General features: G+C 56.0%; 14 protein-coding genes and 1 pseudogene across 17 annotated transcripts; 3 read left to right on the top strand and 12 right to left on the bottom strand.

Annotated features, from left to right (window-relative positions):
* Positions 1-3,731: 3,731 nt before the first annotated feature.
* Positions 3,732-5,431, bottom strand: LOC101797869 (butyrophilin subfamily 1 member A1). 2 transcript variants are annotated; one of them, XM_072024945.1, is made up of 3 exons: positions 5,301-5,430; positions 4,963-5,174; positions 3,732-4,786 (listed from the first exon to the last, which is right to left on the bottom strand). In XM_072024945.1, exons 2-3 carry the CDS (start codon positions 5,027-5,029, stop codon positions 4,158-4,160), a joined length of 696 nt encoding a protein of 231 aa, XP_071881046.1. In that variant the 5' UTR covers positions 5,030-5,174; positions 5,301-5,430; the 3' UTR covers positions 3,732-4,157. The 2 variants fall into 2 exon arrangements, with proteins under 2 accessions (XP_071881046.1, XP_071881045.1); XM_072024944.1 differs by having other exon boundaries at positions 4,963-5,431.
* On the bottom strand, positions 5,392-7,096 carry LOC139998579 (butyrophilin subfamily 3 member A2-like). The gene is made up of 4 exons (XM_072024748.1): positions 6,931-7,096; positions 6,010-6,285; positions 5,777-5,881; positions 5,392-5,435 (listed from the first exon to the last, which is right to left on the bottom strand). The coding sequence occupies exons 1-4, from the start codon at positions 7,094-7,096 to the stop codon at positions 5,392-5,394; spliced, it is 591 nt and encodes a 196-aa protein (XP_071880849.1).
* Positions 7,097-7,323: 227 nt separating this feature from the next.
* Positions 7,324-12,426, top strand: LOC119718693 (HLA class II histocompatibility antigen, DM beta chain-like). The gene is made up of 5 exons (XM_038187985.2): positions 7,324-7,781; positions 11,649-11,922; positions 12,005-12,124; positions 12,201-12,236; positions 12,319-12,426. The coding sequence occupies exons 1-5, from the start codon at positions 7,740-7,742 to the stop codon at positions 12,327-12,329; spliced, it is 483 nt and encodes a 160-aa protein (XP_038043913.1). The 5' UTR covers positions 7,324-7,739; the 3' UTR covers positions 12,330-12,426.
* Positions 12,427-12,867: 441 nt separating this feature from the next.
* Positions 12,868-14,531, bottom strand: LOC139998907 (butyrophilin subfamily 1 member A1-like). Its single transcript, XM_072024898.1, has one exon. It carries the CDS (start codon positions 14,134-14,136, stop codon positions 13,264-13,266), a length of 873 nt encoding a protein of 290 aa, XP_071880999.1. The 5' UTR covers positions 14,137-14,531; the 3' UTR covers positions 12,868-13,263.
* Positions 14,532-15,175: 644 nt separating this feature from the next.
* Positions 15,176-17,219, bottom strand: LOC119718659 (butyrophilin subfamily 3 member A2-like). Its single transcript, XM_072024747.1, has 3 exons — positions 16,939-17,219; positions 16,184-16,531; positions 15,176-15,555 (listed from the first exon to the last, which is right to left on the bottom strand). Exons 1-3 carry the CDS (start codon positions 17,036-17,038, stop codon positions 15,176-15,178), a joined length of 828 nt encoding a protein of 275 aa, XP_071880848.1. The 5' UTR covers positions 17,039-17,219.
* A 3,518-nt stretch (positions 17,220-20,737) lies between these two features.
* On the bottom strand, positions 20,738-71,901 carry LOC119718672 (butyrophilin subfamily 1 member A1-like). 3 transcript variants are annotated; one of them, XM_072024869.1, is made up of 11 exons: positions 71,631-71,901; positions 28,021-28,368; positions 27,088-27,256; positions 25,758-26,514; positions 22,674-22,697; positions 22,555-22,575; positions 22,444-22,464; positions 22,308-22,328; positions 22,170-22,190; positions 21,979-22,011; positions 20,738-21,801 (listed from the first exon to the last, which is right to left on the bottom strand). In XM_072024869.1, the coding sequence occupies exons 4-11, from the start codon at positions 25,954-25,956 to the stop codon at positions 21,182-21,184; spliced, it is 960 nt and encodes a 319-aa protein (XP_071880970.1). In that variant the 5' UTR covers positions 25,957-26,514; positions 27,088-27,256; positions 28,021-28,368; positions 71,631-71,901; the 3' UTR covers positions 20,738-21,181. The 3 variants fall into 3 exon arrangements, 2 of the variants coding, with proteins under 2 accessions (XP_071880970.1, XP_071880969.1); XM_072024868.1 differs by lacking the exons at positions 22,308-22,328; positions 22,444-22,464; positions 22,555-22,575; positions 22,674-22,697; positions 71,631-71,901 and adding exons at positions 24,528-24,875; positions 28,771-28,978; XR_011803872.1 differs by lacking the exon at positions 22,674-22,697 and having other exon boundaries at positions 21,685-21,801; positions 21,979-22,328.
* LOC139998903 (butyrophilin subfamily 3 member A2-like) lies at positions 57,511-63,657 on the bottom strand. Its single transcript, XM_072024883.1, has 4 exons — positions 63,237-63,657; positions 59,001-59,348; positions 58,092-58,373; positions 57,511-57,962 (listed from the first exon to the last, which is right to left on the bottom strand). Exons 1-4 carry the CDS (start codon positions 63,334-63,336, stop codon positions 57,718-57,720), a joined length of 975 nt encoding a protein of 324 aa, XP_071880984.1. The 5' UTR covers positions 63,337-63,657; the 3' UTR covers positions 57,511-57,717.
* Positions 71,902-72,700: 799 nt separating the features above from the next.
* Positions 72,701-76,340, bottom strand: LOC139998913 (butyrophilin subfamily 1 member A1-like). The gene is made up of 2 exons (XM_072024946.1): positions 75,805-76,340; positions 72,701-75,627 (listed from the first exon to the last, which is right to left on the bottom strand). The coding sequence occupies exons 1-2, from the start codon at positions 75,869-75,871 to the stop codon at positions 74,999-75,001; spliced, it is 696 nt and encodes a 231-aa protein (XP_071881047.1). The 5' UTR covers positions 75,872-76,340; the 3' UTR covers positions 72,701-74,998.
* LOC119718668 (butyrophilin subfamily 3 member A2-like) lies at positions 75,947-78,139 on the bottom strand. The gene is made up of 4 exons (XM_072024746.1): positions 77,836-78,139; positions 77,071-77,346; positions 76,837-76,941; positions 75,947-76,014 (listed from the first exon to the last, which is right to left on the bottom strand). The coding sequence occupies exons 1-4, from the start codon at positions 78,137-78,139 to the stop codon at positions 75,947-75,949; spliced, it is 753 nt and encodes a 250-aa protein (XP_071880847.1).
* Positions 78,140-82,047: 3,908 nt separating this feature from the next.
* On the bottom strand, positions 82,048-86,593 carry LOC119718662 (butyrophilin subfamily 3 member A2-like; annotated as a pseudogene).
* Positions 86,594-95,486: 8,893 nt separating this feature from the next.
* LOC139998863 (uncharacterized) lies at positions 95,487-96,711 on the top strand. Its single transcript, XM_072024744.1, is given in 4 exon segments — positions 95,487-95,694; positions 95,697-95,888; positions 95,971-96,090; positions 96,167-96,711. Coding segments are annotated over 4 exon segments (1,065 nt in total).
* A 1,460-nt stretch (positions 96,712-98,171) lies between these two features.
* LOC119718669 (butyrophilin subfamily 3 member A2-like) lies at positions 98,172-101,224 on the bottom strand. The gene is made up of 5 exons (XM_072024743.1): positions 100,850-101,224; positions 100,103-100,450; positions 99,338-99,619; positions 99,104-99,208; positions 98,172-98,239 (listed from the first exon to the last, which is right to left on the bottom strand). Exons 1-5 carry the CDS (start codon positions 100,947-100,949, stop codon positions 98,172-98,174), a joined length of 903 nt encoding a protein of 300 aa, XP_071880844.1. The 5' UTR covers positions 100,950-101,224.
* Positions 101,225-103,766: 2,542 nt separating this feature from the next.
* Positions 103,767-106,092, bottom strand: LOC119715059 (butyrophilin subfamily 1 member A1-like). Its single transcript, XM_072024778.1, has 4 exons — positions 105,324-106,092; positions 105,187-105,207; positions 104,996-105,028; positions 103,767-104,817 (listed from the first exon to the last, which is right to left on the bottom strand). The coding sequence occupies exons 1-4, from the start codon at positions 105,370-105,372 to the stop codon at positions 104,189-104,191; spliced, it is 732 nt and encodes a 243-aa protein (XP_071880879.1). The 5' UTR covers positions 105,373-106,092; the 3' UTR covers positions 103,767-104,188.
* A 3,664-nt stretch (positions 106,093-109,756) lies between these two features.
* Positions 109,757-112,555, top strand: LOC119718696 (uncharacterized). The gene is made up of 5 exons (XM_072024742.1): positions 109,757-109,783; positions 110,713-110,818; positions 111,448-111,732; positions 111,815-111,934; positions 112,011-112,555. The coding sequence occupies exons 1-5, from the start codon at positions 109,757-109,759 to the stop codon at positions 112,553-112,555; spliced, it is 1,083 nt and encodes a 360-aa protein (XP_071880843.1).
* Positions 112,556-112,639: 84 nt separating this feature from the next.
* On the bottom strand, positions 112,640-117,510 carry LOC119718664 (butyrophilin subfamily 3 member A2-like). Its single transcript, XM_072024741.1, has 10 exons — positions 117,266-117,510; positions 116,511-116,858; positions 115,600-115,881; positions 115,366-115,470; positions 114,460-114,480; positions 114,341-114,361; positions 114,206-114,226; positions 114,071-114,091; positions 113,880-113,912; positions 112,640-113,711 (listed from the first exon to the last, which is right to left on the bottom strand). Exons 1-10 carry the CDS (start codon positions 117,363-117,365, stop codon positions 113,083-113,085), a joined length of 1,581 nt encoding a protein of 526 aa, XP_071880842.1. The 5' UTR covers positions 117,366-117,510; the 3' UTR covers positions 112,640-113,082.
* Positions 117,511-128,320: the final 10,810 nt, after the last annotated feature.

Raw genomic sequence — 128,320 nt, 5'->3', positions numbered from 1 at the left:
ATAAAGTCCGAACAAACCCTGAATTTGTGTGGGATTTGCTGCTCCAGATGAATGCTTACAAGACTATAGGGCCTGATGGGATTCATCCCAGAGTACTAAGAGAACTGGCTGAAGGCATACATCTTCCCCTCAAGGCCCTTCACCATCTCTGTGGCCCTTCTCTGGACACTCTCCAATAGTTTCAGGTCCTTCTTGTACTGTGGTGCCCAGAACTGCACAGAGTCCTCAAGGTGAGGCCGCAGAGCGCAGAGTAGAGTGGGACAATCACCTCCCTCAACTGACTAGCAATGCCGTTCTCAATGCACCCCAGGATACGGTTGACCCTCCTGGCTGCCAGTGCACACTGCTGGCTCATGTTCAGCTTGCTGTCAACCACAACCCCCAGATCCGTCTCTGCAGGGTTGCTATCCAGAGTCTCTTTGTCCAGTCTGTACATATAGCCAGGGTTGCCCCATCCCAGGTGCAGGACCCAGCACTTGCCTTTGTTAAACTTCATGCAGTTGGTGATTGCCCAGCTCTCCAATCTGTCCAGATCTCCCTGCAAGGGCTTTCCACCCTCAGCCAAGTCAACAACTCCTCCCATGGGATGCCGTCCTTCCCAAACTGATCCTACATGGGCTTCCCACAGGCAGCAGCTGTCCAGCAACTGCCCCAGTATGGGTCTGTAGCATGGGGTACATCTGTCAGGAGCAAACTGTTCCAAACTAGGTCGCCCACTGGTGGCAGCTCCCCCCAGAGCACCTGATCCTTTGTGGGCTCCTCTCCACGGGCTGTGGCTCCAGACTGGGGCCTGCTCCTACAGAGGCTCTCCATGGGCTGCAGCCTCCACCAGGCCCCATCCACCTCCTGCACACGGGGATCCTCCATGGGCTGCAGTGTGGAGATCTGCTCCACCTGTACTCCTGCTCCATCCACTAACCGCCCCAGTCCCCTAACGTCCTGTTTGATAGCCTTCAGGCTTCTCTCTTCAATGTCATCACTGCCAGCCTGGACTATCAAAGGGGATAGTAGTCAGAGTGGCAAACGAGGTTGGGAAGTTTTCTGGCAATTTCCTTTACCCTGGCACCAGGGAGGAAGCAAACTTCCCTACAGCTAGTGTCAGGCTGACAATTAGGGCCCTTTGTTCCCCTGAGAAGGGAGTCGCCTACAACAATCTCCCTTCTTTCTGTCCTGGTGGAGGCAGTCCTGAGGCTTGGAGTCGACTTCCTCACCCTAGGCATCCTCCTGGCTACACTTTCTACCTCTTCCTCAGCTCCCGGTCTCTCAAGCTCCAGGGCCTCAAACCTGTTGTGGAAGGGCACCTGGGAAGGTGGGGCCTGTATGGGGTGTCATCGCCTGCGATGTCGAGCAGGGACCTGTCTCCATTCCTCCTCAACTCCTAGGTCCCCTCCCTCTGCCCAACAGCGACAGGGGAGGGGGTCCACCCCCATTTGGGGTGTCTCACCCCGGTACCTCTCCTTCAGGATCTGCAGGGAGTTCTCCACCACTCTATCTCCCACTCACACTCCCGGATAGCCCTCAACCTCTCCACCTCCTCCTTGAGTTCTGCCACAAGGCAGACCAGGTCATCCACCTGCTCACACCTCACGCACACACAGTCTCTCTGCCTCCCGCAGATGGCAGCAAGAGGCTTAGTCGCTCCCTGCACCCAGAGACCTGAACTGGTGCATTTTTGAGCAGGCAGTCAGTCTGGGTGTGTACAGACTTGCTAGAGAGAGCACTGTGCCTGGTGGAGACCGTTGCAGGCTAGTTAGCAGTAGACTGCCGTTAGAGGAGTTGTTTGTATGGGTGGGGGGGAACGCTCTGCCCTCCCTGCTCGCCCTGCCTGCATGAACTGCCTGCCTCTGCCTTCTGATGCGCCATGCCCTGTTTGCTCTCCCGGATCGCTGCTTTCCTGGTTGTTGCGCTCCCCAGGGGCAGATTTTGAACTGCCAAGGAGGGGACCCTGCTGGCTCTGCCTACGTGTCGTCAGCCTATGTCGCGAGGGATTCCGGGTCCTGGCGGCACCCTGAAGTGGGCTCGATGCCGGAAAAAAATAGCCCTGCCTGTACGATCCCCTGCTCCGCTGCAGAAAGAATCTGCAATGGAGCTGATCGCCTTGGCAAGATGTTGCACAGGGCATTGCATGGGGATGTTGCACAGGGGTGTTGCAGAGCATGTTGCAAGGAGATCTTGCACCGGGCATTGCATGGGGGTGTTGCAGAGCACACTGCGTGAGGACGTCGCAGGGGGATGTTGCACGGAGCACTGCACAGCGCATTGCATTGGGCATTGCAAGGGGATGTTGCACAGAGCAATGCCTCTTGCAGATTGTGGCAAAGGGGCGTTGCACCGGGTGTCTTATGGGCATCGCATGGGGATGTCGCATTTGACATCGCATGGGACAATGCCTAGAGCTTGGACAGGGCGCGTTGCATGGGGAAGTGGCATGGGGAAGTTGTGTGGAGCTTTGCACGGGAGGATTGCAAGGGAGCGTTGCACAGGGGAGGGAAAAGGGGCTCGCCCACCACTGACCCCATCCCCATCCCTGCTCCAGCGCAGCCCCAAGTCCGCATCATCCCCGCGGAGACGGGGAATGCCCGTGTGCCCGTGCGCCTCACCTGCCACATCTGGGGCTTCTACCCCCCCGAGGTGACCGTCATCTGGCTGCACAACGGGGACATCGTGGAGCCCGACGACTACAACCCCATCTCGGCCATCCCCAACGGCGACTGGAGCTACCAGACGCAGGTGTCCCTGCTGGTGGCCCCGGTGGCAGGCGACACCTACACGTGCTCGGTGCAGCACGTCAGCCTGCAGGAGCCTCTCCTGAAGGACTAGAGTGAGTGGAGAGGTGCAGGACCGCACCAGGAGGCGGGCAGCTTTGTCTCCTTGCTGCCACTCACCCGGCCGTGTCCCCGCAGGTCCCGGACTGATGCCGGAGGTGACGATACTGGTGGTGGTGGCCACCGTGCTGATGGTGCTGGGACTTGGCTTATTTCTCGCCGGCGTCTACCGCTTCAGGGCCAGGCCTCCTGCCCCGGGTGAGTGTCTGGGGAGACCGGGGCCATGGTCAAGGATGACGAGGACTCTGCTCACTCCTCTTCTCCCCCCCGCAGGTTACACTCCCCTCCCTGGAGACAACTACCCCGCAGGTAACTGTTTCCCCATCCGCATTGGCGAGGGGCGAATCACCCCATCTCTCACCCTGTGTGTCCCACCCTTCCCCAGGCAGCATCTGAGGACCCCCAGACGGACACCTCCTGGCACCGGCGGCTCCCGTTTGGCCCCATCTCAGACCCGATGTCATGGTGCTGACAATAAAGATGCTCCACAAGCCCCGCTGGTGTCTCTGCAGTGTTCTGGGGACAGGGCAGATGCTCACACACTCCTACGGTGTCTCACCAAGTGGAGCGGGTGTGTGGGGGCCATGGCATGGGACCCCAAAGGGCCAAGCCTGCCCTGGGGTGCCTCAGGCATGGCCCTGCTGGCCGGCCGAGGGAAGGGATCGTCCCGCTCTGCTCGGCCTGCTGCGGCCTCGCCTCGAGCACTGAGTGCAGCTGTGGGCACCGCAGCAGACGAAGGGCGTGAAACTGTGCAAGAGCCTCCAAGGGAGGTCTACGAGGACGGCGAAGGCTCTGCAGGGCAAGGCGTGTGAGGAGACGGTCTGCTGCAAGACGCCTTCCCAGGCAGCAAGGCCTCAGGACACAAAGCACCCAGGAAATGCCACTGCCAGACTCCATCTTCCTGAGCAAAACTTTATTTGCCACAGTCTTGCTGCTGCTGGGCCTTGATGTGCTCCAGAGGAAGGAACAAAGAGCCCCCACGGTCTGTTCATGCTCAGCACCAGGCACAAAGCAAGGATCAACCCCGAACTAGGAGTCAAAGGTGGCCTGCAATGGCCGGCAGCACATAGTGACCACATCCCTTGCCCTGGGGTCTGCAAGCAGTGCAAGCAGAGGGGAGAGGAGCGTGGAGAGCTGCTGCAGCCCCTGTGCTTCCCGCTGGGGCTCAGAGGCAGGGTGAGACCCGTGGGTGCCAGCAGGGCTTGTGCCCCAGCACAGGAGCCGCGTGCAGGGCAGAGCCCAGGGGCTGCAAGGGGCCTGGCCCCTGCTTGCAGCATCCCAGCCCTCCTCCAGCAGCGAAGAACACGGGGCAGTCCCTGGCCCCACTGCCCCTCATTCCTGTGCTGCTCCTGCAGAACCAAGGAGAGGTGATGCAGGAGTGTCTGGAGAATTACAGGAGCTCCCCAGGGCTGGGGACGGGGTCTTGGGGGTGCTGTTCCTCAGGCACAGCTGAATTCCCTCTGTCCATAGCCAGAACCAGGGGCGGATGCTCTCCCCATTGAAGGAGGCTGCTGTGAAAGTGAAGATCTCGACCGCATTGTCAGCATTGATAAAAGACACCTGCTCCTGGGTACAGTCCAGACAGACCCAGATCCTCGTGGGGACAGGGGACAGGGACAAGAGAGTTGTAGGAGATGTGAGAGACTTGAGCTGCCCCTCATCGTACTGCACAGCCCAGATCCCTTCTTCAGGGCTCTTATTGAAATACCCCTTTCTCTCCACAGAGGCCCTGGCGACCCCTACAGCCCACCAAGAATACTTTACCCGCTCTCCCTCCACCTCCACCAACCAGCAGTGCCTCCCCTCTCTGAACTCCTGACAGCCCAGCACGCTCCACAAATAGTTAAATCTCTCTGGTGTGTCAGGCACCTGCTGCCGTTCACTTTCCCGTCTCACACTGCAGTTGTCCTGAGACACAACAAGCTGGGGATGAGCCATGTCCGGATCCAGGGTCACCTTCACTGCAGGGACAGAAAGAGCCAGGCCATCAGGGGCAGAGCTCAGCCCTGGGCAGGCTTTCCCCAGCTCGGGGCCAGGAACTGCCCCACGGGGAGGAGATGGGGCACCTCTTGGCTCCTGAACATGCCCCACCAAGGGCAGGAGGAGCACCTCAGGGGACAACTCAATGCACACTTACCTCGATTTTGAGGCAGCAGACACCTTCTCCATGCTGGAAGGAGAGGGGAGAGCTGGTCACAGCCCATGGCTGGTGCCCAGTGGGTGTGGGCAGGGTGAGGGGCCAGCCCTGGGCTGCTCTGTCCCAGCTGCCCACCCTCCCCTGCACATCGCCTTGGTGTTGCCCTGGGGCTCAAGGACGGGGACACTCACCCAACTCTGCAGCTTGTTCCTCTGAAAAGGAAAATAAGAGCAATGCATTGATGAGAGGAATCGGGTTCTTATCAAGTGGCTGCTACAAAGGAATGCCCCCCAGTTCCTTCAGTCCTGGGGGGAGGGTGCAGGGAAAGAGAGACTCACCCAGTCTTCCAGCTTTTTCTTCTGGAAAAGCATAAGGAATACATGATCAGAGGGAAAAAATTCTCATCCCATGTCTATACCACAAATTCTTTCAGTTCATGGATGGATACTCACCTATCTCTGCAGCTTGTTGCACTGGAAAAGAAAGAGAAAAGCAATGTACGGTCAGAGGGGAATATGCCCATGGGAAAAGACACCAAATGAATTCTCCTTGGGGAAGGAGACTGGTGAGCAGAGCAGCTTGGTTGCTGGGTGGGAACATGTGCAGGGGGGCTGCACCTTGCCACCAGCCCCACGCTGCAGCCATGCTCGCTGGCCTCCCACCCAACACCATCCTAAGGCCTTTGGCATCCCCAGGAGAATATTCCCTTCCTCCTCCTACGCACCTCCCTGGGCCAGGGCTCAGCCCCGCTCCATACCAAGGGGGGTCCCTGCAGAACACCTCCCTCTGCTCCATCCCTGCGCTGCCAGCTTACCTTGCTTTCGAAAGAGATAAACACCGAGGCCAATGGACACAGCCAAAAGCACGAGGACCAGAGCCAGAGCCACCATCCAGGGCTGGGCGTTGTGGAAGAAGGGAGCTGAGAAAGGCACCAGGAAAAGGGCTGCGTTTCCATGCCCATGGGTGGAAGAGCAAGACCCAGACTTCTCCTGGGTCAGGACAAGTGCAGGGTTGAGGAACACCTCACCCTGGCTGTGCTATTTGTACCTGCGATGTGCAGGGAAAATTCCCGTTCCTGATGCAGGCGGCTGCTCCTGACCACGCAGGACAAGGGCCCCTCCACACTCCCGGTCATGATGACGGCGCCTTCGATTTCAAAGAGCCCCTCCTGGTCCTGGGAATGTGTCTGGGAGACCGAGGGCAGGTGCTGCCCGCGAGCATCCCTCCACAGCAGCTGCGGCAGCGGGTACCAGCCGGCCGATCGACACAGCACCCGGACGCCTCCGGCCTCGTAGCCCCCCAGGGAGAGGTGGGGGTCAGCGCCTGTGGCTGGGGGAAGAGTGCGTGTCTGGGGCTTGACTTGGGGAGGGATGCATTCCAAGGCAAAGACCCCATCTGCTCCCATGCCAGACACAGCCCAGGATAGCCACAGCACCAGGGTCTCAGGGACCAGGCACTCCATGCACTAATGCTCACCCCAAAAACCATCCCGTTAGGTTCAAAATCCAGAGAGCAGGGCTGCACAATGCCAGTGACCCCAAATCATGTAGAAAACACATGTGCTGTGCTCCAGCACCTCCAGGCAGTGTCTCTGCACCAAGCCGTGCTGGGTGATGAAGCCCTGAGACTTGCAGGCAACGTCACAGGTCTCCCCCAGCACAGAAAGCAAAAGTAAAGCTTTTTTTAAAAGACCTCAGAGCCTCAGAGGACTCCGCGGTTCTCCCTGTGTGCTGTTTGGTCCCATTGCTGACACAGCTGAAGGTGCTGCTCAGCAGCCTGTGCCCAGTGCCCTCACAATATTATGATTATTGTCTTCAAGGACACCAGTGAAAACTGACAAAAATATTCATGGAGTTCTCTCCCCAAATATTACCTCCACATCCATGGGTATGCCTCATGCTGTGAAACAGCTGAAACATTCAAAGGACACGTAAACTCTGCCCTGGCAGCATCACCCCAGCCACTAACCTGACACCTCCAGCTCCACAATAACTTCGTCATAAGCATCAGCATCTCCCACAGTGCAGACGTACTGGCCATCATCTGAGGGTCTCAGCCCCGTGATTCGCAAGTCCAGGCTTCCAGCAGAGAGACCATCTCTGGCCAACTTTGTCCTCCCGGCATATGCCCCCATCTGCTCCCTGTACAGGTCCTCTTCATTGTGGTAGTGGTGCACTGTCTCAGAGAAATCGTTCCGGATCCACCTGACGTCCAAGCTGCGAGCATCGCGTTGAGGGGACAAGTGGCAGGGCAGCACGACATCCTGCCCCACCGCGGCAGTGACGGGGTGTCCTGGTCCCACCACTCTGAGCTGGGCTGGTTTGAGAAACAATGTTGTGTTTTTGCAGTAGAGAATTATTTTTCTGCATTTCAAGGTGTAGTCAGAATAAGCAGAAATGCTAAGTAGATAAGTGGACCGTAGAAAGCCTCACTGTTCCAAAATAAGGTAGAAGCTTGAGAAAAAGAGGATGAGCAGTGTGAGAACAGGAGAACAATGATCAAAAGTTCTCAAAATATGAGAAAGGAATAATTAAAGTGTTGAAAAAAAAAAAAGAAAGAAAGAAAAATTATACATATATGGTATAGAAGAGTGTTGTGTGTCTTGTGAACCTTTAGTGCTCTTCCAATGAGGAAACAGGGGAGGTGATCAGGTGTTGGGTAATGGGGAATAAAAGGTTAGGATTTGTTTACTAAATTGTACTCCTGATTGGCAGGACTATTGCAATCGTGAATAAAAGAGCGTCACAGAAGATCCTGTCTGAAGAAAATTATTTGAGATGTTTCTGACACTGGGTAATGGAGAAGGGCACAGAGAGGAGGTAAGATTTTGCCATCGTAAATTTAGGGTCAGTGAGTGACAAAGGGCGTGAGCTGGTGCGTGAGTTGGTGCGTGATGCGTCCCCCGTGTCCCATGGGATATGACCGGGGAAACAGGAGAGGGAGAGGGAGGACGTGCAGGAGAAGGAGGTGTGCTGGGAGTGGGAGCCCTCTCTGCAGCATTCGGGTGGGTGAAGGAGACACAGAAAGGGCAGGCAGGGCAGCAGCCATATTGTGTGAAAGAACCAAAGTGAAAGTGAAACTTGGCATGGGCGAGCTGTGGGCTCGGGTCCCCCCTTTCCCATGGCCGCTCCCCTGCCCCAAAGCAGCAAGTCTGCATGCAGAGGGGGGGAGAGTCCCCAGCAGCCTCTCAGGGTCCTACCTGAGCCCTGGTGGAGGAGGAGCAGAGTGACAAGGGAAGTCAGGAGGCCCCTGGCATGGTCGGTGAAGCTGTGGTGGCCGCAGCCCCAGGGGAGCCCCATCTGAGAGAGAGGTCCCCCAGGGGACAGGTGGCCCCCCAGGGGTTTTTCTCCAAGCCAAGAGAGATGTCCCTCACGGCACCCAGCAGAGCTGCAGAAAGTACAAGTCTCCGTCCAACTTTCCCAACCTTTGCCCAGTTCCTGGCTGCAATAACCCTCCTGGAGCAACTCTGCCCCTGGGGCAATGTCTGGGGAGCTCTGCAGGGCTGGCACCACCATCCCATTGCAGCTGGGTGCCCAGTCCACTGCTTTTAGCAAGCACGAGGTGCTTGACCCCAGTGGGGGCCTCTCCAGACCTCCAGGGATAGCCAGTGGCTAAGCTCGTTCATCTCCATGCATGCAAGGAGGAATCAAACTGTGAGCAATGGGAAAATGTGGAGAGATGGCAGTGAAGAGCTGAGCAGGATCGGAGGCTGCAGGGAATGGGACACAGCTGGGTGTCGAGCCCAGAGCTGCCACCCTTTGCCCAGGGTGCTGAAGGCAAAGTGCCAGTGCCTCTCCCATCTCTATTAAAGCAGCCGTGGCAGAAGGTTGGCTCAGATGGGCAGGGACCTTCTTCAAGAGCTTAGGTGGATAAGGAAAGTTCCTGTTTGCTGGAAGTGAGGTCAGTCAATATGGAAGGACTGCAGAGGTACTGTTTGCCTTTGTAGGGTGAAAATTCATATGGCCAAAGCTTAATTTGAGTTGAAGCTGGACAGTACTGTGAAGGGCAATAAAATGTTTTTTTTTTAAGAACTATCTTAACAGGTAAAGTAGGATGAAAGTAAGCATTGGTCTGTTACTTGATGGGGATGGTCAGACAGGGTCATTCACAGAGATGTTTAATGTTTTCTTTGCCTTCAACACTGATGATGGGCTGTGGGACTCCAGATGCCCTGAGCTGGAGGACAGTGACTGCAGGAACGATGAAGTCTCAACAACTCCGAATTTGTGTGGGATTTGCTGCTCCAGATGAATGCATACAAGACTATAGGGCCTGATGGGATTCATCCCAGAGTACTAAGAGATCTGGCTGAATGCATACATCTTCCCCTCTAGGCCCTTCACCATCTCTGTGGCTCTTCTCTGGACACTCTCCAATAGTTTCACGTCCTTCTTGTACTGTGGTGGCCAGAACTGCAGAGTCCTCGAGGTGAGGCTGCAGAGCGCAGATCAGAGCAGGACAATCACCTCACTCGAACCGACTAGCAATGCCGTGCTCGATGCACCCTAGGATACGGTTGGCCCTCCTGGGTGCTAGGGCACACTGCTGGCTCATGTTCAGCTTGCTGTCAACCACAACTCCCAGATCCCTCTCTGCAGGGCTGCTCTCCAGTGTCTCATCCCCCAGTCTGCACGTATAGCCAGGGTTGCCCCATCCCAGGTGCAGGACCTGGCACTTGCCTTTGTTAAACTTCATGCAGTTGGTGATTGCCCAGCTCTCCAGTCTGTCCAGATCTCCCTGCAAGGCCTCTCCACCCTCAGCCGAGTCAACAACTCTTCCTATGGGATGCCATCCTTCCCAAACTGATCCTACATGGGCTTCCCACAGGCAGCGGCTCTCCAACAACTGCCCCAGTATGGGTTTGTAGTATGGGGTACATCTGTCAGGAGCAAACTGTTCCAATCTGTGTCCCCCACAGGTGGCAGCTCCCCCCAGAGCACCTGATCCTGTGTGGGCTCCTCTCCATGGGCTGTGGCTCCGGCCTGGGGCCTGCTCCTGCGGGGACTCTCCATGGGCTGCAGCCTCCACCAAGTCCCTTCCACCTCCTGCACCGGGGGGTCCTCCATGGGCTGCAGTGTGGAGATCTGCTCCACCTGTACTCCCGCTCCATCCACTAACCGCCCCAGTCCCCTAACATCCCGTTTGACAGCCTTCAGGCTTCTCTCTTCAATGTCATCACTGCCAGCCTGGACTATCAAAAGAGGATAGCAGAACTGAGGCTTGGAGTCGACTTCCTCACCCTAGGCATCCTCTTGGCCACACTTTCTACCTCTTCCTCAGCTCCCATTCCCTCAAGTTCCAGGGCCTCCAACCTGTTGTGGAAGGGCACCTGGGAAGGTGGGGCCGGCAGAGGGTGGCATCGCCTGCGATGTCGAGCAGGGACCTGTCTCCATTCCTCCTCAACTCCTAGGTCCCCTCCCTCTGCCTGACAGCGACAGGGGAGGGGGTCCACCCCCATTTGGGGTGTCTCACCCCGGTACCTCTCCTTCAGGCCCCGCAGGGAGTTGCCCCACCACTCTATCTCCCGCTCACACTTCCTGATAGCCCTCAACCTCTCCACCTCCTCCTTGAGTTCTGCCACCAGGCAGACCAGGTCATCCACCTGCTCGCACCTCACACACACACAGTCTCTCTGCCTCCTGCAGATGGCAGCAAGAGGCTCAGACACTCCCACACCCAGAGACCTGAACTGGTGCATTTTTGAGCGGGCAGTCGGTCTGGGTGTGTACAGACTTGCTAGAGAGAGCACTGTGCCTGGTGGAGACCATTGCAGCCTATGTAGTGGTAGGCCGCCGTTAGAGGAGGTGTTCGTATGGGAGGGGGGGGAACACTGCCCTCCCTGCTCACCCTGCCTGCGTGAACTGCCTGCCACTCCCTTTTGATGCGCCATGCCTGTTTGCCCACCTGGGTCTCCGCATTCGTGGTTGTTGTGCTCCCCAGGGTCTGCTTTTGAACGGCCTGAGAGGGGGACCTGCTGGCTCTGCCAACGCTTTGTTAGACTCCCTGGCAATGGCTGCTGGGTCCTGGCAGGTTCCACAAGTGGGCTTGATGCCAGAAAAAAATTGCCCTGCCTGTGGGATCCCTTGCTCCGCTGCAGAAAGAATCTGCCCTGGAGGTGATGGCCTCGGCAAGATGTAGCCCAAGCATTGCATGGGGGTGTTGCACAAGGCTGTTGCAAAGTATGTTGCATTGGGGTGTCACATGGAGGATAGCAGAGGAGTGTTGCAAAGGGCAATGCATGGGGTTGTTGCAGAGCGTGTTGCATGGAGTTGTTGAATTGGGGCATTGCAAAGTGTTTTTGCAGAGCATGTTATATGAGAGTGTTGCACAGGGGTGTTGAAGAGCATGTTGCAAGGAGATGTTGCACTGGGAATTGCATGGAGGTGTTGCAGAACACACTGCATGAGGACGTCGCAGGGGGATGTTGCACAGAGCACTGCACAGCGCATTGCATTGCCTTTGCAAGGGGATGTTGCACAGAGCAATGCCTCTTGCAGGGTGTGGCACATGGGCGTTGCACAGGGCATATTGTGAGCATCGCATGGGGATGTCGCACGTGAAATCGCATGGGAGAATGCCTAGAGATTTGCACTGGAGCGTTACACAGGAGCATTACGTGGGGATGTTGCACAGGACAGAGAAAAGGGGCTCACCCACCACTGACCCCATCCCCAACCCTGCTCCAGCGCAGCCCCAAGTCCGCGGAGATGGGGAATGCCCGTGTGCCCATCCGACTCAGCTGCCACATCTGGGGCTTCTACCCCCCCGAGGTGACCGTCATCTGGCTGCACAACGGGGACATCGTGGAGCCCGACAACTACAACCCCATCTCCGCCATCCCCAACGGCGACTGGAGCTACCAGACGCAGGTGTCCCTGCTGGTGGCCCCGGTGGCAGGCGACACCTACACACGCTCGGTGCAGCACGTCAGCCTGCAGGAGCCTCTCCTGGAGGACTGGAGTGAGTGGAGAGGCGCAGGACCGCACCAGGAGGCCGGCGGCCTTGTCTCCTTGCTGCCACTCACCCGGCCGTGTCCCCGTAGGTCCTGGACTGATGCCGGAGGTGACGATACTGGTGGTGGTGGCCACCGTGCTGATGGTGCTGGGACTTGGCTTATTTCTCGCCGGCGTCTACCGCTTCAGGGCCAGGCCTCCTGCCCCGGGTGAGTGTCTGGGGAGAGCTGGGGCCGTGGTCAAGTGCAATGAGGACTCTGCTCACTCCTCTTCTCCCCCCCGCAGGTTACATTCCCCTCCCTGGAGACAACTACCCCGCAGGTAATTGTGTCCCCATCCCCATCCTCATAGGCGAGGGGCAAATTTCCCCATCTCTCTCCCTATGTGTCCCCCCTTTCCCCAGGCAGCATCTGAGGACCCCATGACGGACACCTCCCGGCACCGGCGGCTCCCGGTTGGCCCTATCTCAGACCCGATGCTGTGGTGCTGACAATAAAGATGCTCCACAAGCCCCGCTGGTGTCTCTGCAGTGTTCTGGGGACAGGGCAGAGGCTCACACACTCTTACGTTGTCTCACCAATAGGAGCGGGTGTGTGGGGGCCATGGCATGGGACCCCAAAGGGCCAAGCGTGCCATGGGGTGCCTCAGGCACGGCACTGCTGGCCGGCCAAGGGAAGGGATCGTCCCGCTCTTCTCGGCCTGCTGCGGCCTCGCCTCAAGCACTGCGTGCAGCTGTGGGCACCGCAGCAGACGAAGGGCGTGAAACTGTGCGAGAGCCTCCAAGGGAGGTCTACGAGGACGGCAAAGGCTCTGCAGGGCAAGGCGTGTGAGGAGACGGTCTGCTGCAAGACGCCTTCCCAGGCAGCAAGGCCTCAGGACACAAAGCACCCAGCAAATGCCACTGCCAGACTCCACCTTCCTGTAAAAAACTTTATTTGACAAAGTCCTGCTGCTGCTGGGTCTTGGATATATCTACTCCAGAGAAGGAACAAAGAGCCCCCACAGGCTGCTCATGCTCAGCACAAGGCGCAGAGCAAGGATCAACCTCGAACTAGGAGGCAAAGATGGCCTGCAATGGCTGGCAGCACACAGTGACCACATCCCTTGCCCTGGGGTCTGCAAGCAGAGGGGAGAGGAGCGTGGAGAGCTGCTGCAGCCCCTGTGCTTCCCGCTGGGGCTCAGAGGCAGGGTGAGAGCTGTGGGTGCCAGCAGGGCTTGTGCCCCAGCACAGGAGCAGAGTGCAGGACAGAGCCCAGGGGCTGCAAGGGGCCTGGCCCCTGCTTGCAGCATCCCAGCCCTCCTCCAGCAGCAGGGAGGAACACAAAGCAGCCCCTGGCCCCACTGCCCCTCATTCCTGTGCTGCTCCTGCAGGACCAAGGAGAGGTGATGCAGGAGTGTCTGGAGAAGGGCAGGAGCCCCCCAGGGCTGGGGACGGGGTCTTGGGGGTGCTGTCCCTCAAGCACAGCTGAATTCCCTCTGTCTCCACCCAGAACCAGGGGCGGATGCTCTCCCCATTGAAGGAGGCTGCTGTGAAAGTGAAGATCTGGACCCCATTGTCAGCGTTGATGAAAGACACCTGCTGCTGGGTACAGTCCAGACAGACCCAGATCCTTGTGGGGATAGGGGACAGGGACAAGGGGGTGGGAGGAGATGTGAGAGACTGGAGTTGTCCATGAAAGTACTTTACAGTCCAGATCCCTTCTTCAGGGTTCCTGTTTATCTCCCCCTTCCTCTTCACAGAGGCCCTGGCGACCCCCACAGCCCACCAAGAATCCTTTAGCTGCTCTCCCTCCACCTCCACCAACCAGCAGTGCCTCCCCTCTCTGAACTCCTCACGGCCCAGTACGCAGCACCAATAGTCAAATCTCTCCAATGTGTCAGGAACCTGCTGCCATTGCTTTTTCTTTCTTACACTCTTGTTATCCTGAGACACAACAAGCCGGGGATGAGCTGTGTCCGGATCCAGGGTCACCTTCACTGCAGGGACAGAAGGAGCCAGGCCATCAGGGGCAGAGCTCAGCCCTGGGCAGGCTTTCCCCAGCTCGGGGCCAGGAGCTGCCCCACGGGGCAGGAGATGGGGCACCTCTTGGCTCCTCAACATGCCCCAGCAAGGGCAGGAGAAGCACCTCAGAGGGCAACCCAATGCACACTTACCTGTATTATGAGACATCAGAAACCTTCTCCATGCTGGAAGGAGAGGGGAGAGCTGGTCACAGCCCATGGCTGGTGGCCAGTGGGTGTGGGCAGGGTGAGGGGCCAGCCCTGGGCTGCTCTGTCCCAGCTGCCCACCCTCCCCTGCACATCACCTTGGTGTTTCCCTGGGTTCTAAGTGCAGGGACACTTACATGTCATTTCTGCTGCCATGGCTAAACCCCAAAATTTTCGTTCTCATGTATGCGTACAGACCACCTTGCTCACAGACTTGTAGCGACCAGACTAATAACGACCGAGGCCCATCTTTTTGCAAGACTTGTAGCAGTCACTTGTGCAGCTCTCTGCACTGTGCCACCAAAACACAAGTGGAAGTGAATGGGGATGGGTGGAGGACGTCCCTGTCCCAGAAGCATCAGTGCAGAGTGGGGCAGCCCCACAGCTCACTCCCCGTCCCCACCTCGATCCCCGTTCCTTTCAGCCATCCCGGCGGTGTCCCGTGCCCATGGCAGCCCCAGCCCCAGCACTCCCCACTCCCACCCCAGGCTCCAGCTGCTCCTCCAGCACCCCCGAGCCACCAGCACACAAGCCCCCAGAGCCCACCCAGACCAGGCCCAGTCCCACCAGGGACACCACTTCCCCCAGGGGCTGGGGGCAGGGACTGCAAGGACTCACCCAGCTCTCGTCTCAGTGTCGCTGAAAAGCAAAGGCGGAGGAAGAGGTGGTGAGCAGAGCAGCTTGGTTGCTGGGTGGGAACATGTGCAGGGGGGCTGCACCTTGCCACCAGCCCCACGCTGCAGCCATGCTCCCTGGCCTCCCACCCAACACCATCCTAAGGCCTTTGGCATCCCCAGGAGAACATTCCCTTCCTCCTCCTATGCACCTCCCTGGGCCAGGGCTCAGCCCCGCTCCACACCCAGGGGGGTCCCTGCAGAACACCTCCCTCCGCTCCATCCCTGTGCTGCCAGCTTACCTTGCTTTCGAAAGAGATAAACACCGAGGCCAATGGACACAGCCAAAAGCACGAGGACCAGAGCCAGAGCCACCATCCAGGGCTGGGCGTTGTGGAAGAAGGGAGCTGAGAAAAGGCAGCAGGAAAAGGGCTGTATTTACATGCCTGGGATTAGAAAAGCAAGACCCAGACTTCTCCTGGGTTGGGACAAGTGCAGGGGCCAGGAACACCTCACCCTGGCTGTGCCATTTGTACCTGCGATGTGCAGGGATGATTCCCGCTCCTGCTGGAGGCGGCTGCTCCTGACCACGCAGGACAAGGGCCCCTCCACGCTCCCGGTCATGATGACAGCGCCTTCGATTTCAAAGAGCCCCTCCTGGTCCTGGGAATGTGTCTGGGGGTCCGAGGGCAGGTGCTGCCCGCGAGCATCCCTCCACAGCAGCTGCGGCAGCGGGTACCAGCCGGCCGATCGACACAGCACCCGGACGCCTCCGGCCTCGTAGCCCCCCAGGGAGAGGTGGGGGTCAGCGCCTGTGGCTGGGGGAAGGAGAGTGGCTAGGGCTTGACTTGGGGAGGGATTCATTTCAAGGCAAAGACCCCATCTGCTCCCATGCCAGACACAGTCCATCACAGGTATGGCTCCAGGGGCTCAATGACCAGGCACTCCACGCACTCACACTCACCCCAAAAACACCCTGCTATGTACCGAACCCAGAGAGCAAGGCTGCACAGTTCCAGTGGCTTGAAATTGCCCAGAAAAAACAAGTGCTGAGCTTCAGCACCTCCAGGCAGCATCTCTGCACCAAGCCGTGCTCGTTCAAGAAGCCCCGAGACTTCCTGACAACGTCTCATGTCTCCCCCAGCACAGAAAGCAAAAGTAAAGCAGACACCCGGTTGCTCAGAGGATTCTGCGATTCTCCCTGTGTGCTGTTTGGTCCCATTGCTGACACAGCTGAAAGTGGTGCTCAGCAGCCTGTGCCCAGTGCCCTGACAGTATTATGATTATTGTCTTCAAGGACACCAGTGAAAACTGACAAAACTCTCCAAGGAGCTCTCTACCCAAACATTACCTCCACATCCATGGGCATGCTCCATGCTGTGAAACAGCTGAAACATTCAAAGGACATGTAAACTCTGCCCTGGCAGCATCACCCCAGCCACTAACCTGACACCTCCAGCTCCACAATGGCTTCCTTATAAGCATGAGCATCTTCCACAGTACAGATGTACAGACCATCATCAGAGGGTCTCAGCCCTGTGATTCGCAAGTCCAGGCTTCCAGCAGAAAGACCATCTCTGACCAACTCTGTCCTCCCGGCATATGCCCCCATCTGCTCCCCATACAGGTCCTCTCCATTGCGGTAGTGGTGCACTGTCTCAGAGATTTGGTCCCGGATCCACCTGACCTCCAAGGTGCGAGCATCGCGTTGAGGGGACAAGTGGCAGGACAGCACGACATCCTGCCCCACGGTGGCAGTGACAGGGTGTCCTGGTCCCACCACTCTGAGCTGGGCTGGGCAATGGAGAAGGGCACAGAGAGGTGGTGAGATTTTGCCATTGTAAATTTAGTGACAGTGAGTGTCAAAGGGTGAGCTGTGCATGAGTTTGTGTGTGCTGCATCCCCCATGTCCCATGGAAAACCACCAGAGAAAGAGGAGAGGGAGAGGGAGGATGTGCAGGAGAAGGAGGTGTGCTGGGAGTGGGAGCCCTCTCTGCAGCATTCGGGCGGGTGAAGGACACACAGAAAGGGCAGGCAGGGCAGCAGCCATATTGCGTGAAAGAACCAAAGTGAAAGTGAAACCCAGCACGGGCGAGCTGTGGGCTCAGGTCCCCCCTTTCCCACAGCTGCTCCCCTGCCCCGCAGCAGAACATCTGCCAGGCCCAGGCGGGAGAGCCCCCAGCAGCCCCACAGGGTCCTACCTGAGCCCAGGCGGAGGAGGAGCAGAGTGATGAGGGAAGTCAGGAGATCCCTGGCATGGTTGGTGAGACTGGTGCAGCCACAGCCCCAGGGTAGCTCCATCTGAGAGAGAGGTCCCCAGGGGGGCAGACAACCCCCCAGGGGTTCTTCTTGAAGGTAGACCCACTAAGATAGATGTCCGTCACGGCACCCAGCAGAGCTGCAGAAAGCACAAGGCTCTGCCCAACTTTCCCAACCTTTGCCCAGTTCCTGGCTGCAATAACCCTCCTGGAGCAGCTCTGCCCCTGGGGCAATGTCTGGGGAGCTCTGCAGGGCTGACACCACCATCCCATTGCAGCTGGGTGCCCAGTCCACTGCCTTTAGCAATCACGAGGTGCTTGACCCCACTGGGGGCCTCTCCAGACCTCCAGGGAAAGCCACTGGCTAAGCTCGTTCATCTCCATGCATGCAAGGAGGAATCAAACTGTGAGCAATGGGAAAATGAGGAGAGATGGAAGTGAAGAGCTGAGCATGATCGGAGGCTGCAGGGAATGGGGCACAGCTGGGTGTCGAGCCCAGAGCTGCCACCCTTTGCCCAGGGTGCTGAAGGCAAAGTGCCAGTGCCTCTCCCATCTCTATTAAAGCAGCTGTGGCAGAAGGTTGGCTCAGATGGGCAGGGACCTTCTTCAAGAGCTTAGGTGGATAAGGAAAGTTCCTGTTTGCTGGAAGTGAGGTCAGTCAATATGGAAGGACTGCAGAGGTACTGTTTGCCTTTGTAGGGTGAAAATTCATATGGCCAAAGCTTAATTTGAGTTGAAGCTGGACAGTACTGTGAAGGGCAATAAAATGTTTTTTTTTTAAGAACTATCTTAACAGGTAAAGTAGGATGAAAGTAAGCATTGGTCTGTTACTTGATGGGGATGGTCAGACAGGGTCATTCACAGAGATGTTTATTGCTTTCTTTGCCTTTGCCTTCAGCATCACTGGGCTGTGGGACCCCAAGTGCCCTGAGCTGGAGGACAGTGACTGCAGGAACGATATAGTCCCAACAAACCCCGAATTTGTGTGGGATTTGCTGCTCCAGATGAATGCATACAAGACTATAGGGCCTGATGGGATTCATCCCAGAGTATGAAGAGATCTGGCTGAATGCATACATCTTCCCCTCAAGGCCCTTCACCATCTCTGTGGCCTTTCTCTGGACACTCTCTAATAGTTTCACGTCCTTCTTGTACTGTGGTGCCCAGAACTGCACAGAGACCTCGAGGTGAGGCCGCAGAGCGCAGAATAGAGTGGGACAATCACCTCCCTCGACCAACTAGCAATGCCGTGCTCAATGCATCCCAGGATACGGTTGGCCCTCCTGGCTGCCAGGGCACACTGCTGGCTCGTATTCAGCTTGCTGTCAACCACAACCCCCAGATCCCCCTCTGCAGGGCTGCTCTCCAGTGTCTCATCCCCCAGTCTGTACATATAGCCAGGGTTGCCCCATCCCAGGTGCAGGACCCAGCACTTGCCTTTGTTAAATTTCATGCAGTTGGAGATTGCCCAGCTCTCCAATCTGTCCAGATCTCCCTGCAAGGCCTCTCCACCCTCAGCTGAGTGCACAACTCTTCCCAAGGGATGCCGTCCTTCCCAAACTGATCCTACATGGGCTTCCCACAGGTAGCAGCTCTCCAGCAACTGCCCCAGTATGGGTCTGTAGCATGGGGTACATCTGTCAGGAGCAAACTGTTCCAGTCTGGGTCGTGCATGCATTACAGCTCCACCCCAGACCTCCTGATCCTGTGTGGGGTCCTCTCCATGGGCTGTGGCTCCGGCATGGGGCCTGCTTCCGTGGGGGCTCTCCATGGGCTGCAGCCTCCTCCAGGCCCCATCCACCTCCTGCAACGGGGGCTCCTCCATGGGCTGCAGTGTGGAGATCTGTTCCACCTGTACTCCCACTCCATCCACTAACTGCCCCAGTGCCCTAACGTCCTGCTTGACAGCCTTCAGGCTTCTCTCTTCAATGTCATCACTGCCAGCCTGCACTATCAAAGGGGATAGTAGTCAGAGGGGCAAACGAGGTTGGGAAGTTTTCTGGCAATTTCCTTGACCCTGGCCCCAGGGAGGAAGCAGACTTCCCTACAGCTAGGGTCAGGCTGACAATTGGGGCCCTTTGTTCCCCTGAGAAGGGAGTCGCCTACAACAATCTCCCTTCTTTCTGTCCTGGTGGAGGAAGTCCTGAGGCATGGAGTCGACTTCCTCACCCTAGGCATCCTCCTGGCTACACTTTCTACCTCTTCCTCAGCTACTGGTCCCTCAAGCTCCAGAGCTCCAAACCTGTTGTGGAAGGGCACCTGGGAAGGTGGGGCTGGCAGGGGGTGTCATCGCCTGCGATATCGAGCAGGGACCTGTCTCCATTCTTCCTCAACTCCTAGGTCCCCTCCCTCTGCTCGACAGCGACAGGGGAGGGAGTCCACCCCCATTTGGGGTGTCTCACCCCGGTACCTCTCCTTCAGGCCCTGCAGGGAATTGACCCATCACTCTACCTCCCGCTCACACTCTCTGATGGCCCTCAACCTCTCCACCTCCTCCTTGAGTTCTGCCACCAGGTGGATCAGGTCATCCACCTGCTCACACCTCATGCACACACAGTCTCTCTGCCTCCTGCAGATGGCAGCAAGAGGCTCACGCCCGTGTGCCTGTGCGCCTCAGCTGCCACATCTGGGGCTTCTACCCCCCGAGGTGACTGTCATCTGGCTGCACAACGGGGACATCGTGGAGCCCGACGACTACAACCCCATCTCCGCCATCCCCAACGGCGACTGGACCTACCAGACGCAGGTGTCCCTGCTGGTGGCCCCGGTGGCAGGCAACACCTACACGTGCTCGGTGCAGCACGTCAGCCTGCAGGAGCCTCTCCTGGAGGACTGGAGTGAGTGGAGAGGCGCAGGACCGCAGCTGGAGGCCGGCAGTCTTGGCTCCTTGGTGCCACTCACACGGCCGTGTCCCCGCAGGTCCCGGACTGATGCCGGAGGTGACGATACTGGTGGCGGTGGCCAACATGCTGATGGTGCTGGGACTTGGCTTCTTTCTCACGGGCGTCTACCGCTTCAGGGCCTGGCCTCCCACCCCGGGTGAGTGTCCGGGGAGAGCCGGGGCTGTGGTCAAGGGCGACGAGGACTCTGCTCACTCCTCTTCTCCCCCCCGCAGGTTACACTCTCCTCCCTGGAGACAACTACCCCGCAGGTAATGGTGTCCCCATCCCCGTCCCCATCGGTGAGGGGCAAATCACCCCATCTCTCACCCTATGTGTCCCCCCCTTCCCCAGGCAGCATCTGAGGACTCCCAGATGGACACCTCTCGGCACCGGTGGCTCCCGGTTGGCTGCATCTCAGACCCGATGCCGTGGTGCTGACAATAAAGATGCTCCACAAGCCCCTCTGGTGTCTCTGCAGGGTTCTGGGCACAGGGCAGAGGCTTACACACTCCTACGGTGTCTCACCAAGAGGAGTTTCTGTGTGGAGGCCCCACATGGGACCCCAAAGGGCCAAGCGTGCCATGGGGTGCCTCAGACACGGCACTGCTGGCAGGCCGAGGGAAGGGATCGTCCCGCTCTGCTCGGCCTGCTGCGGCCTCGTCTCGAGCACTGCGTGCAGCTGTGGGCACCGCAGCAGACGAAGGGCGTGAAACTGTGCGAGAGCCTCCAAGGGAGGGCTACGAGGACGGCGAAGGCTCTGCAGGGCAAGGCGTGTGAGGAGACGGTCTGCTGCAAGACGCCTTCCCAGGCAGCAAGGCCTCAGGACACAAAGCACCCAGGAAATGCCACTGCCAGACTCCATCTTCCTGTACAAAACTTTATTTGCCACAGTCTACTGCTGCTGGGTCTTGGATAGATATACTCCAGAGGAGGGAACAAAGAGCCCCCACAGGCTGCTCATGCTCAGCACCAGGCACAGAGCAAAGATCAACCCCAACCTAGGAGGCAAAGGTGGCCTGCAATGGCCAGCAGCACACAGTGACCACATCCCTTGCCCTGGGGTCTGCAAGCAGTGCAAGCAGAGGGGAGAGGAGCGTGGAGAGCTGCTGCAGCCCCTGTGCTACCCACTGGGGCTCAGAGGGAGGGTGAGACCCGTGGGTGCCAGCAGGGCTTGTGCCCCAGCACAGGAGCCGCGTGCAGGGCAGAGCCCAGGGGCTGCAAGGGGCCTGGCCCCTGCTTGCAGCATCCCAGCCCTCCTCCAGCAGCAGGGAGGAACACGGGGCAGTCCCTGACCCCACTGCCCCTCATTTCTGTGCTGCTCCTGCAGGACCAAGGAGAGGTGATGCAGGAGTGGCTGGACAAGGGCAGGAGCTCCCCAGGGCTGGGGACGGGGTCTGGGGGGTGCTGTCCCTCAGGCACAGCTGAATTCCCAGTGTCCTTATCCAGAACCAGGGGCGGAGGCTCTCCCCATTGAAGGAGACTGCTGAAGTGTAGATCTGGACCCCATTGTCAGCGTTGAAGAAAGACACCTGCTCCTGGGTACAGTCCAGACAGATCCAGATCCTCGTGGGGACAGGGGACAGGGACAAGGGGGTGGAAGGATATGTGAGAGACTCTAGCTGCCCCTTAGAGTACTGCACAGCCCATTTGTCTCCGAAAAACTTTGTCCCTTTTGTTCTCTCCATAGAAGCCTTGATCACCCCCACAGCCCACACTGAATCCTTTATCTGCTCCCCCTCGACCTCCACCAACCAGCAGTGCCTCCCCTCTCTGAACTCCTCACGGCCCAGCACACAGCACCTATCGTCAAATGTCTTCCGTGTGTCAGGATCCTGGTGCCGTTCACTTTCCAGTCTTACTCTGCTGTTGTCCTGAGACAGGACATACATGTGATGAGCCATGTCCGGATCCAGGGTCACCTTCACTGCAGGGACAGAAGGAGCCAGGCCATCAGGGGCAGAGCTCAGCCCTGGGCAGGCTTTCCCCAGCTCGGGGCCAGGAGCTGCCCCACGGGGCAGGAGTTGGGGCACCTCTTGGCTCCTGAACATGCCCCAGCAAGGGCAGGAGAAGCACCTCAGAGGGCAACTCAACACACACCTACCTTTATAGTGAGGCAGCAGAAACTTTCTCCATGCTGCAAGGAGAGGGGAGAGCTGGTCACAGCCCATGGCTGGTGCCCAGTGGGTGTGGGCAGGGTGAGGGGCCAGCCCTGGGCTGCTCTGTCCCAGCTGCCCACCCAACCCTGCACATCGCCTTGGTGTTGCCCTTGGGTCTGAACACCGGGAGACTTACCCAGCTCTGCAGCTTGTTTCTCTACAAATGAAATAGAAAAGGAAAACATGAGAAGAAAGCACAGTTTCTGATTCCATACCTCTCGCTATGATGCCTTTTTTTTTCGTTGTTTTTTTCTGTTTGGAGAGTGAGACTTACCGAGATCTGCAGCTTGTTTATCTACAAACAAAATAGAGAAGCAATGCATCAATGAGAGGAGTCAGTTTCTCAACAATGAATGCTACAAACCAAAGACCCCCAATTCCTACAGTTGGGGGGAGGAAGAGAGACTCACCCAGCCTTGTATCTTTTTCCTCTGGAAAAGAAAAGCATAAGGAATGCATGATAAGATTTCTCACCCACTGTCTATGCAGAAAATTCTTTCAGGTTAGGGATGGACACTCACTCATCTCTGCAGCTTGTTTCCCTGGAAAAGAAAAAGAAAAACAAAAGCAATGTAAGGTCAGAGGGGAGTATGCTTGTGGGAAGACGCCAAATTCCTTCTCTTTGCGGAAGGAGACTTACCCAGCTCTGCATCCTTTTTCGCTGCTATAAAAAGCAAAAGGAATGAATGGTCAGAGTGGAGAGACTTTCAATCCAATGCTGCTTCCATGGCTAGATGGCTAGACCTCAAAGGTTTTGCTCTCATGCATGGGCACAGACCACCTTGCTCCCAGACTTGTAGCCACCCCACTAACAAAGACCTAGGGCCAGCATTTTGCAAGACTTCTAGCTTGAAGAACAGACACTTGTGCATCTCTCTGCACCGTGCCACCAAAACACAAGGGGAAGTGAATGGGGACGGGTGGAGGACGTCCCTGTCCCAGAAGTATCAGTGCAGAGCAGGGCAGCCCCGCAGCTCGCTCCCCATCCCCACCTTGATCCCCGTTCCTTTCAGCCATCCCGGCCATGTCCCATGCCCAGGGCAGCCCCAGCCCCAGCACTCCCCACTCCCACCCCAGGCTCCAGCTGCTCCTCCAGCACCCCCTGAGCCACCAGCACACAAGCCCCCAGAGCCCACCCAGACCAGGCCCAGTCCCACCAGGGACACCACTTCCGCAGGGGCTGGGGGCAGGGACTGCAAGGACTCACCCAGCTCTCGGCTCTGTGCCGCTGAAAAGCAAAGGCGGAGGAACAGGTGGTGAGCAGAGCAGCTTGGTTGCTGGGTGGGAACAGGTGCAGGGGGGCTGCGCCTTGCCACCAGCCCCACGCTGCAGCCATGCTCCCTGGCCTCCCACCCAAGAGGATCCTAAGGCCTTTGGCATCCCCAGGAGAACATTCCCTTCCTCCTCCTACGCATTTCCCTGGGCCAGGGCTCAGCCCTGCTCCACACCCAGGGGGGTCCCTGCAGAACACCTCCCTCCGCTCCATCCCTGTGCTGCCAGCTTACCTTGCTTTCGAAAGAGATAAACACCGAGGCCAATGGACACAGCCAAAAGCACAAGGACCAGAGCCAGAGCCACCATCCAGGGCTGGGCATTGTGGAAGAAGGGAGCTGAGAAAAGGCACCAGGAAAAGGGCTGTGTTTACATGCCCGTGGGTGGAAGAGGAAGACCCAGACTTCTCCAGGGTCGGGACAAGTACATGGGCCTCACCCTGGCTGTGCCTTTTGTACCTGCAATGTGCAGGGAAAATTTCCTCTCCTGCTGGATGCGGCTGTTCCTGACCACGCAGGACAAGGGCCCCTCCACGCTCCCGATCACGATGACGGCGCCTTCGATTTCAAAGAGCCCCTCCTGGTCCTGGGAATGTGTCTGGGAGACCGAGGGCAGGTGCTGCCCACGAGCATCCCTCCACAGCAGCTGCGGCAGCGGGTACCAGCCGGCCTATCGACACAGCACCCGGACGCCTCCGGCCTCGTAGCCCCCCAGGGAGAGGTGGGGGTCAGTTCCTGTGGCTGGGGGAAGAGTGCGTGTCTGGGGCTTGACTTGGGGAGGGATTCATTTCAAGGCAAAGACCCCATCTACTCCCATGCCAGACACAGCACAGACCAGCCATGACCCCAGGGGCTCAGGGACTGGATGCTTCAAGGAGCCACTCTTACCCCTAACCCACACCTACTCTTGGCACAGCTGAAGGACCTGCTCAGCAACCTGTGCCCACTGCCCACACAGCAGCATGGGGATGGAGTTCAAATAGGGTCCCTGAGACTGAATTAAATCATTGCATTCATGCAGCTCTCTCTCAATAAAAAACCTGCAAGGGCACAGGTGTACTTCTTGGTGGACAAGTGCTCACTGACATAGGAGAAGCCTCATCACACTCTACTGTGAGAAAGGCCTCGTAGATGGCCATGAAGATGGGACCGGGTCCTGCGTGGGACACACAGACCCGGGGACACCTGCACCATCCCTTGAATGCCTCAACCCAGCCACTAACCTGACACCTCGAGATCCACAATAGCTTCAGCATAAGCATCAGCATCTCCCACAGTGCAGAAGTACTGGCCATCATCAGAGGGTCTCAGTCCTGTGATTCGCAAGTCCAGGCTTCCAGCAGAGAGACCATCTCTGACCAACTCTGTCCTCCCGGCATATGCCCCCATCTGCTCCCCGTACAGGTCCTCTCCATTGCGGTAGTGGTGCACTGTCTCAGAGATTTGGTCCCGGATCCACCTGACGTCCAAGCTGCGAGCATCGCGTTGAGGGGACAAGTGGCAGGGCAGCACGACATCCTGCCCCACGGTGGCAGTGAGAGGGTGTCCTGGTCCCTCCACTCTGAGCTGCGCTGTTGTGACAAACAATGTTGTTTTTGCAGTAGAGAATTATTTTTCTGTATTCCAGGGTAATTGTGTAGTCATAAAAAGGAGAAATGCTAAGTAGATAAGTGAACGACAGAAGGCCTCATTGTTCCAAAATAAGGTAGAAGCTTGAGAAAAACAGGATGAGCAGTGTGAGAACAGTAATACAAGATCACAAGTTCTCAAAACATAAGAAAGGAGAAATTAAAGTGTTGAAAAAAAAAAAAAAGAAGAAAAATTATACAAATATGGTATAGAGGAGTGTTGAGTAGCTTGTGAACCTGTAGTACTCAGCTAATGAGCAAACAGGGGAGGTGATCAGGCGTCGGGTAATAGGGAATAAAAGGTTATGATTTGTTTACTAAAATGTGCACCTAATTGACAGGACCGTTGCAATCATGAATAAAAGAGCGTCACAGAAGATCCAGTCTGAAGAAAATTATTTGAGTTGTTTCTCACACTGGGCAATGGAGAAGGGCACAGAGAAGAGGTAAGATTTTGCCATAGTAAATTTAGGGGAAGTGAGTGACAAAGGGCGTGAGTTGGTGCGTGAGTTGGTGCGTGCTGCGTCCCCCGTGTCCCATGGGAAATGACCGGGGAAACAGGAGAGGGAGAGGGAGGACGTGCAGGAGAAGGAGGTGTGCTGGGAGTGGGAGCCCTCTCTGCAGCATTCGGGCGGGTGAAGGAGACAGCGAAAGGGCAGGCAAGGCAGCAGCCATATTGCGTGAAAGAACAAAAGTGAAAGTGAAACCCAGCGCGGGCAAGCTGTGGGCTTGGGTCCCCCCTTTCCCACAGCCGCTCCCCTGCCCCACAGCAGCAAGTCTCTCAGCCAAAGGGGGAGAGCCCCCAGCATCCCTGCAGGATCCTACCTGAGCCCAGCTGGAGGAGGAGCAGAGTGATGAGGGAAGTCAGAAGTCTCCTGGCATGCCTGGTGAGACTGGGGCAGCCACAGTCCCAGGGGAGCCCCATCGGAGAGAGAGGTTTCCCAGGGGGCAGATGGCCCCCCCAGGTGTTCTTCTCCAAGGGAACCCCAACAAAAGAGCGAGGTCCCTCACAGCACCCAGCCATGCTGCAGGAAGCACAGGGCTACGCCCAACTTCACAAGCCTTGTCCCACTTCCTGGTTGCAATAATCCTCTAGGAGGAGCTGTGGCCCTGGAGCAGTGGGGACAAGTTTCTGGGGAGTTCTGCATGCCTGGCACTGAGATGCGGAAGATGCTAAAACTGATCTGAATTAATATTTAGCTACATATATGGAAAAATATCCTGAATATTGGGGATGCTGTTGAGAACCTTAAAATATCCTAATTGTTGGGGATGGAGATGAGAACCTTATGAGAAGCAGACGTAAAAAGGAAGATATCACTCAAGGGCAACGGTGAGGGAAGGACAAACAAGTTGTTAGGGAGGGATGAACAACTTGTTGGCAGGAAGGAAGGCAAAGTTAAGCATAAAACTCCTCAATACTGTCCAACAAAGGTAATAGTATGGAAATGAGCACTTGGAAGAGGTCCACCTTTTCCGAGATGTTGTGGTTTAACCTGGCTGGCAGCTAAACACCACACAGCCATTCGCTCATTCTCCACCCTCCTTCTCTGGGATCACAGAGAGAACCGTGAAGTGAAGCCTGTGGATTGAGATAAAGTCAGTTTATTAAGACAGGAAAATAATAATAACAACAACAAGAATAATAATAGTACTACTACTAACAGTGTGTACGAAACAAATGATGCACAATGCTCACCACCCACTGACCGATGCCCAGCCTAACCCCGAGCAGTCTGCTCCCACCCCCCCCAGCTAGCCACCCCTACAGATTGTTTAGCATGATCCGAAATGATACGGAATACCCCTTTGACCAGTTGGGGTTATCTGTCCTGGGTCTGTCCCCTCCCAGCTCCTGATGCACCCCTAGCCTGCACTCTGGCAGGACAGAGCGAGAAGCTGAAACATCCTTGGCTTGGTGTAAGCACTGCTCTGCAACAATTAAAACATCAGCATGTTATCAGCACTCTTCACATCCTAATAGAAAACATAGCACCCTACCAGCTACTAGGAGGAAAATTAACTCTAGCCTATCTGAAACCAGGACAGGGGAAAATAATGAATATGTATTAGAGCTCATGTAATATGTAACAGTGCTCTTTTTGAGGGAATCAATTCCCAATGTGCCTGGTGTACCGCAAAAATGTATACCTACTTTAAAACCTTATGGTTATGGAGTCTTTTCTGTGTGTCAGCACCACCATTCCACTGCAGCTGCATGCCCAGTCAAACACCTTCAGCAAGTAAGAGGGGCTTGTCCCCAGCAGGGGCCTCTCCAGAGCTCGAGTGAAAGCCACTGTCTAGGCTCATTCATCTCCACCCATCTAAGGAGGAATCAAACAGTGAGCATTGGGACAATGCAGAGCTGCATAATGTCATCTCGAGACCTTTCCAAATTCTATCTCAAGGGTTCTTTGGTCTTTAAATTTAAGCAGTCAAACATTGCCCCAGTTACCAAGAAGGTCAATAAAAATGTCCCTGGGGACTGACTTGGGGAGGGATTCAGTTCCAAGGCAAAGACCCCATCTGCTCCCATGTCAGACACAGCCCAGACCAGTCATGGTCCAAGGGTCTCTGGGACTGGGTGCTACATGGACCCACCCTCACCCAAAAACACCCTCCTATGTACCGGACCCAGAGAGCAAGGCTGCACAATTCTAGTGGCTTGAAATTGCCCAGAAAAACCAAGTGCTGAGCTTCAGCACCTCCAGGCAGCATCTCTGCACCAAGCTGTGCTGGTTCAAGAAGCCCCAAGACTTCCAGACAATGTCTCAGGTCTCCCCCAGCACAGAAAGCAAAAGTAAAGCAGACGTCTGGCTGCTCAGAGGATTCTGCAATTCTCCCTGTGTGCTGTTTAGTCCCATTGCTGACACAGCTGAAGGTGCTGCTCAGCAGCCTGTGCCCAGTGCCCTCACAATATTATGATTATTGTCTTCAAGGACACCAGTGAAAACTGACAAAAGTATCCAGGGAGCTGTCTCCCCAGATATTACCTCCACATCCATGGGCATGCTCCATGCTGTGAAACAGCTGAAACATTCAAAGGAAACGTAAACTCTGCCCTGGCAGCATCACCCCAGCCACTAACCTGACACCTCCAGCTCCACAATGGCTTCAGCATAAGCATCAGCCTCTCCCACAGTGCAGACGTACTGGCCATCATCAGAGGGTCTCAGTCTTGTGATTCGCAAGTCCAGGCTTCCAGCAGAGAGACTGTCTCTGATCAACTCTGTCCTCCTGGCATATGCCTCCATCTGCTCCCTGTACAGGTCCTGTCCATTGCGGTAGTGGTGCACTGTCTCAGAGATATGGTCCTGGATCCACCTGACGTCCAAGGTGCGAGCATCGCGTTGAGGGGACAAGTGGCAGGGCAGCACGACATCCTGCCCCACGGTGGCAGTGACAGGGTGTCCTGGTCCCACCACTCTGAGCTGGGCTGGGCAATGGAGAAGGGCACAGAGAGGAGGTGAGATTTTGCCATCGTAAATTTAGGGGAAGTGAGTGACAAAAAGCGAGCTGTGTGTGAGTTGGTGCGTGCTGCGTCCCCTGTGTATTGTGGGAAACCACCAGGGAAACAGGAGAAGGAGAGGGAGGACGTGCAGGAGAAGGAGGTGTGCTGGGAGTGGGAGCCCTCTCTGCAGCATTCGGGCGGGTGAAGGAGACACAGAAAGGGCAGGCAAGGCAGCAGCCATATTGCGTGAACCAAAGTGAAAGTGAAACCCAGCGCGGGCGAGCTGTGGGCTCGGGTGCCCCCTGTCCCACAGCCTCTCCCCGGCCCCACAGCAGCAAGTCTGCATGCACAGGGGGGAGAGCCCCCAGCAGCCTCTCAGGATCCTACCTGAGCCCAGGCGGAGGAGGAGCAGAGTGACGTGGAAAGTCAGGAGGCCCCTGGTGCGGTCGGTGAAGCTGGGGTGGCTGCAGCCCCAGGGTAGCACCATGTGAGAGAGAGGTCCCCCAGGGGACAGGTGGCCCCCCAGGTGTTTTTCTCCAAGGCCAGGTAGGTGTCCTTCACAGCACTCAGCAGAGCCGCAGAAGGTACAAGGCTCCGCCCAACTTTCCCAACCTTTGCCCAGTTCCTGGCTGCAATAACCCTCCTGGAGCAGCTCTGCCCCTAGGGCAATGTCTGGGGAGCTCTGCAGGGCTGGCACCACCATCCCATTGCAGCTGGGTGCCCAGTCCACTGCCTTTAGCAAGCACGAGGTGCTTGACCCCACTGGGGGCCTCTCCAGACCTCCAGGGAAAGCCACTGGCTACACTGGTTCATTTCCATGCATGCAAGGAGGAATCAAACTGTGAGCAATGGGAAAATGTGGAGAGATGGCAGTGAAGAGCTGAGCAGAATTGGAGGCTGCAGGGAATGGGGCACAGCTGGGTGTTGAGCCCAGAGCTGCCACCCTTTGCCCAGGGTGCTGAAGGCAAAGTGCCAGTGCCTCTCCCGGCTCCAGTAAAGCAGGCATGGCAGAAGGTTGGCTCAGATGGGCAGGGACCTTCTTCAAGAGCTTAGGTGGATAAGGAAAGTTTCTGTTTGCTGGAGGCAAGGTCAGTCAATATGGAAGGACTGCAGAGGTACTGTTTGCCTTTGTAGGGAGAAAATTCATATGGTCAAAGCTTAATTTGAGTTGAGGCTGGAAAGTAATGTGAGGGGCAATAAAAGTTTTTTTTTTTTTTTTTTTTTTTTTTTTTTTTAAACTATCTTAACAGCAAAAGTAGGATGAGAGAAAGCATTGGTCTGTTACTTGATGGGGATGGTCAGACAGGGTCATTCACAGAGATGTTTATTGCTTTCTTTGCCTTTGCCTTCAGCATCACTGGGCTGTGGGACCCCAAGTGCCCTGAGCTGGAGGACAGTGACTGCAGGAACGATAAAGTCCCAACAAACCCCGAATTTGTGTGGGATTTGCTGCTCCAGATGAATGCTTACAAGACTATAGGGCCTGATGGGATTCATTCCAGAGTACTAAGAGAACTGGCTGAAGGCATACGTCTTCCCCTCAAGGCCCTTCACCATCTCTGTGGCCCTTCTCTGGACACTCTCCAAAAGTTTCACATCCTTCTTGTACTGTGGTGGCCAGAACTGCACAGAGTCCTCGAGGTGAGGCTGCAGAGCGGAGAGTAGAGCGGGACAATCACTTCCCTCATCTGACTAGCAATGCCGTTCTCAATGCACCCCAGGATACGGTTGGCCCTCCTGGCTGCCGGTGCACACTGCTGGCTCATGTTCAGCTTGCTGTCAACCACAACCCCCAGATCCCTCTCTGCAGGGCTGCTATCCAGAGTCTCTTTGTCTAGTCTGCACGTATACACAGGGTTGCCCCATCCCAGGTGCAGGACCCAGCACTTGCCTTTGTTAAACTTCATGCAGTTGGTGATTGTCCAGCTCTCCAGTCTGTCCAGATCTCCCTGCAAGGGCTTTCCACCCTCAGCCAAGTCAACAACTCCTCCCATGGGATGCCGTCCTTCCCAAACTGATCCTACATGGGCTTCCCACAGGCAGCAGCTCTCCAGCAACTGCCCCAGTATGGGTCTGTAGCATGGGGTACATCTGTCAGGAGCAAACTGTTCCAAACTGGGTCGCCCACTGGTGGCAGCTCCCCCCAGAGCACCTGATCCTGAGTGGGCTCCTCTCCATGGGCTGTGGCTCCGGCCTGGGGCCTGCTCCTACAGGGGCTCTCCATGGGCTGCAGCCTCCACCAGGCCCCATCCACCTCCTGCACCAGGGGCTCCTCCATGGGCTGCGGTGTGGAGATCTGCTCCACCTGTACTCCCGCTCCATCCACTAAGTGCCCCAGACCCCTAAGGTCCTGTTTGATAGCCTTCAGGCTTCTCTCTTCAATGTCATCACTGCCAGCCTGGACTACCAAAAGAGGATAGCAGTCCTGAGGCGTGGAGTCGACTTCCTCACCCTAGGCATCCTCCTGGCTACACTTTCTACCTCTTCCTCAGCTCCCATTCCCTCAAGCTCCAGGGTCTCAAACCTGTTGTGGAAGGGCACCTGGGAAGGTGGGGCCTGTATGGGGTGTCATCGCCTGCGATGTCGAGCAGGGACCTGTCTCCATTCCTCCTCAACTCCTAGGTCTCTTGCCTCTGCCCGACAGCGACAGGGGAGGGGGTCCACCCCCATTTGGGGTGTCTCACCCTGGTACCTCTCCTTCAGGCCCCACAAGGAGTTGCCCCACAACTCTATCTCCCGCTCTCACTCCCTGATAGCCCTCAACCTCTCCACCTCCTCCTTGAGCTCTGCCACCAGGAGGACCAGGTCATCCACCTGCTCGCACCTCACGCACACACATTCTCTCTTCCTGCCGCAGATGGCAGCAAGAGGCTCAGACGCTCCCTGCACCCAGAGACCTGAACTGGTGCATTGTTGAGCGGGCAGTCAGTCTGGGTGTGTACAGACTTGCCAGAGAGAGCACTGTGCCTGGTGGAGACCATTGCAGCCTAGCTAGCAGTAGACTGCCGTTAGAGAATGTGTTTGTATGGGCGGGGGGGAACGCTCTGCCCTCCCTTCTTCCCCTGCTTGCATGAACTGCCTGCCACTCCCTTCTGATGTGCCATGCACTGTTTGCCCATCCTGGTAACCGCATTCCTGGTCGTCTCGCTTCCCAGGGGCAGCTTTTGAATGGCCAGGCATGGGGCCTTGCTGGCTTCACCTATGCTTCGTCAGCCTCCCTCGCGAGGGCTCCTGGGTCCTGGCAACTCCTTCAAGTGGGATTGATGATGGAAAAAAATAGCCCCGCCTGTGGGATCCCCTGCTCTGCTGCAGAAAGAGTCTGCCCTGCAGCTAATTGCCTCGGCAAGATGTTGCACTGGGCTCTGCATGGGGCTGTTGCAGAGCACACTGTGTGAGGACGTCACAGGGGGATGTTGCACAGAGCACTGCACAGCACATTGCATTGCACTTTGCAAAGGGATGTTGCAGAAAGCAATGCTTCTTGCCGGGTGTGGCACAGGGGTGTTGCACTTGGCACCTTGTGAGCATCGCATGGGGATGTTGCACGTGACATCGCATGGGACAATGCCTAGTGCTTGCACAGGGCGTTGCATGGGGAAGTAGCATGGGGAAGTTCTGTGGAGCTTTGCACAGGAGCTTTGCACAGGAGCGTTGCACAGAATATTGCGTGGGGACGTTGCACAAGGCAGGGAAAAGGGGCTCGCCCACCACTGACCCCATCCCCATCCCTGCTCCAGTGCAGACCCAAGTCCGCATCATCCCCGCGGAGACAGGGAACGCCCGTGTGCCCGTGCGCCTCAGCTGCCACATCTGGGGCTTCTACCCCCCTGAGGTGACCGTCATCTGGCTGCACAACGGGGACATCGTTGAGCCCGACGACTACAACACCATCTCCGCCATCTCCAACGGCGACTGGACCTACCAGACGCACGTGTCCCTGCTGGTGGCCCCGGTGGCAGGCGACACCTACACGTGCTCGGTGCAGCATGTCAGCCTGCAGGAGCCTCTCCTGGAGGACTGGAGTGAGTGGAGAGGCGCAGGACCGCATCCTGAGGCTGGTGGTCTTGGCTCCTTGCTGCCACTCACCCGGCCGTGTCCCCGCAGGTCCTGGACTGATGCCGGAGGTGACGATACTGGTGGTGGTGGCCACCGTGCTGATGGTGCTGGGACTTGGCTTATTTCTCGCCGGCGTCTACCGCTACAAGGCCAGGCCTCCTGCCCCAGGTGAGGGTCTGGGGAGAGCCGGGGCCGTGGTCAAGGGTGACGAGGACTCTGCTCACTCCTCTTCTCCCCCCTGCAGGTTACACTCCCCTCCCTGGAGACAACTACCCCGCAGGTAACGGTGTCCCCATCCCCGTCCACATCAGTGAGGGGCAAATTTCCCCATCTCTCACCCTGTGTGTCCCCCCCTTCCCCAGGCAGCATCTGAGGACCCCCAGACGGACACCTCCTGGCACCGGAGGCTCCCGTTTGGCCCCATCTCAGACCTGATGCCGTGGTGCTGACAATAAAGATGCTCCACAAGCCCCGCTGGTGTCTCTGCTGTGTTCTGGGGACAGGGCAGAGGCTCACGCACTCCTACAGTGTCTCACCAAGTGGAGCGGTTGTGTGGGGGCCATGGCATGGGACCCCAAAGGGAAGGGATCATCCCGCTCTGCTCGGCCTGCTGCAGCCTCGCCTCGAGCACTGCGTGCAGCTGTGGGCAGCGCAGCAGACGAAGGGCATGAAACTGTGCGAGAGCCTCCAAGGGAGGGCTACGAGGGCGGCGAAGGCTCTGCAGAGCAAGGTGTGTAAGGAGCAGCTGAAGGCGCTTGGCTTGTTGAGCCCAGAGCAGAGGAGACGTACCAAGGAGACGGTCTGCTGCAAGATGCCTTCCCAGGCAGCAAAGCCTCAGGGCACAAAGCACCCAGGAAATGCCACTGCCAGACTCCATCTTCCTGTGCAAAACTTTATTTGACAAAGTCCTGCTGCTGCTGGGCCTTGATGTGCTCCAGAGGAGGGAACAAAGAGCCCCCACAGGCTGCTCATGCTCAGCACCAGGCACAGAGCAAGGATCAATCCCAAATTAGGAGGTAAAGGTGGCCTGCAATGGCCGGCAGCATACACAGTGACCACATCCCTTGCCCTGGGGTCTGCAAGCAGTGCAAGCAGAGGGGAGAGGAGCGTGGAGAGCTGCTGCAGACCATGTGCTGCCCGCTGGGGCTCAGAGGCAGGGTGAGACCCGTGGGTGCCAGCAGGGCTTTTGCCCCAGCACAGGAGCCGCGTGCAGGGCAGAGCCCAGGGGCTGCAAGGGGCCTGGCCCCTGCTTGCAGCATCCCAGCCCTCCTCCAGCAGCAGGGAGGAACGCAGGGCAGCCCCTGACCCCACTTCCCCTCATTCCTGTGCTGCTCCTGCAGGACCAAGGAGAGGTGATGCAGGAGTATCTGGAGAAGGGCAGGGGCCCCCCGTGGCTGGGAACGAGTTCTGGGGGGTGCTGTCCCTAAGGCACAGATGAACTCCCTCTGTCCCCAGCCAGAACCAGGGGCGGATGCTCTCCCCATTGAAGGAGGCTGCTGTGAAAGTGAAGATCTGGACCCCATTGTCAGCGTTGATAAAAGACACCTGCCCCTGAGTACAGTCCAGACAGACCCAGATCCTTGTGGGGACAGGGGACAGGGACAAGGGGGTGGGAGGAGATGTGAGAGACATGAGCTCTTCTTCATCGTACTGCACAGCCCAGATCCCTTCTCTAGGGCTCATGTCGATCCACCCTTTTCTCTTCACAGAAGCCCTGGCCACCCCCACAGCCCACCAGGAATCCTTTAGCGACTCTCCCTCCACTTCCACCAACCAGCACTGCCTCCCCTCTCTGAACTCCTCACGGCCCAGCACGCAGCACCAATAGTTAAATCTCTCTGGTGTGTCAGGAACCTGCTGCCGTTCGGTTTCCAAACTCACACTGCTGTTGTCCTGAGACACAACAAGCTGGGTATGAGCCGTGTCTGGATCCAGGGTCACCTTCACTGCAGGGACAGAAGGAGCCAGGCCATCAGGGGCAGAGCTCAGCCCTGGGCAGGCTTTCCCCAGCTCAGGGCCAGGAGCTGCCCCACGGGGCAGGAGATGGGGCACCTCTTGGCTCCTGAACATGCCCCAGCAGGAGCAGGAGAACCATCGTAGAGCACAACCCAATGCACACCTACCTCTATTATGAGGCAGGAGAGACCTTCTCCATGCTGGAATGAGAGGGTAGAGCTGGTCACAGCCCATGGCTAGTGCTCAGTGGGTGTGGGCAGGGTGAGGGGCCAGCCCTGGGCTGCTCTGTCCCAGCTGCCAACCCTCCCCTGCACATCGCCTTGGTGTTGCCCTTGGGTCTGAACACCAGGAGACTTACCCAGCTCTGCAGCTTGTTTCTCTACAATTGAAAGGGAAAAGGAAAACATGAGCAGAAGGCACAGTTTCTGATTCCATACCTCTCAGTATGATGCCTTTTTTTTTTTTTTCTGTTTGTAGAGTGAGACTTACCCAGCTCTGCAGCTTGTTCATCTACAAACAAAATAGAAAAGCAATGCATCGATGAGAGGAGTCAGTTTATCAACAATGACTGCTACAAACCAAAGACCCCTAATTCCTTCATTTGGGGGGAGGAAGAGAGACTCACCCAGTCTTGCATCTTTTTCCTCTGGAAAAGAAAAGCATAAGGAATGCATGATCAGAAGGAAAAAAATCTCATCTATTGTCTATACTACAAATTCTTCCAGTTCAGGGATGGACACTCACCTATCTCTGCAGCTTGTTTCCCTGGAAAAGAAAAAGAAAATCAAAAGCAAGGTAAGGTCAGAGGGGAGTATGCTTGTGGGAAGACACCAAATGCCTTCTCTTTGGGGAAGGAGACTTACCCAGCTCTGCATCCTTTTTCGCTGCTATAGAAAAGCAAAAGGAATGAATGGTCAGAGTGGAGAGACTTTCACCCCATTGCTGCTGCCATGGGTAGAACCCAAATTCTTTTGCTCTTGAGCATGTGCACAGACCACCTTGCTCCCAGACTTGTAGTGACCAGACTAACAAAGACGGAGGCCCAGCTTTTTGCAAGACTTGTAGCAATAAGGACAGACACTTGTGCAGCTCTCTGCAACGTGCCACCAAAACACAAGGGGAAGTGAAAGGGGAAGGGTGGAGGACGTCCCTGTCCCAGAAGCGTCAGTGCAGAGGGGGGCAGCCCCGCAGCTCGCTCCCCGTCCCCACCTTGATCCCCGTTCCTTTCAGCCATCCCGGCCGTGTCCCGTGCCCAGGTCAGCCCCAGTCCCAGCACTCCCCACTCCCAGCTCAGGCTCCAGCTGCTCCTCCAGCACCCCTGAGCCACCAGCACACAAGCCCCCAGAGCCCACCCAGCCTAGGCTTTCCTGCAGGGACACCACTTCCCCAGGGTTGGGGGCAGGGACTGCAAGGATTCACCCAGCTCTAGGCTCTGTGCCGCTGAAAAGCAAAGGCGGAGGAAGAGGTGGTGAGCAGAGCAGCTTGGTTGCTGGGTGGGAACATGTGCAGGGGGGCTGCACCTTGCCACCAGCCTCACGCTGCAGCCATGCTCCCTGGTCTCCCACCCAAGGCCCCTTGCCTTCTCCCCTGCCTTCGTTGTCCAAGGCAGAGACCCAAGACGATCCTAAGGCCTTTGGCATCCCCAGGAGAACATTCCCTTCCTCCTCCTACGCACCTCCCTGGGCCAGGGCTCAGCCCCTTGCTCCAGACCCAGGGGGGTCCCTGCAGAACACCTCCCTGCGCTCCATCCCTGCGCTGCCAGCTTACCTTGCTTTCGAAAGAGATAAACACCGAGGCCAATGGACACAGCCAATAGCATGAGGACCAGAGCCAGAGCCACCATCCAGGGCTGGGCGTTGTGGAAGAAGGGAGCTGAGAAAAGCCACCAGGAAAAGGGCTGTGTTTACATGGTTGGGATTAGAAGAGCAAGACCCAGACTTCTCCTGGGTTGGGACAAGTGCAGGGGCCAGGAACACCTCACCCTGGCTGTGCCATTTGTACCTGCAATGTGCAGGGATGATTCCCGCTCCTCCTGGAGGTGGCTGTTCCTGACCACGCAGGACAAGGGCCCCTCCACACTCCCGGTCACGATGACGGCGCCTTCAATTTCAAAGAGCCCCTCCTGGTCCTGGGAATGTGTCTGGGAGACTGAGGGCAGGTGCTGCCCGCGAGCATCCCTCCACAGCAGCTGCGGCAGCGGGTACCAGCCGGCCGATCGACACAGCACCCGGACGCCTCCGGCCTCGTAGCCCCCCAGGGAGAGGTGGGGGTCAGCGCCTTTGGCTGGGGGAAAGAGCATGTCTGAGGCTTGACTTGGGGAGAGATTGAGTTCCAAGGCAAAGACCCCATCTGCTCCCATGCCAGACACAACCCAGACCAGTCACGGTCCAAGGGTCTCAGGGACTGGGCACTCCATGGAACCACCATCATCCTAAACTATCCCGGCTAGTGCTGGACCCAGAGAGCAGGGCTGCACAAAGCCAGTGACCCCAAATCACCCTGTAAACCCATGTGCCGAGCTTCAGCACATCCAGGCAGTGTCTCTGCACCAAGCTGTCCTGGTTCAAGAAGCCTTGAGACATCCTGACAATGTCTCCAGTCTCTCCCAGAACAGAAAGCAAAAGTAAAGCAGACGTCCGGCTGCTCAGAGGACTCTGTGACTCCCTGTATGCTGTTTGGTCCCATTGCTGACACAGCTGAAGGTGCTGCTCAGCAGCCTGTGCCCAGTGCCCTCACAATATTATGATTATTGTCTTCAAAGACACCAGTGAAAACTGACAAAAGTATCCAGGGAGCTCTCTCCCCAGATATTACCTCCACATGCATGGGCATGCTCCATGCTGTGAAGCAGCTGAAACATTCAAAGGACACATAAACTCTGCCCTGCCAACATCACCCCAGCCACTAACCTGACACCTCCAGTTCCACAATGGCTTCGTCATAAGAATGACCATCTCCCACAGTGCAGACGTACTGGCCATCATCAGAGGGTCTCAGTCCCGTGATTCGCAAGTCCAGTCTTCCAGCAGAGAGACCATCTCTGGACAACTCTGTCCTCCTGACATATGCCCCCATCTGCTCCCCGTACAGGTCCTCTCCATTGTGGTAGTGGTGCACTGTCTTAGAGAAGTCATCCCGGATCCACCTGACCTCCAAGGTGTGAGCATCGCGTTGAGGGGACAAGTGGCAGGGCAGCATGACATCCTGCCCCACGGTGGCAGTGACAGGGTGGCCTGGTCCCACCAGTGTGAGCTGGGCTGGGCAATGGAGAAGGGCACAGAGAGGTGGTGAGATTTTGCCATTATAAATTCAGGGTCAGTGACTGTAAAAGGGTGAGCTGTGCGTGAGTTGGTGCGTGCTGCGTCCCCGTGTCCCATTGGAAAGCACCCAAGAAAACAGGAGAGGGAGAGGAAGGACGTGCAAAAGAAGGAGGTGTGCTGGGAGCGGGAGCCCTCTCTGTAGCATTCGGGCAGGAGAAGAAGAGCCAGAAATGGAAGCCAAGGCAGCCCTTTTATTGATGTTAAAGAAGCACAAAGAAGGGAAAAACAATGGGGGCTGAGGTATAGGCTTGGGTCGCCCCTGCCCCACAGCTGCTCCCCTGTCCTGCAGCCTCATGTCTGCCAGCCCCAGGGGGGAGAGCCCCCAGCAGCCCCGCAGGATCCTACCTGAGCCCAGCCGGAAGAGGAGCAGAGTGACGAGGGAAGTCAGGAGGCCCCTGGCATGGCCATTGAGGCTGGGGCAGCCACAGCCCCAGGAGAGCCCCATTGGAGAGAGAGGTCCCCCAGGGAGCAGGTGGCCCCCCAGGTGTTTTTCTCCAAGCCAAGATAGATGTCCTTCACGGCACCCAGCAGAGTTGCAGAAAGTACAAGGCTCCGCCCAACTTTCCCAACCTTTGCCCAGTTCCTGGCTGAAATAACCCTCCTGGAGCAGCTCTGCCCCTAGGGCAATGTCTGTGGAGCTCTGCAGGGCGGGCACCACCATCCCATTGCAGCTGGGTGCCCAGTCCACTGCCTTTAGCAAGCACGAGGTGCTTGTCCCCAGCAGGGGCCTCTGCAGACCTCCAGGGAAAGCCACTGGCTAAGGTCGTTCATCTCCATGCATGCAAGGAGGAATCAAACTGTGAGCAATGGGAAAATGTGGAGAGATGGAAATGAAGAGCTGAGCAGATTTGGAGGCTGCAGGGAATGGGGAACAGCTGGGTGCCAAGCCTAGAGCTGCCACCCTTTGCCCAGGGTGCTGAAGGCAAAGTGCCAGCCCTGCTCCTATCTCCATTAATGCAGCCATGGCAGAAGGTTGGCTCAGATGGGCAGGGACCTTCTTCAAGAGCTTAGGTGGATAAGGAAAGTTCCTGTTTGCTGGAAGGGAAGTCAGGCAACATGGAAAGACTACAGAAGTACTGTTTGCTCTTGTAGGGAGAAAATTCATATGGCCATAGCTCAATTTGAGTTGAAACTGGACAGTACTGTGATGGGAAAAAAAATGTTTTTTTCTTTTTTTATATACTCTCTTTACAGCAAAATTAGGATGAGAGAAAGCATTGGTCTGTTACTTGATGGCGATGGTCATGCAGGGTCATTCACAGAGATGTTTAATGCTTTCTTTGCCTTCAACACTGATGCTGGGCTGTGGGACCCCAGGTGCCCTGAGCTGGAGGACAGTGACTGCAGGAACGATAAAGTCCCAACAAACCCGGAATTCGTGTGGGATTTGCTGCTCCAGATGAATGCATACAAGACTATAGGGCCTGATGGGATTCATTCCAGAGTACTAAGAGAACTGGCAGAAGGCATACGTCTTCCCATCTAGGCCCTTCACCATCTCTGTGGCCCTTCTCTGGACACTCTCCAATAGTTTCATGTCCTTCTTGTACTGTGGTGGCCAGAACTGCACAGAGTCCTCGAGGTGAGGCTGCACAGTGTAGAGCATAGCAGTTCAATAACTTCCCTTGACATACTAGCAATGCCGTGCTCGATGCACCCCAGGATACGGTTGGCCCTCCTGGCTGCTAGGGAACACTGCTGGCTCATGTTCAGCTTGCTGTCAACCACAACCCCCAGATCCCTCTCTGCAGGGCTGTTCTCCAACATCTCGTCACCCAGTCTGCACGTATAGCCAGGGTTGCTGTGTCCCAGGTGCAGCACCTGGTACTTGCCTTTGTTAAACTTCATGTGGTTGGTGATTGTCCAGCTCTCCAATCTGTTCAGATCTCCCTGCAAGGGCTTTCCACCCTCATCCGAGTCAACAACTCCTCCCATGGGATGCCGTCCTTCCCACACTGATCCTACATGGGCTTCCCAGAGGCAGCAGCTCTCCAGCAACTGCCCCAGTGTGGGTCTGTAGTATGAGGTACATCTGTCAGGAGCAAACTGTTCCAGTCTGGGTCGTGCATGCATGACAACTCTCCTCCAGACCTCCTGATCCTGTGTGGGGTCCTCTCCATGGGCTGTGGCTCTGGCCTGGGGCCTGCTTCTGTGGGGGCTCTCCATGGGCTGCAGCCTCCTCCAGGCCCCTTCCTCCTCCTGCACCAGGGGCTTCTCCATGGGCTGCAGTGTGGAGATCTGCTCCACCTGTACTCCTGCTCCATCCACTAACCGCCCCAGTCCCCTAACGTCCCGTTTGATAACCTTCAGGCTTCTCTCTTCAATGTCATCACTGCCAGCCTGCACTATCAAAAAAGGATAGTAGACAGAGGGGCAAACGAGGTTGGGAAGTTTTCTGGCAATTTCCTTGACCCTGGCCCCAGGGAGGAAGCAGACTTCCCTACAGCTAGGGTCAGGCTGACAATTAGGGCCCTTTGTTCCCCTGAGAAGGGAGTCGCCTACAGCAATCTCCCTTCTTTCTGTCCTGGTGGAGGCAGTCCTGAGGCGTGGAGTCGACTTCCTCACCCTAGGCATCCTCCTGGCTACACTTTCTACCTCTTCCTCAGCTCCCGGTCCTGCAAGCTCCAGGGCCTCAAACCTGTTGTGGAAGGGGGGGCTGGCTGGGGGTGGCTTCACATGCGATGTTGAGCAGGGACCTGTCTCCATTCCTCCTCAACTCCTAGGTCCCCTCCCTTTTCTTGACAGTGACAGGGGAGGGGGTCCACCCCCATTTGGGGTGTCTCACCCCGGTATCTCACCTTCAGGCCTCGCAGGGAGTTGCCCCACCACTCTATCTCCCGCTCACACTCCCTGATAACCCTCAACCTCTCCACCTCCTCCTTGAGTTCTGCCACCACGCAGACCCGGTCATCCACCTGCTCTCACCTCACGCACACACAGTCTCTCTGCCTCCTGCAGATGGCAGCAAGAGGCTCAGATGCTCCCTGCACCCAGAGACCTGAACTGGTGCATTTTTGAGCGGGCTGTCAGTCTGGGTGTTGTTCCCCAGGGCATTGCATGGGAAAGTGGCATGGGGAAGTTGTGTGGAGCTTTGCATGGGAGAATTGCACAGCATTGCGTGAGGATGTTGTACAGGGCAGTTAAAAGGGGCTTGCCCACCACTGACCCCATCCCCATCCCTGCTCCAGCACAGCCCCAAGTCCGCATCATCCCCGCGGAGACGGGGAACGCCTGTGTGCCCGTGCGCCTCAGCTGCCACATCTGGGGCTTCTACCCCCCGAGGTGACCGTCATCTGGCTGCACAACGGGGACATCGTGGAGCCCGACGACTACAACCCCATCTCTGCCATCCCCAACGGCGACTGGAGCTACCAGACGCAGGTGTCCCTGCTGGTGGCCCCGGTGGCAGGCGACACCTACACGTGCTCGGTGCAGCACATCAGCCTGCAGGAGCCTCTCCTGGAGGACTGGAGTGAGTGGAGAGGCGCAGGACCGCACGCGGAGGCTGGCGGCTTTGGCTCCTTGCTGCCACTCACCCGGCCGTGTCCCCGCAGGTCCCGGACTGATGCCGGAGGTGACGATACTGGTGGCGGTGGCCACCGTGCTGATGGTGCTGGGACTTGGCTTCTTTCTTGCTGGCGTCTACTGCTTCAGGGCCAGGCAACGACCCCACAGGTAACGGTGTCTCCATCCCCGTCCCCATCGGCCAGGGGCAAATCACCCCATCTCTCGCCCTTTTTGTCCCCCCCCCCTTCTCCAGGCAGCATCTGAGGACGCCCAGACGGACACCTCCTGGCATCGAGGGTCCTGGTTGGCCCCATCTCAGACCCGATGCTGTGGTACTGACAGTAAAGATGCTCCACTAGCCCCGCTGGTGTCTCTGCAATGTTCTGGGGAGAGGGCAGAGGCTCACACACTCGACAGTTTCGCATCAAGAGGAGCGGGTGGGTGGGAGCCATGGCATGGGACCCCAAAGGGCCAACCGTGCCCTGGTGTGCCTCAGGCATGGCACTGCTGTCCGGCCAAGGGAAGGGATTGTCCCTCTCTGCTCGCCTTGCTGTGGCCTTGACTCGAGCACTACAGTGTCTTACCAAGAGGAGCAGGTGTGTGGGGGCCTTGGCATGGGACACCAAAGGGCCAAGACGAAGGGCATGAAACTGTGCGAGAGACTCCAAGGGAGGGCTACGAGGACGGTGAAGGCTCTGCAGGGCAAGGCGTGTGAGGAGACGGTCTGCTGCAAGACGCCTTCCCAGGCAGCAAGGCCTCAGGACACAAAGCACCCAGGAAATGCCACTGCCAGACTCCATCTTCCTGTACAAAACTTTATTTGACAAAGTCCTGCTGCTGCTGGGCCTTGGATACATCTACTCCAGAGGAGGGAACAAAGAGCCCCCACAGGCTGCTCAAGCTCAGCACCAGGCACAGAGCAAGGATCAACCCCAACCTAGGAGGCAAAGGTGGCCTGCACTGGCCGGCAGCACACGGTGACCACATCCCTTGCCCTGGGGTCTGCAAGCAGTGCAAGCAGAGGGGAGAGGAGTGTGGAGAGCTGCTGCAGCCCCTGTGCTGCCCGCTGGGGCTCAGAGGCAGGCTGAGACCCGTGGGAGCCATCAGGGCTTGTGCCCCAGCACAGGAGCCACGTGCAGGGCAGAGCCCAGGGGCTGCAAGGGGTCTGTCCCCTGCTTGCAGCATCCCAGCCCTCCTCCAGCAGCAGGGAGGAACGCAGGGCAGCCCCTGTCCCCACTGCCCCTCATTCCTGTGCTGCTCCTGCAGGATGAAGGAGAGGTGATGCAGGAGTGTCTGGGGAAGGGCAGGAGGTCCCCAGGGATGGGGACAGGGTCTGGGGGGTGCTGTCCCTCAGGCACAGCTGAATTCCCTGAGTCCACAACAGGAACCAGGGGCAGATGCTTTCCCCATTGAAGGAGGCTGCTGTGAAAGTGAAGATCTGAACCGCGTTGTCAGCGTTGATAAAAGACACTTGCCCCTGAGTACAGTCCAGACAGACCCAGATCCTCGTGGGGACAGGGGACAGGGACAAGGGGGTGGGAGGCCATGTGAGAGACGTGAGGTGCCCCACATAGAATTGCACAGCCCAGATCCCTTCTTCAGGGCTCATGTTGATCCACTTCTTTCTCTCCACAGATGCCCTGGCCACCCCCACAGCCCACCGTGAATACTTTAGCCGCTCTCCCTCCAACTCCACCAACCAGCAGTGCCTCCCCTCTCTGAACTCCTCACAGCCCAGCAAGCAGCACTGATAGTAAAATCTCTCTGGTGTGTCAGGAACCTGCTGCCGTTCACTTCCGCATCTCACACTGCTCTTGTCCTGAGACACAACAAGCCAGCGATGCGCCGTGTCTGGATCCAGGGTCACCTTCACTGCAGGGACAGAAGGAGCCAGGCCATCAGGGGCAGAGCTCAGCCCTGGGCAGGCTTTCCCCAGCTCGGGGCCAGGAGCTGCCCCACGGGGCAGGAGATGGGGCACCTCCTGAACATGCCCCAGTAAGGGAAGGAGAAGAACCACAGAGGGCAACCCAATGCTCACCTACCTCTATTATGAGGCAGAAGAGACTTTCTCCATGCTGGAAGGAGAGGGGAGAGCTGGTCACAGCCCATGGCTGGTGCCCAGTGGGTGTGGGCAGGGTGAGGGGCCAGCCCTGGGCTGCTCTGTCCCAGCTGCCCACCCTCCCCTTACATTGCCTTGGCATAGCCATGTGTCGAAGCACCAGGACACTCACCCAGCTCTGCAGCTTGTTTCTCTGAAAAGGAAAGTGAAAGTAATGCATGATCAGAGGGAATTTGGTCAGCGCATGTTAGACCCTGAATACATCCCATGACTGGGATAATACAGCCTTGTTCCAAGGTGGGACCCAAAACATAGTGGTCCAGCTAAGAACAATGCTCTTAGTGCAACTGTAAAAACAGACACTTGTGCAGCTTATATCTCAGTGGCACCGTAGACATTACCCAAATGAAAAAAAGATTTTTGGAGGACGTTCCGTTCCTGTCCCAGAAGCAACAGTGCAGAGCGGGGCAGCCCCGCAGCTTGCTCCCTGTCCCAACCTTGATCCCCGTTCCTTTCAGCCATCCCGGCCGTGTCCCCTTCCCAGGGCAGCCCCAGCCCCAGCACTCCCCACTCCCACCCCAGGCTCCAGCTGCTCCTCCAGCACCCCCGAGCCACCAGCACACAAGCCCCCAGAGCACACCCAGACCAGGCCCTCCCGCACAGACACCACTTCCCCGGGGGCTGGGGGCAGGGACTGCAAGGACTCTCCCAGCTCTCGGCTCTGTGCCGCTGAAAAGCAAAGGCGGAGGAAGAGGTGGTGAGCAGAGCAGCTTGGTTGCTGGGTGGGAACATGTGCAGGGGGGCTGCGCCTTGCCACCAGCCCCACGCTGCAGCCATGCTCCCTGGCCTCCCACCCAAGACGGTCCTAAGGCCTTTGGCATCCCCAGGAGAACATTCCCTTCCTCCTCCTACGCACCTCCCTCGGCCAGGGCTCAGCCCCTTGCTCCACACCCAGCGGGGTCCCTGCAGAACACCTCCCTCTGCTCTATTCCTGCACTACCAACTTACTTTTCTTTACAAAGAGGTAAACACTGAGGCCAATGGACACAGCCAAAAGCACGAGGACTAGAGCCAGAGCCATTATCCAGGGCTGGGCGTTGTGGAAGAAGGGAGCTGAGAAAAGGCACCAGGAAAAGGGCTGTGTTTACATGCCTGTGGGTGGAAGAGCAAGACCCAGACTTCTCCTGGATCAGGACAAGTGCAGGGGCCAGGAACACCTCACCCTGGCTGTGCCATTTGTACCTGCGATGTGCAGGGAAAATTTCCTCTCCTGCTGGAGGCGGCTGCTCCTGACCACACAGGACAAGGGCCCCTCCACTCTCCCGGTCATGATGACGGCGCCTTCGATTTCAAAGAGCCCCTCCTGGTCCTGGGAATGTGTTGGGGGGTCCGAGGGCAGGTGCTGCCCGCGAGCATCCCTCCACAGCAGCTCCGGCAGTGGGTACCAGCCGGCCGATCGACACAGCACCCGGATGCCTCCGGCCTTGTAGCCCCCCAGGGAGAGGTGGGGGTCAGCGCCTGTGGCTGGGGAAAGAGCATGTATCTGGGGCTTGCCTTGGGGAGGGATTGAGTTCCAAGGCAAAGACCCCATCTGCTCCCATGCCAGACACAGCCAGGCCAAACACGGCCTCAGGGACTCTCTGACTGGACACTTCATTTACTCACCCTCAGCCCAAAACCACTCCAGCTGTTGCAGGACACAGAGAGCCGGGCGGCACAATGCCAGTAGCCCCAAATGACACAGAAAACCCAGGTACCGAGTTCCAGGATCTTCAGGCAGCATCTCTGCACCAAGCCATCCTGGTTCAAAAACCCCAAGATATCCAGGCAATGTCTCAGGTCTCCCCCAGAACAGAAAGCAAAAGTAAAGCAGACGTCCGGCTGCTCAGAGGACTCTGTGATTCTCCCTGTGTGCTCTTTGGTCCCATTGCTGACACAGCTGAAGGTGCTGCTCAGCAGCCTGTGCCCAGTGCCCTCACAATATTATGATTATTGTCTTCAAGGACACCAGTGAAAACTGACAAAACTCTCCAGGGAGCTCTCTCCCCAAATATTACCTCCACATCCATGGGCATGCTCCATGCTGTGAAACAGCTGAAACATTCAAAGGACACGTAAACTCTGCCCTGGCAGCATCACCCCAGCCACTAACCTGACACCTCCAGATCCACCGTTGCTTCATCATAAGCATCAGCATTTTTCACAGTGCAGAAGTACTGGCCATCATCAGAGGGTCTCAGCTCTGTTATTAGCAAGTCCAGGCTTCCAGCAGAGAGACCATCTCTGACCAGCTCTGTCCTCCCGGCATATGCCTCCATCTGCTCCCTGTACAGGTCCTCTCCATCGCGGTAGTGGTGCACTGTCTTAGACAAATCATCCCGGATCCACCTGACCTCCAAGGTTCGAGCATCGCGTTGAGGGGACAAGTGGCAGGCCACCATGACATCCTGCCCCACGGTGGCAGTGACAGTGTGTCCTGGTCCCACCACTCTGAGCTGGGCTGGTGTGAGAATCAATGTTGTGTTTTTGCAGCAGAGAATTATTTTTCTGTGTTTCAAGGTGTAGTCACAATAAGCAGAAATGCTAATTAGCTAAGTGGACTGTAGAAGGCGTCACTGTTCCAAAATAAGGTAGAAGCTTGAGGAAAACAGGATGAGCATTGCGAGAACAGGAAAACAAAGAACACACGTTCTCAAAACATAAGAAAGAAGAAATTAAAGGGTTGAAAAAAAAAAAAAAAATTTACTTATATTGGTATAGAGGAGTGTCAGGTAGCTTGTGAACCTGTAGTACTCAGGTAATGAGGAAACAGGGGAGGTGATTCAAGCAACGTGTGGCGCTGTGCTATGGAAATAAGTATGTGTAGGAATACATATACTCTGGCTGAACAAGTACGCAGGAGTTGTGTAGTATATTAAAAGGGAAATAGGACTTTAAAACAGTCAGCCGGAAGAGGGCAAGAAACAGGATTTCAATGCTTCCAAAATGTACAGGAGGATTTTACAGAACTCCTTAGAGCAGGTAGATTTAAATACTTATGAGTCTTGGTAGATCATTTGTCAGGGTGTGTGGAAGCTATCCCTTCAGTATCTGCTAGTGCGAACATAGTAACTAAAGTAATTCTGGAACAAATAACTCCCAGATATGGAATTGTTGAAAATATTGACTCTGATCAAGGAAATCACTTTATGTCAGAAATATTGCAAGGGCTAACGTGGACTGTAGGAATTAACAGAAAACTTCACACTCCTTGGCATCCTTCTTCTTCTGGAAGGGTGGAGCAGATTAGACAGTAAAGAAGCAATTGACTAAGTCCTGGAAACTCAGCTTCCCCCAAAAAAGTGCTTGCCTTTGGCACTTCTCCGAATTCAAACTGCACCAAGAAAAGATGTGGGAGTTTCACCATATGAAATATTATTTGGATTGCTGTACATGGACAAAGGGAACGAATTACCTCAATTTGAGACAAAAGATGCTTTTCTTAAAAACTATGTACTCGGGCTGTCATCCTCTTTTCATCTCCAAGGAGCCGTGGACTGTTAGCTCAAACCCCACCCTTGGAAGCTCTGATCCAACAATTTTGAGAAGGAGCTTGGGTTCTGATGCAAATATGGGGAGAATTGAAACTGCAACCTGAGTGGGATGGACTGTTCCAAGTGCTCCTGACTATTGAAATGACAGTAAGAACAGCTGAGAAAGGGTGGACTCATATCTGGGTAAAAACATCAGTTAACTCTGATACCAGAGAGACTGCATTAACAAAGACTTTCCAGGTTAAAACTGTTGAAACTATTAATTGTAAATCTTTAACTTCTCCTTAGAAGAATTTGTAATGAATTAATGAGTAAGAGGGATTGAATTACACAGAATTGGAGTGTTTCCAGGGAACACTCCCTGGAAGTAGGAGAAAGAAGGGTATTTAATCCCCACCAGAAGAATCCTTATTAGTATGTGATTTCTATGGTTTTTCTTACTTATTATTTCTTTATTATTTTAGGGGTGTGTATATATACATAGTAATGATGTATTTTGAGTTTATCTTAGTAATAGCTATTCTCAACGGATTAGTGATAGTATGGAGGGAAAAATCAGCATTCCCAATTAATCCAGAACATCTCTTGAGTTCCATCTTGAAATAATTGTTGGATTTGCACCCAGATGCCTAGAAAGACTGGAAAGGCCTTGTCCCTGATTACTATTTCCAGCAGCAACTGTGTCTGGAATCTCTAGATTTCTAGAAAGGACAGATCATACACAGTCCCGGGAAGGAATAGATTTTGAAGTTGAGTTCCCTACATGTAACCCTGGCTACAATATACTGTGTTACCAAAGGTGCCTTTTAAACAATATTGATAGAAACTCAGGGGGCAATAGTACTGACCCTGTGTGTGGAAATATCCACGAAGTAGGGAATCATCCATACTGTACCAACTATGGTAACCACGGGAATGCTAATATGCATAATGTACACCAGATGCAACATGAGAATCCTGTAAGCAGATGGCTTGTCCTGAATGGCAAGGGGTGGTATTGGCTATATGGCAATAAAGCTAGGAAGGTGTTGTCCCTAGGATGGAAGGGAGCTTGCACCCTGGAGGCAATAATTCCCAATGTAACTATTATTGAAGACCCACAAAGCCAAAGCCCCCTTGAGACCACACGCACAGAATTAAGTGGACTCCAGATAATCCTTTAGTAAAACTCTCTAGCATTTTACAGTTTTGCAAGGTGTTTTTTACCTTGGTTAAGGGTGAGTGAATTAGAAAAAGCTATTGTAAACATCTCAAAACACAAAAATATTGTAAAAATATTGAAGATCTAGAAAATAAGATAAAGTTTGCAAAAATAGTACTCTAGAATCAAATAATATTAGATTTATGAATAACCTCATAAAAGGAACATGCCCTGTAATTAATACTAGTTTCTGTATATATGTAGATCAAATGGGAAGAATTTCACTGATCTAAAAAATTATTTGGGAAAACCAAAACCAAACCAAAACAAGCAAACAAACAAACAAACAAAAAACCACAAGACCCTACATAGAGTAACTCAAGATGACACTTCCTGGGGATTTAGAAATATTTGGGAGAAACTAATTTTATTATTGGCTGCATGGAATTGGCTCCAACAACTATTTGTTGGAATTGTAAAATAATGGCATTGTATATCTATCATGCCCTGTGACATGCGAAAAAAAATACTGCACCTTAATGTTGGAAAAACTTCAGAGTGCGGTATGTGAAGAAGTGCAAAAACAACAATAGGAGTAAGAAAAGAAGAGGGGGGAACTGTGAGAAACAAAGGTCTATTTTTGCAGTAGAGAATTATTTTTCTGTATTCCAAGGTAATTGTGTAGTCATAATAAGGAGAAATGCTAAGGAGATAAGTGGACTGTAGAAGGCGTCACTGTTCCAAAATAAGGTAGAAGTTTGAGAAAAAGAGGATGAGCAGTGTGCGAACAGGAGAACAAAGATCAAAAGTTCTCAAAACATAAGAAAGGAGAAATTAAAGGGTTGAAAAAAAAAAAGAAAAATTGCACATATATAGTATAGAGGAGCGTCGAGTAGCTTGTGAACCTGTAGTACTCATCCAATGAGGAAACAGGGGAGGTGATCAGGCATCGGGTAATGGGGAATAAAAGGTTAGGATTTGTTTACTGAAATGTGCTCCTGATTGACAGGACCATTGCAATCATGAATAAAATAGCTTCAGAGAAGATCCAGTCTGAAGAAAATTATTTGAGATGTTTCTCACACTGGGCAATGGAGAAGGGTACAGAGAGGAGGTAAGATTTTGCCATCGTAAATTTAGGGGCAGTGAGTGACAAAGGGCGTGAGTTGGTGTGTGCTGCATCCCCCATGTCCCATGGGAAACCACCAGGGAAACAGGAGAGGGAGAGAGGGAGGACGTGCAGGAGAAGGAGGTGTGCTGGGAGTGGGAGCCCTTTCTGCAGCATTCGGTGGGTGAAGGAGACACAGAAAGGGCAGGCAAGGCAGCCTCCGTATTGTGTGAAAGAACAAAAGTGAAAATGAAACCCATCGGGGGGCTGAGCTGTGGGCTCAGGCCCCCCCCTTTTCTAACAGCTGCTCCCCTGTCCCGCAGCAGCAAGTCTGCATGCACAGGGGTGAGAGCTCCCAGCAGCCCCTCAGGATCCTACCTGAGCCCAGCCGGAGGAGGAGCAGAGTGATGAGGGATGTCAGGAGGCCCCTGGCATGGCCGGTGACGCTGGGGCAGCCACAGCCCCAGGGGAGCCCCATCTGAGAGAGAGGTCTCCCAGGGGGCAGATGGCCCCCACAGGTGTTCTTCTCCAAGGGAACCCCAACAAAAGAGCGAGGTCCCTCACAGCACCCAGCTATGCTGCAGGAAGCACAGTGCTACGCCGAACTTCCCAAGCCTTTTCCTGCATCCTTTTTGCAATAATCGTCTAGGAGGAGCTCTGGCCCTGGAGCAGTGGGGACAAGTGTCTGGGGAGTTCTGCATGCCTGCCACTGAGTTTCCGGAGACGCTAAAACTGATCTGAATTAATATTTAGCTACATATATGGTAAAATATCCTTATTATTGGGGATGTAGATGAGAACCTTAAAATATCCTAATTGTTGGGGATGGAGATGAGAGCCTTATGAGAAGCAGATATAAAAAGGACGATATAGCTCAAGGCCAATGGATGAGGGAAGGACAAGCAAGTGGTTAGGGAAAGACAAACAACTTGTTGGCAGGAAGCAAGGGAAAGATAAGCAAAAATCTCCTCAATACTGTCCAAGAGAAGGTCAAAGTCCAGAAAGGTAAAAAGTTTGACCTCCTCTTCCTCTTTGCCTTCATCCTGAAAGACCCCTGCCCACAACCACCAGGCTACATTGTACAGACGCAACGTGGAGGAGCTAAGGGATGGGAGGATGGAAATGAACATTTGGAAGAGGTCTGCCTTTTTGGAGATGTTGTGGTTTAACCCATTCGGCAGCTAAACACCACACAGCCGTTTGTTCGTCCTCCACCCTCCTTCTCTGGGATCACGGAGAGAACCGTGAAGTGAAGCCTGTGGATTGAGATAAAGGCAGTTTATTAAGACAGGAAAATAATAATAACAACAACAAGAATAATAATAGTACTACTACTAACAGTGTGTACGAAACAAGTGAGCACAATGCTCACCACCCACTGATTGATGTCCTGCCTAACACCGAGCAGTCTGCTCCCCCCCTGGCTAGCCACCCCTATATATTGTGGAAAGTCAGGGGGCCCCTGGTGCGGCCGGTGAAGCTGGGGTGGCTGCAGCCCCAGGGTAGCACCATGTGAGAGAGGGGTCCCCCAGGGGACAGGTGGCCCCCCAGGGGTTTTTCTCCAAGGCCAGGTAGACGTCCCTCACGGCACCCAGCAGAGCTGCAGAAAGCACAAGGCTATGCCCAACTTTCCCAACCTTTGCCCAGTTCCTGGCTGCAATAACCCTCCTGGAGCAGCTCTGCCCCTAGGGGAACGTCTGGGGAGCTCTGCAGGGCGGGCACCACCATCCCATTGCAGCTGGGTGCCCAGTCCACTGCCTTTAGCAGGCACGAGAGGCATGTCGCCAGCAGGGGCCTCTCCAGACCTCCAGGAAAAGCCACTGGCTATGTTCGTTCATCTCCATGCATGTAAGGAGGAATCAAACTGTGAGCAATGGGAAAATGTGGAGAGATGGCAGTGAAGAGCTGAGCAGGATCAGAGGCTGCAGGGAATGGGGCACAGCTGGGTGTCAAGCCCAGAGCTTCCACACTTTTCCCAGGGTGCTGAAGGCAAAATGCCAGTGCTGCTCCCGGCTCCAGTAAAGCAGCCGTGGCAGAAGGTTGGCTCAGATGGGCAGGGACCTTCTTCTAGAGCTTAGGAGGATAAGGAAAGTTCCTGTTTGCTAGAGGCGAGGTCAGTCAATATGGAAGGACTACAGTGGTACTGTTTGCTTTTGTAGGGAGAAAATTCATATGACCAAAGCTCAATTTGAGTTGAACCTGGACAGTATTGTGAGGGGCAATAAAATGCTTTTTCTTTTTTTTTTTTTTTTTTTTTTTTTCTTAAACTATCTTAACAGCAAAAGTAGGTTGAGAGAAAGCATTGGTCTGTTACTTGATGGGGATGGTCATGCAGGGTCATTCACAGAGATGTTTAATGCTTTCTTTGCCTTCAACACTGATGCTGGGCTGTGGGACTCCAGGTGCCCTGAGCTGGAGGACAGTGACTGTAGGAACAATAAAGTCCCAACAACCCCGAATTTGTGTGGGTTTTGCTGCTCCAGATGAATGCATACAAGACTATAGGGCCTGATGGGATTCATCCCAGAGTACTAAGAGATCTGGCAGAAGGCATATGTCTTCCCCTCAAGGCCCTTCACCATCTCTGTGGCCCTTCTTTGGACACTCTCCAATAGTTTCATGTCCTTTTTGTACTGTGGTGCCCAGAACTGCACAGAGTACTTGAGGTGAGGCCGCAGAGTGCAGAGTAGAGTGGGACAATCACCTTCCTCGACCAACTAGCAATGCCGTGCTCGATGCACCCCAGGATACAGTTGGCCCTCCTGGCTGCTAGGGCACACTGCTGGCTCATGTTCATCTTGCTGTCAACCATAACCCCCAGATCCCTCTCTGCAGGGCTGTTCTCCAACATCTCGTCACCCAGTCTGCACGTATAGCCAGTGTTGCCTCGTCCCAGGTGCAGGACCTGGCACTTACCTTTCTTAAACTTCATGCAGTTGGAGATTGCCCATCTCTCCAGTCTGTCCAGATCTCCCTGCAAGGGCTTTCCACCCTCATCCGAGTCAACAACTTCTCCCATGGGATGCCGTCCTTCCCACACTGATCCTATATGGGCTTCACACAGGCAGCAGCTCTCCAGCAACTGCCCCAGTGTGGGTCTGTAGTATGAGGTACATCTGTCAGGAGCAAACTGTTCCAGTCTGGGTTGTGCATGCATGACAGCTCCCCTCAGAGTCCCATCTCCTGTGTGGTCTCCTCTCCACAGGCTGTGGTTCCGGCCTGGGGCTGCACCTGCGGGGGCTCTCCATGGGCCACAGCTTCCTCCAGGCCCCATCCACCTCCTGCACCAGGGGCTTCTCCATGGGCTGCAGTGTGGAGATTTGCTCCACCTGTACTCCCGCTCCATCCACTAACTGCCCCAGTCCCCTAACGTCCCGCTTGAGAGCCTTCAGGCTTCTCTCTTCAATGTCATCACTGCCAGCCTGGACTATCAAAAGAGGATAGCAGTCCTGAGGCTTGGAGTCGACTTCCTCACCCTAGGCATCCTCCTGGCTACACTTTCTACCTCTTCCTCAGCTACCAGTCTCTCAAGCTCCAGGGCCTCAAAACTGTTGTTTAACGGCACCTGGGAAGCAGGGGCTTGTATGGGGTGGCATCGCATGGGATTTTGAGCAGGGGCCTGTCTCCATTCCTCCTCAAATCCTAGGTCCCCTCCCTCTGTCCAACAGTGACAGGGTAGGGGGTCCACCCCCATTTGGGGTGTCTCACCCCGGTACCTCTCCTTCAGGCCCCGCAGGGACTTGCCCACCACTCTATCTCCCACTCACACTCCCTGATAGCCCTCAACCTCTCCTGATAGCCCTCAACCTCTCCACCTCCTCCTTGAGCTCTGCCACCAGGTGGACCAGGTCATCCACCTGATCGCACCTCACGCACACACAGTCTCTCTGCCTCCTACAGATGGCAGCAAGAGGCTCAGATGCTCCCTGCACGCAGAGACCTGAACTGGTGCATTTTTGAGCGGGCAGTCAGTCTGGGTGTGCACAGACTTGCTAGAGAGAGCACTGTGCCTGGTGGAGACCATTGCAGCCTTGCTAGCGGTAGACCGCCGTTAGAGGAGTTGTTTGTATGGGAGGGGGGGGAACGCTCTGCCCTCCCTGCTCGCCCTGCCTGCATGAAATGCCTGCCACTCCCTTCCGATGAGCCATGCCCTGTTTGCCCATCCTGGTCGCTGCATTACTTGTCGTCTTGCTTCCCATGGGCAGCTTTTGAGTGGCCAGGCATGGGGCCTTGCTGGCTCAGCCTACACTTTGTCAGCCTCCCCTTGCAAGTGCTCCTGGGTCCTGGCGGCTCCCTCAAGTGGGTTTGATGCCAGAAAAACGTAGCCCTGCCTGTGGGATCCCCTGCTCCGCTGCAGAAAGAGTCTGCCATGGAGCTGATTGCCTCGGCAAGATGTTGCACTGGGCATTGCATGGGGGTGTTGAAGAGCACACTGCGTGAGGATGTCGCAGGGGTATGTTGCACAGAGCACTGCAAAGCGCATTGCATTGCCCTTTGCAAGGGGATGTTGCACAGAGCAATGCCTCTTGCAGGGTGTGGCACAGGGGCGTTGCACAGGGCATCCTGTGAGCATCGCATGGGGATGTTGCATTTGACATCGCATGGGACAATGCCTAGAGCTTGCACAAGGCATCGAATGGGGAAGTGGCATGGGGAAGTTGTGTGGAGCTTTGCACAGGGCGTTGCACGGGAGCGTTGCAAGGAACATTGCGTGGGGACATTGCACAGGGCAGGGAAAAGGGGCTCGCCCACCACTGACCCCATCCCCATCCCTGCTCCAGCGCAGCCCCTAGTCCGCATCATCCCCGCGGAGACGGGGAACGCCTGTGTGCCCGTGCGCCTCACCTGCCACATCTGGGGCTTCTACCCCCCCGAGGTGACCGTCATCTGGCTGCACAACGGGGACATCGTGGAGCCCGACGACTACAACCCCATCTCCGCCATCTCCAATGGCGACTGGAGCTACCAGACGCAGGTGTCCCTGCTGGTGGCCCCGGTGGCAGGCAACACCTACACGTGCTCGGTGCAGCACATCAGCCTGCAGGAGCCTCTCCTGGAGGACTGGAGTGAGTGGAGAGGCGCAGGACCGCACCCGGAGGCCGGCGGCCTTGGCTCCTTGCTGCCCCTCACCCGGCCGTGTCCCCGCAGGTCCTGGACTGATGCCAGAGGTGACGATACTGGTGGTGGTGGCCACCGTGCTGATGGTGCTGGGACTTGGCTTCTTTCTCGCTGGCGTCTACCGCTTCAGGGCCAGGCCTCCCGCCCCGGGTGAGTATCCGGGGAGAGCCGGGGCCATTGTCAACGGTGACAAGGACTCTGCTCACTCCTCTTCTCCCCCCCGCAGGTTACACTCACCTCCCTGGAGACAACTACCCCGCAGGTAATGGTGTCCCCATCCCCGTCCTCATCTGTGAAGGGCGAATCACCCCATCTCTCGCCCTGTGTGTCCCACCCTTCCCCAGGCAGCATCTGAGGACCCCCAGACGGAAACCTCCTGGCATCGGCGGCTCCAGGTTGGCCCCATCTCAGACCCAATGTCATGGTGCTGACAATAAAGATGCTCCACAAGGCCCTTTGGTGTCTGTACAGAGTTCTGGGCACATGGCAGAGGCTCACACACTCCTACGGTGTCTCACCAAGAGGAGCGGTTGTGTGGGGGCCATGGCATGGGACCCCAAAGGGCCAAGCGTGCCCTGGGGTGCCTCAGGCACAGCACTGCTGGCCAGCCGAGGGAAGGGATCATCCCACTCTGCTCGGCCTGCTGCGGCCTCGCCTCGAGCACTGTGTGCATCTGTGGTCACCGCAGCAGATGAAGGGCGTGAAACTGTGCAAGAGCCTCCAAGGGAGGGCTACGAGGACGGCGAAGGCTCTGCAGGGCAAGGCGTGTGAGGAGACGGTCTGCTGCAAGATGCCTTCCCAGGCAGCAAGGCCTCAGGACACAAAGCACCCAGGAAATGCCACTGCCAGACTCCATCTTCCTGTACAAAACTTTATTTGACACAGTCCTGCTGCTGCTGGGCCTTGGATACATATACTCCAGAGGAAGGAACAAAGAGCCCCCACAGGCTGCTCATGCTCAGCACCAGGCACAGAGCAAAGATCAACCCCAACCTAGGAGGCAAAGGTGGCCTGCAATTGCCGGCAGCACACAGTGACCACATCCCTTGCCCTGGGGTCTGTAAGCAGAGGGGAGAGGAGTGTGGAGTGCTGCTGCAGCCCCTGTGTTGCCTGCTGGGGCTCAGAGGCAGGGTGAGACCCGTGGGTGCCATCAGGGCTTGTGCCCCAGCACAGGAGCTGTGTGCAGGGCAGAACCCAGGGGCTGCAAGGGGCCTGGCCCCTGCTTGCAGCATCCCAGTCCTCCTCCAGCAGCAAAGAGGAATAAAGGAGCAGCCCCTGGCCCCAGTGCACCTCATTCCTGTGCTGCTCCTGCAGGACCAAGGAGAGGTGATGCAGGAGTGTCTGGAGAAGGGCCGGAGCCCCCCAGGGCTGGGGACAGGGTCTGGGGGGTGCTGTCCCGCAGACACATCTGAATTCTCAGTGTCTCCACCAAGAACCAGGGGCGGATGCTCTCCCCATTGAAGGAGGCTGCTGTGAAAGTGAAGATCTGGACCCCATTGTCAGCGTTGATAAAAGACACCTGCCCCTGGGTACAGTCCAGACAGACCCAGATCCTCGTGGGGACAGGGGACAGGGACAAGGGAGTGCGAGGAGATGTGAGAGACTTGAGGTGCCCCTCATAGTACAGCACAGCCCAGATCCCTGCTGTAGGGCTCATTTTGATCTTCCCTTTTCTCTTCAGAGAAGCCCTGGCCACCCCCACAGCCCACCAAGAATACTTTAGCCACTCTCCCTCCACCTCCACCAACCAGCAGTGCCTCCCCTCTCTGAACTCCTCACAGCCCAGCACGCACATCCGAACGTCAAATCTCTCTGGTGTGTCAGGAACCTGCTCCCATTCACTTTCCCATCTCACACTGCTGTTGTCCTGAGACACAACAAGCCAGGGATGAGCCGTGCGTGGATCCAGGGTCACCTTCACTGCAGGGACAGAAGGAGCCAGGCCATCAGGGGCAGAGCTCAGCCCTGGGCAGGCTTTCCCCAGCTTGGGGCCAGGAGCTGCCCCACGGGGCAGGAGATGGGGCACCTCTTGGCTCCTGAACATGCCCCACCAGGGGCAGGAGAAGCACCGCAGAGAGCAACCCAATGCACACCTACCTCTATTATGAGGCAGGACAGACTTTCTCCATGCTGGAAGGAGAGGGGAGAGCTGGTCACAGCCCACGGCTGGTGCCCAGTGGGTGTGGGCAGGGTGAGGGGCCAGCCCTGGGCTGCTCTGTCCCAGCTGCCCACCCTCCCCTGCACATCGCCTTGGTGTTGCCCTTGGGTCTGAACACCAGGAGACTTACCCAGCTCTGCAGCTTGTTTCTCTACAAATGAAAGGGAAAAGGAAAACATGAGAAGGAGGCACAGTTTCTGATTCCATACCTCTCACTATGATGCCTTTTTTTTCGTTGTTTTTTTTTTTTTTTTTTTTTTTTCTGTTTGGAGAGTGAGACTTACCGAGCTCTGCAGCTTGTTCATCTACAAACAAAATAGAAAAGCAATGCATTGATGAGAAGAGTCAGTTTCTCAACAATAACTGCTACAAACCAAAGACCCCCAATTCCTTCAGTTGGGGGGAGGAAGAGACTCACCCAGTCTTGCATCTTTTTCCTCTTGAAAAGAAAAGCATAAGGAATGCATGATCAGAGGGAAAAAAATTCTCACCCACTGTCTACACTTCAAATTCTTCCAGTTCAGGTATAGACACTCACCTATCTCTGCAGCTTGTTTCCCTGGAAAAGAAAAAGAAAATCAAAAGCAAGGTAAGGTCAGAGGGGAGTATGCTTGTGGGAAGACACCAAATGCCTTCTCTTTGGGGAAGGAGACTTACCCAGCTCTGCATCCTTTTTCGCTGCTATAGAAAAGCAAAAGGAATGAATGGTCAGAGTGGAGAGACTTTCAATCCAATGCTGCTTCCATGGCTAGATGGCTAGACCCCAAAGTTTTTGCTCTCATGCATGTGCACAGACCACCCTGCTCCTAGACTTGTAGCGACCCCACTAAGAAAGACCTAGGGCCAGCATTTTGTAAGACTTGTAGCAGTAAGGACAGACACTTGTGCATCGCTCTACACCGTGCCACCAAAACACAAGTGGAAGTGATTGGGGATGGGTGGAGGACGTCCCTGTCCCAGAAGCGTCAGTGCAGAGCGGGGCAGCCCCGCAGCTCGCTCCCCGTCCCCACCTCGATCCCCGTTCCTTTCAGTCATCCCGGCCGTGTCCCGTGCCCAGGGCAGCCCCAGAACTCCCCACTCCCACCCCAGGCTCCAGCTGCTCCTCCAGCACCCCCGAGCCACCAGCACACAAGCCCCCAGATCCCACCCAGACCAGGCCCTGGCCCTCCCGCAGGGACAACACTTCCCCAGGGTCTGGGGGCAGGGACTGCAAGGACTCTCCCAGCTCTCGGCTCTGTGCCGCTGAAAAGCAAAGGCAGAGGAAGAGGTGGTGAGCAGAGCAGCTTGGTTGCTGGGTGGGAACATGTGCAGGGGGGCTGCGCCTTTTCACCAGCCCCACGCTGCAGCCATGCTCCCTGGCCTCCCACCCAAGACGATCCTAAGGCCTTTGGCATCCCCAGGAGAACATTCCCGTCCTCCTCCTACGCACCTCCCTGGGCCAGGGCTCAGCCCCGCTCCACACCCAGGGGGTCCCTGCAGAACACCTCCCTCTGCTCCATCCCTGCACTGCCAGCTTACCTTGCTTTCGAAAGAGATAAACACTGAGGCCAATGGACACAGCCAAAAGCACGAGGACCAGAGCCAGAGCCACCATCCAGGGCTGGGCGTTGTGGAAGAAGGGAGCTGAGAAAAGGCACCAGGTAAAGGGCTGCGTTTCCATGCCAGCAGGTGGAAGAGCAAGACCCAGACTTCTGCCGGCTCAGGACAAGTGCAGGGGCCAGGAACACCTCACCCTGGCTGTGCCATTTGTACCTGCAATGTGCAGGGATGATTCCTTTTCCTCCTGGAGGCGGCTGCTCCTGACCACGCAGGACAAGGGCCCCTCCACACTTCCGGTCACGATGACGGCACCTTCGATTTCAAAGAACCCCTCCTGGTCCTGGGAATGTGTCTGGGAGACCGAGGACAGGTGCTGCCCGCGAGCATCCCTCCACAGCAGCTGTGGCAGCGGGTACCAGCCGGCCGATCGACACAGCACCCGGACGCCTCCGGCCTCGTAGCCCCCCAGGGAGAGGTGGGGGTCAGCACCTGTGGCTGGGGGAAAGAGCACGTGTCTGGGGCTTGACTTGGGGAGGGATTCCTTTCAAGGCAAAGACCCCATCTGCTCCCATGCCAGATACAGCCCTTCACAGCTACGTCTCCTGGGGCTCAAGTTACAGGCAGTCCATGCACTCACCCTCAACCCAAAAACACCCTCCTATATACCGGACCCAGAGAGCAAGGCTGCACAATTCCAGTAGCTTGAAATTGCCCAGAAAAACCAAGTGCTGAGCTTCAGCACCTCCAGGCAGCATATCTGCACCAAGCCGTGATGGTTCAAGAAGCCCCGAGACTTGCAGACAATGTCTCAGGTCTCCCCCAGCATAGAAAGCAAAAGTAAAGCAGATGTCCGGCTGCTCAGAGGACTCTGCGACTCTCCCTGTGTGCTCTTTGGTCCCATTGCTGACACAGCTGAAGGTGCTGCTCAGCAGCCTGTGCCCAGTGCCCTCACAATATTATTATTGTCTTCAAGGACACCAGTGAAAACTGACAAAACTCTCCAGGGAGCTCTCTCCCCAAATATTACCTCCACATCCATGGGCATGCTCCATGCTGTGAAACAGCTGGAACATTCAAAGGACACGTAAACTCTGCCCTGGCAGCACCACCCCAGCCACTAACCTGACACCTCCAGCTCCACAATGGCTTCGTCATAAGCATCAGCATCTCCCACAGTGCAGACGTGCAGGCCATCATCAGAGGGTCTCAGCCCCGTGATTCGCAAGTCCAGTCTTCCAACAGAGAGACCATCTCTGGCCAACTCTGTCCTCCCGGCATATGCCCCCATCTGCTCCCTGTACAGGTCCTGTCCATTGCGGTAGTGGTGCACTGTCTCAGAGAACCTGTCCCGGATCCACCTTACCTCCAAGGTGCGAGCATCGCGTTGAGGGGACAAGTGGCAGGGCAGCACGACATCCTGCCCCATGGTGGCAGTGACAGGGTGGCCTGGTCCCACCACATTGAGCTGGGCTGGGCAATGGAGAAGGGCACAGAGAGGAGGTGAGATTTTGGCATCGTAAATTTAGGGTCAGTGAGTGACAAAAAGCGAGCTGTGTGTGAGTTGGTGCATCCTGCGTCCCCTGTGTCCCATGGGAAACCACTGGGGAAACAGGAGACGGAGAGGGAGGATGTGCAGGAGAAGGTGTTATGTGGATGATCTTTTATTGTCAGGACAGGAGAAAACAGTTGTGAAGGAAGCCACTAACAAGCTATTCAACTTTCTGGGAAAACAGGGCTTGAAAGTATTGGAAAATAAATTAAAATTTGTAGAAAGAGAAGTCAAATATTTAGGGCATCTAGTGTCTGAGGGGGAATGAAAAATAAATCCAGAGAGGATACAGGGAATTGTTGAGCTACCCCTAACTAAACCGTTTTAAGAGAAAGAGGTTTTTAAGGAATTAGGAGTCACGAAGTCCAAAGGAAAACAGATACTCCCTGATGGGAGTGAAATGCTGAATAAAGTGCTATTGAGGCGAGTATTAACTGTTTTATATCAAGAATGTCATTGGGGAATTCAAGCAATGTGTGATGCTGTGCTATGGAAAGAAGTACACATAGGAATATATATATTCTGGCTGAACAAGTACGCAGGAGTTGCGTAGTATGTCAAAAGGGAAATAGGACTTTAAAACAGTCAGCCTGAAGAGGGCAAGAACCAGGAATTCAATGCTTCCAAAGTGTACAGGAGGATTTTACAGAACTCCTAGAGCAGGTAAATTTATATACTTACTAGTCTTGGTAGATCATTTGTCAGGGTGTGTGGAAGCTATCCCTTCAGTATCTGCTAGTGCGAACATAGTAACTAAAGTAATTCTGGAACAAATAACTCCCAGATATGGAATTGTTGAAAATATTGACTCTGATCAAGGAAATCACTTTATGTCAGAAATATTGCAAGGGCTAACGTGGACTGTAGGAATTAACAGAAAACTTCACACTCCTTGGCATCCTTCTTCTTCTGGAAGGGTGGAGCGGATTAGACAGTAAAGAAGCAATTGACTAAGTCCTGGAAACTCAGCTTCCCCCAAAAAAGTGCTTGCCTTTGGCACTTCTCCGAATTCAAACTGCACCAAGAAAAGATGTGGGAGTTTCACCATATGAAATATTATTTGGATTGCTGTACATGGACAAAGGGAACGAATTACCTCAATTTGAGACAAAAGATGCGTTTCTTAAGAACTATGTACTCGGGCTGTCATCCTCTTTTCATCTCCAAGGAGCCGTGTACTGTTAGCTCAAACCCCACCCTTGGAAGCTCTGATCCAACAATTTTGAGAAGGAGCTTGGGTTCTGATGCAAATATGGGGAGAATTGAAACTGCAACCTGAGTGGGATGGACTGTTCCAAGTGCTCCTGACTATTGAAATGACAGTAAGAACAGCTGAGAAAGGGTGGACTCATATCTGGGTAAAAGCATCAGTTAACTCTGATACCAGAGAGACTGCATTAACAAAGACTTTCCAGGTTAAAACTGTTGAAACTATTAATTGTAAATCTTTAACTTCTCCTTAGAAGAATTTGTAATGAATTAATGAGTAAGAGGGATTGAATTACACAGAATTGGAGTGTTTCCAGGGAACACTCCCTGGAAGTAGGAGAAAGAAGGGTATTTAATCCCCACCAGAAGAATCCTTATTAGTATGTGATTTCTATGGTTTTTCTTACTTATTATTTCTTTATTATTTTAGGGGTGTGTATATATACATAGTAATGATGTATTTTGAGTTTATCTTAGTAATAGCTATTCTCAACGGATTAGTGATAGTATGGAGGGAAAAATCAGCATTCCCAATTAATCCAGAACATCTCTTGAGTTCCATCTTGAAATAATTGTTGGATTTGCACCCAGATGCCTAGAAAGACTGGAAAGGCCTTGTCCCTGATTACTATTTCCAGCAGCAACTGTGTCTGGAATCTCTAGATTTCTAGAAAGGACAGATCATACACAGTCCCGGGAAGGAATAGATTTTGAAGTTGAGTTCCCTACATGTAACCCTGGCTACAATATACTGTGTTACCAAAGGTGCCTTTTAAACAATATTGATAGAAACTCAGGGGGCAATAGTACTGACCCTGTGTGTGGAAATATCCACGAAGTAGGGAATCATCCATACTGTACCAACTATGGTAACCACGGGAATGCTAATATGCATAATGTACACCAGATGCAACATGAGAATCCTGTAAGCAGATGGCTTGTCCTGAATGGCAAGGGGTGGTATTGGCTATATGGCAATAAAGCTAGGAAGGTGTTGTCCCTAGGATGGAAGGGAGCTTGCACCCTGGAGGCAATAATTCCAAACGTAACTATTATTGAAGACCCACAAAGCCAAAGCCCCCTTGAGACCACACGCCGAGTTAAGTGGACTCCAGATAATCCTTTAGTAAAACTCTCTAGCATTTTACAGTTTTGCAAGGTGTTTTTTACCTTGGTTAAGGGTGAGTGAATTAGAAAAAGCTATTGTAAACATCTCAAAACACAAAAATATTGTAAAAATATTGAAGATCTAGAAAATAAGATAAAGTTTGCAAAAATAGTACTCTAGAATCAAATAATATTAGATTTATGAATAACCTCATAAGAGGAACATGCCCTGTAATTAATACTAGTTTCTGTATATATGTAGATCAAATGGGAAGAATTTCACTGATCTAAAAAATTATTTGGGAAAACCAAAACGAAACCAAAAGAAGCAAACAAACAAACAAACAAAAAACCACAAGATCCTACATAGAGTAACTCAAGATGACACTTCCTGGGGATTTAGAGATATTTGGGAGAAACTAATTTTGTTATTGGCTGCATGGAATTGGCTCCAACAACTATTTGTTGGAATTGTAAAATAATGGCATTGTATATCTATCATGCCCTGTGACATGCGAAAAAAAATACTGCACCTTAATGTTGGAAAAACTTCAGAGTGCGGTATGTGAAGAAGTGCAAAAACAACAATAGGAGTAAGAAAAGAAGAGGGGGGAACTGTGAGAAACAAAGGTCTATTTTTGCAGTAGAGAATTATTTTTCTGTATTCCAAGGTAATTGTGTAGTCATAATAAGGAGAAATACTAAGGAGATAAGTGGACCGTAGAAGGCGTCACTGTTCCAAAATAAGGTAGAAGCTTGAGAAAAACAGGATGAGCAGTGTGAGAACAGGAGAACAAAGATCAAAAGTTCTCAAAACATAAGAAAGGAGAAATTAAAGGGTTGAAAAAAAAAAAGAAAAATTGCACATATATAGTATAGAGGAGCGTCGAGTAGCTTGTGAACCTGTAGTACTCATCCAATGAGGAAACAGGGGAGGTGATCAGGCATCGGGTAATGGGGAATAAAAGGTTAGGATTTGTTTACTGAAATGTGCTCCTGATTGACAGGACTGTTGCAATCGCGAATAAAATAGCTTCAGAGAAGATTCTGTCTGAAGAAAATTATTTGAGATGTTTCTCACACAGGGCAATGGAGAAGGGCACAGAGAGGAGGTAAGATTTTGCCATCGTAAATTTAGGGGCAGTGAGTGACAAAGGGTGTGAGTTGGTGCGTGAGTTGGTGCGTGCTGCGTCCCCTGTGTCCCATGGGCTATGACCGGGGAAACAGGAGAGGGAGAGAGGGAGGACGTGCAGGAGAAGGAGGTGTGCTGGGAGTGGGAGCCCTTTCTGCAGCATTCGGGCGGGTGAAGGAGACACAGAAAGGGCAGGCAAGGCAGCAGCCATATTACGTGAAAGAACCAAAGTGAAAGTGAAAATTGGCATGGGCGAGCTGTGGGCTCCAGGCCCCCCTTTCCCAAAGCCGCTCCCCTGTCCCACAGCAGCAAGTCTGCATGCACAGGGGGGAGAGCCCCCAGCAGCCTCTCAGGATCCTACCTGAGCCCAGGCGGAGGAGGATCAGAGCGACGAGAGAAGTCAGGAGATCCCTGGCATGGCTGGTGAGGCTAGGGCGGCTGTGGTCCGAGGGGAGCCCCATCTGAGAGAGAGGTCCCCCAGGGGACAGGTGGCCCCCCAGGGGTTTTTCTCCAAGCCAAGTTAGATGTCCTTTTCAGCACTCAGCAGAGCTGCAGAAAGTACAAGGCTACGCCCAACTTTCCCAACCTTTGCCCAGTTCCTGGCTGCAATAACCCTCCTGGAGCAGCTCTGCCCCTAGGGCAATGTCTGGGGAGCTCTGCAGGGCGGGCACCACCATCCCATTGCAGCTGGGTGCCCAGTCCACTGCCTTTAGCAAGCACGAGGTGCTTGTCCCCAGCAGGGGCCTCTCCAGACCTCCAGGGAAAGCCACTGGCTATGTTCATTCATCTCCATGCATGCAAGGAGGAATCAAACTGTGAGCAATGGGAAAATGTGGAGAGATGGCAGTGAAGAGCTGAGCAGAATCGGAGGCTGCAGGGAATGGGGCACAGCTTGGTGTCGAGCCCAGAGCTGCCACCCTTTGCCCAGGGTGCTGAAGGCAAAGTGCCAGTGCCTCTCCCATCTCCAGTAAAGCAGACATGGCAGAAGGTTGGCTCAGATGGGCAGGGACCTTCTTCAAGAGATTAGGTGGATAAGGAAAGTTTCTTGTCTGCTGGAGGAGAGGTCAGTCAATATGGAAGGACTACAGTGGTACTGTTTGCTTTTGTAGAGAGAAAATTCATATGACCAGTATGAACAGTACTGGACATTCATATGACCAATATGGACAGTACTGTGAGGGGAAATAAAATGCTTTTTTTTTTTTTTTTTTTTTTTAGACTATCTTAACAGCAAAAGTAGGATGAAAGAAAGCATTGGTCTGTTACTTGATGGGGATGGTCAGACAGGGTCATTCACAGAGATGTTTATTGCTTTCTTTGCCTTCAACACTGATGCTGGGCTGTGGGACTCCAGGTGCCCTGAGCTGGAGGACAGTGACTGCAGGAATGATAAAGTCCCAACAAACCCCGAATTTGTGTGGGTTTTGCTGCTCCAGATGAATGCATACAAGACTATAGGGCCTGATGGGATTCATCCCAGAGTACTAAGAGAACTGGCTGAAGTCATACATCTTCCCCTCTAGGCCCTTCACCATCTCTGTGGCCCTTCTCTGGACACTCTCCAATAGTTTCACGTCCTTCTTGTACTGTGGTGGCCAGAACTGCACAGAGTCCTTGAGGTGAGGCTGAAGAGCGCAGAGTAGAGTGGGACAATCATTTCCCTTGACTGACTAGCAATGCCGTGCTCTATGCACCCCAGGATACGGTTGGCCCTCCTGGCTGCTAGGGCACACTGCTGGCTCGTGTTCAGCTTGCTGTCAACCACAACCCCCAGATCCCTCTCTGCAGGGCTGCTCTCCAACATCTCGTCACCCAGTCTGCACATATAGCCAGGGTTGCTGTGTCCCAGGTGCAGGACCTGGTACTTGCCTTTGTTAAACTTTATGCAGTTGGTGATTGTCCAGCTCTCCAATCTGTCCAGATCTCCTTGCAAGGGCTTTCTACCCTCATCCGAGTCAACAACTCCTCCCATGGGATGCCATCCTTCCCAAACTTATCCTACATGGGCTTCCAACAGGCAGCAGCTCTCCAGCAACTGCCCCAGTATGGGTCTGTAGTATGGAGTACATCTGTCAGGAGCAAACTGTTCCAGTCTGGGTCGTGCATGCATGACAACTCTCCTCCAGACCTCCTGATCCTGCCGGGGCTCCTCTCCATGGGCTGTGGCTCTGGCCTGGGGCCTGCTTCTGTGGGGGTTCTCCATGGGCTGCAGCCTCCTCCAGGCCCCTTCCACCTCCTGCACCGGGGGCTCCTCCATGGGCTGCAGTGTGGAGATCTGCTCCACCTGTACTCCTGCTCCATCCACTAACTGCCCCAGTCCCCTAACGTCCTGTTTGATAGCCTTCAGGCTTCTCTCTTCAATGTCATCACTGCCAGCCTGGACTATCAAAAAAGGATAGTAGACAGAGGGGCAAACGAGGTTGGGAAGTTTTCTGGCAATTTCCTTGACCCTGGCCCCAGGGAGGAAGCAGACTTCCCTACAGCTAGGGTCAGGCTGACAATTAGGGCCCTTTGTTCCCCTGAGAAGGGAGTCGCCTACAGCAATCTCCCTTCTTTCTGTCCTGGTGGAGGCAGTCCTGAGGCGTGGAGTCGACTTCCTCACCCTAGGCATCCTCCTGGCTACACTTTCTACCTCTTCCTCAGCTCCCGGTCTCTCAAGCTCCAGAGCTCCAAACCTGTTGTGGAAGGGCACCTGGGAAGGCGGGGCCTTTTGGGGAGGGCATCGCCTACGATGTCGAGCAGGGACCTGTCTCCATTCCTCCTGAAGTCCTAGGTCCCCTCCCTCTGCTTGACAGCGACAGGGGAGGGGGTCCACCCCCATTTGGGGTGTCTCACCCCGGTACCTCTCCTTCAGGCCCCGCAGGGACTTGCCCCACCACTCTAATTCCCGCTCACACTCCCTGATAGCCCGCAACTTCTCCACCTCCTCCTTGAGTTCTGCCACCAGGTGGACCAGGTCATCTACCTGCTCACACCTCACGCACACACAGTCTCTCTGCCTCCTACAGATGGCAGCAAGAGGCTCAGATGCTCCCTGCACCCAGAGACCTGAACTGGTGCATTTTTGAGCGGGCAGTCAGTCTGGGTGTGTACAGACTTGCTAGAGAGAGCACTGTGCCTGGTGGGGACAATTGCAGCCTAGCTAGTGGTAGACCGCCGTTAGAGGAGTTGTTCGTATGGTCTGGGGGGGAACGCTCTGCCCTCCCTTCTCGCCCTGCCTGCATGAATTGCCTGCCACTCCCTTCTGATGCACCATGCCCTGTTTGCCCATCCTGGTCACCTTGTTCCTGGTTGTCTTGCTTCCCAGGGGCAGCTTTTGAAGAGCCAAGCACGGGGCCTTTCTGGCTCTGCCTACACCTTTTTAGCCTCCCTCGCAAGGGCTGCTGGGTCCTGGCGGCTCCCACAAGTGACCTAATGCTGGAAAAAAATAGCCCTGCCTGTCAGATCCCCTGCTCCACTGCAGAAAGATTTTGCTCTGGAGCTGATCACCTCGGCAAGATGTTGCACTGGGCATTGCAAGGGGTTGTTGTAGAGCACACTGCGTGAGGACGTCACAGGGGGATGTTGCACGCAGCACTGAACAGCACATTGCATTGCCCTTTGCAAGAGGATGTTGCACAGAGCAATGCCTCTAGCAGGGAGTGGCACAGGGGCGTTGCACAGGGCATTGCATGGGGATGTCACACGAGACATCACATGGGACAATGCCTAGAGCTTTGAATGGGAGCATTTCACGGGAGCGTTTCATGGAACGTTGTGTGGGGACGTTGCGCATGGCAGGGAAAAGGGGCTCGTCCACCACTGACCCCATCCCCATCCCTGCTCCAGTGCAGCCCCAAGTCTGCATCATCCCCGCGGAGACAGGGAACGCCCGTGTGCCCGTGCGCCTCAGCTGCCACATCTGGGGCTTCTACCCCCCCGAGGTGACCGTCATCTGGCTGCACAACGGGGACATCATGGAGCCCGACGACTACAATCCCATCTCTGCCATCCCCAATGGCGACTGGACCTACCAGACGCAGGTGTCCCTGCTGGTGGCCCCGGTGGCAGGCGACACCTACACGTACTCGGTGCAGCACATCAGCCTGCAGGAGCCTCTCCCAGAGGACTGGAGTGAGTGGAGAGGCGCAGGACCCCAGCTGGAGGCCGGCGGCCTTGGCCTCCAAGGGAGTGCTACGAGGAGGGCGAAGGCTCTGCAGGGCAAGGCGTGTGAGGAGACGGTCTGCTGCAAGACGCCTTCCCAGGCAGCAAGGCCTCAGGACACAAAGCACCCAGGAAATGCCACTGCCAGACTCCATCTTCCTGTACAAAACTTTATTTGACACAGTCCTGCTGCTGCATCTTGCATAGATGTGCTCCAGAGGAGGGAACAAAGAGCCCCCACAGGCTGCTCATGCTCAGCACCAGGCACAGAGAAAGGATCAACCCCAAACTAGGAGGCAAAGGAGGCCTGCAATGGCTGGCAGCACACGGTGACCACATCCCTTGCCCTGGGGTCTGCAAGCAGTGCAAGCAGAGGGGAGAGGAGCGTGGAGAGTTGCTGTGTTGCCCGCTGGGGCTCAGAGGCAGGGTGAGACCCGTGGGTGCCAGCAGGGCTTGTGCCCCAGCACAGGAGCCGCGTGCAGGGCAGAGCCCAGGGGCTGCAAGGGGCCTGGCCCCTGCTTGCAGCATCCCAGCCCTCCTCCAGCAGCAGGGAGGAGCCTGGGGCAGCCCCTGGCCCCACTGCCCCTCATTCTTGTGGTGCTCCTGAAGGACCAAGGAGAGGTGATGCAGGAATGTATGGAGAAGGACAGGACGTCCCCAGGGCTGGGGACAGGGTTTTGGGCATGCTGTCCCTCAGGCACAGCTGTATTCCCTCTGTCCCCAGCCAGAACCAGGGGCGGATGCTCTCCCCATTGAAGGAGGCTCTTGTGAAAGTGAAGATCTGGACCCCATTGTCAGTGTTGATAAAAGACACCTGCCCCTGGGTACAGTCCAGACAGACCCAGATCCTTGTGGGGACAGGGGACAGGGACAAGGGGGTGGGAGGAGATGTGAGAGACTTGAGCTGCCCGTTATAGTACAGCACAGCCCAGATCCCTTCTTCAGGGATTATGTTGATCCACTTCTTTCTCTCCATAGAAGCCCTGGCCACCCCCACACCCCATCCTGAATACTGTAGCTGCTCTCCCTCCACCTCCACCAACCAGCAGTGCCTCCCCTCTATGAACTCCTCACGGCCTAGCACGCACAACCAACGGTCAAATCTCTCTGGTGTGTCAGGAACCTGCTGCCGTTTACGCTCCCGTCTCACACTGCTGTTGTCCCGAGACACAACAAGCCAGGGATGAGCCGTGTCCGGATCCAGGGTCACCTTCACTGCAGGGACAGAAGGAGCCAGGCCATTAGGGGCAGAGCTCAGCCCTGGGCAGGCTTTCCCCAGCTCGGGGCCAGGAGCTGCCCCACGGGGCAGGAGATGGGGCACCTCTGGGCTCATGAACATGCCCCAGCAAGGGCAGGAGAAGCCCCGTAGAGGGCAACCCAATGCACACCTACCTGTATTGTGAGGCAGCAGGAACTTTCTCCATGCTGGAAGGAGAGAGGAGAGCTGGTCACAGCCCAGGGCTGGTGCCCAGTGGGTGTGGGCAGGGTGAGGGGCCAGCCCTGGGCTGCTCTGTCCCAGCTGCCCACCCTCCCCTGCACATCGCCTTGGTGTTGCCCTTGGGTCTGAACACCGGGAGACTTACCCAGCTCTGCAGCTTGTTTCTCTACAAATGAAAGAGAAAAGGAAAATATAAGTAGAAGACACAGTATTTTTTTTTCTTTTCTATTTGGAGAGCGAGACTTACCCAGCTCTGCAGCTTGTTCATCTACAAACGAAAGAGAAAAGCAATTCATGGATGAATAGAGTCTACTTCTCATCAATGACTGCTACAAACCAAAGACCCCGAATTCCTTCAGTTGTGGGGGGGGGGAAGACCGACTCACTCATCTCGACTGAGATGTCATGCAGGCCAAGCTCTGTGACACTCACCCAGCTCTGCAGCTTGTTCCACTGGAAAAGGAAGACAAAAGCAAGGCATGAGAGAGGGGAGCTGCTCAGCCCATGGCTGCTGCCATGGAAAGAAGCCAAGTTTATGAAGGAAAGGTTATGAAGGGAATCTTACCAATCTTTGCATCTTTTCTCACTGGAAAAGGAAAGCAAACGCAATGCATGTTCAGAGAAGAGTGCTTCAAATTTCTTGGCTAATTCTATGGCTAGACCACAAATTTCTTTGCCCTTGTGAGTGGGCACAGACAGTCTTGCTCTCAGATTGAGAGGGACCAGACTAACAAGGACCGAGGCACAGCTTTTACAAGACTTGTAGCAGTAAGGACAGACACTTGTGCAGCTCTCTGCACCATGCCACCAAAACAAAAAGGGAAGTGAATGGGGACGGGTGGAGGACGTCCCTGTCCCAGAAGCGTCAGTGCAGAGTGGGACAGCCCCGCAGCTCGCTCCCCGTCCCCACCTTGATCCCCGTTCCTTTCAGCCATCCCAGCCGTGTCCCCTTCCCAGGGCAGCCCCAGCCCCAGCACTCCCCACTCCCACCCCAGGCTCCAGCTGCTCCTCCAGCACCCCCGAGCCACCAGCACACAAGCCCCCAGAGCCCACCCAGACCAGGCCCTCCCGCAGGGACACCACTTCCCCAGGGGCTGGGGGCAGGGACTGCAAGGACTCTCCCAGCTCTCAGCTCTGTGCCTCTGAAAAGCAAAGGCGAAGGAACAGGTGGTGAGCAGAGCAGCTTGGTTGCTGGGTGGGAACATGTGCAGGGGGGCTGCGCCTTGCCACCAGCCCCACGCTGCAGCCATGCTCCCTGGCCTCCCACCCAAGAGGATCCGAAGGCCTTTGGCATCCCCAGGAGAACATTCCCTTCCTCCTCCTATGCACCTCCCTGGGCCAGGGCTCAGCCCCGCTCCAGACCCAGGGGGGTCCCTGCAGAACACCTCCCTGCGCTCCAACCCTGTGCTGCCAGCTTACCTTGCTTTCGAAAGAGATAAACACCGAGGCCAATGGACACAGCCAAAAACACCAGGACCAGGACCAGAACCACTATCAAGGGCTGGGCGTTTATGAAAAAGGGAGCTGAAAAAAGGCAAAAGGAAAAGGGCTGTATTTACATGGCTGGGGTTAGAAGAGCAAGACCCAAACTTCTCCTGGGTCAGGACAAGTGCAGGGGCCAGGAACACCTCACCCTGGCTGTGCCATTTGTACCTGCAATGTTCAGGGATGATTCCCGTTCCTCCTGGAGGCGGCTTTTCCTGACCACGCAGGACAAGGGCCCCTCCACGCTCCCGGTCATGATGACGGCGCCTTCGATTTCAAAGAGCCCCTCCTGGTCCTGGGAATGTGTCTGGGAGACCGAGGGCAGGTGCTGCCGCGAGCATCCCTCCACAGCAGCTGCGGCAGCGGGTACCAGCCGGCCGATCGACACAGCACCCGGACGCCTCCGGCCTCGTAGCCTCCCAGGGAGAGGTGGGGGTCAGTGCCTGTGGCTGGGGAAAGAGCACGTGGCTGGGGCTGCGCTTCGGGAGGGATTCATTTCAAGGCAAAGACCCCATCAGCTCCCATGCCAGACACAGCCCAGGACAGCCATGGTCACAGGGGCTCAGGGACCGGGCACTCCACGGAGCCACTCTCACCCCTAACCCGCACCTATTGTTGGCACAGCTGAAGGACCTGCTCAGCAACCTGTGCCCATTGTCCACACAACACCATGGGGATGGAGTTCAAATAGGGTCCCTGAGACTGAATTAAATCATTGCATTCAAGCAGCTCTCTCTCAATAAAAAGCCTGCAAGGGCACAGGTGTACTTCTTGGTGGACAAGTGCTCACTGACAGAGGAGAAGCCTCATCACACTCTACTGTTTGCAAGGCCACGTAGATGGCCATGAATATGGGACCGGGTCCTGGGTGGGACACACAGACCCGGGGACACCTGCACCATCCCTTGAATGCCTCAACCCAGCCACTAACCTGCCACCTCCAGCTCCACAATGGCTTCGTCATAAACATGAGCATCTCTCACAGTGCAGACGTACTGGCCATCATCAGAGGGTCTCAGCCCCGTGATTCGCAAGTGCAGGCTTCCAGCAGAGAGACCATCCCTGGCCAACTCTGTCCTCCCGGCATATGCCCCCATCTGCTCCCCGTACAGGTCCTCTCCATTGCGGTAGTGGTGCACTGTCTTAGAGAACTTGGCCCGGATCCACCTGACCTCCAAGGTGCGAGCATCGTGTTGAGGGGACAAGTGGCAGGGCAGCACGACATCCTGCCCCACGGTGGCAGTGACAGAGTGGCCTGGTCCCACCACTGTGAGCTGGGCTGGGCAATGGAGAAGGGCACAGAGAGGTGGTGAGATTTTGCCATTGTAAATTTAGGGGCTGTGAGTGACAAAGGGCGTGAGTTGGTGTGTGAGTTGGTGCGTGCTGCGTCCCCCGTGTCTCATGGGAAACCACCCGGGAAACAGGAGAGGGAGAGGGAGGACGTGCAGGAGAAGGAGGTGTGCTGGGAGTGGGAGCCCTCTCTGCAGCATTCGGGCAGGAGAAGAAGATGCCAAAAATGGCAGTCAAGGCAGCGCCCATATTGTGTGAAAGAACCAAAGGGAAAGTGAAACCCAGCAGGGACCGAGCTATGGGCTCTGGTCCCCCTACCCTGGAGCTTCTCCCCTGCCCTATGGCAGCACATCTGCATGCACAGGGGCGAGAGCCCCCAGCATCCCTGCAGGATCCTACCTGAGCCCAGCTGGAGAAGGTGCAGAGTGATGAGGGAAGTCAGGAAGCCGCTGGCATGGCCGGTGAGGCTGGGGCGGCCGCAACCCCAGGGGAGCCCCATCTGTGCTGCAGCGGGAGCAGGATCTGGGGGTAGAAGAGTAAGGTACTGAGGGGCTGCAGGCCTGGGCACAGGGAGCCACGGCCAGCAGCGCCTTGGGCAGGGCACCGAGCCTGCGCTTATCATGGGCTGGGGGACACAGAAGGCAGCCCCAGGTGTTCTTCTCCAAGGCAGTCTCACCAAAATAGTCGCCCCTCACAGCACCCGTCATAGCTGCAGGAACTAGAAGGCTACACGTGACTTCACCGACCTGTGCTCAGCTCTTGCCTGCAGTAAACATCTGGGAGGAGCCCTGACCCTTGGGGGATGGGTGCAAGATGCTGCAGGGCAGAGCGACATCGGAGGCTGCAGGGAAAGAGGCACAGCTGGCTGCCGAGCATCTCAGTGCCACCCTTTTCCCAGGGTGGTGGGGACAAAGAGCCAGCCCCACTCCCGGCTCTGTCCATCCCAGTGGAGGCAGAAATGGGCAGACCTTTTGCCCTCTGGCAAGCAAAGCCCTTCTGCAGCACTGTGGAGACTTTGGTGTGGAAATGGCTTCCAAGGACCAGAGGGACAGCTTCTGCATGCAGCTAGGATGATGACATGGATGAACTGTTCTTTAAGGAACTATGTGATGCCTCAGAATCTGCTGCCCTAATCCTTATCAGGGTGAATTCATATGGCTAAAGCTCAGTTTGAGTTGAAGCTTGACAGAACTTTTGGGGGAAATAAAACTGAGTTTTATAAAATATCTAAACAGCAAAAGTAGAAATGGAGAAAACAGTGGTCCTTTACTTGATGGGGATGGTCTCCTCACAAACAGGGACATGTTTAATGCTTTTTTTGCCTTTGTCTTCAACACTGACAATGGGCTCTGTGACCCCAGTTACCCTGAGCTGGAGGACCGTGAGAGCAGGAATGACAAACTCCCAGCAAATCCTGAATTAGCATGCAATTTGCTCCTACAGGTGGAGACTATAGGGCCTGATGGGATTCATCCCAGAGTACTAAGAAAACTGGCTGATGTCATCATGAAATCCTGTCCTGGTTTCAATTAGGATAGAGTTAATTTTCCTCCTTGTAGCTGGTAGAATGCTATGTTTTGGCTTAGGATGAGAAGAGTGCTGATAACATGCTGATGTTTCAATTGTTGCAGAGCAGTGCTTACACCAAGCCAAGGAATTCTCAGCTTCTTGCTCTGTCCTGCCAGCGGGCAGGCTGGGTGACCTATAAATGTCCCCAGTGCAGTATAGCCTTGCAAAGAATTCAGTCTACTTAGCCCACCTCAGGACTCACCGGGGACAACCCCCTTATCCCTGCTCTGACTGTGGGGACGCCTTCTCTGAAAGCTCGGTGTTCAACCAACATTGGAAAAAGCACTTGGTAGGGAAACCCCATCAGTGCCCTGACTGCGGGATGGGCTTCACTGTACCCTCAGCCCTCCTCCTCCACCAGAAAAGCCATGTGGAGCCTAACTTTTACTGTTCTTCCCAAACAACCCTCTGAAGATTACATCTGTGAATTGAGGAGGACCAGTCATGCAGCTGGTGGTCATGGCATAGCTTCTCGTAGCGCTTAGGGAACGTGTTGGTCAGTCAGTCCCTGGCCCTGGGATGGCTTTGGGGATGGTGGGAGCCCAGTGGGATGTAGGATAATTGGCTGAGAGGATGGTAGGACAGCAGTGGGTGGAGGGTTTTGAGGTTTGGGATTGGTGAGAGCCCAGTGGAATGGAGGATGATGGGGTTTTGGAGATGCTGAGACCCCACTGGGGTGAAGGTGGATGGGGTTTGTGGTGGTGGATCCCCACTGGAGTGGAGGACAATGGGGTTTTGGGATGATGGGACCCTGCTGGGATTAAAGAGGATGGGGTGTGAGGATGGTGGGATCTCAATGGGATGAAGGATGATGGGATTTTAGGATGGTGAGACGCCACGTGCATGAAGATGGGTGGTTGGGTGTGGAGACCACTCAGCTTGGCATTGAGAACCAGCTGGAGGAGAGCATCTGTGTCTCCTCATTGTGTAGCTGGGTTCAAAACCTATTCTTAGCTTCCCACCTTCATATAGTTAAACCTTCGAAGAGGCCAAGGGAGTCCTGCAGCCACGGAGGCTCCCTCTCACTGAGGTTTGGTCTGTTTGGATCACCTGCTTCTGTTGGATGCAGTGTCTTCCGAACGCATTTCCTTCCCCTGTTTCTGCACTGTGTCTACTCCTGATTTTAATGCTGCGATGTTTAAAACACACCACAATGAATTTGGCTCGAGAATGTCAGCTTGTTTCCCTGCTTGCTTTTAAACAAGGTGCAAAAAGTGGCACTGGTTTTCTGGGAGTGCAGGATTGTTATTGATTGCTGAGGGTTGGTGAAGCTGGGGTGGACCCATGGCTCCTGCAAGCCCATTTCTGGCTGAACCCTGCCCTGAGCAGTGGAAAATAAAACAGCCACGGGAACACCTTGGGTGGTGGAAGGGAAATATGGGACATGGAGGTGGCTTGAAAGGAGCTGATGGACAGCTTTAAGGTTGACGCCATGTGCTGCCTCTTCTTGGAGGACTTCAAAAAGCTGGTGATGCCCCCCCTGCAGGCAGAACCTCAACCGAGCCTGTGTGATGGGAGGATGGAAGCTCTTGGGGATCCCCTTGTCCCAGCTGGGTCATTACCCTGTCTAGCCCAGGGCAGGACAATGACCCAGATGGGAAAAGGGGGTGCCAGGCAACAGATGGAGAACCAAGGGGCAGTTGGTGCTTTGGTTCCTCCCGGCTATGACTCCCAGGACCAACACCAAGGAGAGGTCTGCTGCAAGACGCCTTCCCAGGCAGCAAGGCCTCAGGACACAAAGCACCCAGGAAATGCCACTGCCAGACTCCATCTTCCTGTACAAAACTTTATTTGACACAGTCCTGTTGCTGCTGGGCCTTGATGTGCTCCAGAGGAGGGAACAAAGAGCCTCCACAGGCTGCTCATGCTCAGCACCAGGCACAGAGCAAGGATCAACCCCGAACTAGGAGGCAAATGTGGCCTGCACTGGCCAGCAGAACACAGTGACCACATCCCTTGTCCTGGGGTCTGCAAGCAGTGCAAGCAGAGGGGAGAGGAGCGTGGAGAGCGGCTGCAGCCCCTGTGCTGCCCGCTGGGGTCAGAGGCAGGGTGAGACCCGTGGGTACCATCAGGGCTTGTGCCCCAGCACAGGAGCCGCGTGTAGGGCAGAGCCCAGGGGCTGCAAGGGGCCTGGTTCCTGCTTGCAGTATCCCAGCCCTCCTCCAGCAGCAGGGAGGAATGGAGGGAACCCCTGCCCCTCATTCCTGTGCTGCTCCTGCAGTATGAAGGAGAGGTGATGCAGGAGTGTCTGGAGAAGAGCAGGAGGTCCCAAGGCCTCGGGATGGGGTCGGTAGTGTGCTATCTCTCAGGCACAGCTGAATTCCACGTGTCCACAACAGGAACCAGGGGTGGAGGCTCTCCCCATTGAAGGAGGCTGCTTTGAAAGTGAAGATCTGGACCCCATTGTCAGCGTTGATAAAAGACACCTGCCCCTGGGTACAGTCCAGGCAGACCCAAATCCTTGTGGGAACATGGGACAGGGACAAGGGAGTGGGAGGCCATGTGAGAGACTTGAGCTGCCCCTCATAGTACTGCAGAGCCCAGATCCCTTCTTCAGGGATTATGTTGATCCACTTCTTTCTCTCCACAGAAGCCCTGGCCACCCCCACAGCCCACCGTGAATACTTTAGCCGCTCTACCTCCAGCTCCACCAACCAGCAGTGCCTCCCCTCTCTGAACTCCTCACGGCCCAGCAGGCAGCACTGACAGTCAAATCTCTCTGGTGTGTCAGGCACCTGCTGCCGTTCACTTCCGCATCTCACACTGCTGTTGTCCTGAGACACCACAAGCCAGGGATGAGCCGTGTGTGGATCCAGGGTCACCTTCACTGCAGGGACAGAAGGAGCCAGGCCATCAGGGGCAGAGCTCAGCCCTGGGCAGGCTTTCCCCAGCTCGGGACCAGGAGCTGCCCCACGGGGCAGGAGATGGGGCACCTCTTGGCTCCTGAACATGCCCCACCAAGGGCAGGAGAAGCACTTCAGAGGGCTACCCAATGCACACCTACCTCTATTATGAGGCAGCAGACACCGTCTCCATGCTGGAAGGAGAGGGGAGAGCTGGTCACAGCCCATGGCTGGTGCCCAGTGAGTGTGGGCAGGGTGCGGGGCCAGCCCTGGGCTGCTCTGTCCCAGCTGCCCACCCTCCCCTCACATTGCCTTGGCATAGCCATGTGTCGAAGCACCAGGACACTCACCCAGCTCTGCAGCTTGTTTCTCTGAAAAGGAAAGTGAAAGTAATGCATGATCAGAGGGAGAGTTGTTCAGCCCATATTAGACCCTGAACACATCCCATGACAGGGATAATACAGCCTTGTTCCAAGGTGGGACCCAAAACATAGTGGTCCAGCTATGAACAATGCTCTTAGTGCATCTGGAAACACAGACACTTGTGCAGATTATATCTCAGTGGTACCGTAGACATTACCAAAATGAAAAAAAGATTGTTGGAGGATATTCCGTTCCTGTCCCAGAAGTGTCAGTGCAGAGCGGGGCAGCCCCGCAGCTCGCTCCCCGTCCCCACCTTGATCCCCGTTTCTTTCAGCCATCCTGGCCGTGCCCCATGCCCAGGGCAGCCCCAGCCCCAGCACTCCCCACTCCCACCCCAGGTTCCAGCTGCTCCTCCAGCACCCCCGAACCACCAGCACACAAGCCCTCAGAGCCCACCCAGACCAGGACCAGACCCTCCCACAGGGACAACACCAGTTCCCAGGGGCTGGGGGCAGGGACTGCAAGGACTCTCCCAGCTCTCGGCTCTGTGCCGCTGAAAAGCAAAGGCGGAGGAACAGGTGGTGAGCAGAGCAGCTTGGTTGCTGGATGGGAACATGTGCAGGGGGGCTGTGCCTTGCCACCAGCCCCACGCTGCAGCCATGCTCCCTGGCCTCCCACTCAAGACGATCCTAAGGCCTTTGGCATCCCCAGGAGAACATTCCCTTCCTCCTCCTACGCACCTCCCTGGGCCAGGGCTCAGCCCCGCTCCAGACCCAAGGGGGTCCCTGCAGAACACCTCCCTCTGCTCCATCCCTGCGCTGCCAGCTTACCTTGCTTTCGAAAGAGATAAACACTGAGGCCAATGGACACAGCCAAAAGCACGAGGACCAGAGCCAGAGCCACCATCCAGGGCTGGGTGTTGTGGAAGAAGGGAACTGAGAAAAGGCACCAGGAAAAGGGCTGTGTTTACATGTCCATGGATGGAAGAGCAAGACCCAGACTTCTCCTGGGTCAGGACAAGTGCAGGGGCCAGGAACACCTCACCCTGGCTGTGCCATTTGTACCTGCGATGTGCAGGGATGATTCCTTTTCCTCCTCGAGGTGGCTGTTCCTGACCATGCAGGACAAGGGCCCCTCCACGCTCCCGGTCACGATGACGGCGCCTTCGATTTCAAAGAGCCCCTCCTGGTCCTGGGAATGTGTCTGGGAGACCGAGGGCAGGTGCTGCCCGCGAGCATCCCTCCACAGCAGCTGCGGCTGCGGGTACCAGCCGACCGATCGACACAGCACCCGGACGCCTCCGGCCTCGTAGCCCCCCAGGGAGAGGTGGGGGTCAGTGCCTGTGGCTGGGGTAAGAGCGCGTGTTTGGGGCTTGACTTGGGGAGGAATTCAGTTCCAAGGCAAAGACCCCATCTGCTCCCATGCCAGACACAGCACAGACAAGCCATGTCCCCAGGGGCTCAGGGACTGGACGCTTCAAGGAGCCACTCTCACCCCTAACCCGCACCTATTGTTGGCACAGCTGAAGGACCTGCTCAGAAACCTGTGCCCACTGCCCACACAACACCATGGGGATGGAGTTCAAATAGGGTCCCTGAGACTGAATTAAATCATTGCATTCATGCAGCTCTCTCTCAATAAAAAGCCTGCAAGGGCACAGGTGTACTTCTTGGTGGACAAGTGCTCTCTGACAGAGGAGAAGGCTCATCACACTCTACAGTTCGAAAGGGCACGTAGCTGGCCATGAGGATGGGACCAGGTCCTGGGTGGGACACACAAACCCAGGGACACCTGCACCACCACTTGGATGTATCACCCCAGCCACTAACCTGACACCTCCAGATCCACAATGGTTTCAGCATAAGCATCAGCATCTCCCACAGTGCAGACGTACTGGCCATCATCAGAGGGTCTCAGCCCCATGATTCGCAAGTCCAGATTTCCAACAGAGAGACCATCTCTGGCCAGCTCTGTCCTCCCGGCATATGCCTCCATCTGCTCCCCGTACAGGTCCTCTCCATTGCGGTAGTGGTGCACTGTCTCAGGTAACCTGTGCCGAATCCACCTGATTTCCAAGGTGCGAGCATCGCGTTGAGGGGACAAGTGGCAGGGCAGCACGACATCTTGCCCCATGGTGGCAGTGAGAGGGTGTCCTGGTCCCACCACTCTGAGCTGGGCTGGGCAATGGAGAAGGGCACAGAGAGGCGGTGAGATTTTGCCATTGTAAATTTAGGGGCAATGAGTGTCAAAGGGGGAGCTGTGCGTGTGTTGGTGTGTGCTGCGTCCCTTGTGTATCGTGGGAAAACACCAGGGAAAGAGGAGAAACACAGGGAGGACATATAGGAAAAGGAGGTGTGCGGGGAGTGGGAGCCCTCTCTGCAGCATTTAGGTGGGTGAAGGAGACACAGAAAGGGCAGGCAAGGCAGCAGCCATATTGCGTGAAAGAACCAAAGTGAAAGTGAAACCCAACATGGGCGAGCTGTGGGCTCCAGACCCCCCTTCCCAAAGCCGCTCTCCTGTCCCACAGCAGCATGTGTGCCTTCACAGGGGCCCCCAGCAGCCCCGCAGGATCTTACCTGAGCCCAGCTGTAGGAGGAGCAGAGTGATGAGGGAAGTCAGGAGGCCCCTGGCATAGCCGGTGAGGCTGGGGTGGCTGCAGCCCCAGGGGGGCCCCATCTGAGAGAGAGGTCCCCCGGGGGGCAGGGGGCCCCCCAGGGGTTTTTCTCCAAGCCAAGGTAGATGTCCCTCATGGCACCCAGCAGAGCTGCAGAAAGTACAAGGCTACACCCAACTTTCCCAACCTTTGCCCAGTTCCTGGCTGCAATAACCCTCCTGGAACAGCTCTGCCCCTAGGGCAATGTCTGGGGAGCTCTGCAGGGCTGGCACCACCATCCCATTGCAGCTGGGTGCCCAGCCCACTGCCTTTAGCAAGCACGAGGTTCTTGACCCCAGTGGGGGCCTCTCCAGACCTCCAGGGAAAGCCACTGGGTAAGGTCGTTCATCTCCATGCATGCAAGAAGGAATCAAACTGTGAGCAATGGGAAAATGTGGAGAGATGGCAGTGAAGAGCTGAGCAGGATCGGAGGCTGCAGGGAACGGGGCACAGCTGGGTGCCGAGCCCAGAGCTGCCACCCTTTGCCCAGGGTGCTGAAAGCAAAATGCCTGTGCCTCTCCCGGCTCCAGTAAAGCAGCTGTGGCAGAAGGTTTGCTCAGATGGGCAGGGACCTTCTTCAAGAGCTTAGGTGGATAAGGAAAGTTACAGTTTGCTGGAAGGGAAGTCAGTCAACATGGAAAGACTGCAGAGGTACTGTTTGCCTTTGTAGGGTGGAAATTCATATGGCTCCTCCATGGGCTGCAGTGTGGAGATCTGCACCACCTGTACTCCCGCTCCATCCACTAACTGCCCCAGTCCCTAACGTCCCGTTTGATAGCCTTCAGGCTTCTCTCCTCAATGTCATCACTGCCAGCCTGGACTATCAAAGGAGGATAGCAGTCCTGAGGCGTGGAGTCGACTTCCTCACCCTAGGCATCCTCCTGGCTACACTTTCTACCTCTTCCTCAGCTCCCATTCCCTCAAGCTCCAGGGCCTCAAACCTGTTGTGGAAGGGCACCTGGGAAGGTGGGGCCTTTTGGGGAGGGCATCGCCTGTGATGTCGAGCAGGGACCTGTCTCCATTCTTCCTCAACTCCTAGGTCCCCTCCCTCTGTCCAACAGCGACAGGGGTGGGGATCCACCCCCATTTGGGGTGTCTCACCCTGGTACCTCTCCTTCAGGCCCCGCAGGGAGTTGCCCCACCACTCTATCTCCCGCTCACACTCCCTGATAGCCCTCAACCTCTCCACCTCCTCCTTGAGTTCTGCCACCAGGTGGACCAGGTCATCCACCTGCTCGCACCTCACACACACACAGTCTCTCTGCCTCCTACAGATGGCAGCAAGAGGCTCAGATGCTCCCTGCACGCAGAGACCTGAACTGGTGCATTTTTGAGCGGGCAGTCAGTCTGGGTGTGCACAGACTTGCTAGAGAGAGCACTGTGCCTGGTGGAGACCATTGCAGCCTTGCTAGCGGTAGACCGCCGTTAGAGGAGTTGTTCGTATGGGCGGGGGGGAACGCTCTGCCCTCCCTGGTCACCGTGCCTGCATGAACTTCCTGCCACTCCCTTCTGATGTGCCAAGCCCCTTGCCCATCCTGGCTGCTGCGTTACTGGTCGTCTTGCTTCCCAGGGGCAGCTTTTGAATGGCCAGGCATGGGGCCTTGCTGGCTTCTCCTACGCTTTTTCAGCCTCCTTTTGCAAGTGCTCCTGGGTCCCGGCGGCTCCCTCAAGTGGGCTTGATGCCAAAAAAACATAGCCCTGCCTGTGGGATCCCCTGCTCTGCTGCAGAAAGAGTCTGCCCTGGAGCTGATTGCCTCGGCAAGATGTTGCACTGGGCATTGCATGGGGGTGTTGAAGAGCACACTGCGTGAGAACGTCGCAGGGGGATGTTGCACAGAGAACTGCAAAGCGCATTGCATTGCCCTTTGCAAGGGGATTTTGCACAGAGTAAAGCCTCTTGAAGGGAGTGGCACAGGGGCGTTGCACAGGGCAACTTGTGAGCATCGCATGGGGATGTCACACGTGACATCGCATGGGACAATGCCTAGTGCTTGCAGAAGGCATCGGATGGGCAAGTAGCATGGGGAAGTTGCGTGGAGGTTTGCACAGGGCGTTGCACGGGAGCGTTGCAAGGAAAATTGCGTGGGGACGTTGCACAGGGCAGGGAAAGGTTCTCGCCCACCACTGACCCCATCCCCATCCCTGCTCCAGCGCAGCCCCAAGTCCGCATCATCCCTGCGGAGACGGGGAACGCCCGTGTGCCCGTGCGCTTCAGCTGCCACATCTGGGGCTTCTACCCCCCGAGGTGACCGTCATCTGGCTGCACAACGGGGACATCGTGGAGCCCGACGACTACAACCCCATCTCCGCCATCCCCAACGGCGACTGGAGCTACCAGACGCAGGTGTCCCTGCTGGTGGCCCCGGTGGCAGGCGACACCTACACGTGCTCGGTGCAGCACGTCAGCCTGCAGGAGCCTCTCCTGGAAGACTGGAGTGAGTGGAGAGGCGCAGGACCGCACCTGGAGGCCGGCGGTCTTGGCTCCTTGCTGCCACTCACCCAGCCGTGTCCCCGCAGGTCCCGGACTGATGCCGGAGGTGACGATAATGGTGGCGGTGGCCACCATGCTGGTGGTGCTGGGACTTGGCTTATTTCTCGCCGGCTTCTACCGCTTCAGGGCCAGGCCTCCCGCCCCGGGTGAGTGTCCGGGGAGAGCCAGGGCCGTGGTCAAGGGCGACGAGGACTCTGCTCACTCCTCTTCTCCCCCCTGCGGGTTACACTCCCCTCCCTGGAGACAGCCACCCTGCAGGTAACGGTGTCACCATCCCCATCCACATCAGGGAGGGTCAAATCACCCCATCTCTCACCCTGTGTGTCCCCCCCTTCCCCAGGCAGCATCTGAGGACCCCCAGACGGACACCTCCTGGCATCGGCGGTTCCCAGTTTGCCCCATCTCAGACCCGATGCTGTGGTGCTGACAATAAAGATGCTCCACAAGCCCCACTGGTGTCTCTGCAGTGTTCTGGGGAGAGGGCAGAGGCTCACACACTCCTAGGGTGTCTCACCAAGAGGAGCGGGTGTGTGGGGGCCATGGCATGGGACCCCAAAGGGCCAAGCGTGGCCTGGGGTGCCTCAGGCATGGCCCTACTGGCTGACCGAGGGAAGGGATCGTCCCGCTCTGCTCGGCCTGCTGCAGCCTCGCCTCGAGCACTGTGTGCATCTGTGGTCACCGCAGCAGATGAAGGGCGTGAAACTGTGTGAGAGCCTCCAAGGGAGGGCTACGAGGATGGCGAAGGCTCTGCAGGGCAAGGCGTGTGAGGAGACGGTCTGCTGCAAGACGCCTTCCCAGGCAGCAAGGCCTCAGGACACAAAGCACCCAGGAAATGCCACTGCCAGACTCCATCTTCCTGTGCAAAAATTTATTTGACACAGTCCTGCTGCTGCTGGGCATTGGGTACATGTACTCCAGAGGAGGGAACACAGAGCCCCCACAGGCTGCTCATGCTCAGCACCAGGCACAGAGCAAGGATCAACCCCAAACTAGGAGGCAAAAGTGGCCTGCAATGGCTGGCAGAATATGGTGACCACATCCCTTGCCCTGGGTTCTGCAAGCAGTGCAAGCAGAGGGGAGAGGAGTGTGGAGAATTGCTGCAGCCCCTGTGCTGCCCGCTGGGGCTCAGAGGCAGGGTAAGACCCTTGGGTGCCAGCAGGGCTTGTGCCCCAGCACAGGAGCCACGTGAAGGGCAGAGCCCAGGGGCTGCAAGGGGCCTGGCCCCTGTTTGCAGTATCCCAGCCCTCCTCCAGCAGCAGGGAGGAGCCTGGGGCAGCCCCTGGCCCCATTGCCCCTCATACCTGTTCTGCTCCTGCAGGACCAAGTAGAGGTGATGCAGGAGTGTCTGGAAAAGGGCTGGAGCCCCCCAGGGCTGGGGACGAGTTATGGTGGGTGCTGTCCCTCAGGTACAGCTGAATTCCCGATTTCTCCAGCCAGAACCAGGGGCGGATGCTCTCCCCATTGAAGGAGGCTGCTGTGAAAGTGAAGATCTGGACCCCATTGTCAGCGTTGATGAAAGACACGTGCTGCTGGGTACAGTCCAGACAGACCCAGATCCTCGTGGGGATAGGGGACAGGGACAAGGGGGTGGGAGGAGATGTGAGAGACTTGAGCTGCCCCTCATCGTACTGCAGAGCCCAGATCCCTCCTTCAGGGCTCATGTTCATCCACTTCCTTTTCTCCACAGAAGCCCTGGCCACCCCCACAGCCCACCCTGAGTACTTTAGCCACTCTCCCTCCACCTCCACCAACCAGCAGTGCCTCCCCTCTCTGAACTCCTCAAGGCCCAGCACACACCACCGGTTCTCAAATCTCTCCGGTGTGTCAGGAACCTGCTTCCGTTCACTTTCTCGTCTCACACTGCTCTTGTCCTGAGACACAACAAGTTCAGGATGAGCCGTGTCAGGATCCAGGGTCACCTTCACTGCAGGGACAGAAGGAGCCAGGCCATCAGGGGCAGAGCTCAGCCCTGGGCAGGCTTTCCCCAGCTTGGGGCCAGGAGCTGCCCCACGGGGCAGGAGATGGGGCACCTCTTGGCACCTGAACATGCCCCACCAGAGGCAGGAGAAGCACCCCAGCAGGCAACCCAATGCACACCTACCTGTATTTTGAGGCAGCAGAAACTTTCTCCATGCTGGAAGGAGAGGGGAGAGCTGGTCACAGCCCATGGCTGGTGCCCAGTGGGTGTGGGCAGGGTGAGCGGCCAGCCCTGGGCTGCTCTGTCCCAGCTGCCCACCCTCCCCTCACATTGCCTTAGCGTGGCCATGGGGCCCAAGGAATGTGATACTCACCCAGCTCTGCAGCTTGTTTCTCTGAAAAGGAAACTGAAAGTAATATATGATGGGTAAGAAAGTAAAGCCTGAGGGAAGACTTGCTTAGCCCGTAGCTGACCTTATGACATCCCATGAAAGGGTAAAACACTGCCTTGATCAGAGGTGGGACTAAAGAAATAGTCATTGTGGTACAGCTTTGTACAATGCTATTGTAAGCAGAACTTTAAGGACTGACATTTCTGCAGCTTTTATCTTTGTGCCACTGAAGCCATTACAGAAGTGAAGAAAGGATTGCTGGAGAATGCCCGTTTCCCGAAAGCATCAGTGCTGAGTGGGGCAGCCCCACAGCTCGCTCCCCGTCCCCACCTTGATCCCCGTTCCTTTCAGCCATCCCGGCCGTGTCCCGTGCCCAGGGCAGCCCCAGCCCCAGCACTCCCCACTCCCACCCCAGGCTCCAGCTGCTCCTCCAGCACCCCCGAGCCACCAGCACACAAGCCCTCAGAGCCCACCCAGACCAGGCCCTCCCGCAGGGACACCACTTCCCCAGGGGCTGGGGGCAGGGACTGCAAGGACTCTCCCAGCTCTCAGCTCTGTGCCTCTGAAAAGCAAAGGCGAAGGAACAGGTGGTGAGCAGAGCAGCTTGGTTGCTGGGTGGGAACATGTGCAGGGGGGCTGCGCCTTGCCACCAGCCCCACGCTGCAGCCATGCTCCCTGGCCTCCCACCCAAGAGGATCCGAAGGCCTTTGGCATCCCCAGGAGAACATTCCCTTCCTCCTCCTATGCACCTCCCTGGGCCAGGGCTCAGCCCCGCTCCAGACCCAGGGGGGTCCCTGCAGAACACCTCCCTGCGCTCCAACCCTGTGCTGCCAGCTTACCTTGCTTTCGAAAGAGATAAACACCGAGGCCAATGGACACAGCCAAAAACACCAGGACCAGGACCAGAACCACTATCAAGGGCTGGGCGTTTATGAAAAAGGGAGCTGAAAAAAGGCAAAAGGAAAAGGGCTGTATTTACATGGCTGGGGTTAGAAGAGCAAGACCCAAACTTCTCCTGGGTCAGGACAAGTGCAGGGGCCAGGAACACCTCACCCTGGCTGTGCCATTTGTACCTGCAATGTTCAGGGATGATTCCCGTTCCTCCTGGAGGCGGCTTTTCCTGACCACGCAGGACAAGGGCCCCTCCACGCTCCCGGTCATGATGACGGCGCCTTCGATTTCAAAGAGCCCCTCCTGGTCCTGGGAATGTGTCTGGGAGACCGAGGGCAGGTGCTGCCGCGAGCATCCCTCCACAGCAGCTGCGGCAGCGGGTACCAGCCGGCCGATCGACACAGCACCCGGACGCCTCCGGCCTCGTAGCCTCCCAGGGAGAGGTGGGGGTCAGTGCCTGTGGCTGGGGAAAGAGCACGTGGCTGGGGCTGCGCTTCGGGAGGGATTCATTTCAAGGCAAAGACCCCATCAGCTCCCATGCCAGACACAGCCCAGGACAGCCATGGTCACAGGGGCTCAGGGACCGGGCACTCCACGGAGCCACTCTCACCCCTAACCCGCACCTATTGTTGGCACAGCTGAAGGACCTGCTCAGCAACCTGTGCCCATTGTCCACACAACACCATGGGGATGGAGTTCAAATAGGGTCCCTGAGACTGAATTAAATCATTGCATTCAAGCAGCTCTCTCTCAATAAAAAGCCTGCAAGGGCACAGGTGTACTTCTTGGTGGACAAGTGCTCACTGACAGAGGAGAAGCCTCATCACACTCTACTGTTTGCAAGGCCACGTAGATGGCCATGAATATGGGACCGGGTCCTGGGTGGGACACACAGACCCGGGGACACCTGCACCATCCCTTGAATGCCTCAACCCAGCCACTAACCTGCCACCTCCAGCTCCACAATGGCTTCGTCATAAACATGAGCATCTCTCACAGTGCAGACGTACTGGCCATCATCAGAGGGTCTCAGCCCCGTGATTCGCAAGTGCAGGCTTCCAGCAGAGAGACCATCCCTGGCCAACTCTGTCCTCCCGGCATATGCCCCCATCTGCTCCCCGTACAGGTCCTCTCCATTGCGGTAGTGGTGCACTGTCTTAGAGAACTTGGCCCGGATCCACCTGACCTCCAAGGTGCGAGCATCGTGTTGAGGGGACAAGTGGCAGGGCAGCACGACATCCTGCCCCACGGTGGCAGTGACAGAGTGGCCTGGTCCCACCACTGTGAGCTGGGCTGGGCAATGGAGAAGGGCACAGAGAGGCAGTGAGATTTTGCTATTGTAAATTTAGGTGCAGTGAGTGACAAAGGGCGAGCTGTGTGTGAGTTGGTGCGTGCTGTGTCCCCCATGTCCCATGGGAAACCACCCGGGAAACAGGAGAGGGAGAGGGAGGACGTGCAGGAGAAGGAGGTGTGCTGGGAGTGGGAGCCCTCTCTGCAGCATTCGGGCAGGAGAAGAAGAGCCAAAAATGGCAGCCAAGGCAGCGCCCATATTGTGTGAAAGAACCAAAGGGAAAGTGAAACCCAGCGGGGAACAAGCTCTGGGCTCTGGTCCCCCTACCCTGGAGCCGCTCCCCTGCCCTATGGCAGCACATCTGCATGCACAGGGGGGAGAGCCCCCAGCATCCCTGCAGGATCCTACCTGAGCCCAGCTGGAGAAGGTGCAGAGTGATGAGGGAAGTCAGGAAGCCGCTGGCATGGCCGGTGAGGCTGGGGCGGCCGCAGAACCTGTAGAGCCCCATCTGTGCTGCAGCGGGAGCAGGATCTGGGGGTAGAAGAGTAAGGTACTGAGGGGCTGCAGGCCTGGGCACAGGGAGCCACAGCCAGCAGCGCCTTGGGCAGGGTGCAGAGCCTGCGCTTATCATGGTCTGGGGGACACAGAAGGCAGCCCCAGGTGTTCTTCTCCAAGGCAGTCTCACCAAAATAGTCGTCCCTCTCAGCACCCACCATAGCTGCAGGAACTAGAAGGCTACACGTGACTTCACCAACTTCTGCTCAGTTCTTATCTGCAGTAACCCTCTGGGAGGAGCCCTGACCCTTGGGGGATGGGTGCAAGATGCTGCAGAGCAGAGCGACATCGGAGGCTGCAGGGAAAGAGGCACAGCTGGCTGCCGTGCATCTCAGTGCCACCCTTTTCCCAGGGTGGTGGGGACAAAGAGCCAGCCCCACTCCTGGCTCTGTTCATCCCAGTGGAGGAGAAATGGGCAGACCTTTTGCCCTCTGGCAAGCAAAGCCCTTCTGCAGCACGGTGGAGACTTTGGTGTGGAAATGGCTTCCAAGGACCAGAAGGACAGCTTCTGCATGCAGCTAGGATGATGACATGGATGAACTGTTCTTTAAGGAACAATGCGATGCCTCAGAATCTGCTGCCCTAGTCCTTATCAGGGTGAATTCATATGGCTAAAGCTCAATTTGAATTGAAGCTTGACAGAACTGTTGGGGGAAATAAAACTGAGTTTTATAAAATATCTAAAGAGCAAAAGTAGAACTGGAGAAAACAGTGGTCCTTTACTTGATGGGGATGGTCTCCTCACAAACAGGGGCATGTTTAATGCTTTTTTTGCCTTTGTCTTCAACACTGACAATGGGCTCTGGGACCCCAGTTGCCCTGAGCTGGAGGACCGTGAGAGCAGGAATGATAAACTCCCAGCAAATGCTGAATTAGCATGCAATTTGCTCCTACAGGTGGAGACTATAGGGCCTGATGGGATTCATCCCAGAGTACTAAGAAAACTGGCTGATGTCATCATGAAATCCTGTCCTGGTTTCAATTAGGATAGAGTTAATTTTCCTCCTTGTAGCTGGTAGAATGCTATGTTTTGGCTTAGGATGAGCAGAGTGCTGATAACATGCTGATGTTTGAATTGTTGCAGAGCAGTGCTTACACCAAGCCAAGGACGTCTCAGCTTCTTGCTCTGTCCTGCCAGCGGGCAGGCTGGGGGACCTATAAATGTCCCCAGTGCAGTATAGCCTTGCAAAGAATTCAGTCTACTCAGCCCATCTCAGGACTCACTGGGGACAACCCCCTTATCCCTGCTCTGACTGTGGGGAAGCCTTCTCTGAAAGCTCGGCGTTCAACCAACATTGGAAAAAGCACTTGGTAGGGAAACCCCATCAGTGCCCTGACTGCGGGATGGGCTTCACTGCTCCCTCAGCCCTCCTCCTCCACCACAAAAGCCATGTGGAGCCTAACTTTTACTGTTCTTCCCAAACAACCCTCTGAAGATTACATCTGTGAATTGAGGAGGACCAGGCATGCAGCTGTTGGTCATGGCATAGCTTCTCGTAGCGCTTAGGGAACGTGGTGGTCAGTCAGTCCCTGGCCCTGGGATGGCTTTGGGGATGGTGGGAGCCCAGTGGGATGTAGGATAATTGGCTGAGAGAATGGTAGGACAGCAGTGGGTGGAGGGTTTTGAGGCTTGGGGTTGGTGAGAGCCCAGTGGAATGGAGGATGATGGGGTTTTGGAGATGATGAGACCCTGCTGGGGTGAAGGTGGATGGGGTTTGTGGTGGTGGATCCCCACTGGAGTGGAGGACAATGGGGTTGTGTGATGGTGGGACCCTGCTGGGATTAAAGAGGATGGGGTGTGAGCATGGTGGGATCTCAATGGGATGAAGGATGATGGGATTTTAGGATGGTGAGACCCCACGTGCATGAAGATGGATGGTTGGGTGTGGAGACCACTCAGCTTCTCATTGAGAACCCGCTGGAGGAGAGCATCTGTGTCTCCTCATTGTGTAGCTGGGTTCATAACCTATTCTTAGCTTCCCACCTTCATATAGTTAAACCTTCGAGGAGGCCAAGGGACTCCTGCAGCCACGGAGGCTCCCTCTCACTGAGGTTCGGTCTGTTTGGATCACCTGCTTCTATCGGATGCAGTGTCTTCCAAACGCATTTCCTTCCCCTGTTTCTGCACTGTGTCTGCTCCTGATTTTAATGCTGCGATGTTTAAAACACACCACAATGAATTTGGCTCGAGAATGTCAGCTTGTTTCCCTGCTTGCTTTTAAACAAGGTGCAAAAAGTGGCACTGGTTTTCTGGGAGTGCAGGATTGTTACTGATTGCTGAGGGTTGGTGAAGCTGGGGTGGACCCATGGCTCCTGCAAGCCCATTTCTGGCTGAACCCTGCCCTGAGCAGTGGAAAATAAAACAGCCACGGGACAATTTGGGTGGTGGAAGGGAAATATGGGACATGGAGGTGGCTTGAAAGGACCTGATGGACAGCTTTAAGGTTGACGCCACCTGCTGCCTCTTCTTGGAGGACTTCAAGAAGCTGGTGATGCCCCCCCTGCAGGCAGAGCCTCTACCAAGCCTGTGTGATGGGAGGATGGAAGCTCTTGATGATCCCCTTGTCCCAGCTGGGTCATTACCCTGTCTAGCTCAGGGCAGGGCACTGACCCAGATGGGACAAGGGAGTGCCAGGGAACAGATGGAGAACCAAGGGGCAGTTGGCGCTTTGGTTCCTCCCGGCTATGACTCCCAGGACCAACACCAAGGAGAGGTCTGCTGCAAGACGCCTTCCCAGGCAGCAAGGCCTCAGGACACAAAGCACCCAGGAAATGCCACTGCCAGACTCCATCTTCCTGTACAAAACTTTATTTGACACAGTCCTGCTGCTGCTGGGCCTTGATGTGCTCCAGAGGAGGGAACAAAGAGCCCCCACAGGCTGCTCATGCTCAGCACCAGGCACAGAGCAAGGATCAACCCCGAACTAGGAGGCAAAGGTGGCCTGCACTGGCCAGCAGCACACAGTGACCACATCCCTTGCCCTGGGGTCTGCAAGCAGTGCAAGCAGAGGGGACAGGAGCGTGGAGAGCTGCTGCAGCCCCTGTGCTGCCTGCTGGGGTCAGAGGCAGGGTGAGACCCGTGGGTGCCAGCAGGGCTTGTGCCCCAGCACAGGAGCCGCATGCAGGGCAGAGCCCAGGGGCTGCAAGGGGCCTGGCCCCTGCTTGCAGCATCCCAGCCCTCCTCCAGCAGCAGGGAGGAATGGAGGGAACCCCTGCCCCTCATTCCTGTGCTGCTCCTGCAGTATGAAGGAGAGGTGATGCAGGAGTGTCTGGAGAAGAGCAGGAGGTCCCAAGGCCTCGGGATGGGGTCGGTAGTGTGCTATCTCTCAGGCACAGCTGAATTCCACGTGTCCACAACAGGAACCAGGGGTGGAGGCTCTCACCACTGAAGGAGGCTGCTTTGAAAGTGAAGATCTGGACCCCATTGTCAGCGTTGATAAAAGACACCTGCCCCTGGGTACAGTCCAGGCAGACCCAAATCCTTGTGGGAACATGGGACAGGGACAAGGGAGTGGGAGGCCATGTGAGAGACTTGAGCTGCCCCTCATAGTACTGCAGAGCCCAGATCCCTTCTTCAGGGATTATGTTGATCCACTTCTTTCTCTCCACAGAAGCCCTGGCCACCCCCACAGCCCACCGTGAATACTTTAGCCGCTCTACCTCCACCACCACCAACCAGCAGTGCCTCCCCTCTCTGAACTCCTCACGGCCCAGCAGGCAGCACTGACAGTCAAATCTCTCTGGTGTGTCAGGCACCTGCTGCCGTTCACTTCCGCATCTCACACTGCTGTTGTCCTGAGACACCACAAGCCAGGGATGAGCCGTGTGTGGATCCAGGGTCACCTTCACTGCAGGGACAGAAGGAGCCAGGCCATCAGGGGCAGAGCTCAGCCCTGGGCAGGCTTTCCCCAGCTCGGGGCCAGGAGCTGTCCCACGGGGCAGGAGATGGGGCACCTCTGGGCTCCTGAACATGCCCCACCAAGGGCAGGAGAAGCACTTCAGAGGGCTACCCAATGCACACCTACCTCTATTATGAGGCAGCAGACACCGTCTCCATGCTGGAAGGAGAGGGGAGAGCTGGTCACAGCCCATGGCTGGTGCCCAGTGAGTGTGGGCAGGGTGCGGGGCCAGCCCTGGGCTGCTCTGTCCCAGCTGCCCACCCTCCCCTCACATTGCCTTGGCATAGCCATGTGTCGAAGCACCAGGACACTCACCCAGCTCTGCAGCTTGTTTCTCTGAAAAGGAAAGTGAAAGTAATGCATGATCAGAGGGAGAGTTGTTCAGCCCATATTAGACCCTGAACACATCCCATGACAGGGATAATACAGCCTTGTTCCAAGGTGGGACCCAAAACATAGTGGTCCAGCTATGAACAATGCTCTTAGTGCATCTGGAAACACAGACACTTGTGCAGATTATATCTCAGTGGTACCGTAGACATTACCAAAATGAAAAAAAGATTGTTGGAGGATATTCCGTTCCTGTCCCAGAAGTGTCAGTGCAGAGCGGGGCAGCCTCATAGCTCGCTCCCCGTCCCCACCTTGATCCCCGTTCCTTTCAGCCATCCCGGCCGTGTCCCGTGCCCAGGGCAGCCCCAGCCCCAGCACTCCCCACTCCCACCCCAGGTTCCAGCTGCTCCTCCAGCACCCCCGAGCCACCAGCACACAAGCCCTCAGAGCCCACCCAGACCAGGACCAGACCCTCCCACAGGGACAACACCAGTTCCCAGGGGCTGGGGGCAGGGACTGCAAGGACTCTCCCAGCTCTCGGCTCTGTGCCGCTGAAAAGCAAAGGCGGAGGAACAGGTGGTGAGCAGAGCAGCTTGGTTGTTGTGTGGGAACATGTGCAGGGGGGCTGCGCCTTGCCACCAGCCCCACGCTGCAGCCATGCTCCCTGGCCTCCCACCCAAGACCATCCTAAGGCCTTTGGCATCCCCAGGAGAACATTCCCTTCCTCCTCCTACGCACCTCCCTGGGCCAGGGCTCAGCCCCGCTCCAGACCCAAGGGGGTCCCTGCAGAACACCTCCCTCTGCTCCATCCCTGCGCTGCCAGCTTATCTTGCTTTCGGAAGAGATAAACACTGAGGCCAATGGACACAGCCAAAAGCACGAGGACCAGAGCCAGAGCCACCATCCAGGACTGGGTGTTGTGGAAGAAGGGAACTGAGAAAAGGCACCAGGAAAAGGGCTGTGTTTACATGTCCATGGATGGAAGAGCAAGACCCAGACTTCTCCTGGGTCAGGACAAGTGCAGGGGCCAGGAACACCTCACCCTGGCTGTGCCATTTGTACCTGCGATGTGCAGGGATGATTCCTTTTCCTCCTCGAGGTGGCTGTTCCTGACCATGCAGGACAAGGGCCCCTCCACGCTCCCGGTCACGATGACGGCACCTTCGATTTCAAAGAGCCCCTCCTGGTCCTGGGAATGTGTCTGGGGGTCCGAGGGCAGGTGCTGCCGCGAGCATCCCTCCACAGCAGCTGCGGCTGCGGGTACCAGCCGACCGATAGACACAGCACCCGGATGCCTCCGGCCTCGTAGCCCCCCAGGGAGAGGTGGGGGTCAGTGCCTGTGGCTGGGGTAAGAGCGCGTGTTTGGGGCTTGACTTGGGGAGGAATTCAGTTCCAAGGCAAAGACCCCATCTGCTCCCATGCCAGACACAGCACAGACAAGCCATGTCCCCAGGGGCTCAGGGACTGGACGCTTCAAGGAGCCACTCTCACCCCTAAACAGCACATATTGTTGGCACAGCTGAAGGACCTGCTCAGAAACCTGTGCCCACTGTCCACATAACACCATGGGGATGGAGTTCAAATAGGGTCCCTGAGACTGAATTAAATCATTGCATTCATGCAGCTCTCTCTCAATAAAAAGCCTGCAAGGGCACAGGTGTACTTCTTGGTGGACAAGTGGTCACTGACAGAGGAGAAGGCTCATCACACTCTACAGTTCGAAAGGGCACGTAGCTGGCCATGAGGATGGGACCAGGTCCTGGGTGGGACACACAAACCCAGGGACACCTGCACCACCCCTTGGATGTATCACCCCAGCCACTAACCTGACACCTCCAGATCCACTATGGTTTCAGCATAAGCATCAGCATCTCCCACAGTGCAGACGTACTGGCCATCATCAGAGGGTCTCAGCCCCATGATTCGCAAGTCCAGATTTCCAACAGAGAGACCATCTCTGGCCAGCTCTGTCCTCCCGGCATATGCCTCCATCTGCTCCTCATACAGGTCCTCTCCATGGCGGTAGTGGTGCACTGTCTCAGGTAACCTGTGCCGAATCCACCTGATTTCCAAGGTGCGAGCATCGCGTTGAGGGGACAAGTGGCAGGGCAGCACGACATCCTGCCCAAGAATGGCAGTGAGAGGGTGTCCTGGTCCCACCACTCTGAGCTGGGCTGGGTAATGGAGAAGGGCACAGAGAGGCGGTGAGATTTTGCCATTGTAAATTTAGGGGCAATGAGTGTCAAAGGGGGAGCTGTGCGTGAGTTGGTGTGTGCTGCGTCCCTTGTGTATCGTGGGAAAACACCAGGGAAAGAGGAGAAACACAGGGAGGACATATAGGAAAAGGAGGTGTGCTGGGAGTGGGAGCCCTCTCTGCAGCATTTAGGTGGGTGAAGGAGACACAGAAAGGGCAGGCAAGGCAGCAGCCATATTGCGTGAAAGAACCAAAGTGAAAGTGAAACCCAACATGGGCGAGCTGTGGGCTCCAGACCCCCCTTACCAAAGCCGCTCTCCTGTCCCACAGCAGCATGTGTGCCTTCACAGGGGCCCCCAGCAGCCCCACAGGATCTTACCTGAGCCCAGCTGTAGGAGGAGCAGAGTGATGAGGGAAGTCAGGAGGCCCCTAGCATAGCCGGTGAGGCTGGGGTGGCTGCAGCCCCAGGGGAGCCCCATCTGAGAGAGAGGACCCCCAGGGGGCAGGGGGCCCCCCAGGGGTTTTTCTCCAAGCCAAGGTAGATGTCCCTCACGGCACCCAGCAGAGCTGCAGAAAGTACAAGGCTACGCCCAACTTTCCCAGCCTTTGCCCAGTTCCTGGCTGCAATAACCCTCCTGGAACAGCTCTGCCCCTAGGGCAATGTCTGGGGAGCTCTGCAGGGCTGGCACCACCATCCCATTGCAGCTGGGTGCCCAGCCCACTGCCTTTAGCAAGCACAAGAGGCTTGTCCCCAGTGGGGGCCTCTCCAGACCTCCAGGGAAAGCCACTGGCTAAGGTTGTTCATCTCCACGCATGCAAGGAGGAATCAAACTGTGAGCAATGGGAAAATGTGGAGAGATGGCAGTGAAGAGCTGAGCAGGATCAGAGGCTGCAGGGAACGGGGCACAGCTGGGTGCCGAGCCCAGAGCTGCCACCCTTTGCCCAGGGTGCTGAAGGCAAAATGCCTGTGCCTCTCCCGGCTCCAGTAAAGCAGCTGTGGCAGAAGGTTTGCTCAGATGGGCAGGGACCTTCTTCTAGAGCTTAGGTGGATAAGGAAAGTTCCTGTTTGCTGGAAGGGAAGTCAGGCAACATGGAAAGACTGCAGAGGTACTGTTTGCCTTTGTAGGGTGGAAATTCATATGGCTCCTCCATGGGCTGCAGTGTGGAGATCTGCACCACCTGTACTCCCGCTCCATCCACTAACTGCCCCAGTCCCCTAACGTCCCGTTTGATAGCCTTCAGGCTTCTCTCCTCAATGTCATCACTGCCAGCCTGGACTATCAAAGGAGGATAGCAGTCCTGAGGCGTGGAGTCGACTTCCTCACCCTAGGCATCCTCCTGGCTACACTTTCTACCTCTTCCTCAGCTCCCATTCCCTCAAGCTCCAGGGCCTCAAACCTGTTCTGGAAGGGCACCTAGGAAGGTGGGGCCTTTTGGGGAGGGCATCGCCTGTGATGTCGAGCAGGGACCTGTCTCCATTCTTCCTCAACTCCTAGGTCCCCTCCCTCTGTCCAACAGCGACAGGGGTGGGGATCCACCCCCATTTGGGGTGTCTCACCCCGGTACCTCTCCTTCAGGCCCCGCAGGGAGTTGCCCCACCACTCTATCTCCCGCTCACACTCCCTGATAACCCTCAACCTCTCCACCTCCTCCTTGAGTTCTGCCACCAGGTGGACCAGGTCATCCACCTGCTCGCACCTCACGCACACACAGTCTCTCTGCCTCCCGCAGATGGCAGCAAGAGGCTCAGACGCTCCCTGCACCCAGAGACCTGAACTGGTGCATTTTTGAGCGGGCAGTCATTCTGGGTGTGCACAGACTTGCTAGAGAGAGCACTGTGCCTGGTGGAGACCATTGCAGCCTAGCTAGTGGTAGACCGCCTTTAGAGGAGTTGTTCATATGGTCCGGGGGGGAACGCTCTGCCCTCCCTTCTTGCCCTGCCTGCATGAATTGCCTCCCACTCCCTTCTGATACGCCATGCCCTGTTTGCCCTCCCGGATCGCTGCGTTCCTGGTTGTTGCGCTCCCCAGGGGCAGCTTTTGAACTGCCAAGGAGGGGGCCCTGCTGGCTCTGCCAAAGCCTTGTCAGCCTCTGTGGTGAGGGCTGCTGGGTCCTGGCATCTCCCACAAGTGGGCTTGATGCTAGAAAAATATAGCCCTGCCTGTCTGATCCCCTGCTCTGCTGCAGAAAGGGTTTGCTCTGGAGCTGATCACCTCGGCAAGATGTTGCACTTGCACCAGGCATTGCATGGGGGTGTTGCAGAGCACACTGCGTGAGGATGTCGCAGGGGGATGTTGCACACAGCACTGCACAGCGCATTACATTGCCCTTTGCAAGGGGATGTTGCAGATAGCCATGCCTCTTGCAGGGTGTGGCACAAGGGCGTTGCACAGGGCATCGCATGGGTATGTCACACCTGACATCGCGTGGGATAATGCCTAGAGCTTTGTACAGGAGTGTTGCATGGGAGCGTTGCACGGAACATTCCGTGGGGACATTGCACAGAGCAGGAAAAAGGGGCTCGCCCACCACTGACCCCATCCCCATCCCTGCTCCAGCGCAGCCCCCAGTCTGCTGCCCCAGTAGTTACCCAGAGGTGTTGTAGAGCATGTTGCAAGGAGATGTTGCACGTGGCATTGCATGGGGATGTTGCAGAGCACACTGCGTGAGAACATCACAGGGGGATGTTGCACGGAGCACTGCACAGCACATTGCATTGAGCATTGCAAGGGGATGTTGCACAGAGCAATGCCTCTTGCAGGGTGTGGCACAGGGGTGTTGCACAGGGCATCGCATGGGGATGTCACACGTGATATCACACAGGACAAGGCCTAGAGCTTGCACAGGGCGTTGCATGGGGAAGTGGCATGGGGAAGTTGTGTGGAGCTTTGCACGAGAGCATTGCACAACATTGCGTGAGGACGTTGCATAGGGCAGGGAAAAGGGGCTCGCCCACCACTGACCCCATCCCCATCCCTGCTCCAGTGCAGCCCCAAGTCCGCATCATCCCCGCGGAGATGGGGAACGCCCGTGTGCCCGTCTGCCTCAGCTGCCACATCTGGGGCTTCTACCCCCCGAGGTGACCGTCATCTGGCTGCACAACGGGGACATCGTGGAGCCCGACGACTACAACCCCATCTCCGCCATCCCCAATGGCGACTGGAGCTACCAGAGCAAGGTGTCCCTGCTGGTGGCCCCGGTGGCAGGCGACACCTACATGTGCTCGGTGCAGCACGTCAGCCTGCAGGAGCCCCTCCTGGAGGACTGGAGTGAGTGGAGAGGCGCAGGACCGCATCCTGAGGCTGGTGGTCTTGGCTCCTTGCTGCCACTCACCCGGCCGTGTCCCCACAGGTCCCGGACTGATGCCGGAGGTGATGATACTGGTGGCGGTGGCCACCGTGCTGATGGTGCTGGGACTTGGCTTATTTCTCGCCGGCATCTACCGCTTCAGGGCCAGGCCTCCCGCCCCGGGTGAGTGTCCGGGGAGAACTGGGGCCGTGGTCAAGGGCGTCGAGGACTCTGCTCACTCCTCTTCTCTCCCCCGCAGGTTACACCCCCCTCCCTGGAGACAACTACCCCGCAGGTAACGGTGTCCCCATCCCCGTCCACATCAGTGAGGGGCAAATTTCCCCATCTCTCACCCTGTGTGTCCCCCCCTTCCCCAGGCAGCATCTGAGGACCCCCAGACGGACACCTCCTGGCACCGGTGGCTCCCGTTTGGCCCCATCTCAGACCCGATGCTGTGGTGCTGACAATAAAGATGCTCCACAAGCCCCACTGGTGTCTGTGAAGAGTTCTGGGCACAGGGCAGAGGGTCACGCACTCCTACAGTGTCTCACCAAGATTATCGGGTGTGGGGGGGCCATGGCATGGGACCCCAAAGGGCCAAGCGTGCCCTGGGGTGCCTCAGGCACGGCACTGCTGGCTGGCCGAGGGAAGGGATCATCCCGCTCTGCTCGGCCTGCTGCGGCCTCGCCTCGAGCACTGCGTGCAGCTGTGGGCACCGCAGCAGACAAAGGGCGTGAAACTGTGCGAGAGCCTCCAAGGGAGGGCTACGAGGACGGCGAAGGCTCTGCAGGGCAAGGCGTGTGAGGAGACGGTCTGCTGCAAGACGCCTTCCCAGGCAGCAAGGCCTCAGGACACAAAGCACCCAGGAAATGCCACTGCCAGACTCCATCTTCCTGTACAAAACTTTATTTGACACAGTGCTGCTGCTGCTGGGCCTTGATGTGCTCCACAGGAGAGAACAAAGAGCCCCCACAGGCTGCTCATGCTCAGCACCAGGCACAAAGCAAGGGTCAACCCCAACCTAGGAGGCAAAGGTGGCCTGCAATGGCCGGCAGCACACAGTGACCACATCCCTTGCCCTGGGGTCTGCAAGAAGTGCAAGCAGAGGGGAGAGGAGCGTGGAGAGCTGCTGCAGCCCCTGTGCTGCCTGCTGGGGCTCAGAGGCAGGGTGAGACCAGTGGGTGCCAGCAGGGCTTGTGCCCCAGTCCAGGAGTCCTGGGTAGGGCAGAGCCCAGGGGCTGCAAGGGGCCTGGTTCCTGCTTGCAGCATCCCAGCCCTCCTCCAGCAGCAATGAGGAATGCAGGGAACCCCTGCCCCTCATTCCTGTGCTGCTCCTGCAGGATCAAGGAGAGGTGATGCAGGAGTGTCTGGAGAAGGGCAGGAGGTCCCAAGGCCTCGGGATGGAGTTGGTAGTGTGCTATCTCTCAGGCACAGCTGAATTCCCCGTGTCCACAACAGGAAACAGGGGTGGATGGTCTCCCCATTGAAGGAGGCTGCTCTGAAAGTGAAGATCTGGACCCCATTGTCAGCATTGATAAAAGACACCTGCCCCTGGGTACAGTCCAGGCAGACCCAAATCCTTGTGGGAACATGGGACAGGGACACGGGAGTGGGAGGCCATGTGAGAGACTTGAGCTGCCCCTCATAGTACTGCAGAGCCCAGATCCCTTCTTCAGGGATTATGTTGATCCACTTCTTTCTCTCCACAGAAGCCCTGGCCACCCCCACAGCCCACCGTGAATACTTTAGCCGCTCTCCCTCCACCTCCACCAACCAGCAGTGTCTCCCCTCTCTGAACTCCTCACAGCCCAGCAGGCAGCACTGACAGTCAAATCTCTCTGGTGTGTCAGGGACCTGCTGCCGTTCACTTCCGCATCTCACACTGCTGTTGTCCTGAGACACCACAAGCCAGGGATGAGCCGTGTGTGGATCCAGGGTCACCTTCACTGCAGGGACAGAAGGAGCCAGGCCATCAGGGGCAGAGCTCAGCCCTGGGCAGGCTTTCTCCAGCTCGGGGCCAGGAGCTGTCCCACGGGGCAGGAGATGGGGCACCTCTTGGCTCCTGAACATGCCCCACCAGGGGCAGGAGAAGCACTTCAGAGGGCTACCCAATGCACACCTACCTCTATTATGAGGCAGCAGACACCGTCTCCATGCTGGAAGGAGAGGAGAGAGCTGATCACAGCCCATGGCTGGTGCCCAGTGAGTGTGGGCAGGGTGAGGGGCCAGCCCTGGGCTGCTCTGTCCCAGCTGCCCACCCTCCCTCACATTGCCTTGGCATAGCCATGTGTCGAAGCACCAGGACACTCACCCAGCTCTGCAGCTTGTTTCTCTGAAAAGGAAAGTGAAAGTAATGCATGATCAGAGGGAGAGTTGTTCAGCCTATGTTAGACCCTGAATACATCCCATGACTTGGATAATACAGCCTTGTTCCAAGGTGGGACCCAAAACATAGTGGTCCAGCTATGAACAATGCTCTTAGTGCATCTGGAAACACAGACACTTGTGCAGATTATATCTCAGTGGTACCGTAGACATTACCGAAATGAAAAATGATAGTTGGAGGATATTCCGTTCCTGTCCCAGAAGCGTCACTGCAGAGCGGGGCAGCCCCGCAGCTCGCTCCCCGTCCCCACCTTGATCCCCGTTCCTTTCAGCCATCCTGGCCGTGCCCCATGCCCAGGGCAGCCCCAGCCCCAGCACTCCCCACTCCCACCCCAGGCTCTAGCTGCTCCTCCAGCACCCCCGAGCCACCAGCACACAAGCCCTCAGAGCCCACCCAGACCAGGCCCTCCCACAGGGACAACACCACTTCCCCAGGGGCTGGGGGCAGGGACTGCAAGGACTCTCCCAGCTCTCGGCTCTGTGCCGCTGAAAAGCAAAGGCGGAGGAACAGGTGGTGAGCAGAGCAGCTTGGTTGTTGGGTGGGAACAAGTGCAGGGGGGCTGCACCTTGCCACCAGCCCCATGCTGCAGCCATGCTCCCTGGCCTCCCACCCAAGGCCCCTTGCCTTCTCCCCTGCCTTCCTTGCCCAAGACAAAGGCCCAAGACCATCCTAAGGCCTTTGGCATCCCCAGGAGAACATTCCCTTCCTCCTTCTACGCACCTCCCTGGGCCAGGGCTCAGCCCCGCTCCAGACCCAAGGGGGTCCCTGCAGAACACCTCCCTCTGCTCCATCCCTGCGCTGCCAGCTTACCTTGCTTTCGGAAGAGATAAACACTGAGGCCAATGGACACAGCCAAAAGCACCAGGACCAGAGCCAGAGCCACCATCCAGGGCTGGGTGTTGTGGAAGAAGGGAACTGAGAAAAGGCAGCATGAAAAGGGCTGTGTTTACATGTCCATGGATGGAAGAGCAAGACCCAGACTTCTCCTGGGTCAGGACAAGTGCAGGGGCCAGGAACACCTCACCCTGGCTGTGCCATTTGTACCTGCGATGTGCAGGGATGATTCCCGTTCTTGCTGGAGGCGGCTGCTCCTGACCACGCATGACAAGGGCCCCTCCACGCTCCTGGTCACGATGACGGCACCTTTGATTTCAAAGAGCCCCTCCTGGTCCTGGGAATGTGTCTGGGAGACCGAGGGCAGGTGCTGCCTGCGAGCATCCCTCCACAGCAGCTGCGGCAGCGGGTACCAGCCGGCCGATCGACACAGCACCCGGACGCCTCCGGCCTCGTAGCCCCCCAGGGAAAGGTGGGGGTCAGTGCCTGTGGCTGGGGTAAGAGCGCGTGTTTGGGGCTTGACTTGGGGAGGAATTCAGTTCCAAGGCAAAGACCCCATCTGCTCCCATGCCAGACACAGCACAGACAAGCCATGTCCCCAGGGGCTCAGGGACTGGACGCTTCAAGGAGCCACTCTCACCCCTAAACAGCACATATTGTTGGCACAGCTGAAGGACCTGCTCAGAAACCTGTGCCCACTGCCCACACAACCGCATGGGGATGGAGTTCAAATAGGGTCCCTGAGACTGAATTAAATCATTGCATTCATGCAGCTCTCTCTCAATAAAAAGCCTGCAAGGGCACAGGTGTACTTCTTGGTGGACAAGTGCTCACTGACAGAGGAGAAGGCTCATCACACTCTACAGTTCGAAAGGGCACGTAGGTGGCCATGAGGATGGGACCGGGTCCTGGGTGGGACACACAAACCCAGGGACACCTGCACCATCCCTTGGATGTATCACCCCAGCCACTAACCTGACACCTCCAGATCCACAATGGTTTCAGCATAAGCATCAGCATCTCCCACAGTGCAGACGTACTGGCCATCATCAGAGGGTCTCAGCCCCATGATTCGCAAGTCCAGATTTCCAACAGAGAGACCATCTCTGGCCAGCTCTGTCCTCCCGGCATATGCCTCCATCTGCTCCTCATACAGGTCCTCTCCATGGCGGTAGTGGTGCACTGTCTCAGGTAACCTGTGCCGAATCCACCTGATTTCCAAGGTGCGAGCATCGCGTTGAGGGGACAAGTGGCAGGGCAGCACGACATCCTGCCCAAGAATGGCAGTGAGAGGGTGTCCTGGTCCCACCACTCTGAGCTGGGCTGGGCAATGGAGAAGGGCACAGAGAGGCGGTGAGATTTTGCCATTGTAAATTTAGGGGCAATGAGTGTCAAAGGGGGAGCTGTGCGTGAGTTGGTGCGTGCTGCGTCCCTTGTGTATCGTGGGAAAACACCAGGGAAAGAGGAGAAACACAGGGAGGACATATAGGAAAAGGAGGTGTGCTGGGAGTGGGAGCCCTCTCTGCACCATTTAGGTGGGTGAAGGAGACACAGAAAGGGCAGGCAAAGCAGCAGCCATGTTGCGTGAAAGAACCAAAGTGAAAGTGAAACCCAACATGGGCGAGCTGTGGGCTCCAGACCCCCCTTCCCAAAGCCGCTCCCCTGTCCCACAGCAGCATGTGTGCCTTCACAGGGGCCCCCAGCAGCCCCACAGGATCTTACCTGAGCCCAGCTGTAGGAGGAGCAGAGTGATGAGGGAAGTCAGGAGGCCCCTAGCATAGCCGGTGAGGCTGGGGTGGCTGCAGCCCCAGGGGAGCCCCATCTGAGAGAGAGGACCCCCAGGGGGCAGGGGGCCCCCCAGGGGTTTTTCTCCAAGCCAAGGTAGATGTCCCTCACGGCACCCAGCAGAGCTGCAGAAAGCACAAGGCTACGCCCAACTTTCCCAACCTTTGCCCAGTTCCTGGCTGCAATAACCCTCCTGGAACAGCTCTGCCCATGGGGCAATGTCTGGGGAGCTCTGCAGGGCTGGCACCACCATCCCATTGTAGCTAGGTGCCCAGCCCACTGCCTTTAGCAAGCACGAGAGTCTTGACCCCAGTGGGGGCGTCTCCAGACCTCCAGGGAAAGCCACTGGCTAAGGTCGTTCATCTCCACGCATGCAAGGAGGAATCAAACTGTGAGCAATGGGAAAATGTGGAGAGATGGCAGTGAAGAGCTGAGCAGGATCGGAGGCTGCAGGGAACGGGGCACAGCTGGGTGCCGAGCCCAGAGCTGCCACCCTTTGCCCAGGGTGCTGAAGGCAAAATGCCTGTGCCTCTCCCGGCTCCAGTAAAGCAGCCGTGGCAGAAGGTTTGCTCAGATGGGCAGGGACCTTCTTCTAGAGCTTAGGTGGATAAGGAAAGTTCCTGTTTGCTGGAAGGGAAGTCAGGCAACATGGAAAGACTGCAGAGGTACTGTTTGCCTTTGTAGGGTGGAAATTCATATGGCTCCTCCATGGGCTGCAGTGTGGAGATCTGCACCACCTGTACTCCCGCTCCATCCACTAACTGCCCCAGTCCCCTAACGTCCCGTTTGATAGCCTTCAGGCTTCTCTCCTCAATGTCATCACTGCCAGCCTGGACTATCAAAGGAGGATAGCAGTCCTGAGGCATGGAGTCGGCTTCCTCACCCTAGGCATCCTCCTGGCTACACTTTCTACCTCTTCCTCAGCTACCGGTCTCTCAAGCTCCAGGGCCGCAAACCTGTTGTGGAAGGGCACCTGGGAAGGTGGGGCCTTTTGGGGAGGGCATCACCTGCGATGTCGAGCAGGGACCTGTCTCCATTCCTCCTCAACTCCTAGGTCCCCTCCCTCTGCCTGAGAGCGACAGGGGAGGGGGTCCACTCCCATTTTGGGTGTCTCATCCCAGTACCTCTCCTTCAGGCCCCGCACAGAGTTGCCCCACCACTCTGTCTCCCGCTCACACTCCCTGATAGCCCGCAACCTCTCCACCTCCTCCTTGAGTTCTGCCACCAGGCGGACCAGGTCATCCACCTGCTCGCACCTCACACTCACATAGAGCCTCCTACAGATGGCAGCAAGAGGCTCAGACGCTCCCTGCACCCAGAGACCTGAACTGGTGCATTTTTGAGCGCGCAGTCAGTCTGGGTGTGTACAGACTTGCTAGAGAGAGCACTGTGCCTGGTGGAGACCATTGCAGCCTAGCTAGCGGTAGACCGCCGTTAGAGGAGGTGTTCGTATGGTCCGGGGGGCAACGCTCTGCCCTCCCTGCTCGCCCTACCTGCATGAACGGCCTGCCACTCCCTTCTGATTCGCCATGCCCTGTTCACACACCATGGTCACCATATTCCTGGTCGTCGCGCTCCCCCAGGTGCTACTTTTGAATGGCCGGGCAGGGCGTGCTGCTGGCTCTGCCTACGCCTTGTCATCCTCCGTGGTGAGGGCTGCTGGGTCCTGGCGGCTCCTTCAAGTGGGCTTGATGCTGTAAAAAAATAGCCCTGCTTATGGGATCCCGTGCTCTGCTGCAGAAAGTCTTCCCTGGATATGATCGCCTTGGCAAGATGTTGCACCGGGCATTGCATGGGGGTGTTGCAGTGCACACTGTGTGAGGACGTCGCAGGGGGATGTTGCAAGGAGTACTGCACAGAACATTGCATTGCCCTTTGCAAGGGGATGTTGCAGATAGCCATGCCTCTTGCAGGGTGTGGCACAGGGGCATTGCACAGGTCCTCGCATGGGGATGTCGCATGGGGAGTGAGTGGAGAGGAGCAGGACCGCACTCGGAGGCCGGCGGTCTTGGCTCCTTGCTGCCACTCACCCGGCCGTGACCCCGCAGGTCCTGGACTAATGCCAGAGTTGACCATAATGGTGGCCACCGTGCTGATGGTGCTGGGACTTGGCTTCTTTCTCGCCGGCGTCTACCGCTTCAGGGCCAGGCCTCCCGCCCCAGGTGAGTGTCCAGGGAGAGTTGGGGCCGTGGTCAAGGGCGACGAGGACTCTGCTCACTCCTCTTCTCCCCCCGTAGGTTACACTCCCCTCCCTGGCGACAACTACCCCGCAGGTAACGGTGTCCCCATTCCCGTCCACATCAGCGAGGGGTGAATCACCCCATCTCTCACCCTGTGTGTCCCCCCCTTCCCCAGGCAGCATCTGAGGACCCCCAGACGGACACCTCCTGGCACCGGTGGCTCCCGGTTGGCCCCATCTCCTAAAATAAAGATGCTCCACAAGCCCCGCTGGTGTCTCTGCAGTGTCCTGGGCATAGAGCAGAGGCTCACGCACTCCTACGGTGTCTCACCAAGATTATCGGGTGTGTGGGGGCCATGGCATGGGACCCCAAAGGGCGAAGCGTGCCCTGGGGTGCCTCAGGCAGGGCACTGCTGGCCGGCCGAGGGAAGGGATCATCCCACTCTGCTCAGCCTGCTGCGGCCTCGCCTTGAGCACTGCACTGCAGCAGATGAAGGGCGTGAAACTGTGCGAGAGCCTCCAAGGGAGGGCTACGAGGACGGCGAAGGCTCTGCAGGGCAAGGCGTGTGAGGAGACGGTCTGCTGCAAGACGCCTTCCCAGGCAGCAAGGCCTCAGGACACAAAGCACCCAGGAAATGCCACTGCCAGACTCCATCTTCCTGTACAAAACTTTATTTGCCACAGTCTGCTGCTGCTGGGTCTTGGATAGATATACTCCAGAGGAGGGAACAAAGAGCCCCCACAGGCTGCTCATGCTCAGCACCAGGCACAAAGCAAAGATCAACCCCAACCTAGGAGGCAAAGGTGGCCTGCAATGGCCAGCAGCACACGGTGACCACATCCCTTGCCCTGGGGTCTGCAAGCAGTACAAGCAGAGGGGAGAGGAGTGTGGAGAGATGCTGCAGCCCCTGTGCTGCCTGCTGGGGCTCAGAGGCAGGGTGAGACCTGCGGGTGCCAGCAGGGCTTGTGCCCCAGCACAGGAGCCGCATGCAGGGCAGAGCCCAGGGGCTGCAAGGGGCCTGGCCCCTGCTTGCAGCATCCCAGCCCTCCTCCAGCAGCAGGGAGGAACACAGGGCAGCCCCTGGCCCCACTGCCCCTCATTCCTGTGCTGCTCCTGCAGGAGCAAGGAGAGGTGATGCAGGAGTGTCTGGAGAAGGGCAGGAGTTCCCCAGGGCTGGGGACGGGGTCTGGGGGGTGCTGTCCCTCAGGCACAGCTGAATTCCCTGAGTCCACAACAGGAACCAGGGGTGGATGCTCTCCCCATTGAAGGAGACTGCTGTGAAAGTGAAGATTTCGACCCCATTGTCAGCGTTGATGAAAGACACCTGCCCTTCGGTACAGTCCAGACAGACCCAGATCCTCGTGGGGACAGGGGACAGGGACAAGTAAGTGGGAGGAGATGTGAGAGACTTGAGATGTTCATAACAGGACTCCACAGCCCAGATCCCTTCGTCAGGGCTCCTATTGAAATAGCCGTTTCTCTTCACAGAGGCCCTGGCCACCCCCACAGCCCACCAAGAATACTTGAGCGACTCTCCCTCCACCTCCACCAACCAGCAGTGCCTCCCCTCTCTGAACTCCTCACAGCCCAGCACGCACCACCAATAGCGAGATCTCTCTAGTGTGTCAGGCACCTGCTGCCATTCACTTTCCCGTCTCACACTGCTGTTGTCCTTAGACAGGAGAAGCCCGGGATGAGCGGTGTCTGGATCCAGGGTCACCTTCACTGCAGGGACAGAAGGAGCCAGGCCATTAGGGGCAGAGCTCAGCCCTGGGCAGGCTTTCCCCAGCTCGGGGCCAGGAGCTGCCCCACGGGGCAGGAGATGGGGCACCTCTTGGCTCCTGATCATGCCCCAGCACAGGGAAGGAGAAGTGCAACAGAGGGTAACCCAGTGCACACCTACCTGTATTATGAGACATCAGACACCTTCTCCATGCTGGAAGGAGAGGGGAGAGCTGGTCACAGCCCACAGCTGGTGCCCAGTGTGTGTGGGCAGGGTGAGGGGCCAGCCCTGGGCTTCTCTGTCCCAGCTGCCCACCCTCCCCTGCACATTGCCTTGGTGTTGCCCTTGGGCCTCAGCACCGGGAGACTTACCCAGCTCTGCAACTTGTTCCTCTACAAATGAAAAGGAAAAGGAAAACATGAGAATGAGGCACAGTTTCTGATTCCATACCTCTCACTCTGATGACGACTTTTTTTTTTTTTTTTTCTGTTTGGAGAGTGAGACTTACCCAGCTCTGCAGCTTGTTCATCTACAAACAAAACAGAAAAGCAATGCATTGATGAGAGGAGTCAGTTTCTCAACAATGACTGCTACAAACCAAAGACCCCCAATTCCTTCAGTTGGGGGGAGGAATAGAGACTCACCCAGTCTTGCATCTTTTTCCTCTGGAAAAGTAAAGCATAAGAAATGCATGATCAGAGGGAAAAAATTTCTCACCCACTGTCTACACTTCAAATTTTTCCAGTTCAGGGATGGACACTCACCTATCTCTGCAGCTTGTTTCCCTGGAAAAGAAAAGGAAAGAGAAAAGCAATATAAGTTCAGAGGGGAGTATGCTTGTGGGAAGACACCAAATGCCTTCTCTTTGGGGAAGGAGACTTACCCAGCTCTGCATCCTTTTTCGCTGATATAGAAAAGCAAAAGGAATGAATGGTCAGAGTGGAGAGACTTACACCCAATTATTGCTTCCATGGCTAGACCCCAAATTATTTGCTCTCATGGATGGGCACAGAGCACCTTGCTCCTAGACTTGTAGTGACCAGACTAACAAGGACCGAGGCCCAGCATTTTGCAAGACTTGTAGCAGTAAGGACAGACACTTGTGCAGCTCTCTGCACCGTGCCACCAAAACGCAAGGGGAAGTGAATGGGGACAGGTGGAGGACGTCCCTGTCCCAGAAGCGTCAGTGCAGAGCAGGGCAGCCCCGCAGCTCGCTCCCCGTCCCCACCTTGATCCCCGTTCCTTTCAGCCATCCCGGCCATGTCCCGTACCAAGGACAGCCCCAGCCCCAGCACTCCCCACTCCCACCCCAGGCTCCAGCTGCTCCTCCAGCACCCCCGAGCCACCAGCACACAAGCCCCCAGAGCCCACCCAGACCAGGTCCAGGCCCTCCCGTACAGACACCACTTCCCCAGGGTTGGGGGCAGGGACTGCAAGGATTCACCCAGCTCTCGGCTCTGTGCCGCTGAAAAGCAAAGGCGGAGGAACAGGTGGTGAGCAGAGCAGCTTGGTTGCTGGGTGGGAACATGTGGAGGGGGACTGCGCCTCACCACCAGCCCCACGCTGCATCCATGCTCCCTGGCCTCCCACCCAAGACCATCCTAAGGCCTTTGGCATCCCCAGGAGAACATTCCCTTCCTCCTCCTACGCACCTCCCTGGGCCAGGGCTCAGCCCTGATCCAGACCCAGGGGGGACCCTGCAGAACACCTCCCTCCGCTCCATCCCTGCGCTGCCAGCTTACCTTGCTTTCGAAAGAGATAAACACTGAGGCCAATGGACACAGCCAAAAGCACGAGGACTAGAGCCAGAGCCACCTTCCAGGGCTGGGCGTTGTGGAAGAAGGGAGCTGAGAAAAGGCACCAGGAAAAGGGCTGTATTTACATGCCTGGGATTAGAAAAAGCAAGACCCAGACTTCTCCTGGGTCAGGACAAGTGCAGGGGCCAGGAACACCTCACCCTGGCTGTGCCATTTGTACCTGCGATGTGCAGGGATGATTCCCGTTCTTGCTGGAGGCGGCTGCTCCTGACCACGCATGACAAGGGCCCCTCCACGCTCCTGGTCACGATGACGGCACCTTCGATTTCAAAGAGCCCCTCCTGGTCCTGGGAATGTGTCTGGGAGACTGAGGGCAGGTGCTGCCCACGAGCATCCCTCCACAGCAGCTGCGGCTGCGGGTACCAGCTGGCCGATCGACACAGCACCCGGACGCCTCCGGCCTCGTAGCCCCCCAGGGAGAGGTGGGGGTCAGCGCCTGTGGCTGGGGGAAGAGCGTGTGGCTGGGGCTTGACTTGGGGAGGGATTGAGTTCCAAGGCAAAGACCCCCTCTGCTTCCATGCCAGACACAGTCCATCACAGCTACGTCTCCAGGGACTCAATGACCAGGCACTCCACGCACTCACCCTCACTCCAAAAAAACTTTGTATGTACCTGACCCAGAGAGCAGCGCTGCACTATGCCAGTGGCTTGAAATTGCCCAGAAAAAACAAGTGCTGAGCTTCAGTACCTCCAGGCAGTATCTCTGCACCAAGCTGTGCTGGTTCAAGAAGCCCCGAGACTTCCTGACAACGTCTATGGTATCCCCCAGCACAGAAAGCAAAAGTAACACAGATGCCCGGCTGCTCAGAGGACTCTGCGATTCTCCCTGTGTGCTGTTTGGTCCCATTGCTGATATAGCTGAAGGTGCTGCTCAGCAGCCTGTGCCCAGTGCCCTGACAGTATTATGATTATTGTCTTCAAGGACACCAGTGAAAACTGACAAAAAGATTCATGGAATTCTCTCCCCAAATATTACCTCCACATCCACGGGCATGCTTCATGCTGTGAAAGAACTGAAACATTCAAAGGACACGTAAAAATGCCTCTGGAAGCACCACCCCAACCACTAACCTGACACCTCCAGTTCCACAATGGTTTCAGCATAAGCATCAGCATCTTCCACAGTGCAGACGTACTGGCCATCATCAGAGGGTCTCAGCCCCATGATTCGCAAGTCCAGGCTTCCAGCAGAGAGACCATCTCTGGCCAGCTCTGTCCTCCCGGCATATGCATCCATCTGCTCCTCATACAGGTCCTCTCCATTGCGGTAGTGGTGCACTGTCTCAGAGATATGGTCCGGATCCATCTGATCTCCAGGGTGCGAGCATCGCGTTGAGGGGACAAGTGGCAGGTCAGCACAACATCCTGCCACACAGTGGCAGTGACAGTGTGGCCTGGTCCCTCCATTCTGAGCTGGGCTGGACAACAGAGAAGAGGTGAGATTTTGCCATTGTAAATTTAGGGGAAGTGAGTGTCAAAGGGTGAGCTGTGCGTGAGTTGGTGCGTGCTGCGTCTCCCGTGTTCCATGGGAAACCACCGGGGAAACAGGAGAGGGAGAGGGAGGACGTGCAGGAGAAGGAGGTGTGCTGGGAGTGGGAGCCCTCTCTGCAGCATTTGGGCAGGTGAAGAAGAGCCAGAAAGGGCAGCCAAGGCAGCGCCCGTGTTGTGGGAAAGAACCAAAGGGAAAGCAAAACCCATTGGGGGCTGAGCTGTTAGCTCAGGTCCCCCCTGCCCCATGGTCACTACCCTGCCCAATGGCAGCATATCCACCAGGCTAAGGAGGGAGAGCCCCCAGCAGCCCCGCAGGATCCTACCTGAGCCCAGCTGGAGGAGGAGCAGAGTGACGAGGGAAGTCAGGAGGCCCCTGGCATGACCAGTGAGGCTGGGGCGGCCACAACCCCAAGGTAGCCCCATCTGTGCTGCAGTGGGAGCAGGTGCTGGGGGCAGAAACAGGAGCGGAAGAGAGAGTGGAGCAAGGGGCTGCAAGCACCACAAGAGGATGGAGAAGGAGTCCCCTTGGGACTGGACAGAAGGAGCCACAGACAGCAGTGCCTTGGGCAGGGGGCAGTGCCTGCGCTTATCATCACTGTGGGACACAGCAGGCGGCCCCCAGGGGTTCTTCTCCAAGGGAGCCCCACCAAGATAGACATCCCTCACCACACCCAGTAGAGCTGCAGAAAGTTTAAGGCTACGCCCAACTTCCCCAGCCTGTGCCCAGTTCCTGGCTGCAATAACCCTCTGGGAGCAGCTGTGCCCTGGTGCAAAGGGAACAAGTGTCTGGGGAGCTCTGCACGACTGGCATCACCAACCCATTACAGCCTGGTGCCCAGTTCAACGCCTTCAGCCAGCAGGAGGAGCTTGTCCCCAGCAGGGGCCTCTCCAGACTACCAGTTAAAGCCACTCTCTAGGCTCATTCATCTCCACCCATTTAAGGAGGAGTCAAACAGTGAGTATTGGGACCACGTGGAGGTGCATAATGTCATCTTCAGACCTCTCCAAATTAAGGGTCTTTGGTCTTGGAATTTAAGCTGTCAAACATTGCCCTATTTTCCAAGAACGTCAACACAGAAGGCCCTGGGAATTACACCCTATCAGTGAATCCTATCTGTGCCCTGACTGCAGGATGGTCTTCACCGTTCCCTCAGCTTTCCTCCTTTGCAAGAAAAGCCATGTGGAGCCCAGTCCTCATGTCTGCTCCAACTGCAGGAAAGCCTTTTAGGAGACCACGACCCTCCACAGGCGCTAGCACATCCACATGGGTGAGAAGCCCTAGTGCTGCTTGTATTGTAGAAAAGCTTTTGGACCAGCTCCACCCTCATCATCCACCAGAGGATCCACACCAGGGACAAGGGGGGCCTTTAGGTCTCCATCCCCACGACATTGTAGCTCCTTCACGTCCCATCCATCCTAGAACTTGAGTTTTGCTGATGCTTGTGCTTTCAACTCCAAGTATAACTTTTACTGTTCCTCCAAAACAACCCCCTTAAGATGATTTGTGTGAATTGAGGAGAACCAGGCATGCAGCTGTTGGTCATGGCGCAGCTTCTTGTAGTGCTTAGGAAAAGCAGTGGTGAGTCAGTCCCCAGTCCCAGGATGGCTTTGGGGTTGGTGGGAGCCCAGTGGGATGGAGGACGATGGGGTTTTGGAGATGGTAGGACCCCACTGGGATGAAGGTGGATGGGGTTTGTGGTTGTGAGTCTCCACTGGAATGCAAGACAATGGAATTTTGGGTGGTGGGACTGTTCTGGGAGGAAGGAACATGGGGTTTGGGGATGGTGGGATCTTGGTGGGATCTCAGTGGGATAAAGGATGAGGGGTTTTTGCGATGGTGAGACCCGATGTGGATGGAGATGGATGGTGGTATTTGGAGACTGCTTAGCTTGGCTCATGCATTGAGAACCAGATGGAGGAGAGCATCTGTGTCTCCTCATTGTGTAGCTGGGTTCAGAGATTCTTCTTAGCTTCCCACCTTCATATATTGAAACCTTGAAAGAGGCCAAAGGAGTCCTGCAGCCACGGAGGCTCCATCTCACTGAGGTTTGGTCTGCTTGGATCACACATTTCTATTGGATGCAGCGTCTTCCAAATACATGTTTCTTCCCCTGGTTCCCCGCTGTGTTTGCTCTTAATTTTAATGCATCACATTTAAAATACACCCCAACGCAATTGGCTCGAGAGTGACTGCCTTTTCCATGCTTGCTTTAAAATGAGGTGCAATAAATTGTAATTGGTTTGTGGGAGTGCAGGGTTGTTATTGATTGCTGAGAGTTCGGGGAAGCAGGGGTAGCCCCATGGCTCCTTCAAGCCCATCTCATGAAGAATTTGGATGCTGGGAGGTGAAACATGAGCAGAGCAGGTTGGTTGTTGGCGCAGGGAGGTGGCTTGCACAGACCTTATGGAGAGCTTCAAGTCTGAGGCCACATGCTGTGTATTCTTGGAGGACTTCCAAGAGCTCATGCCGACCCCGTGGGCACAGCTGGGGAACTGAGAACCGGGAGCAGCAGGGGACTGCTGCAGCTGCACTCCACCCACCTCGCCACCCAGATAAACAATGACAGCACCTGGGTGCAGCGCATTTAGGCTTGGCACCAGGCCTGCAGTGACCTGGCCCTGCGCTACTGGGACTGGACGGCGCTGAGGCAGAGTGAGCCCCTGGGGGGGCTTGGCGTGGGGCTGTGGTGTGGAGGTGTTGCAGGAAAATTTTGCCTAGGGTGTTACACAGGACTGTTGCAGAGCATGTTGCATGGGGGTGTTGCATGGAGGATAGCAGAGGAGTGTTGCAAAGGCCAATGCATGGAGTTGTTGCCGAGCTTGTTGCATGGACTTGTTGCATGGATTTGTTGCATGGGGGCATTGCACAGGGGTTTGCGGAGCATGTTGCATGGGATAGTTGCACAGGGGTGTTCAATGGGGGTGTTGCACAGGGGTATTGTAGAGCTTGTTGCAAGGAGATGTTGCACCGGGCATTGCACAGGGCTGTTGCAGAGCACACTGTGTGAGGACGTCACAGGGGGATGTTGCACAGAGCACTGCACAGCGCATTGCATTGGGCATTGCAAGGGGATGTTGCGCAGAGCAATGCCTCTTGCAGGGTGTGGCACAAGGGCGTTGCACAGGGCATCGCATGGGGATGTCGCATTTGACATCGCATGGGACAATGCCTAGAGCTTGCACAGGGCGTTACATGGGGAAGTGGCATGGGGAAGTTGTGTGGAGCTTTGCATGGGAGCATTGCACAGCATTGCGTGGGGACGTTGCACAGGGCAGGGAAAAGGGGCTCGCCCACCACTGACCCCATCCCCAACCCTGCTCCAGCGCAGCCCCAAGTCCGCATCATCCCCGCGGAGACGGGGAACGCCCGTGTGCCCGTGCGCCTCAGCTGCCACATCTGGGGCTTCTACCCCCCCGAGGTGACCGTCATCTGGCTGCACAACGGGGACATCGTGGAGCCCGACGACTACAACCCCATCTCTGCCATCCCCAACGGCGACTGGAGCTACCAGACGCAGGTGTCCCTGCTGGTGGCCCCGGTGGCAGGCGACACCTACACGTGCTCGGTGCAGCACGTCAGCCTGCAGGAGCCTCTCCTGGAGGACTGGAGTGAGTGGAGATGCGCAGGACCGCATCCTGAGGCTGGTGGTCTTGGCTCCTTGCTGCCACTCACCCGGCCGTGTCCCCACAGGTCCTGGACTGATGCCGGAGGTGACGATACTGGTGGTGGTGGCCACCGTACTGATGGTGCTGGGACTTGGCTTATTTCTCACCGGCGTCTACCGCTACAAGGCCAGGCCTCCTGCCCCAGGTGAGGGTCTGGGGAGAGCTGGGGCCATGGTCAAGGGTGACGAGGACTCTGCTCACTCCTCTTCTCCCCCCCGCAGGTTACACTCCCCTCCCTGGAGACAACTACCCCGCAGGTAACGGTGTCCCCATCCCCGTCCACATCAGTGAGGGGCAAATTTCCCCATCTCTCACCCTGTGTGTCCCCCCCTTCCCCAGGCAGCATCTGAGGACCCCCAGACGGACACCTCCTGGCACCGGCGGCTCCCGTTTGGCCCCATCTCAGACCCAATGTCATGGTGCTGACAATAAAGATGCTCCACAAGTCCTGCTGGTGTCTCTGCAGAGTTCTGTGCAGAGGGCAGAGGCTCATGCACTCCTACATTGTCTCACCAAGAGGAGCGGGTGTGTGGGGGCCATGGCATGGGACCTCAAAGGGCCAAGCGTGCCCTGGGGTTCCTCAGGCATGGTACTGCTGGCCGGCCGAGGGAAGGGATCGTCCCGCTCTGCTCGGCCTGCTGCGGCCTCGCCTCGAGCACTGCGTGCAGCTGTGGGCACCGCAGCAGACGAAGGGCGTGAAACTGTGCGAGAGCCTCCAAGGGAGGGCTACGAGGATGGCAAAGGCTCTGTGGGGCAAGGCGTGTGAGGAGACGGTCTTCTGCAAGACGCCTTCCCAGGCAGCAAGGCCTCAGGACACAAAGCACCCAGGAAATGCCACTGCCAGACTCCATCTTCCTGTGCAAAACTTTATTTGACACAGTCTGCTGCTGCTGGGTCTTGGATAGATATACTCCAGAGGAGGGAACAAAGAGCCCCCACAGGCTGCTCATGATCAGCACCAGGCACAGAGCAAGGATCAACCCCAACCTAGGAGGCAAAGGTGGCCTGCAATGGCCAGCAGCACACAGTGACCACATCCCTTGCCCTGGGGTCTGCAAGCAGTGCAAGCAGAGGGGAGAGGAGTGTGGAGAGCTGCTGCAGCCCCTGTGCTGCCTACTGGGGCTCAGAGGCAGGGTGAGACCCGTGGGTGCCAGCAGGGCTTGTGCCCCAGCACAGGAGCCACGTGCAGGGCAGAGCCCAGGGGCTGCAAGGGGCCTGGCCCCTGCTTGCAGCATCCCAGCCCTCCTCCAGCAGCAGGGAGGAACACAGGGCAGCCCCTGGCCCCACTGCCCCTCATTCCTGTGCTGCTCCTGCAGGACAAAGGAGAGGTGATGCAGGAGTGTCTGGAGAAGGGCAGGAGCCCCCCGGGGCTGGGGACAGGGTCTGGGGAGTGCTGTCCCTGAGGCACAGCTGGACGCTGCCTGGCACCAGCCAGAACCAAGGACGGATGCTCTCCCCATTGATGGAGGCTGCTGTGAAAGTGAAGATTTCGACCCCATTGTCAGCGTTGATAAAAGACACTTGCCTCTGGGTACAGTCCAGACAGACCCAGATCCTTGTGGGGACAGGGGACAGGGATAAGGGGGTGCGAGGAGATGTGAGAGATGTGAGGTGCCCATCATTGCACTGCACAGCCCAGATCCCTCCTTCAGGGCTCCTTTTGAAATACCCCTTCCTCTCCACAGAAGCCCTGGCCAACCCCACAGCCCACCGTGAATTCTTTAGCCGCTCTCCCTCCACCTCCACCAACCAGCAGTGCCTCCCCTCTCTGAACTCCTCACGGCCCAGCACGCAGCACCGGTAGTCAAATCTCTCTGGTGTGTCAGGCACCTGCTGCCATTCACTTTCGCATCTAACACTGCAGTTGTCCTGAGACAGGACAAGCTGGGGATGAGCGGTGTCCGGATCCAGGGTCACCTTCACTGCAGGGACAGAAGGAGCCAGGCCATCAGGGGCAGAGCTCAGCCCTGGGCAGGCTTTCTCCAGCTCGGGGCCAGGAGCTGCCCCACGGGGCAGGAGATGGGGCACCTCTTGGCTCCTGAGCACGGGGAATGAGAAGCACTGCAGAGGGCAACCCAGTGCACACCTACCTCTATTTTGAAGCAGCAGACACCTTCTCCATGCTGCAAGGAGAGGGGAGAGCTGGTCACAGCCATGGCTGGTGCCCAGTGGGTGTGGGCAGGGTGAGGGGCCAGCCCTGGGCTGCTCTGTCCCGGCTGCACACCTTCCCCTGCACATCACGGTTGTGTTGCCCCTGGGGTCTGAGCACCAGGAGACTTACCCAGCTCTGCAGCTTGTTTCACTACAAATGTAAGAGTAAAGCAAAATATGAGAAGAAGGCACAGGTCCTACTTCCATATATCTCACTATGATGACTTTTTTTTTTTTTCTTTTCATTTTGGAGAATGAGACTTACCCAGCTCTGCAGTTTGTTCATCTACAAACGAAAGAGAAAAGCAATGCATTGATGAGAGAAGTCAGCTTCGCATCAATGACTGCTACAAACCAAAGACCCCAAATTCCTTCAGTTGTGGGGGGAAGAGAGACTCACCCAGTCTTGCAACTTTTTCCTCTGGAAAAGAAAATTACAAGGAATGCAAGATCAGAGGGAAAAACTTCCCATCCATTGTCTACACTGCAAATTCTTCCAGTTCAGGGATGGACACTCACCTATCTCTGCAGCCTGTTCCACTGGAAAAGAAAAAGAAAAGCAATGTACGGTCAGATGGGAGTATGCCCATGGTAAGACACCAAATGCCTTCTCTTTGGGGAAGGAGACTTACCCAGCTTTGCATCCTTTTTGGCTGTTATATAAATCAAAAGGAATGAATGGTCAGAGTGGAGAGACTTTCAATACAATACTGCTTCCATGGCTAGATTGCTAGACCACAAAATTTTTGCTCTTGAGTATGTGCACAGACCAACTTGCTCTCAGACTTGTAGTAACCAGACTAACAAAGACTGAGGCCCATCCTCTTGCAAGACTTGTAGCATTAAGGACAGACACTTGTGCAGCTCTCTGCACCGTGCCACCAAAAGACAAGGAGAAGTGAATTGGGACGGGTGGAGGACGTCCCTCTCCCAGAAGCGTCAGTGCAGAGTGGGACAGCCCCGCAGCTTGCTTCCCGTCCCCACCTTGATCCCTGTTCCTTTCAGCCATCCCGGCCGTGTCCTGTGCCCAGGGCAGCCCCAGCCCCAGCACTCCCCATTCCCACCCCAGGCTCCAGCTGCTCCTCCAGCACCCCCGAGCCACCAGCACACAAGCCCTCAGAGCCCACCCACACCAGGCCCAGTCCCTACCGCAGGGACACCACTTCCCCAGGGGCTGGGGGCAGGGACTGCAAGGACTCACCCAGCTCTCGGCTCTGTGCCGCTGAAAAGCAAAGGCAGAAGAACAGGTGGTGAGCAGAGCAGCTTGGTTGCTGGGTGGGAACATGTGCAGGGGGGCTGCGCCTTGCTACCATCCCCACGCTGCAGCCATGCTCCCTGGCCTCCCACCCAAGGCCCCTTGCTCCAGACCCACGCGGGTCCCTGCAGAACACCTCCCTGCACTCCATCCCTGCTCTGCCAGCTTACCTTGCTTTCGAAAGAGATAAACACCGAGGCCAATGGACACAGCCAAAAGCACGAGGACCACAGCCAGAGCCACCTTCCAGGGCTGGGCGTTGTGGAAGAAGGGAGCTGAGAAAAGGCACCAGGAAAAGGGCTGTATTTTCATGCCCGCAGGTGGAAGAGCAAGATCCAGACTTCTCCTGGGTTGGGACAAGTGCAGGGGCCAGGAACACCTCACCCTGGCTGTGCCATTTGTACCTGCGATTTGCAGGGATGATTCCCGCTCCTGCTGGATGCGGCTGCTCCTGACCACGCATGACAAGGGCCCCTCCACGCTCCCGGTAACGATGACGGCGCCTTCGATTTCAAAGAGCCCCTCCTGGTCCTGGGAATGTGTCTGGGAGACCGAGGGCAGGTGCTGCCCGCGAGCATCCCTCCACAGCAGCTGTGGCAGCGGGTACCAGCCGGCCGATCCACACAGCACCCAGACGCCTCCGGCCTCGTAGCCCCCCAGGGAGAGGTGGGGGTCAGCGCCTGTGGCTGGGGAAAGAGCGTGTGGCTGGGGCTTGACCTGGGGAGGGATTGAGTTCCAAGGCAAAGAACCCATCTGCTCCCATGACATACACATCCCAGAGCAAACACGGTCCATGTGACACTTTGGACTGGGTGCTCAAAGGAGCCACCATCATCCTAAAGTATCCTGGCTTGTGCAGGACCTAGAGAGCAGAGGTGCACAAAGCCAGTCACCCCAAATCACGTAGAAAACCCAGGTGTCAAGCTTCAGCACGTCCAGGCAGCATCTGTTCACCAAGCCGTGCTGGTTCAAGAAGCCCCGAGACTTCCTGACAATGTCTAAGGTCTCTCCTAGCACAGAAAGCAAAAGTAACGCAGATGCCCAGCTGCTCAGAGGCCTCTGTGATTCTCCCTGTGTGCTGTTTGGTCTCACTGATGACACAGCTGAAGGTGCTGCTCAGCAGCCTGTGCCCAGTGCCCTCAAAATATTATGATTATTGTCTTCAAGGACACAAGTGAAAACTGACAAAACTATCCAGGGAGCTCTCTCCCCAGATATTACCTCCACATCCATGGGCATGCTCCATGCTGTGAAACAGCTGAAACATTCAAAGGACACATAAACTCTGCCCTGGCACAATCACCCAGCCACTAACCTGACACCTCCAGCTCCACAATGGCTTCATCATAAGCATCAGCATCTCCCACTGTGCAGACATACTGGCCATCATCAGAGGGTCTCAGCCCCGTGATTCGCAAGTCCAGTCTTCCAGCAGAGAGACCATCTCTGACCAACTCTGTCCTCCCGGCATATGCCCCCATCTGCTCCCCGTACAGGTCCTGTCCATTGCGGTAGTGGTGCACTGTCTCAGAGATTTGGTCCCGGATCCACCTGACCTCCAAGCTGCGAGCATCGCGTTGAGGGGACAAGTGGCAGGACAGCACGACATCCTGCCCCACAGTGGCAGTGACAGAGTGTCCTGGTCCCACCACTCTGAGCTGGGCTGGGCGATGGAGAAGGGCACAGAGAGGCGGTGAGTTTTTGCCATTGTAAATTTAGTGTCAGTGAGTATCAAAGGGCGAGCTGTGCGCGAGTTGGTGCGTTCTGCGTCCCCTGTGTCCCATTGGAGACCAGCGGGGAAACAGGAGAGGGAGAGGGAGGACGTGCAGGAGAAGGAGGTGTGCTGGGAGTGGGAGCCCTCTCTGCAGCATTTAGGCGGGTGAAGGAGACACAGAAAGGGCAGCCAAGACAGTGCCCGTATTGCGTGAAAGAACCAAAGTGAAAGTGAAACCCAGCGCGGGCGAGCTGTGGGCTCGGGTCCCCCCTTTCCCACAGCTGCTCCCCTGCCCCGCAGCAACACGTCTATCAGGCCCAGGGGGGAGAGCCCCCAGCAGCCCCGCAGGATCTTACCTGAGCCCAGCTGGAGGAGAAGCAGAGTGACGAGGAAAGTCAGGAGGCCCCTGGCATGGCCGGTGAAGCTGTGGTGGCTGCAGCCCCAGGGGAGCCCCATCTCAGAGAGAGGTCCTCAGGGGGGCAAGCAGCCCCCCAGGGGTCCTTCTCCAAGGGAGCCCCACCAAGATAGACCTCCCTCGGGGCACTCAGCAGAGCTGCAGAAAGCACAAGGCTACGCCCAACTTTCCCAACCTTTGCCCAGTTCCTGGCTGCAATAACCCTCCTGGAGCAGCTCTGCCCCTAGGGCAATGTCTGGGGAACTCTGCAGGGCTGGCACCACCATCCCATTGCAGCTGGGTGCCCAGTCCACTGCCTTTAGCAAGCACGAGGTGCTTGTTCCCAGCAGGGGCCTCTCCAGACCTCCAGGGAAAGCCACTGGCTAAGCTCGTTCATCTCTGTGCATGCCAGAAGGAATCAAACTGTGAGCAATGGGAAAATGTGGAGAGATGGCAGTGAAGAGCTGATCAGGATCGGAGGCTGCAGGGAACGGGGCACAGCTGGGTGTCGAGCCCAGAGCTGCCACCCTTTTCCCAGGTTGCTGAAGGCAAAGTGCCAGTGCCTCTCCCGGTTCCAGTAAAGCAGCCGTGGCATAAGGTTTGCTCAGATGGGCAGGGACCTTCTTCTAGAGCTTAGGTGGATAAGGAAAGTATCTTGTTTGCTGGAGGTGAGGTCAGTCAATATGGAAGGACTACAATGGTACTGTTTGCTTTTGTAGGGAGAAAATTCATATGGCCAAAGCTCAATTTGAGTGGAAGCTGGACAGTAATGTGAGGGGCAATAAAATGTTTTTGTTTTTGTTTTTGTTTTTTTAGACTATCTTAACAGCAAAAGTAGGATGAAAGAAAGCATTGGTCTGTTACTTGATGGGGATAGTCAGACAGGGTCATTCACAGAGATGTTTATTGCTTTCTTTGCCTTCAACACTGATGCTGGGCTGTGGGACTCCAGGTGCCCTGAGCTGGAGGACAGTGACTGCAGGAACGATATAGTCCCAACAAATCCCGAATTTGTGTGGGATTTGCTGCTCCAGATGAATGCATACAAGACTATAGGGCCTGATGGGATTCATCCCAGAGTACGAAGAGAACTGGCTGAAGGCATACATCTTCCCCTCAAGGCCCTTCACCATCTCTGTGGCCCTTCTCTGGACACTCTCCAATAGTTTCACGTCCTTCTTGTGCTGTGGTGGCCAGAACTGCACAGAGTCCTCAAGGTGAGGTTACACTATGCAGAGCAGAGAGGGACAATCACTACCCTTGACTGACTAGCAATGCCGTGCTCGATGCACCCCAGGATACGGTTGGCCATCCTGGCTGCTAGGGCACACTGCTGCCTCATGTTCATCTTGCTGTCAGCCACAACCCCCAGATCCCTCTCTGCAGGGCTGCTCTCCAGCGTCTCATCCCCCAGTCTGTACGTATAGCCAGGGTTGCTGTGTCCCAGGTGCAGCACCTGGTACTTGCCTTTGTTAAACTTCATGCAGTTGGTGATTGTCCAGCTCTCCAATCTGTCCAGATCTCCCTGCAAGGGCTTTCCACCCTCATCCGAGTCAACAACTCCTCCCATGGGATGCCATCCTTCCCCAAATTATCCTACATGGGCTTCCCACAGGCAGCAGCTCTCCAGCAACTGTCCCAGTATGGGTCTGTAGTATGGAGTACATCTGTCAGGAGCAAACTGTTCCAATCTGGGTCGTGCATGCATGACAACTCTCCTCCAGAGCTCCTGATCCTGCGGGGGCTCCTCTCCATGGGCTGTGGCTCTGGCCTGGGGCCTGCTTCTGTGGGGGTTCTCCATGGGCTGCAGCCTCCTCCAGGCCCCTTCCACCTCCTGCACCGGGGGCTCCTCCATGGGCTGCAGTGTGGAGATCTGCTCCACCTGTACTCCCGCTCCATCCACTAACTGCCACAGTCCCCTAACGTCCAGTTTGATAGCCTTCAGGCTTCTCTCTTCAATGTCAGCACTGCCAGCCTGCACTATCAAAGGGGATAGTAGACAGAGGGGCAAACGAGGTTGGGAATTTTTCTGGCAATTTCCTTGACCCTGGCCCCAGGGAGGAAGCAGACTTCCCTACAGCTAGGGTCAGGCTGACAATTAGGGCCTTTTGTTCCCCTGAGAAGTGAGTCGCCTACAACAATCTCCCTTCTTTCTGTCCTGGTGGAGGCAGTCCTGAGGCGTGGAGTCGACTTCCTCACCCTAGGCATCCTCCTGGCTACACTTTCTACCTCTTCCTCAGCTCCCGGTCTCTCAAGCTCCAGAGCTCCAAACCTGTTGTGTAAGGGCACCTGGGAAGGTGGGGCCTTTTGGGGAGGGCATCGCCTGCGATGTCGAGCAGGGACCTGTCTCCATTCCTCCTCAACTCCTAGGTCCCCTCCCTCTGTCCAACATCGACAGGGGAGGGGGTCCACCCCCATTTGGGGTGTCTCACCCCGGTACCTCTCCTTCAGGCCCCACAGGGACTTGCCCCACCACTCTAATTCCCGCTCACACTCCCTGATAGCCCTCAACCTCTCCACCTCCTCCTTGAGTTCTGCCACCATGCGGACCAGGTCATCCACCTGCTCGCACCTCACACACACACAGTCTCTCTGCCTCCCGCAGAGGGCAGCAAGAGGCTCAGACACTCCCTGCACCCAGAGACGTGAACTGGTGCATTTTTGAGCGGGCAGTCAGTCTGGGTGAGTACAGACTTGCTAGAGAGAGCACTGTGCCTGGTGGAGACCATTGCAGCCTAGCTAGTGGTAGACCGCCGTTAGAGGAGTTGTTCATATGGTCTGGGGGAGGAACGCTCTGCCCTCCCTTCTCGCCCTGCCTGCATGAATTGCCTGCCACTCCCTTCTGATGCGCCATGTCCTGTTTGCCCATCCTGGTCACCTTGTTCCTGGTTGTCTTGCTTCCCAGGGGCAGCTTTTGAAGAGCCAAGCACGGGGCCTTTCTGGCTCTGCCTACGCCTTGTTAGCCTCCCTCGCAAGGGCTGCTGGGTCCTGTCGGCTCCCTCAAGTGGCCTAATGCTGGAAAAAAATAGCCCTGCCTGTCAGATCCCCTACTCCACTGCAGGAAGAGTCTGCCCTGGAGCTGATCGCCTCGGCAAGATGATGCACTGGGCATTGCATGGGGGTGTTGTAGAGCACACTGTGTGAGGACGTCTCAGGGGGATGTTGCACGGAGCACTGCACAGCACATTGCATTGCCCTTTGCAAGAGGATGTTGTACAGAGCATTGCCTCTTGCAGGGTGTGGCACAGGGGCGTTACACAGGGCATTGCATGGGGATGTCATACGTGACATTGCATGGGATAATGCCTAGAGCTTTGAATGGGAGCATTTCATGGGAGCGTTGCATGGAACGTTGTGTGGGGACGTTGCACAGGGCAGGGAAAGGGGCTTGCCCACCACTGACCCCATCCCCATCCCTGATCCAGTGCAGCCCCAAGTCCGCATAATCCCTGCAGAGATGGGGAATGACCGTATGCCCGTGTGCCTCAGCTGCCACATCTGGGGCTTCTACCCCCCCGAGGTGACCGTCATCTGGCTGCACAACGGGACATCGTGGAGCCCGATGACTACAACCCCATCTCCGCCATCCCCAACGGTGACTGGAGCTACCAGACGCAGGTGTCCGTGCTGGTGGCCCCGGTGGCAGGCGACACCTACACGTGCTCGGTGCAGCACGTCAGCCTGCAGGAGCCTCTCCTGGAGGACTGGAGTGAGTGGAGAGGCGCAGGACCGCACCCGGAGGCGGGCAACCTTGGCCTCCAAGGGAGGGCTACGAGGACGGCGAAGGCTCTGCAGGGCAAGGCGTGTGAGGAGACGGTCTGCTGCAAGACGCCTTCCCAGGCAGCAAGGCCTCAGGACACAAAGCACCCAGGAAATGCCACTGCCAGACTCCATCTTCCTGTACAAAACTTTATTTGACACAGTCCTGTTGCTGTGGGCCTTGATGTGCTCCAGAGGAGAGAACAAAGAGCCCCCACAGGCTGCTCATGATCAGCACCAGGCACAGAGCAAGGATCAACCCCAAACTAGGAGGCAAAGGTGGCCTGCACTGGCCGGCATCACACGGTGACCACATCCCTTGCCCTGGGGTCTGCAAGCAGAGGGGAGAGGAGCGTGGAGAGCTGCTGCAGCCCCTGTGCTGCCTGCTGGGCTCAGAGGCAGGGTGAGACCCGTGGGTGCCAGCAGGGCTTGTGCCCCAGCACAGGAGCCGCGTGCAGGGCAGAGCCCAGGGGCTGCAAGGGGCCTGGCCCCTGCTTGCAGCATCCCAGCCCTCTTCCAGCAGCAGGGAGGAAAGCAGGGCAGCCCCCAGCCCCACTGCCCCTCATACCTCTGCTGCTCCTGCAGGATCAAGTAGAGGTGATGCAGGAGTGGTTGGAGAAGGGCAGGAGGTCCCCAGGGCTGGGGACAGGGTCTGGGGGGTGCTGTCCCTCAGGCACAGCTGAATTCCCAGAGTCTCCACCCAGAACCAAGGGCGGAGGCTCTCACCACTGAAGGAGGCTGCTGTGAAAGTGAAGATCTGGACCCCATTGTCAGCGTTGATAAAAGACACCTGCCCCTGGGTACAGTCCAGACAGACCCAGATCCTTGTGGGGACATGGGACAGGGACAAGGGGGTGCGAGGACATGTGAGAGACTTGAGCTGCCCCTCATTGTACTCCACAGCCCAGATCCCTTCTTCAGAGCTCCTTTTGAAATACCCCTTCCTCTCCACAGATGCCTTGGCCACCCCCACAGCCCACCGTGAATACTTTAGCCGCTCTACCTCCACCACCACCATCCAGCAGTGCCTCCCCTCTCTGAACTCCTCACGGCCCAGCACGCAGCAACTATCGTCAAATCTCTCTGGTGTGTCAGGAACCTGCTGCCATTCACTTTCGCATCTCACACTGCTGTTGTCCTGAGACACAACAAGCTGGGGATGAGCCGTGCGTGGATCAAGGGTCACCTTCACTGCAGGGACAGAAGGAGCCAGGCCATCAGGGGCAGAGCTCAGCCCTGGGCAGGCTTTCCCCAGCTCGGGGCCAGGAGCTGCCCCACGTGGAGGAGATGGGGCACCTCTTGGCTCCTGAAGATGCCCCAGCAAGGGCAGGAGAAGCACCGCAGAGGGCAACCCAATGCACACCTACCTCTATTTTGAGGCAGCAGAAACTTTCTCCATGCTGGAAGGAGAGGGGAGAGCTGGTCACAGCCCATGGCTGGTGCCCAGTGAGTGTGGGCAGGGTGAGGGGCCAGCCCTGGGCTTCTCTGTCCCGGCTGCACACCTTCCCCTGCACATCAAGGTTGTGTTTCCCCTGGGGTCTGAACACCAGGAGACTTACCCAGCTCTGCAGCTTGTTTCACTACAAATGTAAGAGTAAAGCAAAATATGAGAAGAAGGCACAGGTTCTACTTCCATATCTCTCACGATGATGACTTTTTTTTTTTTCTTTTCATTTTATAGAATGAGACTTACCCAGCTCTGCAGCTTGTTCATCTACAAACGAAAGACAAAAGCAATGAAACGATGAGAGAAGTCAGCTTCGCAGCAATGACTGCTACAAACCAAAGACCCCAAATTCCTTCAGTTGTGGGGGGAAGAGTGACTCACCCAGTCTTGCATCTTTTTCCTCTGGAAAATAAAAGCATAAGGAATATATGATCAGAGGGAAAAACTTCTGATCCATTGTCTACACTTCAAATTCCTCCAGTTCATGGATGGACACTCACCTATCTCTGCAGCTTGTTCCACTGGAAAAGAAAAAGAAAAGCAATGTACGGTCAGATGGGAGTATGCCCATGGGAAGACACCAAATGCCTTCTCTTTGGGGAAGGAGACTTACCCAGCTTTGCATCCTTTTCTGCTGTTATATAAAGCAAAAGGAATGAATGGTCAGAGTGGAGAGACTTTCAATACAATACTGCTTCCATGGCTAGATGGCTAGAACACAAAATTTTTGCTCTTGAGCATGTGCACAGACCACCTTGCTCCCAGACTTGTAGCGACCAGACTAACAAGACCAAGGGCCAGCATTTTGCAAGATTTGTAGCAGCAAGGACAGACACTTGTGCAGCTCTCTGCACCGTCCCACCAAAACACAAGGGGAAGTGAATGGGGATGGGTGGAGGACGTCCCTGTCCCAGAAGCGTCAGTGCAGAGCGGGGCAGCCCCGCAGCTCCCTCCCCGTCCCCACCTTGATCCCCGTTCCTTTCAGCCATCCCGGCCGTGTCCCATGCCCAGGGCAGCCCCAGCCCCAGCACTCCCCACTCCCACCCCAGGCTCCAGCTGCTCCTCCAGCACCCCCAAGCCACCAGCACACAAGCCCCCAGAGCCCACCCACACCAGGCCCTCCCGCACAGACACCACTTTCCCAGGGGCTGGGGGCAGGGACTGCAAGGACTCTCCCAGCTCTCGGCTCTGTGCCGCTGAAAAGCAAAGGCGGAGGAAGAGGTGGTAAGCAGAGCAACTTGGTTGCTGGGTGGGAATATCTGCAGAGGGGCTGCGCCTTGCTACCATCCCCACGCTGCAGCCATGCTCCCTGGCCTCCCACCCAAGGCCCCTTGCTCCAGACCCACGCGGGTCCCTGCAGAACACCTTCCTCTGCTCCATCCCTGCATTGCCAGCTTACCTTGCTTTCGAAAGAGATAAACACCGAGGCCAATGGACACAGCGAAAAGCACGAGGACCAGAGACAGAGCCACCATCCAGGGCTGGGCGTTGTGGAAGAAGGGAGCTGAGAAAAGACACCAGGAAAAGGGCTGTGTTTCCATGTCCTTGGGTGAAAGAGCAAGACCCAGACTTCTCCTGGGTCAGGACAAGTGCAGGGGCCAGGAACACCTCACCCTGGCTGTGCCATTTGTACCTGCGATGTGCAGGGATGATTCCCGTTCCTGCTGCAGGCGGCTGCTCCTGACCATGCAGGACAAAGGCTCCTCCACGCTCCCGGTCACGATGACGGCGCCTTCGATTTCAAAGAGCCCCGCCTGGTCCTGGGAATGTGTCTGGGGGTCCGAGGGCAGGTGCTGCCCGTGAGCATCCCTCCACAGCAGCTGCGGCTGCGGGTACCAGCTGGCCGATCGACACAGCACCCGGACGCCTCCGGCCTCGTAGCCCTCCAGGGAGAGGTGGGGGTCAGTGCCTGTGGCTGGGGGAAGAGAATGTGTCTGGGGCATGACTTGGGGAGGGATTCATTTCAAGGCAAAGACCCCATCTGCTCCCATGGCAGACACAGCCTAGTACAGCAATGGCCACAGGGACTCAGGGACTAGGCATTCCGCGCACTCACCCTCACCACAAAACCACCCCGATAGGTGCCGGACCCAGAGAACAGGACTGCACAAAACCTGTGTCCCCAAATTGCCCACAATATCCAGGTGATGAGCATCAGCACCTCCAGACAGCGTCTCTGCACCTAGCCATCCTGGTTCAAGAAGCCCCGAAAGTTCCTGACAACGTCTCAGGTCTACCCCAGAACAGAAAGCAAAATTAAAGCAGACGTCTGCTCAGAGGACTCTGTGACTCTCGCTGTGTGCTCTTTGGTCCCATTGCTGACACAGCTGAAGGTGCTGCTCAGGAGCCTGTGCCCAGTGCCCTCACAATATTATGATTATTGTCTTCAAAGACACCAGTGTAAACTGACAAAACTATCCAGGCAGCTCTCTCCCCAAATATTACCTCCACATCCATGGGCATGCTCCATGCTGTGAAACAGCTGGAACATTCAAAGGACACGTAAACTCTGCCCTGGCAGCATCACCCCAGCCACTAACCTGACACCTCCAGCTCCACAATGGCATCATCATAAGCATCAGCATCTTCCACAGTGCAGAAGTACCGGCCATCATCAGAGGGTCTCAGCCCTGTGATTTGCAAGTGCAGGCTTCCAGCAGAGAGACCATCTCTGACCAACTCTGTCCTCCCGGCATACCCTCCCATCTGCTCCCCGTACAGATCCTCTCCATTGCGGTAGTGGTGCACTGTCTCAGAGAAATCATTCCGGATCCACCTGACATCCAAGGTGCGAGCATCGCGTTGAGGGGACAAGTGGCAGGGCAGCACGACATCCTGCCCCACAGTGGCAGTGAGAGTCTGGCCTGGTCCCACCACATTGAGCTGGGCTGGGCGATGAAGAAGGGCACAGAATGGAGGTGAGTTTTTGCGATAGTAAATTTAGGGTCAGTGAGTGATAAAGGGTGAGCTGTGCGTGAGTTGGTACATGCTGCATCCCCTGTGTCCCATGGGAAACCACCAGGGAAACAGGAGAGGGAGAGGGAGGACGTGCAGGAGAAGGAGGTGTGCTGGGAGTGGGAGCCCTCTCTGCAGCATTCGGGCAGGAGACGAAGAGCCAGAAAGGGCAGCCAAGGGAGCGCCTGTGTTGTGTGCAAGAACAGAAGTGAAAGTGAAACCCAGCATGGGCCGAGCTGGTGGCTCGGTTCCCCCCTTTCTACAGAGCCACTCCCCTGTCCCGCAGCAGCACGTCTGCATGTACAGGGGGGAGAACCCCTAGCAGCCTCTCAGGATCCTACCTGAGCCCAGGTGGAGGAGGAGCAGAGTGATGAGGGAAGTCAGGAGGCCCCTGGCTTGGCGGTGAGGCTGGGGCAGCCACAGCCGCAGGGGAGCCCCAACTCAGAGTGAGGTCCCTCAGGGGGCTGGCGGTCGGTGCCCCAGGGGTTCTTCTCCAAGGGAGCCCCACCAAAAGAGAGAGGTCCCTCACAGCACACAGCTGAGTGGAGACGAGCACCTCTGTACTGCACTCCCCCTCCTCTGCACTGACCTTGGTGTCCGCAGCGACGTTTCTCACTCCTCACTCTCCCAGCTGCTCTTGTGCAGCAGGGTTTTTTTCCCTTTTCTTGCGTGTGCTCTCATAGAGATTTAAACTGCATTGTCATGGTTTGGCTCTGGGCAGAGGAAGCCCCTTTGGAGCCGGCTGAAACTGGCCCTTATCTAACATGGTGCTGCTGCTGAATTCTTTTCACAGGGGCTACCACTGCAACTATTGTATGCAACCGAGGCAGGGACTAACTTGTTGGGAAAGGATTTGATCATGAAATTGGGCATTCAAATAGTAAATTGTTAGACTGGAATAATGGTGTTATTAATGTGGTGCTCTCACACCCTGAGAACAAAGATATGTTTGACTTTGAGTAGAAAAACTCTAAAATGGGGCAATAGCAGCAATACAGAGAGACAATCTTACCTCACGGGTTTACAGGGTCACTAATTAATTAGGGAAAGTTCTAGAAGAAATTCTGGAGTACTTCCAACCTCCGAAGAAGGTGTTATGTAGGTGATCTTTTATTGTCAGGACAGGAGAAAGCAGTTGTGAAGGATGCCCCTAACAAGCTATTCAACTTTCTGGGAAAATAGGGCTTGAAAGTATTGGAAAATAAATTAAAATTTGTAGAAAGAGAAGTCAAATATTTAGGGCATCTAGTGTCTGAGGGGGAATGAAAAATAAATCCAGAGAGGATTCAGGGAATTGTTGAGCTACCCCAAACTAAACCGTTTTAAGAGAAAGAGGTTTTTAAGGAATTAGGAGTCACGAAGTCCAAAGGAAAACAGATACTCCCTGATGGGAGCGAAATGCTGAATAAAGTGCTATTGAGGCAAATATTAACTGTTTTATGTCAAGAATGTCATTGGGGAATTCAAGCAACGTGTGACGCTGTGCTATGGAAATAAGTATGTGTAGGAATACATATACTCTGGCTGAACAAGTACGCCGGAGTTGCGTAGTATGTCAAAAGGGTAATAGGAATTTAAAAGAGTCAGCCCGAAGAGGGCAAGAAACAGGAATTCAATGCTTCCAAAATGTACAGGAGGATTTCACAGAACTCCTTAAAGTAGGTAGATCTAAATGCTTACTAGTCTTGGTAGATCATTTGTCAGGGTGGGTGGAAGCTTTCCCTTCAGTATCTGCTACTGCGAACATAGTAGCTAAAGTAATTCTGGAACAAATAACTCCCAGGTATGGAATTTTTGAAAGTATTGACTCTAATCAAGGAAATCACTTTATGTCAGAAATATTGCAAGGGCTAACGTGGACTGTAGGAATTAACTGGAAATTTCACATTCCTTGGCATCCTTCTTCTTCTGGAAGGGTGGAACAGATTAGACAGTAAAGAAGCAATTGACTAAGTCCTGGAAACTCAGCTTCCCCAAAAGAAGTGCTTACCTTTGGCACTTCTCCGAATTCAAACTGCACCAAGAAAAGATGTGGGAGTTTCACCATATGAAATATTATTTGGATTGCTGTACATGGACAAAGGGAACGAATTACCTCAATTTGAGACAAAAGATGCTTTTCTTAAGAACTATGTACTCGGGCTGTCATCCTCTTTTCATCTCCAAGGAGCCGTGGACTGTTAGCTCAAACCCCACCCTTGGAAGCCCTGATCCAACCATTTTGAGAAGGAGCTTGGGTTCTGATGCGAATATGGGGAGAATTGAAACTGCAACCTGAGTGGGACGGACTGTTCCAAGTGCTCCTGACTATTGAAATGACAGTAAGAACAGCTGAGAAAGGGTGGACTCATATCTGGGTAAAAGCATCAGTTAACTCTGATACCAGAGAGACTGCATTAACAAAGACTTTCCAGGTTAAAGCTGTTGAAACTATTAATTGTAAATCTTTAACTTCTCCTTAGAAGAATTCGTAAAGAATTAATGATTAAGAGGGATTGAATTACACAGAATTGGAGTGTTTCCAGGGAACACTCCCTGGAAGTAGGAGAAAGGAGGGTATTTAATCCCCACCAGAAGAATCCTTATTAGTATGTGATTCCTATTGTTTTTCTTACTTATTATTTCTTTATTATTTTAGGGGTGTGTATATATACATAGTAATGATGTATTTTGAGTTTATCTTAGTAATAGCTATTCTCAATGGATTAGTGATAGGATGGAGGGAAAAATCAGCATTCCCAATTAATCCAGAACATCTCTTGAGTTCCATCTCGAAATAATTGTTGGATTTGCACCCAGATGCCTAGAAAGACTGGAAAGGCCTTGTCCCTGATTACTATTTCTGGCAGCAACTGT

Source organism: Anas platyrhynchos, chromosome 17 (genome assembly GCF_047663525.1).
Source record: "Anas platyrhynchos isolate ZD024472 breed Pekin duck chromosome 17, IASCAAS_PekinDuck_T2T, whole genome shotgun sequence".
Taxonomy (NCBI): domain Eukaryota; kingdom Metazoa; phylum Chordata; class Aves; order Anseriformes; family Anatidae; genus Anas; species Anas platyrhynchos.
This window is presented reverse-complemented; position numbering and strand designations above follow the sequence as displayed.

Coding starts and splice junctions, on each gene's coding strand:
- LOC101797869 (XM_072024944.1), bottom strand. CDS start 5,029: ATGGGCTGTGACCAGCTCTCCCCTCTCCTTCCAGCATGGAGAAGGTGT. Junction 4,787..4,962: donor TCTGCTGCCTCAAAATCGAG/GTAAGTGTGCAT, acceptor CTGTCCCTGCAG/TGAAGGTGACCCTGGATCCG.
- LOC139998579 (XM_072024748.1), bottom strand. CDS start 7,096: ATGGGGGCATATGCCGGGAGGACAAAGTTGGCCAGAGATGGTCTCTCT. Junction 6,286..6,930: donor TGTGGAGCTGGAGGTGTCAG/GTTAGTGGCTGG, acceptor CCCCAGCCACAG/GCGCTGACCCCCACCTCTCC. Junction 5,882..6,009: donor ATTTTCCCTGCACATCGCAG/GTACAAATAGCA, acceptor TGCCTTTCTCAG/CTCCCTTCTTCCACAACGCC.
- LOC119718693 (XM_038187985.2), top strand. CDS start 7,740: ATGTTTCTGACACTGGGTAATGGAGAAGGGCACAGAGAGGAG. Junction 7,782..11,648: donor GAGAAGGGCACAGAGAGGAG/GTAAGATTTTGC, acceptor ACCCTGCTCCAG/CGCAGCCCCAAGTCCGCGGA. Junction 11,923..12,004: donor GCCTCTCCTGGAGGACTGGA/GTGAGTGGAGAG, acceptor GTGTCCCCGTAG/GTCCTGGACTGATGCCGGAG.
- LOC139998907 (XM_072024898.1), bottom strand. CDS start 14,136: ATGGGCTGTGACCAGCTCTCCCCTCTCCTTCCAGCATGGAGAAGGTTT.
- LOC119718659 (XM_072024747.1), bottom strand. CDS start 17,038: ATGGAGCTACCCTGGGGCTGTGGCTGCACCAGTCTCACCAACCATGCC. Junction 16,532..16,938: donor CCTCCTCCGCCTGGGCTCAG/GTAGGACCCTGT, acceptor TCCATTGCCCAG/CCCAGCTCAGAGTGGTGGGA. Junction 15,556..16,183: donor TGTGGAGCTGGAGGTGTCAG/GTTAGTGGCTGG, acceptor TCCTTCCCCCAG/CCACAGGCGCTGACCCCCAC.
- LOC119718672 (XM_072024868.1), bottom strand. CDS start 25,956: ATGGCTGGGTGCTGTGAGGGACCTCGCTCTTTTGTTGGGGTTCCCTTG. Junction 22,012..22,169: donor GAAACAAGCTGCAGAGCTGG/GTAAGTCTCCCG, acceptor CTCTCCTTGCAG/CATGGAGAAAGTTTCTGCTG. Junction 21,802..21,978: donor TCTGCTGCCTCACTATAAAG/GTAGGTGTGTGT, acceptor CTGTCCCTGCAG/TGAAGGTGACCCTGGATCCG.
- LOC139998903 (XM_072024883.1), bottom strand. CDS start 63,336: ATGGGGCTCCCCTCGGACCACAGCCGCCCTAGCCTCACCAGCCATGCC. Junction 58,374..59,000: donor TGTGGAGCTGGAGGTGTCAG/GTTAGTGGCTGG, acceptor TCTTTCCCCCAG/CCACAGGTGCTGACCCCCAC. Junction 57,963..58,091: donor ATCATCCCTGCACATTGCAG/GTACAAATGGCA, acceptor GCCTTTTCTCAG/CTCCCTTCTTCCACAACGCC.
- LOC139998913 (XM_072024946.1), bottom strand. CDS start 75,871: ATGGGCTGTGACCAGCTCTCCCCTCTCCTTCCAGCATGGAGACGGTGT. Junction 75,628..75,804: donor TCTGCTGCCTCATAATAGAG/GTAGGTGTGCAT, acceptor CTGTCCCTGCAG/TGAAGGTGACCCTGGATCCA.
- LOC119718668 (XM_072024746.1), bottom strand. CDS start 78,139: ATGGGGCAAGATGTCGTGCTGCCCTGCCACTTGTCCCCTCAACGCGAT. Junction 77,347..77,835: donor TGTGGATCTGGAGGTGTCAG/GTTAGTGGCTGG, acceptor CCCCAGCCACAG/GCACTGACCCCCACCTCTCC. Junction 76,942..77,070: donor ATCATCCCTGCACATCGCAG/GTACAAATGGCA, acceptor GCCTTTTCTCAG/TTCCCTTCTTCCACAACACC.
- LOC119718669 (XM_072024743.1), bottom strand. CDS start 100,949: ATGGGGCTCCCCTGGGGCTGCAGCCACCCCAGCCTCACCGGCTATGCT. Junction 100,451..100,849: donor CCTCCTACAGCTGGGCTCAG/GTAAGATCCTGT, acceptor TCCATTGCCCAG/CCCAGCTCAGAGTGGTGGGA. Junction 99,620..100,102: donor TGTGGATCTGGAGGTGTCAG/GTTAGTGGCTGG, acceptor CTCTTACCCCAG/CCACAGGCACTGACCCCCAC.
- LOC119715059 (XM_072024778.1), bottom strand. CDS start 105,372: ATGCATTGCTTTTCTGTTTTGTTTGTAGATGAACAAGCTGCAGAGCTG. Junction 105,029..105,186: donor GGAACAAGTTGCAGAGCTGG/GTAAGTCTCCCG, acceptor CTCTCCTTCCAG/CATGGAGAAGGTGTCTGATG. Junction 104,818..104,995: donor TCTGATGTCTCATAATACAG/GTAGGTGTGCAC, acceptor CTGTCCCTGCAG/TGAAGGTGACCCTGGATCCA.
- LOC119718696 (XM_072024742.1), top strand. CDS start 109,757: ATGGAGGACGATGGGGTTTTGGAGATG. Junction 109,784..110,712: donor ACGATGGGGTTTTGGAGATG/GTAGGACCCCAC, acceptor CAGCGCATTTAG/GCTTGGCACCAGGCCTGCAG. Junction 110,819..111,447: donor CGTGGGGCTGTGGTGTGGAG/GTGTTGCAGGAA, acceptor ACCCTGCTCCAG/CGCAGCCCCAAGTCCGCATC.
- LOC119718664 (XM_072024741.1), bottom strand. CDS start 117,365: ATGGGGCTCCCCTGGGGCTGCAGCCACCACAGCTTCACCGGCCATGCC. Junction 114,092..114,205: donor TGAACAAACTGCAGAGCTGG/GTAAGTCTCATT, acceptor TTACATTTGTAG/TGAAACAAGCTGCAGAGCTG. Junction 113,913..114,070: donor GAAACAAGCTGCAGAGCTGG/GTAAGTCTCCTG, acceptor CTCTCCTTGCAG/CATGGAGAAGGTGTCTGCTG.